Source organism: Aphelocoma coerulescens, chromosome 1, assembly GCF_041296385.1.
Source record: "Aphelocoma coerulescens isolate FSJ_1873_10779 chromosome 1, UR_Acoe_1.0, whole genome shotgun sequence".
Classification (NCBI taxonomy): Eukaryota; Metazoa; Chordata; class Aves; order Passeriformes; family Corvidae; genus Aphelocoma; species Aphelocoma coerulescens.
In genome coordinates this window covers 29,142,745-29,286,923 of record NC_091013.1, presented here as the reverse complement: position 1 = coordinate 29,286,923, position 144,179 = coordinate 29,142,745, and the positions used below count along the sequence as shown (strand labels likewise).

The 144,179-nt window shown below is 42.1% G+C and overlaps 1 protein-coding gene and 1 long non-coding RNA gene across 11 annotated transcripts; one reads left to right on the top strand and one right to left on the bottom strand.

Annotated features, from left to right (window-relative positions):
- Positions 1–82,711: 82,711 nt before the first annotated feature.
- Positions 82,712–123,091, bottom strand: LOC138105410 (uncharacterized). Of its 10 annotated transcripts, XR_011148459.1 has the most exons (7): positions 122,348–123,091; positions 106,511–106,592; positions 97,576–97,661; positions 88,157–88,283; positions 84,328–84,434; positions 83,746–83,842; positions 82,712–83,286 (listed from the first exon to the last, which is right to left on the bottom strand). It is a non-coding gene; the product is annotated as an uncharacterized lncRNA (long non-coding RNA). The 10 variants fall into 10 exon arrangements; XR_011148458.1 differs by having other exon boundaries at positions 83,746–85,953; XR_011148457.1 differs by having other exon boundaries at positions 83,746–84,434.
- Positions 123,092–125,841: 2,750 nt separating this feature from the next.
- Positions 125,842–127,645, top strand: POU3F3 (POU class 3 homeobox 3). The gene has a single exon (XM_069005329.1). The coding sequence runs from the start codon at positions 125,855–125,857 to the stop codon at positions 127,172–127,174; it is 1,320 nt and encodes a 439-aa protein (XP_068861430.1). The 5' UTR covers positions 125,842–125,854; the 3' UTR covers positions 127,175–127,645.
- The last annotated feature ends 16,534 nt before the right edge of the window (positions 127,646–144,179 follow it).

The window sequence follows — 144,179 nt, the reverse complement described above, 5'->3', positions numbered from 1 at the left end:
ACCTCATGAATGCGTAAGAGTAGGGCAGCATGAAGCTGAGTTCGGGGTTATTAGTACTTCAGGGCTATTTCTCTACAGACCAGAGCCTGTGAAAGTGTCAAAGCTGAAATGATCTAGAACACAGATGTAATACACTTTGTGTTTTATGGGTCCACTGCTTTTGAATATATTTTCATCAGACCTGAATCTTAGTTCTTCTTTTCTTTTCAAAATCTTCTGTGAAGGTGATGAAACACATTGCGTTGCTAGTTCAAGCTGCTGAAGTCCTGTATTTCTCCCATGTAACTCATGCAAGAAAAACACCAGGTCAAGCATGCTATGAGAGGGTCAGGATGCTAATAGGAGATGAAAACATGAATAGATGACAAACATTTGTAGTGCAGATTTCCTGTCTCCATATGTAAGCCAGACCTGACCTCTGCAAACTGTGAGGGGGTGGCTGCACTCCCCCACAGTGCAGTACTCAGTTTGTATGACGAGCTTGAGAAAAAGATGCCATCCACAAGTGAAATGGCTGTTGAATACCATGTGGCAAATCTGTGTCCCAAGATGCAGCAAAACAAGTCACTGACCGACATTAAATGTGGCATCCTTTTAACAGTTTCTCCTTATATTTGATTTTGATAGTGGGAAACTACAATTAACACCATAAATAGACTAGTTACTAGTGACTGTTCCTAAGCAAGAACCTATAATTTTCCTCCACCAGACCCTTCTCCTTCAATTATTGGTCAGAAGATAATGCAATTTGTACATTTAATAACAGTTTGAATATACTACTGTGGTGGATTGTCCCTGGCCAGATGCCAGGTACCACACCAAAGCCACTCTATCACTCCCCTCTTCAGAGGAGAGGAGGAGGAGAGGAAATACTGCAAAAGGCTCATGTGTCAAGATAAGGACAAGAAGAGATCTGACTACCACCAGTTACCATCAAGGGCAAAATGGACTCAGTTTGGGGGAATTAGTTTAATTTATTAATTAGCAAATCAGAGTAGGATAATGAACAATAAACCCAAGTTTTATAAACACTGTCCCTTCACCCCTCCCTTCTTCCCAGGCTCACCTTTACTCCCCATTTTCTGTTTCTCTTCCCGCAGTGGCACAGGGAGATAGGGAATGGAAGCTGCTGTCAGTTCATCACATATTGTCTCTGCTGTTCCTTCTTCTGAGGAGGAAAGAATCTTCACGCTCTTCTGCTCCAGTGGAGGGTCCCTCCCATAGGAGGCAATTCATCATAAACTTCTCCAGCGGGAGTCCTTCCCGCAGGCTGCAGTTCATCATGAACGACTCCAGCATGTGTCCCTTTGAACTGGGTGCAGTCATTCAGGAGCAATTGCTGCAGTGTGGGTCCCCCACAGGGTCACAAGGCCTGCCAGCAAACCTGCTGCAGCATGGGCTCCTCTCTCTATGGGGCCACACGTCCCACCAGGAGCCTGCTCCAGAGTGGGCTTCCCATGGAGTCATAGCTTCCTTCAGGCATCCCCCTGTGCTGGAACTGGGGTCCTCCAGCTGGGGATATCTACTCCACCATGGACCTCCATGGGCTGCATGCCTGACTCACCGTGACCTTCCCACCACAGGCTGCAGGGGAAACCCTGCTCTGGCACCTAGAGCACCTTGTCCCCCTCCTTCACTGACCTCGGTGTGTGCAGGGCTGTTGTTCTCATGTATTCTCACTCCTCTCTTCTCTGAACGCTGTTGCACAGTAACTTTCCCCTCCCCTTAAATCCAGAGGCACTACCAGCATCGCTGATGGGCTCGGCCTTGGCCAGCAGCAGGTTCATCTTGGAGCCAGCTGGCATTGGCTCCATCAAATACAGGGGAACCTTCTGGCAGCTTCTCACAGAAGCCCTGTAGTCCTGCCAGTACCAAAACCTGGCCATGCAAACCCAATACAACAGCTAAAAGATGAAGTTATTATAATTTTATTTGGAAAAAAAAAGAAAAGAAAAAAAACGAGAAAGAAAAGAGAAAAAAACAACTTTGAAGCTAATAATCAAAAGATTAGAGAAAGGATATCTTTTAATTAATTTCAAACCCTGGATTGAGTATTAAATAGAAACATGAAAGAAAGATTTCCAATTGGAAGGGCTGGTAACTGAAGAGTCTTCACTCTCTTGAGGATTACCATTTAATTTTAAACATTGATTTAAAATAAATGATGGTACAGTCCCCAAGGAAAGATGTATTTCAGTTGTAAACATAAGAGTGATGTATAATAAATGAAATATATAACATTCTCCTTGAGGAGTTTTTTACTTTATTGTGCAATCATGCTATGGGAATAATTTATACCTTTTAACTTGAATCTCAGACAAAAGCTATCAGGTATCTTTCTGTAATCAGCTTTTCCTTTATTTATTTGCCTATATTTACATATTTGCAAATCTGTCTGTGATGTCAGTTCTTCCATCAATGCCTGCGAGGGTACATGATAGATGGGGAAGGTTTACTCTGGATTATCATCTGAATGACAAGGGTCTCATAACAGGCCTGACCAAGTATCTCACCTTATAGAAAGCCTCCTAGTTCCTCACCTCACAGTCAGTTTCCTCACTTATCTCATCATAACCACTGCAGCCTTTCTCATTCATGACTGTATTTGTCAGCTCTTCACTCTGCCGTAGTCCTCCCATTTTCCAATTTCTTGTTCCTAAGTATTAAGATATATTGTACCCTAGTTCTAGGAGAAGCACCTTTTCCGCTTCATTTGTTTTGTGTCCTGTCAGCATCTAGGTGAACACAATAATTAATTATGAATAGTTGCTTCAGTACTGCTTTTAGGGATTCTTTTTCTAGGTGTTCCCATTCCGCTTTTTTTTTTTTAATTTACAGAAAAGAAAAGTGACTGCCAATTTTATTGGGCAAAAGTTTGCTTTAAGTAATTTTCCTCTTAGGAAAAACATATGCTCTATCAACTCAGCTCTTGAGATCTGTTTCTAAGGCTTCAGGCTTTATATTTGTCCAGCTGAAAGACAAAGACTTGTTCAGTATTTAGCCGTCCAGACAAGACTCCATCTTCTGATCTCCTAAATCTCACTTTTCCTGAGACTTTCTTTGCTCCAAGAGGGAAAATAGAAGCACTTCCTGAGGTGGGTGAGGCACAGCTTAGGAGGCACTGTGAAAACCAGAACAAGTACTTCTTAATGGGTTCTGATGGTTTCCACAATCTATACAAGACGTAGATAGTAAAGAGTGAATGCACATTCAGATGGATGGTGTCTTCCAACAATACTTGCTTTCTCTGCCCTCTTTTGTAAAAATTCAGTATTTGCTGTTTTCAGAAGACAACTGCTATTTTTTTCTTATTGTTTGGATACTACTGCATCTTGTCCTTATAGAAGGGTTTTGGATCAAAAGTACTTTGTAACTTCAGTTTCTTTGACACACTGCAGTGGAAGGTGAATGAAGAGATAGAAGGTGGAGAATATTTCCTAATTAATTACAATATTATTAAAGTAATTATAGTTGTGATATATTACTCGAGGATTAGTCATCTCACCATGGAAATTCCTTTGCACAGAAAGCCACATGTGGAGAGTTGCTTTCTTTGAGCTCATTCTACACACCGGGCTTTTGGATACTTGGCAATTTTGGTTATATGGAGATTTCAGTACAGCTAATAATGTGAATAAAATGAAAACTTCCCCCCTATTCTCCACACTTAGACCACTAGACAGCATAATAAAATGTGTTGTGTGAAATATTAACAGCATTGGAGCAATAATTCTTCACTGAATATATGGCTGGAATTAGAAGTGCAAGGAACACACATTGCGGACCCTTAATATTTCCCTGTCTAAAGACTGATGCACTCATGGAAGTAAAATGTTACTTCATCATAGTGCAAACTGGCAATTGTTCCCTTTCCCAGACTTATTTCTAATAATCTGAGGAGAAAAGACAATTATATTTTTAACATTCTTCCCTTGAGTCAAGTTTCAAATAAGTGCATAAATACCTTCCATTCAAAAACCAGCAGATTTGGTGTGTTTGAACAAGCCAGCATCTTGGATTAGTTATGAGACCAACCAGTTGCTCAAGGATCCTGTATGGACCTGAGATCTTATCTTGGTGAAAGAATCCCAGCCTTTAACTCCTGCTGTAACAGCTGGATGGGGTATTGGTGATTAGTTATCAGTCCTAGTGTCAGCCTCAATGAGATAGTATCTGCCATTCTTCTTTTCCAAAGTTTAACCAAAACCTTTAAATATTGGTCAGGCAGACAAACCTTGCCCATCAGAGACACAGTGCCAGCTGTCTGCCCCTGGACACTCTGCCCAAGAGCTGGATATGATGTCAGTCACTACTGGCTTTCAGAGAGGTACGAGCTGTCAGTAGGCTCACCGGGGGCAGATGAAGAAAGTGGGCTCCCTTGTGTTTGCTGAATACATTGCTTTTTGAACATTAAAAGGTGGTGAATTTGTACTTGAAACTCCAATCAAGGAAGATAAACAGAAGTAGGAAACTCTCTTCTCTGCTGTGTTTCTGAAGAGACTGAGTTCCCAGCCCAGCACCACTGAAAGCCAGAATGAAACAAGTGGCCTAGAGCTCCCATGAGACATGCTGATTCAGCATGTCTTCTGTAGCCTGGTTTCCAACTCCTGCCTCCTGACCATTTTTTCCCAGGACACCTCCAGGAGAGGGCAGCAATGGATCTGCTGGCTACTTTTCCCCCGAGATGAAGCACCCCCTGCCCACCCTCCCCCCATTGCACACACCCTTTCTCCATTGGGTGCCAGTAGGCATAGCAAGCCCCTGGTTTTGCCTCAGGGGTTACTCAAGCCATTTGGACTTTTCCTTACTAGTTAATAATTATGGAAAGTTCTTTCCAAAGGTACTTAGTTTTACTGCTCTATGGCTTCTGTTTTAAGACAAGCACTCTGATACTAAATCCTGTGTTACAACTCATGGACACCTGAGTTTCACTGCAGTACTGCATGCACCTCTGCTTTTTATGCTGTGGTCCCTACAGGGATGCTCACTAGTAGAGGATGAGCACCAACAATCAACAATTACATTATTCAAAAGATCTTTTTTTCTGTATTAGACAAAAACCTTATTAAATTTGAATAAATAGCAAAGGAGGAGTCCTTTTTTCCCCCCCTCAAACCTTCATTTTTTTGTTCTTTTATTTCAGAAAGTTTTTCCCTTACTATTGTTGTGACAGGGTTTCTCTAGTCTGAAAAGTATGTAACAAACTACAGATAGGAACATTTATAAAAATGAAGCATTAATTACTGTTAGCTTATTTTAAGTAAAACACTACTAAAATTATTTCAGACAAATCACATTAGTGTGATAAAAGGAGACCTTAGATGTTTACAACAGCATTACAAATAGGTTAGTATATCTTAAAAGCTAGAATTCTAGGCTTTAGTCTGAGTCAGGCAGAAATTATCTGACATTTTTATTTTAAAATTGGAGCCAAATCTGATAGTTCTTTAAAAACATTTCCACAGAGAAACTTAAATATCTTCTATCTGCTTATTGTGCAGAAGATAGCCCAAAATATTTGCCATCTTTATGATTATGAGGGAATTTTCAAAACCCTGCAAGGCAAAGAGAAGATAAAAAGCTTAAAAATCAATCATTTGGAGAGAAGTTGTATTGATTCCAAAAACTTCAGGGCTCATGTGATGAGCTTTAAGCCTCTCACCAATTGTGTGGCACCATGCAGAAATCTGCCAAAACAACACAGTTTGGTGCTCATTGTATCCTAATTAATACTATAATGAGTTTCCTTAGATAGCCAAATCCTTAATCAGCCCTATCAAAACTATGTCTGTTCAGAGAAAGACTCATGTTAATTCTGCTTAATTCCTGACAATGGTTAAGCACCATTAATACTCCATAATTTCATTGTATGTTATTGTAATCATATCAGCATATATCTCGGCAGCTACAGAAGGCTCAATAGGCTGTTCATGAATTATCAGTCACGTGGTTCTGTTTCTCTAAGAGACTATCTTCCATCACAGCCAGACCTCCTCTGCCCTCCCCACAGTCAGTAGCCTAAGCAGGTATTAATAAAGGTCTCCTTTTTAAAATTGCACTGCTCTAAATGGTCTTTAAGGGACCCAGCAGTAATCTCAAGATCCCTATATTTTAGCAGGAAGGCAGGACAGAGGAATTAATAAGAGCCCTTTCTGTGTAAACTGCTCCCTGCTCTAAGGCTATATCCTGATGTCAGGGCGCTAAGAGAATTTTAAATGCACAGGATGGATTGTTTGTGTTGCGAAAGCGAAACAGGGGGCAAAGGCTAAGAGACTTGAGAAAATTGAAAGACTGCCAGGGATGCTGGGATGCAAATAGCAACAAAACAGGGATAAATGCTCCTGCTCACATATGCAGGAGTCCTGCAGAAGGGAAAAAAAAAAAAAGAGAAAAAAAAAAAAAAGGGGGTTATTAATTTTCACCAGGCTGTATCTTACAGCTGGTAGCTCAGCATCAGTTTTTGGTGTAATGAAAATGGTCTGAGCAGAAGATAAATGGTTCATAAAGTGGACCATTTAGATGCAATCGAGGCTCAATCTGGTCAGTGACTAATCACGTCCCCCCAGTAAAGCTGAATTCCACTAGCAGACTTTTTTTTTTTCCTGCTGTACCAGTGAATTGTAGTCGGGTCTAAGTTCAAGGCAGGCAGAGAATTATCTTGATTTATTAGAGCGCTGCCTGGCCGTGCCACTCGCGCTGCTGTGGCTTTGTGGGCTTCTGCCCTGTTGCTGTCGGAGTGTAATTTTTACTGTTCCCCTGTGACTAGTACACGGCATCATTTTCAGCCGCTAGAAAAATGGGCTGCTTTTGCACCTGTAATTTTTCTTCTTTTGCTGCTGAAGGTATATAATATATCTCTAAAGTGCGTAATAAGTTTCTGAAAAACGTGTTTTTAAAAGAAATTGATTCCAATGGTTTATAAGCCTGAGCAAGGCCACATACGGAAATGCACCAGATTGCAAAGGTATGCTTGGTTGAAAAGGCAGCCATTTTTTTTCCCCTTCCATTTAGTAAATTCAGACTTCCAGTCCAGGGTGTAATTTCAGGCATTTTCTATACAGTAGCTGCTTCTCATAATGAACTCTGATCAAATAAAAATGTTGTTTATATTGAGACTTTACAAGTCCTGATTAAATATAAAATAGAGTAAAATCTCTCATAATGACATTTAATTGTGAGAAAGAAAAGATTCCAATATAAGAGCGTTCAGCTGCATTTGTTCAATGTTCCTTTGCATAATGCCATTTATAGATAGTTCAATTATGACATTATTATGAGCAGCATATGAGTAACTAACTGGTTTGTCGTATTTTTAGACCTATGGAGAAAGAACTTGGGTAGGAACTACATCATTTCTGGTGGGAGTTTTTTTACAAAAGGGACATTATTTCTGCTGAGATTTGCAATGGCAATTTGTTTAATTACGCCTGACGTTTCACCCATGATTCTGTGAGAATCTTCACAAAAAGTGGGAGGAGGGAGGAGGACGAGGAAGGGGGAAAGCCCCAGCTTACCTTCTGGAGAGAAAAGAACAAACAAACTGAATAATTTAAATATAGGTGCTAATATATTTTCCCCAAGCCAGTTTGTTCCAGGCACTGGAAGAAGACAAGCTGGTGAGGGCTTTTGTTTTTTTTTCCTCTGAAGAATCTGACAGATGTGATAGGTAAACTATCAGGGCTAAGCAGGCAAAAATGTTACTGTAAACCCTGGTGGCAATATATCTTCTGCAAGTAGAGTTCAGTTCCTCAGCTGTAGCTGAATATTTTTTGAAGTAGAGTTGGTTTTATGAAGTGCAAGTATGAAGATGAGCATATCTGATCTGAGGTTTGTAATTAATTAATTCAAGATCAGCTTCCCTATGCTGTCTTTCACCCATTTTTTATCTATAAGGGAATCCTTGGGTTACTCAGTTTGGGGCAGGTTAGGTTATTTCTCTTCCCTTCTTTTTTACTTTTTTTTTTTTTAATAAATTCCTTACTTTTAATGTTGCTGGAACTATAAGGAACAGCATAAACAAAAGGTAAACCAGACTACATAAATATATACAAACTGAGATGATGTCCCTTGCACACATGTAAAGCAGCTCCATGTGTTGAGAAGAACTCCCCGTCTGTTGGCTCCACAGGGTGGGAACAAATCTGGAAAGTACAGAACAGGATCATTTCCCCATTTCTTTGTTGCAAATAATTTCTGAACCAATGCCACCACTCTGGCTTTTCAGATCTAATCTGGCCTTACCAGAGGTTGTAAGACTATTATCTAGGACATTAGAAACAGGAAATGACTACAGATCTTCCCCCTTCAAAAAAAGCCCCCAAATACTTCATAGAGCACCTTCCAGTGCATGATTTAATGATTTTTTTTTCTGACATTGAGGTTGCCTAAGGACCTCATGACCCTGAAGAAGCAAATTCAAATTGCTCTTCTCATCCTATGCTCCAGAAGTAAGTCTGAAATATCCAGAGAGTGATCTGAAGTTGTACCACCATCCAATGCCTGGAAAGACTCCTTTCAGCAACATTAGGTTTTTATGCTAATCTGCCAGGCTTTCCTCATTATCACATTTACATTTTCATACCTGCTGTTTCTTTCTTTTCTTTCTCTGGTGACAAAGACCCCAGCAAAGCCAAGCCAGTTCAGATAAAGTCTTGAAAACAAATCTAACAGTCATTAAGGACAGCAGTGTGGTGATTTTGGTGCTCATCTGCTCATTTCATGCAAGCTTCTAAGTAACCACCATGGTGCAGCTGTCAATCACTGTCAGCAATGGGCCAGAAATGAACTGTGAATTCAACACCCTTCTAACCTTGGGTGGGGGAAGGCCACACAGACACGCAGATACTTTGGGTGCCGAACAATATCCTTCCAGTTCCTGCTTGACCATGACCCGAATGTCATGTTATCCATTTCATGTACTCAGAAATATGTTCAATCTCAGTAAGGCGTTCCATTCAAGTTCCATTCAAAAATCTGGCCTTTTTAGGGCACAGAGTCCCCAGCCCAAACCTCAAGCCCTCATCTGACAACATCCTCAAGCCATCTCCAAACCTGAGTAATAATTTGATCCAGAAATGAAACAGAAGCAGACTCAGTCCCCTGGAGGTAAAAAGCTCCTCAACACCTTATTAGCCAGGCCTCGATCAAATTTGGTTCACTTTGATCATTTGTTGCCAATCTCTTATGCCTGAGAAGAATTCTTTTGTCCCAAAGGCAAAGGGAGGCAGAAAAAAGAAGAAGAGATTTCACCTGTTTGTTCTTTATTTGCAGCAATAATTCATATTTCTGAAAGCATGTATTGCTAAGAAAAAGGGACCATTTTCACTGGTCACAAAATGATGCTTTTACTCCTCCTTAATGTGACTTTTCAGGAAGAAAATTTTTTCAAGTATAAATAAGAAGCAGCTATTCAAGACATTTTTATTTATTAATAGTTAGATTCTTTCTCTAAAAGAACCAACACAAACCCGCCATAACACCTTGATTGCATTACTACTTCGTATTTGCCTGCATAAATAAACCTGACGTTTTACTGCAAGAGAGGCAGCTATTTTAAAGATGGCAAAATGTCAGCTCTTGGATGGTTGGTTTCATTTAACAGGGCTCCACATGAATTTATGAACTGTTCCATAACATCTTCTCCCTGCATCAAATGGCAGACTTTGGGCAGAAACCCAATGTATGTTTAGCTAATGTATAACAAACAGAGTATTTACATAGTCAGTGGACCCTATTAGGTATTAAGAATGGTCTCTTTCTAAATTTACTGTTAATTCCCTTCCGCAACAACCTCACTGAAGTGCTCGCTTCTCAGAGAAAGCTAAGAAAATGTGCATCTACTCTCATGTGTGTATAGGTCTTTTCTTTCATTTTAAAATCTCTTTAACAAAACTTGTGACAGTTATTTTCTTTTGCTGCAAGAGTGAGAATGTAGTTTAAGATATTGTTTCCTGACTTTAAAGGTGCCTTGTGGTTTTTAAGGATATTTCAGCAGCTAAAGAAATTCTACCGCAGACACAATGTACCAGTTCATTTCTTAAGCAATAAATGGCAAGCAGGGTGGTGCTGAATAAGCATGCTTATATGGAATTTCTCTTTGAAAAGACCACTAGTTAGGCCCTATAACACTTCAGTTGATATTTCCACAGTGCAAACACGATAGTGGAAATTAAGTTGCCCCAGCAAATTCAGTTTAGAAGAAATTTGTTATGAATAAAATGCTGCTGCTGGCCTTAGAACATTGAATTTATCCACCAAATAATATCTTAGAAATACCACTTCAGAAGAAATCAGCTCTAAATAATTGATAAATTTGGTTTGTTTAGAAACCTTTTGACCCCTGTAATAGAAAGTAAAAACACATTTCAGTTATTAAAGTCACATATATTCCCTCTGGTAGGGGAAGCTTTTAATTTTAAGCTGGTCTCTGTTGGGGCCATTTGATAAAGCTTGGAAAAACCTTTTCAACTGCTGCTGGTGGATTTGGGTCAGCTTCCCTTGGGAAAATGGCAAAAGATAAATTTCTAGCTTTTCATAACACATAAGAAAACTTCAGAGATTTTAAACATCAAGAACTATTGGAACTGAAAGACACAGTTTCTCTTTTGTTTCTCCCCCTCCTCCTCCTGCTCCTTCTTCTCTTTTATTTCCAAAAAGAACTTTAAATTCTCTTGTTGTTTTAATTTTTTTTTTTTTTTTGGACTATGGAGGTTAGAAAGTTTTGACCTCTCTAACTGCACTACCAGCGGTCCTTATTAGCCTAAGATTTATTTTGAGATAGAAATATCATTATGCGGTTTTTGTTTTTAAATGGAGCCATTTCATTCTACTGGCTTCAAAGCCAAGAGCAAAATAAAAACCCTCTATCGGTCTTTTTTTTTTTTAATGCATTTCTTAAACTTTGCTTCAGTCACTGTTACCAGAACTTTATGTCCACAAATATAAGTCAGTCTCATTTCCCCAGGACAGTAATCACAGTTTATGAATGAGGGCACTGATCCTACAGGGATTGCCAAAATGTACCTGACCTCACTTCACTGCTGTTTCTCAACAGAGAAAGAAATGGGGGTAAAAGAGAAAAAACCTACTTAATACTTATGAAAACAGAAAGACATAATAACACCCCATGGTCAAATATTTAAGTAGCCACTTCTGCATAAAACAAATACTCACAGGCAGCAAGGCAGATTGTGCTGCCCTCTGAACCTCAGACCTGCAGACACCCCTGCACATATTTGCAAAGGTTGCTGCTGTTCTTTGTCCCTTCAGGAGCTGCCTCCAAGAAGCAACATCTGCAGACTTTGTGGGGAACATCCATTTCTATACATTCATCTGAGACTACCAAATTCAGTTCATATAAATTACTGAATGGCCATCATCCAACAGAAACAACCATCTCCCTCTGATAGCCTGAGCTGAACAAGAACAAGCATCCTAGAGGATAAAAATCTATGTATTTTCTTACAGGCTCTAAAACAATTCAGCTTCTCTTCCCTGTTGTCATTTAGACTAAAGTATGTTTCCCTGGAATATATTTGTGAGCAGTGAGACACTGGTAGATGGCTCTGGCAAGCTGAATTCCTCTTCCCGAATTTCATGGTGAATGAAGCATTGGCACTTTTGAAACTACAGAGCAGCTGAATTTTTTGATAACTGGACAAGTCCCTAACAATCCCGCTTACCTACAGCCTGTGAAGAGTGCTCAGGAACAAACTGGTAGAAGCAAAGCTTTCCTCCTAGACAACTAGCCTTTCTTGAGCAGCCAGTTGTTTCTTTTTGCCTCTTCATGCTTGGTTGCTATTCCCAGTGTAAGACACTTTGTTGCACGGATGCAGTGGTAAATTATTAAAAGGGTCTCTACCAGGTATTCGTTCATGCAGTCACAAATTATGTGTTCATGTACCTCTGCCTATTCTTGGCAGGTGCAGCTCCTCTGTGAGTACTTTAGCAATTCAAACACCTGCATTATTTCATTACTTTAGAGCTGTTATTCAAAGAGTTGCACCTACACCCCATTAGCACCCTCAGAGGGAGGCCAACTCTTGGTAATTTATGTTGTGAAGGGATTGCCACCTTGGAGAAGAAAGATAACATGCAGAAAGCTAGGCTGTGATATTACAGCCATACTATTCCAGCTTCTCAAATAAACACACATAGCACACATCTTCATGGTCACTTGGTCCACTTGGATGAGTGAAAGGGGCTTCTTTGTGTTTACTGTGCACTCAATGTTCACACAGGAAATAGCTGAGGAGCTGCCAGTATTTTAAAAGGTGACAGGCTGGAGTATTCATGGTGTTTTCCTTGTGCAGGAATGTCTTGGAAGGCTGTGACATTTTGAATTGGAATTTTTTTTTTTTTTTTAGCTCTTCCCCCATGCTTCTTCTCTCTCTTCCACCCACCTTATCATAACCTCCAGCTCATAGACAACTGTTGGATGATTCCCTTCCACTGCCTTTCTCATACTTCAGTAGGCTGACTCTTCCCACCTACTGCATCACACAAACTACAGCTGGCTAATTCCTTGCCCCTAATGATTGCTAGCAGTACCTTCCCACACATATGCACCAGCACATATTCACCTGCTAGAAACCTCTTTATGCTTTTCATCATCTGAAACACTGAAATAAATCTGTTTCTGGCCAAAACAATTGGATGTTTACACCAGTTTCAGAGGAAAGAGCCAGTATATGCAAAGCCTGATTGTTACAGTTACATTACAGTTACCACAAGTGATTAGCTAGAAGAAAAATCACCAGGTAAGCAAGAGTACTGAAACATTTTTATGCAGAAACTAAAACATGAGCAAAAACTTCTTTAAACTGATTGCCCAATAGCAAAATGTCCCAAGTCACAAGGGAGCAGAAACATGCTCTGTTGGGAGGGAAAGAAAAAAAAACAACCTTGCAATTATTTCTGTCAACAAGTATGTCTTCCAGAATACATATGAAAGTAAAGCCAATCAAGTTCAACTATGCAGTGTCTGATCATAGTGAAATTCAGAAACCATTGTACACAATCCTTTTTTTAAGGCAAAAAGCAGTGGAAATAAAGTGATACTGTTAAGAATAGAAAATTTTTAGTATATTTACATATTTAATATACTTGATAGTTGCCAGAGTACCTGTCTATTGAATAGAAAAAGAAGAAAGACACAGTAAGATGAGAAGTCCAGCACCCAGCTGACCATTTTCCACACAAATTAATTGCAAATGAAAACACAAAACAGATCTACCTTTTCAGTACTAGAAGAGGGTAACTCCAGCTGAATATTCACCAGAAGAGGCAAAATTATCCACAGGATAAAAATATTGTAACACCATAATAATGAAACAAGCACTTTGACATTGTGTAAAAAACACCACTGTGTCATTGTCATTAAAAGCAAGAAATCAGGGATGGTAGCATTATCCCTCATTCTTCTCTATGTAATTAGAAAGCAGAGTCCAAGATGTCTTATCAAAAATAAAACATGTAACAACAAAATCAGCAGTAAATACTGCAAAGCAAATGCAAACAAAGCACTGAAACCTCATGAGATCCATGACCATGTCAGCCTAGTGTTGGAACAGATTTATTTGAATCAAACTGGAAGGATTACCTCTTGTAATGATTATTTCTTGAGTATTTTTTAAATTGAGCTGTTGAACCGCCCATTGATGCAACAATGTAATGACACATTGAAAATCACAGTTTGCTCATCACAGGATTCCAGATGAGTTAATAGCAGATAATTGCACACATTTTGCAAGCACGTCATTTCAACAGTTCTCTTTGATATTGCAATTTAAGTGCACCTTGTAAACTCTGGCTATGTACAGGCAAGTGTGCTGGAAATACACTGTTTCCAAAGAGAAATGAACTTAAAACAACAAGATTAAAAACAAGCCAAAACCCAACAATCCAACCAAAAAGCCTACATTTTCTAGGTTAGAACATTTTGATCACAGAGGCATAAATGTTGGTGTCAAAACAAGTTCTCTGAATAAAAGTTGTTTAAACCTAAGTTAGCTTCAAAAGAAAATACACATAAGCTGGAAGCAAGCAAACATGGGGACAAAAATGCCACAAGTTCTCTGCATTAGCAGCAGAACTACTGCCAGGAGTTACATCACCAGCACCAAGTATACATGCCATCACTCTGTGATACTGGTGAAATAAAAGCCTTTAAAGAGCACCCAGGTGGATACTACTGCTCTGCTTCTTGAGGTAGCACAGATGCAGCCTTCTATGTCTCACTAACTGTGGCTCCTAGATGGAAGGGAGAAGAAAATTTTGAGGCATAATGCATTTTGTCCTAAGTTAAACACCTTAAACAAGTTTACCTTCAGTTGGGTAAATCTCACCCAAACTCACCAGCCATGCCATAAAACAAAGCAACACACAAACACAGGTGCACACACTACATCAGAATGCAAATTCACTTTGACAACTGCATTTGCCATAACAAAATGAATTGTTTGGGGAAAAAAGAGACCAGATGATTTGAATATCAGTTACTGACAGTTGTCCTAAGTTCCACCTGAGACATTTCTATTCATGTGTGTGTTATTCATAAGTGTCACAAGTTGGTAATATCTTCATTTCAGCTGGTTTCATTACCTGCATTTCACTTCCAAAAGAGTGGTGATACAGATCTCATGGTATCCACTGCAATTATAAAATTGATTTCTGCCCTCTTTATATCCACAGAGAGGCTGAATGATCCTCCAAGCAGGGCTGCTTCTGAGCCTCTGCCCTGGTGCCAGTGTCTGCAGCTGTATGTCTCTTTAATTGGTGGTAGGAAGCGGGGTAATCATCAGAGCCCCGGGTTGTCCGCTTAACGCAGCGCTGCCGAGTGTGTGACACGTGCTGCCGAGCGTCGGCGTGGCTGGGGATTTGCAGTACATTCTTAGCCCTTTCCCTGCTGAAAGCAAATAGCAAGTTGGAGGAGGCATGTTCCCACAAGGCTTGGCATGTGCTCGGTGCCTCCCCATGCTGCAGAAGACCATCTTAGCTGGAATTCTTGCGTGCATTTAGCCATTAGGAATTTGGTTCACATTTCTGTCCTACCAGTAGCCTCACTAGAAAGTTACCGTAACAAAGGTCTGAAGAAGCTAGTCTGTTTTATCAAATATAGATATTAGGACCCTTTATATCACACCAGTAAAGATTTCTACATTAGGTTAAAAACATTTTAAGCTTTGTGCATGAGTCTTTGAACTGCTGCTCTTCGGGAGTGAGTTGAAGGGAAGCTAGCAAGAACAATGTCAACTTTACCCATAAGCTGCCGAGTTCCTGGGAGCATATTTCATTTCAGAAACCTAAGGGAGAGTTAAAAAAAATCTCAGAATTCTGATATCAGGACAAATTCTGAAAGCAAAATATGGTTTATCTCTGAATTGTTTTAAAACTAAAGTCTGAAATGCCTCTAAACTAGAAATTTATTTTTCACTCAACTCTAGTTATGAAAAGTTTTGGTTGAAGATGAGTATGGTTCTCTTGATACGTGTATGTGTGTGGAGCTCGGGGTTCATCTCAGAATCTGATGATTGTGAGTCCTGGATAAAATCCACATCTGAGCACAGTGATCAGTATATGTCTATGCTAAATGATGAAGAGCAAAATCTAGGTTTTCATTCCAGGGCAAAGAACATTATTCTGCAAAGTCTTGAGCAAGATCTTTCTACATAAGAAGTAAAATATTTGGAGTGCGCAGCGCCTTCAGTGACTGAATTCACAATCTACACTAATGACATGGATTCTGTGGCTGTCATGGGTTCTAGGTAGTTCTTGAAAATGCTTAAATCCTGTAATTTTTTAACAAAGGAGTTACATACATGACCTAAGATTGAGTTTAGTGGATAGCACACACTATTTCTGAGCATAAGAACATATGAGATTCCAGGTTCACAAACTGCCAGGTGAAGTAGTTACTTGGACTGTAAAATCAAGCATCAAGCATATGGGATACACATCATAAGGTCACTCCAAGACAGACTACAGTATCAGCCTTTTGGTTGTATGTGCTAACCTTCTCCTACCCTCAGAACAGCCCACCCTGAATACTGATTTAAACAGGATCAGTTGGAAAATGTAGTGTGATCATATGTAACACACATTTGCACCAGAACACATTCATGTAAAAGAGTCTAAATAAGGGTTCAGAGGCGTTTCTTAACTCTCAAGTACTAGCTCTTGCAGCCACAGGAAAGTTAATTTAAAGATAACTCTGCTGGGAATTATTTTACACTCCTTATTTCTGGCATCGGAAGTTACACATGGATCTTGAACCTGCTGCATTGCAGTGAAGGATGCTATTGCTAGGATTGTTGAGAACTTTAACTGCACACATGCACATTAGCTGAGGAAAGATGTTTTTGTGTGTGTTTGTGTGTGTGTGTTTGTGGGTGTGTGTGAATGAGGAAAACATCTTGAGTCTATAGCGTCGAGAAGCCTGTTCTGTTACCCCTTAAGCCAAGTATTTTAGGGATGATTTGGGATGGAAACTGCTCAGTTTGGATTTTTTTATAATGTAAGACCACAGACTTAACCTCTTCTTCCCCTGCCTTTCCATTTTCTTGTCTTCAGCTGGTTCAATCTGTGTCTCTTGGTGTTGGCAGTGTCAGTGTGAGCTTGGCCTGCAGCCTGGAGTCTACTAATGTTTTCCCAAGAGATAAAAATAAGAGAAGGGTAATGACAATTTTTTTCACTTTGCATCCTAAATGGAATTTTATGGGACAAAGAGAAGAGACTTCTGTGACCCAAAGGGATTTCCTCTGCTGAATACCAAACACCTTCTACAAACAACAGAAATGTGAGAGATTCTCAAAATAAAAGGTCACAGGGATTTTCTATAATAGAAAGGCTTTAACGACAGGGTGTTGTTACCAGCTGCCCTTACAGTGAATCAGGAAAAATCCTGGTGAAGGACTTCCTCAATATGTTTTTCTGCATTTCAAGGAGCTACTAATTTGAGGAATAGTCACTGGAATTGTCAGAGTTTGAGTCAGGGACCATGATGTACATTTAGTAGCAGCCCTGAATGCAGGGAAGGGTAATAAAAAAAAAAGGATTCACAGCAGAAAGGGAGATGACCATTTTACTTGGACAGCTTGGTGGCAGCATGTCCAGGCTTGCTAAGGCAACATCCGTGTGTCAGACAGAGGAACAGAGATTTGTTTGAGTTCTGGGAAGAGCCCAAGTTCCTTATGAGAAGGGCAGGGGAGGAATATGGCTGGCTAATGATTTCAGACTGCCTGAGGCAGTGAGCGACCTGGTAGCTGCAGAGAAAAGCTATTCTTTTTCTGCCCACCCACCACTTGAAAACATGGTATAAACAGCTATTTGTGACCAAATTTGGCTTAGAACACAATCAAGGATGAATAAGACAGGGCAACAGGCACTTGCACTGTCTGTGGTCATCCTTGCACCTCATTAGGTATCCACAGAAATGGGGAAGAAGACCCACAATTCAACCAGGCCACCATCCACTCCAGAAGTTTGTGTGCCTTCAGGTGTTACTACCACATGTGGATGTAGAATAATATCAAGTCATTTCAGCATGTGAAGAACATACTAAGCTCTCCACATTCCCTCCTGTCCTTCTTTCTCCACTGCCCTGGCTTCTAGCTATCATCCGCACCTGGCCATCGCCACCGTCTTGGCCCACCTGCTCCTCCCCCACGGACTCACAAGCTCTGTTTCTTCACTCTGGTCATAATTGCTTTATTTCTTTTCTGAAATTGAACTTGAACCCCATCCATTTTCAGAACAAAGAATCTGACTTTGAGATATGAAGAAAATGCAGCAAAGGGCCCCTCTCCCCCCCACAGAGGGGATGGGGGATGTGACACATTTGTCTGTGCTCAGGACATATCATGGACACAGTGGCCTGTTGGTGAGTTCAATCATATCAAAAGACAAGGATAACTAATAGGGACTTTGAATATTCAGTGGTATGAAAGTAACCTTGCCTTTTTATGTGTCCTTCCATAGATAAAAAGAAGCAATATTGTTGGGATGCCTAGGATTTCAAAATATTACTTCACATTAAGCAAAAAACACATCTTAAGGCACACATTATGGGTCCAGAAGAACACATCTTTCAGTCTTTGAGAGGTGTTTAAAATACTCTGGCAGATGAAGGTAAGAAAACATTAATTTCAGCTAGTCTTTCACTTTGATACGTGCCAATGAGTATAGAAATGCGAAAATGAAACAACTTAAGAATGTGTAGTTCAAATTACATATGAAAATGGTCCATTCAAAGTGTGGATTTAATCATTTTTGTCTTAGTCAGCTCATTCTTTCAAACACCCATTTCCCATTCCAGGTTACAATACTTATACTATAGTGTAGATTACTATAATTAACAGGTTAAATGCATGAAAACAGTTTTTTCCCCTTGATGTGCCTCTGGATCCTTTATTTTTGCTAGCAGTTATACAGTAAAGTCACTTCCTATGAAGGAGAAACAACTGCCGTGGGGTTTCTTAATGCTGCTAATGTTCTGTTCTTTCCCTCCAGTAATAACAGTAAGAAATTATTGTCTGTAAATAAAAGAATATAATGGAGAGTATATGTCAGGAGAAGTATGTTAAAAGCTGTATGTATAACATCCATAGGTACAGACTGCTTATGTTGACAGAGCAGCCAATGTTGGATTTTATTAAGATGCAATGAGAACATTTCTAATCTCACTGCATAGAGAAGTCCTTTTCTGATCCAAAAGAACTCCTTCAGTTAGCATGCAATTTAATTCTACAGAGTAACAAAGAAAATAGCCTATAAATACCTTTTGTTCTGTGCTATTTACAGCAAATATCAACATTTTTGTTACTTTGTTTTCTCCACCAACAATGCCATGTGGCATATCCGTAGATTTATTTATTTTTTAATCATATGTCCTGCTGGTTATAACATAACTTAATGTACCAGCTGCAATTAACAGACTGTCAAAGGATCAACTAACAAGTGCTGATAAGCTTCATTTAACTAATTTGAGGAGTGGAAGTTTGATTTTCTTTTTTTTTTTTTCCAGGAAGGTAGCTTGTTTCCTTATTTCCTGTCAAGTGAGCCAACTCCTGTGACCTGTAGTTAAAAGGGCCCTTTGTAATTAAGGCAGTGAGCCTCCAAGTGAACAGTTCTCACAGTAGGAGGGGGAGCAGGGGGGAAGAAGAAGAAGAAAAAAGCAACAAAAAAAAAAAGGAGGATTCATGACACTGCTTAACTAACTAATCGGAGCTGAGCCAATCCATTTTCCTGAAGGCCAGTGAGTGTACCATGAGCACGCAGAATCTCGCCCTTCATTGGCTTCATGTCCATTTTATGGACCAGCGAGTCTATTAAGATCTTGGTGAGTGGCCCTATCCGAGGGCAGGGCTCTCTCTCCATCTGCCCATAGACTACCAGAAACTGATCAGCCGTGTTATATCAATAACGTTCTCACACCAGGTTGTGTAAATTGATCTTTTACAATTTCTCTCGGTGACAGTCTCTGTAACCAACAAGATAAATCATTCCTCCTGTGGCTTTTTTATTGATTGCTGAGACCTGTATAAAAATTACACTGCTCAAGCTGTAAAGTGAACATCCTCATAAAAGAAGACCTTCTATTTACAATCAAAATACGTTTGGTCCAGATCAAGCACAGATTTACTATCCCAATACCATAAGAGACCAGAATTAACTGAAATTCAAAGCACCAACAAAGTAACCCACATAAACTTTTAAAATGTGAATGGTGCACCACAACATCAAGAAAAAAAGAAAAGAAAACAAACAAAAGACAGACTTGCAAGGTTATAAAGTCCTGTTGAAGTAAAGGCAGTTGTAATAGCAAACCATCTGTTAAAAACAATGATGCAGAAGAAGCACAGCAACACAATCAGCCAGCTCTTTTTTTTTTTTTAATTGCTTGTACAAACACTAACACAAATTGCTTTCCAACATCCTTTTAGCATCCATGCAAATATATATTTTTTTAAATGGAATGGTAAGGCTTGAAGGCTTCTTACCTTTTCAGAAAAGAAATAATCTACAACTTTGGAAGATCTGACAGCTGTAATATCATTCTAGGGAAATTGATTTAAGCTGCTGTATAAGTATTGGCTTTACTGTTTTATTAAAGCAAATAGTCTAATGATGTCTGACACAGGCAATCAAATGTGTTCACAGTTTTTAGGCAGCATCAACTCTATAATGATTATATTCCTTCCACTTTATTCCATCATTTTAATTCTGGTAAAATAGTCTCTAATTTCTGTTGCTTTAATTATTTAAAACTTATGCTAATATTGTTTAGAGACACAATTTACAAGGGTGTCTTTTGAAACAGGTGGACTAAAACTTAGAAAAACCGTTAAATGTTAAATCATCAAGCATGATGAAAGAACTAGCAAGTGATTTAGAGGGCTGAAAACCAGATATGAAGTACCAATTCCATTGTCTTACTGACTCAGTCTATATTTTTTGGATAGGACACTTGTGAGCCAACACCTCAATTTATCCACCTGTAAAAAGTTATTATAGTATCTAGAGGAAATGTGTCATTTCTGTATCATGCTAACTGAAATCAGTAGAGATACACCCAAGTCAGCTTTGTCCTCTGGGAAACTGTGAAGTTTAAATTAGTGTTCGCAAAGTAGTCTGAAACACTGGATGATGAGACCTTCAAAAATGCAAGCTCTTGTTATTATGATTCTCTGACACAAAAAATGAAGGATGCATTCAAGTATTTCATGTTATCAGAAAACTGTGCAGCCATGATCAGTGCTACCAAGGAGAACGTTATACCAAATAGTCTCTCAAAATTAAGGATGTTGTTAAAGGCCCAGCACAGTTCCCATGAGGTGCTAAAAGTTATTCTTTTTTTCTGTTGAAATCAAAATCTGTGGTTGATGTAAATATCTGTGCTGCTGGAGAAAAGATAAATTATTTTTTCTTTTTTGTAAATTGTGCACATGTAACTAGACATTACATGTTCAGAACTGCTAAGTACTAAACTATGCTAAATTATTTTAAATGACAAAACCATATGCTATTTTTGCTGTTTAGAAACTGGTGCGTAAGAGAAACTTCAGAAAAAAAAGTGCATCAATCTGAAAATTCAGAGTATGAAAATTATTAACTTTTTGCTAATGCTATAAGACTGTCCGTAAAAGACAGCATCACCTCTCTATTTTCTCAGTGAGTGAGATGATTTTCCCACTTAAGTGAATAGAAAGAAGGGAAGACATTGGTGGGGGGGACGGGGAGGTTGTAATAAATATGGCTATGACTGCACTATTGTTGTCTTGATAGGGAGCTGACTTCAGGATAAAATCTGCTGGTGTTGTCCATTCATTTCTCTATTCTTCTTCACAAGGTATTTTGAAAGGGAGAGAGTTAAAACACTATTTATTAGAAAAACTTGATTGGGGGAAGCCAGTTCAAGGTCCAGGACCTAAACAAAGGACCAGTGCAAACAAAGGATTGCGTGAGTACAGTGAAAGTAGTAAAATATAAAAATTATGTTTAAAGAACATATTTTGTCTGTATTTTGGAATACTATGGCAAAGTACTTGAATTATCCAAATTAGAAGATCGTCTTTTCATTATTAGCTTTATTGATATGCTTCCTCTTGCATCTTAGTGGTAAACTGATGATGACATCATCAGTATTTTTGGACACTGAGGGGATTAGTTTGTTTCCTTTAGGCAAGAATGCAAAATAACCGGAGCTAATTTCTAGCAGCATCCTCTTGATTTCTCTTAATCCTGGACTGTGATGACTCTTCAAGCATCTCATTGGAAGCAATTGTGGGAAAAAGGCCATTCCCTTTTCAGCTGTTCTTCCAAACCCTAATGAGTTAACAATTGAAATACAGAAAGTTGCTTCGGAGGTCAGGAGAGTATATTCTACACAATGGTCACAGCATTTGAAACCATGACAGCACTATAAATTGACAAACTAAAGCAGAGCACTTGGTGGTCTGAAGTGGAGAAAAGAACATCAGCCAAGAGCAGTAAAAAGACGAGCCATGAAACCACACAGAAAAAAAATGAGTGATTTTTTTCAGATCACCTTGTTAGAATTTAGTGTATCAGAGGTCAGATGAGTAGAACAATAATAAGGTCCAAGGTTGAATACCAGTGGGGAAGCTTAACCCAGGAGCTCCAGGTCAACCATAAGTGAATGAGGTAGAACAGTGAAACAGTAGTCACCCAGGAAGGGAACGCACAAAAGTCAGCGGGTTAAGGGGAGGAGCCCAACAGTTATCAATTAGACTAAGAGAAAGCCCAGGCTTGAGCACCTGGGAGAGAAAAATAATCCCAGTGTGATGAAAGGAGATTTTCTCCTGTGCGTGGTTCTTGTTCCTTGGTTTTCAGCTTTTGACAAATTTGAAATATGTGGAGCTAAAGTTATTAAATCTGTAGCAAATGAGAAAACACTGGCCGATTGGATACGTCTTAATGTGCATATGACAACGTTTTCACCCCATGCTGGACAGTCTGCTGAGGTAAGGGAGGCATAAAAGTAAATTTCTTGTAAAAATATGACCAAACATGCACACACATTCATATACAGGCATGCACACATGTACACCACTGTAAGGGTGGTGCTTTTTAACTTCTTATCTTGTCTTCAGAAAATTACAATTCACACCAATTTTATTTTTAACTTATGAGGAGGAATTTCTTCTGATTTGTGAAGAAAATTGCTTCAAGTGATAAGTACGGAATATTTAAGTGACATTTTACAATGTAAAATGTATATATATATATATATATATGTGGTTATGCAACGTCCTCTTCCTATGAACACGCATCACCTAATTTAGTAGGAATTTTGCCATTGATTTCATTGGAACTAAAAAAGGCCCAAAGTAAAGCAGATCATGCCTGATATCCCATAGTTCAGAGCACGTTGAAAATATCCAAGTAAAGCTAGCCGTAACTATCCACTAATATGGGCACATGTCTTTTTGTGTTATGCAGATTTCCATTTATGATTGTTATAAGATATGAATAATAGTGGTATTACCTTTGTATGTGTCTGTGTGAGTGGAGTGAGCGTGAGAGGGTAGTGTGTGCATGTGTCTACACATGTAGAAGTTTTGTGTGATGTCTACCGTATGTACCTGAAATATTAGTCAGTCCTCATGAGCAATATGTGGTAAAAGAGCAAGGATGCATAATGTCAGCTAAACTCTAAACATACTCTGTTTGTAACCTACTACCCTGTTTTTCTATTTGTCTATTCTTAACCTCACATTTCTGAGGAATTATGTAATTCTGGATGGCTGCTAAAACCAGCAAAATTCTTACAGGCAGAGTAAGTCTCAGCAGCTGTAATAAAGCACACAGTACCCCTACTATCCTCTGGTGTGTACATGATACTTTTTGGGTTACAAAAGACCCATTGTCAAGGTATTGTGATAACTTTTAGAACTCCTTCTCTTTTGCTACTCCAGAACAACAGTACAAACACAGATAAAGCAGAGGCTGACTGCTAAGCACACAGGTACACTCTGCTCCACAGGCAGTGCATTCCCACATGCACCAAAGAAGACAGATTACATTGCCAAGGGGCTTCTTTCTGCTTTAAACAAGATGAGTTTTCTGACATGAAAGCTCCTCCTGCAAAGACTGAAACAGAGAAGTCTGGGGACAAAAATACCCAACCTTTTCTCAAGGGATTGTCAGTGATGGCCCCTGAAGTCTAACAGGACAGGAAAAAAATATGGTCCACTTAAAGAAGTTGGAAAAGTTTAGGAAAAGAACATGCACTGTAGTTTTCAAGCTCATGGTTGGGTATTATGCTTGTTTGGGAAAAATAGGTGAATATGAAGCTATGAATTTATTGCATATGGTAAAAGAAAAAGGGTATAACTTCAAGAGTTCATTTCAAGATATGCTTTGTCTAAAGGAAAAGATACTTGATATATTTCTCTCTAAATGGTTCTTTTTTTGATGTCATTAGACTGTTGATTTAAATCCTGGAAATTATGGGAGTTCATGCCAGACGTAAGCAGGGGAATCAAGAAAAAGAAGATAAGAATGTCTCTTGTTTTAAGAGAGGAGATCCTTTATAGATAGTGTGCAGAAGTGTGGGTGGCAATAGCATTTCTTTTGTGTGCAACACGGGAAGTTGGATTAACTAGCATTAGGATTTAATATGCTGTTCTTAGGGGAAAGTTTGTTTCTTTAACTTCACACAAGAGTGAAAGTGGTGCACCATTCAGTTTAATGAACATTTTTTCTTTCTTACAGAACAAGTCAGTTCCAAATTCAAGTTGATAATATCTCTCTGGGATGCTACTCACAGGAAGACATGTCACGGTTCACAGTGTTCCAAAAACAGTGTTGCATTTGCCCTTATGAGTCTCTAAAAGGACTCTGTATGTATTAAAGCTCATATTTTAATATTTTTATACTGTAAATATTTCATCAAGGCCAAAAATTAATAAATGAATATTTAGTAGAAGTAGTTCCATTAACTGACTTTGATGATCCAATGTTAGAGTAAACTGAGGTAATAATTGCAGGTTCACTGGCTGCAATATGAAACAAAGCATAGTTTCCTACTAGTTAGATGGATAGAGTTTTCTAAATAGACCACAGTCTTGGGGAAGGGTTTGGATCAGCTCAGCTGAATTGTTCTCCATGCTCCATCACCTGTACTAGCTAGAGCTCCATTGGTGTAATGGAAATTCTACGTCAAGTGTAGACACTTACACTGTAAGCACCTAAATTTGAGTGCTTCAGTTCACAGGTATACAGAGAGTATACATTTAGTTTATATCCACCCATCATTAGATAACTAGGTAGGCTGGTTGGAATAGCTGTAAAATCATCTGCATCTGAACTGGGACCATACATTTCCCTGATAGTCAGCAAGAAGGAATAATCACTTGTAAGGTGAGATTCATCTCAATCCACAGTACATACCTGAAATAAGTCAGATGAGTTACACCATAAAAAGTTTATTGTTTTCCACTGAAGAAAACTGAAAGTTAGTTCAGGTAAAGACACCTACCTAGGGAGGACAAATCTCTCCTTAGCTCCCAAGCAATCAAGTGGAGAGATTTAAAGATTTGAAAGAAGATAATGAAGTGGCTTTTAGAATTGTTGGTGAGGGGGATCTCCCACAGGAGGAAGATGCCACTGATATCCCATCTGAACTTTTACTAGTAGAGGACAGATATCTGCCAGAGACTGACAGAAAAAACATCATGAAGTACTGATAAGTCAAGAAGATGAGAAACATAATGTGATGGGGAAAGTAGAAGGACTAGAGGCAATGATTCCATGAGTTTGGAAAATCATTACTGATGTTTTATTTTCAACAGATACAAGCAGGAAACAACAGCAGTAGCAGCAGTCAGAGCTTGAAAGGAAAAAAAATGCAGTTCTCCAGATAAAAGTTAAGGGGAGTTGTAGGTAAGTGATGGGAACTGCGAGAAGGATGCATCTTAGACATGCATTGCAGAGTTGGCAAAATAAAGGTATAGCCTGTGAATTCACCCTCACTGACTGTGCAGGCTTTCCCTGTGGTTGTGGAAGAGGGATTCCCAACCACAAGAAATGGTAGATGTAACACTTCAGCTCCCCTGCCCCCAGCATATCTAGATTCTGCTGGTTTAAAATGGATCTTCAGCAGTTAAAATGTCAATAGACTCTTATCAGAGACATGCTATTAGCTGTACCTCATTTTCCTGTACAGTTAGAAAAACTGTATAAATTGGTTATACAGATTTATCAGTCTGTTAGACAGAAAGACAAACTCTGGACATCTTATAGCACCTCTTAGCACACTTTTCCCAGTTGAATGAAGACCGAAATGATTGATCACATCTTTGTTAAGGATTGCAGGGGGGGACACTGGGAAACTGTGGGAGTCAGAGTTCATTGAAGTAAATCACATGTACTCTCTTGTGTTAGTGCAGAATGGCAGAGGGGACAGATGACCAGCGTGATCCAGTCTGTTTGATTTCACAAAACCAGTGAATCCTTGACTATAGGCTCTACAGGACTCTCATTGTGAAAAAGAAGGGACTAAAAGACCACAATTAAAAACCTTCAGTACGGAAAAGATGCAAAGTTTTCAGTAGGGAAGAAAGGTAGTTAAAAATATTATAATTTATCATTGAGGCCATAATTCCCTCTCCTCACCCATCATAGAGAAATTCAGTTCAAAAGAAAGACTGCAGAGTTTTCAAAGATTTTGCAGAGCTGGTGATACTGGTAAAATCAGCACCAACTTTGGTGTTTTAAATAGTGCTTTTTATACAAAGTCTATATTCTTTTGTGACAGTGCAGGATCAAGCTGACACAATAAGATTTTTATCAGAAATAAAATTAATGGCACCACCACTAACTTGTTTCTGAATTCAGTATAAAAAATGTCTAGCAAGTGGGCAGTCAGAAGTGAAAGCATTCCCTATTCCCTTTCAAAAAGGGGCAAAAATATATCCTTAGAAAGTTCAGTTCACTCTGGTGAGGGGGTGGAATGATTTTCACCCTTTTCTCATCAACTAGAATGCTTTTCACAGCCAAAAAATCACAAGGTACAGTTAGAAACAAGACTACTTCTGTAGGAAAATGTGTTCATGTTAAATATGAATAGAAATTATAGCAACAGAAGAAAATGAAACTTGCAAGCCCAGAGAAATAAAACAACTTGTTATTTATGATAAACAACAGGGGATTGTTGTAGGTCTGAAGCAATCAAAAGAATTTTGCAGCACAAAGCAAATCTGAACAAAAATAATAATAATACTTAGTATTCAGACTTTTCATTTATTGAATTGTTTCTGTACAACAAGCTTTACAGAATAACACAATACATTCTAATGCTCTGGAATTATTAATGAAACAACCTAGCTGTAAAAGAATATAGATCTATACAGAACAGAGAGCTGTTATTTTGTTGGTTTACATGCTTCATACTCACATATCCATTGTGTGTACTTTTCTTTTCTGTCCGAAAACTGTTCCTCACATTAGTTTTTAAGAGTGTAGGAGTGCATTTAATGATTAACTGGAAGAAATAACTTTTTGATAATGCCTTACCACGTGTGGACATAAACTGGATCACAGTCTTTTATTTTAGTGGCTTTCCATTTCCCTTTGTTATTATTTTTACGGTACACAGCCCCATAGAAAATCTGACTTCTTCCATGGCTTTTCATTTATGCCCTTGTTCACACGAAACATCTGCCAAACTCAAATGAGTGAATATAGCTCTTTCTCAAGACCCAAACACTAAATAAATTGGTGATCACTGTCAGTCTACAAAAGTTTTCCTTTTAAAAAACTTGCAAATCCCTAAGAAACATGATCCCAGTCTGCAAAACAAAATTCAGCATTCCAGAGGGGCGCAAGTCAGGACACTATTTGGTCTTATGACCAGTAAGGAAAACACCACATTCCAGTCAATGTAATCCATACAGTTGAAATTGAGAACAACCTTTAAATTCAGGTGCATTTAGTACTTTGACTTTCTTGTATTCTTGCTATCATGGAAGAACTCTACAGAATGATGGTCTGAAGACTTTGTCAGGGGAGTATTATCTCTTTTTTTATTCTCAGCTGTAGTACAAGCACAGAAGGAAGAAATATTTTCCTCCAAAACGTTTAGTCGAGTGTGTGTGCCCAAAGCAGAAGAATTCTTACTTCTTGTGGGAATTCAACACAGCTTGTTAACCTTGGAATAACTGGAGAAAGAGAAATAATTACCCTACCGTATCATTTCAAGTCTGTCAAAATACTTTCTACCTCCATCAGGATACTGATGGTCCCTTCTCTACCCAGGAGCAACTACCTTCTCTGTTAGAGTTTTCATCATCTTGCTAAATTATTAAGAATAATAATTCTTAATTACAAACGACAAAAACACAGCAAAACCTAAGGCATCAAGCAAATATATCTTAAAAGCTGCTCATATGCCTGCATGAGAAATGTATCCATGAGTTTAAATTATGAACACCTCTGGAGTGTGCAAAGTCTGTCTAACTGACCTTTGAAGCTTTTGCATTGCAAAGAGCAAAGGGGATGAAATTCTTTGAATAGATTGTTATAACTTGTTCACCTAAGTCTTTCAAAGGCTACTGCACTGCCAAAAAGAGCATTTTATCCACTGAGATAGGTGAATATGTATATGGAAAGTTAATCACAAAATGTCGATAAAATGGGAAGAAATTCATGCAATAAGATTACATTTTATCTCAATTTTATTGAAATGAAATGGAAAAGTTTTTTATATATGAAAAGAAGGTACACAATGATACTAAAACAATTTTAAAGTAGAAAGAGGCAGAAATTCCATAGCTACAAAGCACAAGTCATTCACTTCTTGTCTGGAATAGGAAAGAAGAACCAAAAGCTGGATATTTCTGTAAGCATCTTGTTTATACTTCATTGCATCTTCCTTTGAAGCTGTGGCTTTGATCATTGTTCACAGGACAGTGGACCAAATGGGCTTCCAGTGTGATACAACTGAACATTCCTGTGAACCCGAATGCCACAGGATTCCTTCATGCTAGAAGACATTCAGCATGATGGATAACATTGCGAGATTTTCAGGAAGGAACAGATATCCTAGATCATTCTCCTCTTTCTCCATGAACTCTTTTTCTGTTGTTCTTCCTCTATATTACTTCTGTTGTGAATAGTTCTTTATTTATCTTTACTGCCCAGGCATGTAGCCTCACAGAAAAGTTTATGATACTGTTGAGTACAGAATGATAGAGACTTGGTCAAAGAGAAGAGAGCAACACGTAAACAAACACCTATTAGCTCAGAAGTCTGATTTCAGTCCCAGTTCTGCAGCAGTACAGGTCATCCCCAATTTTTTTCTCCAGACTACCCAAAAGCCCTGTGGAAATATGTTACATATTGTGGTAATTGAAGGCTTTATTCAGAACACAGCTGTGCCAGGATAAACCTGGTTCTCACGGATGAGTTTAGGACAAAATTTTGTTACTCCTTCTCCAACCTTATATTAACAGAAAATCCAGATCTGCAGAGCAGGATGAATAAGGCCCCATGACCTTTTGCTGAATAAAAAGTGCAAGGACCAAAGTTATGTTGGTGTGATCCTGTGAACTGTCTGATATTACACTGTTCTGCTTTGTCTTTCTCTGGACATACATATATATATGTACTTTTTATTTTTACTCTGAATCTTATACTGAAAAATTGTCTTCACCACTGGATGAGTGCTATCAGTGTATTTCATGCCACCACTGGCTCCTCCGCAGAAGTCCCTCACTTGTTATGACAGCTTTTCTTGGCCTGAAATTATTTGACCTAAGTTCTTCATACTTCAGCAACGTTTGTTCAATTCTTTTCATTCCGTCATGGAGATTTTGATTAGGTCAATTTAAAACACTTTCTAAAAGTAACCTTTTCTTCACTAGGAGACCAACGGGTTCCTTTTAGAAAGCAAAACATTTTTACTGAAAATTTTTATACTCATAAAATCTCAAATTAGTTTGCAGCCAAAAATTTCATCTCCCCCAAGAAAAAATAAAAAATAAAATAAAATAAAATAATAATAAAAAAAAGCCCAGCCCTACTTGCTCTTTAGTTTCATTTCTCTCTCTCTCTCTTTCCTAAAAATTTTTTTTCACTCTTCCTTTTCCACTGATTTCTCAACCATACTCAATGAAACTCCAGCTTGTAAAGACAAAGCATGTAAAAGCAAAGGAATCTGTTGGAATAACTGTACCATTGCCAAGACAGTTCAAGGCTGTTTTCTCACTTCTTGGACATGGATCTTTGCATAGCACTGTAAATTTTCCATTATCAAATAGCAGGGTTTTTTAACTCCACTGTTCTTGGATACAGTCCTGAAATCCAGCCAGAAAGATCCACTGTTTTAGTAGCTCCTACCTTGCACATTAAGTGATACAGGATGACCAGGTGTCAGGTAGTCTGCGGTCCGTTCTAGTAGCTCACAGCGTCCTGGGTAAATTTCAGTTTTCCAATATTTATTTCACTGGAAAGTGCATCTAACTGCCTGAAAGACTGCCTCTCACACTGCTAGGTTTCTCTGCTGCAGAAACTAAATCTAGTGAAACACAACTTTCTGGGACCAGAGCCAGGTCACTCTCAGTTCAGTGGCCTTATCTTTGAATTTACAATTAAGGGCTCATGCATGTCTCCTTTCATGAGAGGCAAACTTCATTCTTCCAGTGATCCATCCCCTCAAACATCAAACTGGTGCTACCAGTAGACTGCATCTTTGCACACATGATAAGATTTTGCTGGCAAAAATTGCTGTAGAGTTTTATTCCTCCTTGACTGAATATCTGTCACTTCCAAACTGATGTTAATTGATGCCTCCTTGCTGTGGTGGTGGGAGTTTCAGAACAGATGTTAATATAGCAATGAGCACGTTAAGGAAATTTAAAATATAAAAAGACTAACTTCTGCTTACAGGCTATATATACTACTGAAGATTTATTGAAAAACAAAATAAAGAATATACTTAGCTGCTGTGGGTGGGGCCTGAAATGAATACGTTCACTGCATTTTTCAAACTAAATCTGCATGAATAAACCTAATTCTCTTCCTCCTTAAATAGTATTTCAAATGTACCACATATCTTTTTCCTTCACCAGGTAAGCATCTGGAATACTAGGGCTTACTGACACAGTTTTTTCAATCTGGCACTAGCATCTAGCATGAGAGGCACAAGTCAGCTGAATTTAGAAAATATTGCTGCTAAATAATTACACTGTGTCTTTAAATTATGGCTTGCTGTTTCTGAAAATGACTGTATCATCCATCAAAGTATACTGTAAGCTTTTTAAATAGATATATCATGTAAATGTATTTTTTAAGATTACATATAAATGCATTTCTTTTTATTTTGTATTCATATTTAATTCTAATTCCATTATTTGAGATTCAAGATGGGATACATCTAAATATGAAGCTTTTATACAGCCCTGTAAGTTATAAAGTATAGTTTAATATTAAGATTTTACTAGACAGTTACACAGTACTCAGTTTTAATATGGAATACTTCATCATGTTCATTATCGCCTATTTAGACTCATGTAAACTGACACTCCTGAAATAAGCAAGCTTTAAAATGTTAATATAACTGTTATGACTCTTTTAATTGCAATAGACATCTCATTAAGTAATTTAATACCAGTGGGACCTCTTACCAATACACAAAAAAACATACTTTGCCCAGCTTTTACATACAGCAAAATATGACAGATATACTTTTTCCCACAGTGATGCTCATCAGCTTTCTCTTTGCTATCCATATCCTGGGTGAGAATGCCTTGGCAGCAAGCTGCCATGATGGGCTGGATTAGCTGTCTTAAACCAGAGCACCTTTGGTAAGGCTGTATCTGTCTGCTCAGGATTAACCAGCAGGACCTGTCAGAAGCAGCACCAGAGAGAGAGCTACCTAGACCATGGCCATGGTGGAATTAGTTCTTCACCTAGGTGGAAAGAAAAACATGCATGACATTTCCATTAGCCTAGAAGGCAGAAACATCTGGTTACTTGGTTCAGCTCATCAGCAGGAGAGCCTGTAGTTGATTAGCCCTTCTCTCAGTAGTAGGCGTTACTACAGTCAGTGGGAATTACTAAACATGGTTTCAGGGGACTGACGTTAATTTGGCTTGCCAAAATAATATGCAATTTTTTAAGGAGTTTGTGTTAATTAGTTGTATAATTTGATGTGATGTGATTGGTTTTGCACAAAGAAAAGCAGAACAGGGTTTGCTATTAGAAGCTGCAGTAGGAGAATCAAGAGGTGGCACTTAAACAGTGCACAGTGTGAATTTGCAGTGGTGAAAGGCCTTAGTTCATGATCTAATTATACAATGGGATTCCCTTTCTCAAAAGCTAAAAGCCTTTTAATTATTTTTTCTTCTTCTAAAATGTTTTATTTTGATTACTGTACTATTAATTCCTTGCACCTACTATTTTACTACAGATTAAGTCACTTTGTAGATCCCATTTTGGCCTGTTTTGTATAATATCCCACTTTTACCAGGAAAGAAATATGTAAAATTATAAAAGTTGGCAATTTATAGTTTGTATAATTCCTCACTGAATCTCCCTGCCTGCCTTCTACTCTCTATTCACTAACTCTCTTACAACTCTTACTGGCAAATTTAGGCTTCTTTGCTACCTATGGAATGGTAATCAGTGGCAGCACTGATGTCAGAATTACAGTTTCTGCCAGGCTAACTGATAACTGTGTAGTCTGGGAACTTAGTAACATACATGAGGTAGTCAACATCCTCTCATTAAAAGCATTTGCTGCCCGATGTCTGTAGAAAAAATTTTAGAACTGCACTGAAAAGTATCTTCTGAGGGCTCTGGCTGAATGAGAGGGTTGTTTAAGATTTTTCCTCAGGATTTGCTGAGTACGGGAGTAGGCAACTATTTAATTCTCAGCAATAGTATACCCTTTCACATTTCTCTGTTCTTCTCAACTTTCTTGCCTATTTGGACGGCAGATTCTTTGGGCTGATGGCTGTTTCTTCCTAAGTGCTTGTACAGTGCTCTGCACACTGAGTTGCCAGTCCTTGCAGTGGCCTCCAGGCACAGTTCTCTTAGACACACCAGTTAATTAACTCACAGCTCTCTCCCCTTATCTGCCACCCCCCCCACCTAGTATTTTAAAATTTCATGTCACCTCCACTAGCAACAAGAGGCAGTTTATTTATCACTATTTCCACAGGGAAGAAAGTCTGAAATATACAGTATGCCATATAGACATTTTCCAAATTTAGCTACATATTCAGGAGATTTGTCTCCTTCAACTGTTTGTGTTTTTAATGGCTACTGCTTCAGATCACCACTGAAGAGAGACTGTCTCCCTCCATGAACTGTCAGGTACCAAAATTTAGGCAGCATGGATGCACCTCAGGATTTCCATTTCTATCCTTCTGCAAAAAAACCCCATGCTTGAAACCCTGTCTCTGCTGGGGATGGCCAAGAGAAACTTACTTGCATGTGGCTTGAGAGAGTCCTCTGGGGACTGGGGTTTCATACAAATCTGCTGGGCAATGGGAAACCTTCTCACACTTTGCTGAAAGTTTGCCTGAACCTTGCATGCGGACGTGCAGACTTCTCAGAGACATGCATAAATCTCAGAGTTGCCTGAAATCTCATACAACTCCAGTTTTCTGTGATACAAGGTTCCCTTATAAATGTTTCACAGAGCTCTCTTCTTCAAATTTCGAAAAAGAGGCACTGCATAGTTTATGGGATGCACTGTTCAACATCTAATCCCTGTGAAAAAGCCCTGTAGTTTAGGTAGGACTTCATATAGTAAAGCAAGTTCACCAAACACAAAAGAGAAAGGAGTTATAATAGACTCTTTGTACCATCAAGGCTTGAGAGATATGAGCTTACTGGCGGGAAGCTTTTAAAAGCCTGAGGTACATAAAGATTGGTGTCAAAGGAAGCATGTGTAGTAGGTATGGAGTGGAGTTGGTATTACATATAAATAAGGGGCAAGTGTACTAGTGCAAAAGGGCACACTGAGCAGTTCTAGTAAGAGAAAAATGGGGGGGGGAAGCCCAAACATTTCACTGGCACAGAGCAGGACTGAGGATGCCTGGAGAGATTCCAGGTAACTTCTATTAGGTGCAGTTAAGAGTGCTGGCGTCCATCAGGGTGACTATCTGTACAAAACTGAGCTGCCTGTCATGGGATCACCTGAACCCTTTATGGATTACAGACTTTAAATGCTCATCTGCTTGCTATTTATTTTCTATTTGAATATCAGTTATTACTGAAACCAGTTTGTTTACCTTGAGCAGTCAGTAATTTATAGTTACTCCTCAGCTGCTTATAAACACTACCTACAATACTGACCGGTATTACGCGTTTCTGATATCTCCTCGGTTATCTGCCTCTTCGACTGCCATTGCCTATCTTATGCCTAGATTTCAAGCTCATGGAGAGTGAATTTCTGTACTGCTGAATCCTATATATTAAAGTTTTTTGCAGAATGAGTTTCTGTATTATGTTCTCTATTTTCTACCCCATCTATCACAGTGGTGTCTGTGACTGAGAATACCAGGAAATACAGTAATGCGAATACTAAGAAAGATTGATAGAAAATAATTAATGCATCCAAAAAAACACTAAAAAAAAAAAAATAAGTGTTTAATTTTGTCCACTGAGGTCATTTCATATAAAAGGATGTTGTAAGACCAGAGGTTTAATCACTTTGCATATGCCTCTTAGAAACAGTTCAGTAAACAGACTTTAAAAATTCATCATTATTATCAGCTCCTGTGCTATATAGGGGTAAATATTTCTTACATCAGAAAGATCTGTCCATCAACCCATTATTAATTTACAAAAATAAAATAAAAACTTATTTGAGGAAACATATAACTTTAGGTTAGGTTGTCTTCTACGGTCTTATAGAACAAATACAGAAATATTTCTGTTAATGTAGAAAAGTTGTATTTTCACTTATTTAATGAATGGTGGTACCAATTAATGTAAAACCAAGGCAGAAGTACTACGCTAGTAACCAGGACAGGTTAAGCCAGTGTATATAAATCTATATTAATTGTGAATGAATTATGAGAGCGGTAGATGGATCACCAGAATACAAAGAAAAATGTTCAGATTTTGCTTGAATAAAAAAAGAAGAAATGGATATAGAGATAAATCATGAATTTCTCTTCTTATCAAAACTGCCTTATCTTTCTTTCCATCTCTCCTGTCCCCTTCACTTCTCCAAGTGATGTTGACAGGACTCAGGCCAGGAAATTTTCCGACTTTGTGGTGCATTACAGAAGTAGTCTGAGAACAATTGCTGAATGAATGCATTTTAAACCCATCAGTGGTATCACCACTGAAGGATATTCAGAACAGACAGCTTACAGAACAGAGCCTTACTTAGAAAAGCCCTGCAAGGCTGTAATTACTTGGACACCTGTATATACTGAGGTGTTCCCATATGAGCTTTTAAACTCATGAAGTGCCAAAACAAAATTTTTATTTGTGTCAGTGTCATTAAAAATTTGCTTGATATGTTCACCCAGAATTTTCCTGGAGGGTCTGAAAAGCTTGGAGCCTGTTGTACTATCATTTTTGTTCCTGTTACTCAGACATATTTTCCCTGTGAAGCCCATTACAGCTCGGGAGTGCCCAGTCCTGTGAAAGGTAAATCAGTCAGAGGTACATAAGTCAAAAGCTTCACAACAGAAGTCACAAGGAAATCTAGTAGAAGGGAATGTACTGACACTACAGAACAGTTGCTGTAAATATGTAGATGCCTTTTCGTTATAACTTGTTATTTTAATATGCTCGTCCTCTTTTGAAACAGGGCTGAATTCTTCATTCTTTATCTCACTTCCAGATTTGCTGAATCTAATTTTTCAGTTAATATTTCAATCAGTTTGAATGGATACGATGTATCATTCATAAAAAAGAAAGACATGATTAAAACTTGTTGAAACTTCTTATTCTAAGCTGAATACAGCTGAATACAAGACGCCAACAACTTAAATTTTAAAAATGGTCCATGTATACCTAAATTTAAAACTACCCATTGTCAAATAAGCCACATATTAGCATTTGAAAATAAGTTACCCTTCACACTGAGCTGAAAATTCCTTTTCTTAACCTTTGAGACACAGATTTTTTCCTACGACTATGTAATATTGCAGCACTTTACCTAAAATATTTCTGCAGTTTTATTCAAGCATTCACTCATGTTTGGATCTTGAAGCAAACTACAGAACAGCATAATGTAACGACTTCTGACTTACGGACTTATCAATGTCACAGGTTAAGGGATTTAATCGAGAATCTGTAAAATGTCAAAACAGAGAAACAGTAGTGGACAATATAATTAGACTGCATCACAAGGTGTTTGCAGAAAGGAGGGAAAAGGGTCCATTCAACCTTAACTTTCATACTCCTGACTTCTAAACCTCATCTAGGAGAGGCCAAACATAGAACTCATATGGAATTGTGCAGCAAGATCCCCAAATTATACAAGTAATAAACTTTAAAAGCTTTTTTTAATAAAGGTTTAAGAGTAATGAGGCAACAAGGATTCACTGTAAGACAACGTTTCATTATGAAACTCAGTTACACAGCAAAACTATCAGTTTTCCTTTGTTGCCTTCCAAGAAAATGCTGTGACTTTCCAAAAGACATTATGCTCAATTAATTCCTGCTGCCATCGAGGCATGCTAGCTGTGTGCTTCTCCACCAGATGCATTCTACATATAACGAAGATGGCAGGCAAATTAGCACCGATACCCACCAGCAGGGATGTTAGTATTAGACTGAGTATAATCCCAAACTCTACCTTGAACCTTCCTTCTCTCTGGAGTAACCTCACAACCTTCCCTGTATGTGCTCCTGAGCCACTTGTTTACATGCAAAATCAGATGACATTACTAACTTTCCCTGCTCTTAAGTCCATTTTCTTCCCCTCAAGATTCACTTTTTGCTTTTTTCTCTTTGACATTTGCAAAATCTACTGCAAAGGAAGGGTAACTAGTCCTCCCTGAGTCTGTGTTCCTCGGTCTAGGTTATCAAGATGCCTAACTAAAAACTGGCTCTAGTATCTCCATGCTATGTGCAGTCACTTCTGTCTTCTGACTGCAATAAATTTAACTCAAGAACACTTTGGAGGGGAAGGCTGTCTTTTCATTACATGCTTAATATCCATTACAATGGAACCTGGCTTCTAGTTCAGGGCCTGAAGGCATTTCACAATGCAAATAATAGACAATAATGATAATAAAAAGAAAATTGTCATCACAAGGAACTTGATTAGTTGTCTGAATCCTGGGTAAGAGTGTCTGCATCTGTATAAAGTTTTACAATTTTTGTTTTGTTTAAATACAGTGCCAGTTAAGACTAATTCTGTATTTCCCCTGATTTCCACACAGATAGATTTATGTCTCCGTATTCCAGTGAGTTCCTTTAGTTGTTTTAAATGCATGTCTAAAATTCGTGTATCATTCCAAATTTAAGCTTATGGAATCTTCACAGCAGCAATTGTATCTGGGTAACAGATTGTTTGTTAAATGGAAATGGAAATTATCAACTACGTGAATTATTTCTTGTGTTATTCTCGCACCACAGTGCTTTGAGTCACGTGCTGCTAGACACTTACTGTGACGTGCAGCACCGGTTTTGAGATACCTACAGCTCCCAAAGGTATCATCATGAGAGTTAGAGGTCTCAGCAGTTTCTCGATAGGTTAGGATTTAAAGCAATGTGTGCACATTATTTTCTTCTTTGAACATTACCCCAACAGCATATCCAGCTATATTGTCTTTTTTCTCACCACTCATACAGAGATAAGAAGAACCTACAAGACAAGCAATCAACTTGTGGTAGACTAGTTTTGAAGAACGGATTATTCAATCACTTGGATGTCTGCTCTGGATCAGTAGTATCAATTCTATAGTGACTGCACATGAACAGGAATAGGTTTTCTTTTGGGTTAATTTGCAGAAAATTTTCTACATGCCACGGTAGCCCAAATTAATGATATAGGCTTTTATTTTAGTATTGTCATTACTAATTTGGTTCAAGTCCTTTTTCAGACCCTATTATGCAGTAAAGATAACTGTTATAGTAAAAAAACAATTTAAGAAAAATCAATAGAAGAGACTTTTGTGGCAAAATAATTGTCCATACACATATAAACAAAAACATAGCAAGAATGTGGATTAGTACCAATTTAATCACTTTTTCATAAGTCTATAGACAGATCTGTCGTAGCCAAATTAAATTTTAAGAATAATTTTATAAGATTTGTGTTGTATCACTTTTTACAGTAAATAATTCTATAGGAACTGATTCTCCATTCAGTAACAGTCAGAGATATTGCTTCCACAATTTTATGTAGACTGTTTACTTGGAGTTTCCTAAAATTTTTTTAGAGGTAGCTCATGTTTATGGAGGTTACAGCATTTGGACCATTCTCTATTGCTTGTAACCCAGTGCTCGTTGCTTTCTTGAGGATAAGGCAGAATGTGGTTCAGTTTGGGATGAATATGGTGAGAAAGTACCATCAAAACAAGGAGATTTGTGTTGGGGCCCTCCCCCTGCCATGTAGCCCTGGAAGAGGGGCCCTGGAGGGGAGACACGGGGTTTCCCTGCCCCTGCTCAGCCTCGTTCCCCATTGGTTGGTTTGTGTTCCCCTGCACGGGCAAGGACCCTCCGGTCCCGTGACTGTAACAGTTCCTCGGCAGAGACCCCGGCCATGCGGCTGGAGAAATAAACATCTCTGAAACATCTAGCAAAAATCGGTCCATATATATTTCTTTTCCACGGGCCTCGTTGTTTGATACGCGTGTTACAGTATCCGCACTGTAACAAATGGTAGAGAAATTCTGGCTGGCAAGACATTGATCCCTAAGGACAGAAAATTCATGAGTAAAAACCACTCGAGATCTCTCTCTTCACGCCTTGGTTTGGATATCCTCTCTAAACTATGGAGGAACCGTGGAAACTCTTGGCTCTCAGAGCCGCATATGGACATTTATCTTAAACTTGAAAAGATCCTTGAACAACGATTTGTAAATTTTAGCTTAATTCAAGCTCAAAAAGAACTGAAACACTTCCCGGCATGGTTGTTTAAGAACTTTTTCTACCTTTCTTGGGATTTAATTCTTACCAATAACTTTTGGAATACAATTTGGACACAGTTAATATTTGAGTCAAAATATATGCCGATGGAAGAATATTTTTGTGAATATTATTTAATTACCGAGACTGTTGAGCAATGTCAGCTGTGTCCTGGCGAAGGGAAGTCTGCCTCAGGGACCGTGCGACCCAGGCCACGTGCGCCGAGTGCTCTGCGAGCAGCAGCGAGGCAGCTCCCGCGCGTGGGTGGAGCCACACGAGCTGCAGTGTCGGCAGCGGAGCCAGGCGCGGTGGGAGCAGGGCGACCCGGCGGTGCCCGCCTGGCCCCGTGCAGTGCGTGGTGGAGCGAGCCCCGAGAACGCCCGAACGAGAGGGGCAGCGCACGGGCAGGGGCCAGCGGTGATGGCGACGCGGAGCCGCGCAGAGCCCAGACGCGCTGGAGCAGCGCCGCTCGGAGGGCGCAGAGCAGCCGCAACACAGGGGCCCGGCCGAGACATTGGAGTCGGCGAGGAGGCGGCCATGCAGGACCAGCAGCCACAACAAACACACAAGCACGTGATAGGAGAAGTTGTAGCCACGAAAGTCACAGGAACTGTGAAATGGTACAATGTAAAAAACAACTGTGGATTTATAACACGAGATGATACAGGGGAAGATTTATTCATCCATAGAACTGCCATTAAAAGGAATAAACCTAAAAATTACCTGCAAAGTGTAGGAGATGGGGAAGTTGTACAATTTGATATAGTGCAAGGAAAGAAGGGTTTACAAGCAGCAAATGTTACGGGGCCTGGAGGTATTCCAGTCAAAGGCAGCTGTTATGCACGAAATTATAAACAATATCCATCCCAGCAGCTTCCCTACCCACAACCTACTTTCCCCTTTTACCCTATACCCAATATGAACCCTTTCCTAAATTTACCCCATCCCCAGTTTATTCCTAATCTGTTTTTCACTCCTTGGCTTCCCTATACAATTCCCTTTCCCTACAACTCCTCTCCAATGCTGAGGGGGGGATGAAAAGGGGGAGGGAAGAAATTAAACCCTCTCCTGCCTCAGTTTCCCCACAAAGCATGCCTGGAGAGTCCTGTCTCCCTTCTGGCAGCCTTAAGATGTTCCAGAGAATCTCTTTGGACATTTAAAGACTCAGGAGGGTGGCTTGTTTTGTTTTGAAACTGTCCTTGTTATCTCATGTTTATCCAGTTGTTTTCAATGTTAAGTTTTAAATCTCTTTTTGCTAAAAATAAATGGGTGAAATGTTGGGGCCCTCCCCCTGCCATGTAGCCCTGGGAGAGGGGCCCTGGGAGGGAGGCACGGGGTTTCCCTGCCCCTGGTCAGCCTCGTTCCCCATGGGTTGGTTTGTGTTTCCCTGCGCGGGCAAAGGACCCTCCGGTCCCGTGACTGTAACAGTTCCTCGGCAGAGCCCCGGCCATGCAGCTGGGGAAATAAACATCTCTGAAACATCTAGCAAGAATCGGTCCGTGTATATTTCTTTTCCACGGGCCTCGTTGTTTGATACGCATGTTACAGTATCCACACTGTAACAGACCTGATATTCATAAACCACTGCAAAAGCATTAATTTACCTACTATCACCTTAGTGAAAAATTAAACCTGTCTTTCTACTTCATTTGTATGTAGCATCTTCAAGGTGCTGATAACAGTCAGCCTGGACTTTTCGTATTATAGACAAGTCTTTCATCAGAAGAGGGAGAATTCTTCACCTTCTCTGAGTTTCCCAGCCTTCATCCCCACCATCCTCCCAAAGATAAGTCTTTTTTTTCATTTCCACCTCTTCTCATGTGAACTTGCCCATCTGTTTCCCTTTACTACCAGGTTCCCCTCTCCTATCCTCTCCATACAGCTGATGAACCACACAGTACTCTCCTCCTTCTTCTTCCTCCCCAAGCAGTTAGCTCATGGCAACTCTCTCCCTCCTCTTTCTGAGGACCTGCTTTCCTGAGCAAGAGGGCAGCTCACACTGGGGTCACTGTCCCTGGGGCTTGTGCAGCATCCTGCCTCTGTCTAGGAGAGATTCCCAACTGACCTTGCAGCTTTGCCAAGTCCCTGTCACTCCCTGCCACCCACAGGCTACTCGGTGGGAACCACAGGACACAGAAGCAACAGCGCTGCATGCCAATGTGTCTGTGCTGGGGCTATCGACAGAGGTGGTGTAAAACTGATACTGCTTCTCTGGAGGACATCCCACTTTGAGGCATGCATCCACACATGTGCCTGCCATGTTTCCAGCACAACAACTGCTTGATGAGGGCACTGCTTCTTGCTCCCTCACCCCTTGGTGTGCTGGCTGCTATGCAGGACTTGGGACTCAGACACTGCAAAACCAATGAGGCTACACAGGGATAAAAATGCTAGCAACAAATAATGAATGGGAGACTTCAGAAATAAAGGAAAGAAACAAAATCACAACTGACATGATAAGTATTTACAAAATAATGGTAAGGGTCAATCAGGAATTTTCACCCTTGCTCTCCTGTCATTACATGAGGATAAGGAAACACTGCCTGAAAGAAGAAGCTGATCTTTGGAAACTCATGAAAAGAAAATATTTCCCCTCTCCACTCACAGTATATAATTAGCTCATGGTAATAATTGTCCTTGTGTGTCACTGAAGCCAAGTACTCTGTAAGATACAGTAGTACAAAATACTTGTAGTTACCTATTTGTAAGAGGGATACTAATGACAAGCTTCAGGCTTTAGGTCAGTCTCTGTTAAAGACAAGGAGGAGACTTGATACACTGGCTCTTTCAGAGAAATTGAATATTAGACCACAGAGACTTACTGTCTGATTCTGTATGGCAATTTCTACTGTAAAGAGAGCAAGGAGGATGCAGAATGCTGGAGGATCAAGAGGAAACAAATAAGGAATAGGAGAGAAGATCTATTATAATAAAATAAGAATAAAATAATGGTAAAGAAAAAGCTTGAGCTGATGTTTAGGTAAGCTCTCTTTTACTTTGTTTCTGTTTAATGTTTCTGTGGGGCTCTCCAGAGGTTTTATTAGAGACTATATATTTACCTTTCTTTTATAGAAACATGTTTTTGAGAATCTTATTATTTGACTTGGAAGCTACCTCCAGTGTTTACCTAGATAATTATCAATATGCAGTAAGTCTGACTTTGATCTCAGTTCCATTTACAGTTATATTGATTTATTACTACAATTAATTAGTCCTAGAAAGGAATATCCAGCAAGTAGCAATTTGTGAAGACCAGATACCATGTGCTGTTATGGTTAGAGAAAGTACATATTATGAAGCGCAGTACTTGTGCATCAGCTGTAAAAAAAAGAAAACTTTTTAATTTTTAAAAAAACCTGATTGGATAAGTATGACTCAAAGGTATTAAATTAATGGATAAAATGGGAGAGATGGTACAAGGTTGATTGACCATTCTGGACATCAAGTTAAACATTTGCTTTTCTTTGATTTTGATGTTTGTGTCTTTCAAGGTTCCATTACCTCTGCCAGCCATCCTCCAAGAAAGAAAAAACTGATTTAACCCAAAATACTAAGGCAAAGTTAATATTCTATGTATTACTGACCAATCTGAAATTGTAGCTGATGGTAGTTTTGCCTGAATATCTGAACAAAGTGTCACAAAATGGCACAAAGTGGATCAGTGTAATTGCATAGTATGCATTTGAAGCAGAGCTATTCTGATCCACGTGTTAAAGTTACTCCTTTCCAGTATTTTCTGGACTGTCCTTAGACCAAGGGAACTTGATGTCATTGAAAAATTGCTCCTTTAAAAAAGTGCAGGCTGGAAACAGAGTCCCTCCCCAGGAATCAAAAGTATTGACTGTAGGAACAGTACGTCCACTCATCCAAGTAGTGCTCCAGTTTTCAGTTTAGCTGGTAGCTCATTGTTGCTTTGAGTAGGGAACGCCAGTGAAACCTTAAAACATAGAAAACCTAGTCTGGGAGAGAAATATACTATGCACACATCCATCTCATTGAGTTACTTTAGTGTTTCCAAGTTTTGTCAGTGATAATGCAAGACAGCAATTGCAACATAAACAAGAGCAAATGTATTTTTATTTGGGTTACTCAGCTTTCTATCCTACTGTTTTCTCTTTCATATTAGCCCCTATTCCATGCCCTAGGGCTCCTTACCAGCTCCTCATTAAGGCATGCACCTTCTTGTGGCTCCCTATCAGCCTCCTGCACTGCAGCAATTAACCCATTATAGTACCAAGTACACGACTGTTGCAGCTTTTATTCAGATTCATAATGCATTCTCATTGCATACCAGGTTTTAAAATTAATTTTGAAGGAAACAAGAGATATGTTGAAACATGTCAGACTTTTCCAAAAATGGATCATGCCATAAATAATGAGGTTTTTCTAAAGAAAGGAAATACAATAGATCTCACTCCTCTGGTGTCCGTAAATCATATTATCATCGTTGAAGGGGGAGGGGTATTGTTTAAACTGGAGAAAGTGGAGATCAGTTGGAAGAGCTGAGAGGAACTGATTGGAGAAGAGGTGATTGCAGGTTGTACTGAAAACAGACATACTGGGATGGGCAGAGATCAGTAGTCGAGTCCTGCACAGGCTGCTCTTATTATCAATTATTTTGTAGGGTCCTATTTTCATTAATACCCACGCTGCAGAAAAGGGAGTATATGCAAGTGAAATTTTCTGCTTACACAAAGCTAGGAAAAAATCCCAATAGTGTCTTGCAGTGCAAGCAGAGAAAAGGGAAGAAAAGGAATGGGATGGGACACCGTGAAATCCGGGAGTGAAGCCTCAAGATGGTACACTTCAGGAGATAAATAATGAAGCAGTGGGTTTAGGCACACATTTTGGGTGGGTAGCATTGCTTCAGCATCTTGCTAAAAGAAGAAGTACAGTTGGGTACTTAAAAAATTTGGATTACACTCCTTGCTAATAAAAGGTGATCATGAGCCTTAGGTAAGTTGTGCCCGTATAAAAAAAAAAAAAAAAGATTGATGAGGAAGAGTGGGAATGGAAGTGATGGAGTTTTTTCCTAATTTTCATTGGATGACATTGCTCTGATAGAGTACAGCCAGGCAGTGCACAACTTGGGTCACCCATTTTATTGCACCCATGTGCAACACGATTAATTCAAACTGGGACAAGCACCAGGAAGGTGCACTGGTAGGAGGAGGTAGGACTATCTAATACAGCAAACTAAAAGGGCTTCACTTGTTTACACAAACAAAACAAAGGCTGAAAGGAAACATAACTGTTGTCTATAAATATAGAAGAGCTATTTAAAGGATGATGTTGACATAAGAGCAAATGGTTATAAAATGGGCATGAATAAACTCCAACAGGAAATTAGGAGGAAGCACTGGAATGATATCCTGGAGCAGCCCTCCAACAGGAGCAGGGGAAGCAAGAAACTTCACTGGTTACAGCATGAAACTTGAGCACTTCATGAAACCAATTATGTGACGCGCAGCTGACAGCAAAAGCTGGGGTTTGAACTTGATGCAGGAGGGCCTTTTAAATCCTATTTCCTATGTTTCCAGGGGAAGCTGATTTAAATCTTCAGCAAGAGATGTCTTAGATGCTGATAACAGTAATTAATACCTTACACTCCAGTAGTACCCTTCCGTCTAAAGACCACAAAGAACATTGAACACACGTGGGAATTACACATCTAAATATCCACCTGTGTTTTTTCTGTTATTTTGCAGCCAGGAAATTGTGATGCCCTGAGCAACTCTTTTGGATCACTTGCAAAAAATCTGTAAAAATGAAGAATAGACCTAACAGATCTCCTAGTTTTAAGAATAAACCTGTAGTTTTTAAAATTTCATCGTGTTTCCACGGCTTTTTAATTCCAGAAAATCTATGAATTGTATAGAATTGCTGGTACAAAGCTATAAGCCATATGCTGTTTAGCTTAAAATGTCAATGAGTGAGTCAGCAACAACAAGAAAATGAAGGTGTTTGCAAATGTTGCATTTAAAAAGCATTTAGAAAAATGAGAGCGGTCCTCCAAAGATGTGCGCATCTTCAAAATCAGAACAATGAAGTATTTCACAGCCATTAAATAACGTGTCACGTAGCTACAAACAAGAATCATATAGCCTGAAAAAATGCTGTTTTCTTCTTGGGGAGTTGGAACAGGACCAGTTCCGTGTGTGTTAATCCCCACTCTGACTTCCACTGGGAAAGGTGCCAGGGGTGGCGAGGGATAGAGAGCAGTCGTTCCCTGGCTCTGCTCCCTGCCCTGAAACCTTTCCCTCCCAAACCTGCAGAACCCCAGCTGCACTTGCATGCATTCAAACAGGCACACAGAACAGACTGAACACACTGGTTTGGCTCTTCTCTGAGGACTTAAAATCACTACCCTTCCACTTCCATCACATAGGAATAAGTCCTTAAGTCCATCTGATTTCTTGCCTTCGCTACGCTGATCTCTAAAGAGTGAAGCGCTGAGTACAGAGATGCATTCAGAGAAAGATCTCATTTACACAGTTCCCACCTACCAATGTTCTCCTGCTTCTTACACTGTCATGTCAGATGCCAGGTTTGGTCCCCAAAAAGTGCAGTAAGACCACTGCCCTCTGCTCCTTCAAATTGCTCCACCATACATCCTCTGCTGGGGCCTTTACAAGCCAGGCAAGCCCAGGCAAAGGTGAGCCAGGTGGGCTTCCATGTCTGTGTAGAGCCATACCCCAAAAGAACTGGCTCTGCCCAGAAAAATATATACTCTAAGTCAAAGGAAGCTACGTGTGTAGCTGAGCACAGAATCTGTCAGCAGTGGTGTATAGACCCTGTTAAAAGCAGGTGCTTGAAACAAGATGGAGTGTGTTCCCAGAGTAAACCAGCTCTGAGGATAAGGACTCAATAAACGTGGCACGGGAAGCAGTGTTGTGCTGGATTCAGGGATGGAAGGGGAAGGCACACACAGAGAATTTGTCAGGCATCTGAAAGCATCCATTTCAAGAAAGCCAATTATTTTCTAGGTGACTAAAATTTACATACTCTTATCTGTAATTGGGAAAGATATGACCATGTAGAGGACTGAGAGTTAGACTACCCCCACCCTTCCCATGCTGCTGGTTCTTCTGTGGATAGAGTACAGAGACTTGTTTTCCCAAAGCTCAAAACCATGAGGCCATGATCATTATAATAACATAAAAATAATAAAAAATAGTAGGAATTCCTATACATAAAAAGTCCAGATTCTGCCCACAAAAGTATATGCTCTCTTTAAGTCAAAGAAAATTGCATGTGTGTAGCTGAGCTCAGAAGCTGGCAAGGAGCCCACTTGTAACTAAGTCATGAATGTGAGGACAGAATAGATCCCATTTTCTCTTGAGAGCTTTTTAATTTTTCTTTGTTTTTATCTAGGACATGAATTACCTAAACTGAGAACCAGAATTTTTATCCACTATAATGTGTCTCTGAGAGGCAACTTTTAAATATTTTTCTTTCTTTTTAGATCAGTTACCACTTTAAAGACTGCTGAGAGAAAAATGTATGTCTATAATCTCTTCCTATAGACCTACCCAAAGAAAGTTTAATCTGCTGTGGATGATGCCTAGAGAAGTCTCTGGTCAACATTTGCCATGATTCAATTCATCTAAGAGAAGGGGTAAAGGGTTTCCTCCTTTGAGCTCCCCTATAGCCTTTTCAAGGCCACGCTTTTCCACATAGGGACTAGAGAATAGAGTGAAAAAGTAATACTGTCCCTGCCTGGCTCCGTGGGGTCCCGTGTGCCCCCACAGACGCACGGGTGGGTTCAGTGTTACAGTCAGTAGCAAAGAGTCGAGAAGGGCATTTGCGTGCATTCCGCCAGGAGCATTTATCGCTCCTACACTGCTGAAGGGTGCAGAGGCAAATGCAAACGTGATCCCAAAGCTCACAGCTTTATCCGGGGGTGGGGAAAAGGCAGGACTAGGGAACAGGGACCAATGGGGAAGCTCTGGGGGAGTGGCGAGGGGGTAGAGGCTGACAGGGGAATCCAAACTGGGATAGATTAACATAACAGAACAAGCATCCTGGGAGAAGCCTTTTTGGTCACCCTAACATGAAGTGGTTCTTGTGGTACTAGGGACTTGTCCCACTGAGAGTTCTCTGTCCCTTTAATGTATGTTCACCGGCCACCACAGAAAAGTGTCTTTTCTGATTTTCCTCAGGGTACAGTACAGTTTTACTGATCTTCCCTTGGTTTCTGCCATTGTCTCTGTTTAAGGGCCTTCTAAAGAGCAAAGTGAAATATAAAAATTAATATGGTTTCCAAACACATGATCTTTCAAGCGGTTTTTCTGCAGAGTTTTGGAACTGCAGTGCCAATTTCTTCCTATTCCTCCCTTTTTACTTCCAGCATTTTCTACCTGTCTTCACAGAAGATCTTTGCAAAAACTCATAGAGAAGCAACAGGAAGTTTTTTTCCCTACTTCACTGAACAAAGATGATAGCCTGAAAAGGATATTTAGCCTAAAATCTCTTGTGGCTGGTGTTTCTGACCTGGAGCACACTGAGATTGCATCTCAGATCAGCATTTTTAGAAAGATCTGTATAAGCTTTTTTTTTGAGAATTTGCCTTGGTTTCAGATAGGGCTCCTATTATCTAAATAGGAGAAGACTAGAAATCTTGAGGAGTCCACCTGGCTGAAGCAACCAAACAAACTCAACAGCCAGTCTTCTAGTACCTATCCTCATTTCCTTCTCTCCCAGCTTTACTGTCCACCCGGGAGGGCTCCATTGAACAGGTAAAACTGTGCCACAGGAAATAATTCCCAATTTGTGCTAGCAATCTTTATCTGTCCACTCTCTCACATCTAAAATCCCAATATCAAAAGCAGAGGTGTCTTCGTTTTGATTTCAAAGTAGCTCAGGTAGAGCAGAAGACAAAAACTTGATAAAATGACAAGAAGCTTGACAAAAATCCACAGAAATAGAAAGACTGATGGTAAGCTGATAATGTATGACTTAAAGGTATTTTACCAGTATCTAATCATACTGTGGAGAGAAGGAAGCATTGTAAGAGCAGTTGTTTACTTATTATTTTCAACTTCAGCATTCATTTGATACATGTTAGAGGGCTCAAATGCAACCACCTTAGTGTTCAGGTGGTGTATTTCACTGTGAGCTTGTGGGAAGTCTTCAGCTTGAAGACATTGGAATATTTTGCTTTGAAATGGTCTATGGGGGTTTTTTTTAGTTTTTTTTAAAGAGTTATAGGATTTAATTGAGTTGGTGGTCTGCTGTCTTTTTCAGTCAGAAGTTACACGTAAGCTGTCTCCTGTTTTCCTCTCTCTTCCTCTCTCTCCTTTTCCCTCACAGATTTTGCTAGGCATGTACATCCATTTCAGAATCTAATCATAGACAACTTAAATCTTTCCAACGTTACCCACATTAGTAATTGCAAAATAATAAACATGACAAAATTCAGATTAATAGGGCATCCTGCACAACTTGGATGGCAGGGAGAGCCCTCTGGAATTCTAAGAGTAATAGGTCTGTGTTTATTTCTCAACCAACGGCATAATGTGACTGATTTACAAGAGTTTAACTCAAGTGTTAATCTGACAGTGACGAAGAGCTTCTCAGTGGCAGAATCACTTACACTATCATATTAGTTGCCTCCTCTATTAAAGCAGTATGGTCGATAATTGGAATGCTTTTATGTCTAGTGGTTCTGACAAGGCTCTCTTTAGGTCACATATGGGCGGTCTGGCTTGCTGCACAGCTGAACAGTGGCAAATGATTTAAACTGAGAAAGTATTGTTCTCCTCGTATTATGGAGCAAGGGCAGTTCAAGGAAAGTAAGGCTCTGCACCGGCTACCTGCTGGTGTGTAGTAAAATAAGATGGACATGATACTGGGTTGGGAGTACAATTAAATCTATTTTGCACCAATGTGTTGGTGGACAGATGAGTTTCCACATGGCAGAGCTTTATGATCTTTAAGGTAGACTGAACTAATAGATTGGTGTGGAGCGCACTGAAGTTACTAAGGATGAGAAAGCAAGCAGCAGTACATTTGAACTACAGGTTTCTCATATGCTCCACGTCATGCTGAGTTTTTATAGCTCCTGGCTTTCAAAAAGCCTGTTTCAAAGAGGTTTGCGCTAGACTGGGCATGCAGTTTTGCTCTGCAGATATTGTCGCTACCGATTTAGTGGAATGCAATTAGGAAGCCTAAATTAAGTGGTAATGGAGAACCAGCTCTTGAAACTGGGGTTTCCACGGCAACCACTGCTTACAATACAGCCTTCAGTTAGTTTTCCCACTTTATCTGCAAAATGCACAATTGAGCTTTAAAACAGCTTTGTGCTGAAAAGCGCACTGTAAACAACTGTTTGCAATGAGAGTTTTACACTGTCTTTAAATACAACAAGCTATCAAATAAAATTTATTTGTCCACACTAATAAAAAAAATAAAAAATCCACACAGTACAGAAAGCACTAAAGGGTCCAGAAACTTATTATTCATTCTGGAAATGTATATATAATAAAAACTTCAAGATCTTGTGGGTCCTCAATTTGTCTTTTAAGTCTTATCATTATTCCTCAATTTTAGGACACATAATCCCATATCTCTCAGTAGTGAGAAGAACTGAGCATTTTGGAACAAATACTGCATTTATCGCAATAACAACACTATATAGTTATAAAGCGCTTTTTGTCTAATATGAACTAATAAATGTGCATTTTCATCAGACTTCCTTTAACATCTAGCAATCTTTTATAGATTTTTATTTTTTTCCCCTTTATAATACAATATTATATCCTTCACAAATGTTCTTATTTTATGACAAAGTAATGCTATGCCATTTCTGAAATGCTTAACATTCTTGATTGCTTTAGGATCATAGCCCAACTTTTGCATCTTTTCAGAGGCAACCACAGGTGACTAAATATGCACAAAATGCAGGAGAATGGAAAGAATGATGTTAAGGTCATAGGTGTAAAATGTACTGACCACCCTTTTCATGATAACCCCATCAAAATGAATCTGTAAACTGAAATTATGAATTTGCAACCAATCATTTTTCTCTGTTGTACAATCTCAAGTCTTGGACTAGTACTGTCAGGAGATTGGTAAGAGTTGAGAGCTTGGCAGTTTTTAATTTTCTTTTTTTTTTGCCCCTTCTTTTACTTCTTTGTTTTAATTAAGATAAAAATCTCAGAGAAAACATTGTGCAAACTTCCCTGAGATAATTTCGGAAGAGATATCATGTAATTTTGATTTTTGGCCTATCAGCTGATAAGTACTCTTTTAAGGAGGCATTTTTTGGAAAAGGAGAGAAAACACACCAGCAAAGGATCCCCACAGCAAATAAAAACGGACCTAATTTGTGTCTCGGCTGAAGTACAGCAACCCAAGCATCTTGCAGCCTTTCAAGGCTGATGCACTTTGTGTGTGTGTGTTTTAGCAACCACACTGGGTCAATGCAAAGAGAGAAAAAGGGTGTGGGGGTAAAGGTGGAGGGAAGGGGAAAGAAGGGGGAGGTGTGGGTGCCTTCCCTCAGGAGCCTGTTGGTCAGAGGAGTGCATCTTGACATCCACAGTCATGTATAAATCTGGATTTGATATAGTCTCCGCAAACTTTGAACATGCCAGGCAGGGAAGCCTGCCCTTCACAGTACGGGTGCACTTTCAGATTGAGCTCTGACTATTCTGATCTGCTTGAAACAGCCTTTTCAGCACTAACCAAAAACAGAGTGAGGATAGCAAGCCTGATTGCAAAGTTCACATCTCCTCTGCTGTGTGCCGGTGCTAATGGGAGTTTCTCCTGTGATGGGTAGGTCATAAAACACACAGCTGCAGAGACTGTGCAGGGTGAACAAATCAAAGAACTCAGTAATAAAAATGATGTGTGTGCCAATATTATTTAATATTAACTTGTGAAAACTGTTGAAGAAACACATCTTTGTCATATATCAGAATTGGCTCTAAAGCTGAATCAACAGATTAATAGGGTTATTTGTAATGATATTGTCCTCATAAAGGCTTTATTATTTAGGAATCAGAGTTGGAAATTGTAATTTCTTTAATGATTTTTCATCACATAAATTAGCCTGCCTCAACTTCTCCGTCTAGAAGGCAAGAGGAGAGGTTGAGCTGGTCCTCTTCCTCATTCTTACACAAAATCTGCTCATTTGGATGGATCCCAAATTTTAAAGAAACAAGTTCCTGGAAGAAATGCAGAATGCCAGTGCTCACAAGACTTTCACAGGGCATCTCGTTTCAACACCGACTGCCTGCATTTTATCAGAGTACTAAAGGACACATTGAAATTATTTTGTTCTGGCACTGGCATGCGTTGTGATGTGTATGCATTCAATTGCACTTGACAAATCTTTGGGGCAAACAAAATGGTCTAATGTAAGGAAATATCTTAACATATTCCAAAATGACATTTTTAGACCAAACATGTGTTCGATTGATTTGCCTTCTCCAGAGATCACTTTTGAATGCATGCCAGCGATAAGCGGGGGGGGCAGGCTCTCGCTGAAGGCCAGGCGGGTCAGCCGTGCTTCCGCTGGTATTTCCTGCGCTGCAGAGTCCCGTACCTAACTGTACAAATAGCTCCACATGGCATCCTGAGAGCGTGCCAGGGAATTTTATGATCACACGCCAAGTATGGTTGTCAGGTTCCACTCCACTGCTGTGTGTGTATGTGTGTGCTCATATGTGTGTGTGGCTGAAGCTAACTTCAGACTGAGTAATTACCATAATCCAAACAGGGCCTTTACCATCTTATTTGCATTCAGCCAGCAGTGCTGTTTTTATCAGCACCACTACTGAATTGTTGCAAAGTTTTAATTATCTTGACAACTCTCCTTTTTTTTTCATTCCTTTTTTTTTTTTCTCTCCCCTCTTGGGTTGTGTTTGGATTTCAGCAGTCATCCCCCTATGGCAGCAATCACATTTCTGCAATGGGAAGTTTTCTCACTTTTTCTTCTGGTAGTTATAAGCAGCCACAAAGGCTGCTTAGAAGGGGGCAGAAATGGAGGGAAGTTGTATTTATTAGTTAATGCCTAATATTTTTTTCAGCAAAAGCCACTCCAGATGCCTCTTTTTGAATTGTGCTTGAAGCCCTGGCATAACTTTACAAATGTGTGTAAGCTTGCAGAATTGAAAGAAAACCATTTCCTATGCAGACAGATACCCCCTTGCATAAATGTTTGCCAAAATAGAGCTTTAGTTGTCATGTTTTCAATATTTCCATAATCTTTTGATTTAGGATTAGTATAAAGTGTATCATGTCACTTATATTTGCTCTCTCTCAAACACCCTGCATTTTCAGTATTTGAATGCTGTTAGACAAATTCAACCTTGAAATAAGACACCGTCTCCTAGCAGTAAGGGTAATTAAACACTGGAAGAGCTTACCCAGGGAGGAGGTGGACTCACCATAGCTTGGAGTCTTTAAAATGAGATTAGACATCTTTCTGAAAGACATTGTTTAATCTAGCTTCTTGGGAAAGATTCTAGTGCATATATACAGGGGGTCAGACAAGATGATTACCAAAGTCCCTTTTGACTTCTCAGCCTGTTGATCTAGAAATCTGAGTTCAGATATGGTTTGGTTCACGTTTAAAGATCAATTATAACATCTACATACAAAAATCGGGTTTTGGGAATATTAAGACTAAATAGGTTTCAAAACATTGTTGTCCACTGCAGACAATGATGTTCTGCCTGCTGGGTTTTGCACTACATTTTGTTTTCCTTTTATAAGTAGTTACATATTACAAAGGTTAATGCAGAATAAAAAACTCCAGTATGAGATTGCTAGGGAGGAATAGAAGGCTTTAAAGCCTAAAGATTCACAAGAAGAACAAATGCAAAAATTATTTCTAGCCTGTTCACATCTCAGGTACAATAGATGTTTTAAAAATAAGCCAAATTAATGTCTTTTTCTAACCACAGAATCTTATAACTGTATTTAGCATCTCACCACTTATGAAGTTTATGCATTAGATTACATATAATTGCCATCAAACAGTGTGGCAGTATTCTGTTCATCTGAAAGATAAACAAACTCTGTTTAGCAGTCCTTAGACATTTCTTTTGCTGCAGTTTGGCCTTATGAACACCTTATCCTTGTTTTCCCTTTAAAAGGAAAAAATTAAAGGTAAAAACCATTAGGGATTTCTCTTTAAATCCAGCAATCTATGCATACTACTAAGAATCAATGCTCTGTAAGCTGTCTGGTGTTCTGCAATAAATTCTAGCTTTTATAGACTTTTTCTGGGCCAGGTAGCTGTTAATGCCATAGAAATTGATTATTTGTGGTGTTCTTATCACTGCTTAAAATATCTAATTGCTTTTTCTCCACAGATTTGGATTTGGCTTGCTTGATGCTGGACGATTAATGAAGGAAGCCCTAACTGGACAAATGTTGGTCCCCTGAGACAAGGTGTTGTTGATAACAGGTCTGATTTGAGCAAGTCTAGTCAAATTCAATTTTAATAGTATTTAAAGGCACACACAGGACACATATAGCTGAGCTTTCGGCTGGTTTGTCTGATTTTTACATCTGTTGTGTTACCAAAGCTTATTCCCATTAAGTATTAAACTTTGCAAGGCAGTAAAGACACATACCTGTCAGCTGCAGAATCACAAATTTTGCCTCAGTATAGCAGGTTTTGTTCAAAATTTGCCTTTATTCTTTCACACTTATGCAGATTGGAATATGTAATTCACCACTGCATGACTGTTCCTGTGGAGGAATTATTGCACTCTGATTATTTGAACCCTAAAAATTATTGATTGAGATAAAGAAGAGACAAGAAGGTATTGCAATCAGTTCTCAATCTAGTGAGGGCAACCTTTTTAAAGGCAGCTAATCCTTAGCCTAAAAGCGGTATGCAGTTGCTACCGGTGCTACAGGACTTTTCACATCAGTGTGCCATGTGAAGTTAAGTAGAAAATGTTTTCCACTGCACTACCAAATCAAGATAACCACCAAACACCAAGGCACTATATTATTAGATTGCTGCGTTGAGTGTGAAATTCAGCTCACAGCTCAGTCACTGCTCCAGCTGAGGAAGAAAAGGTCTCACATGCCACCAGAATACTGGACTTCAGGGTGTCTCCCTTCTCATGAAGTTGAAGCAGTGACATCTAAAGTCAGTAGGGTCTAGAGTACTTTCCTCCTTCCAAGACTTCCTGTTTTCTAGAGAGAGGTAAACCAAGGGAAGTGGAACTTGCATCTGTGCACCTTGCACCCCTTGTAACCAGTCTCTCTTTCTTTGTCCCCGAAGAGGGTTATTGAAAGAAACCCTAATGGTCAGCTCCCCGCAGGTCTAGGTATGGCATTGCACATTGTTTTAGGCACCATTTTGCAGAAGTGACTGTGTTTTCTTCTGTGGTGTTTGTTGTCTTTTGTATTCTCGGGAGGGAAAGGCAGAAATTTCAGAGGGGGAAGAAAAATGGATGGACACGGAAAGTATTGAACACAAGGTTCATGCTCCAGCTCCAGCATTTATCTGTAATCATAGCCCTTTTCAGCAAAGTGGCCCCTAGCCAGTTTGGGACCTGGGGTCCTCTCCTCTGGCTGATGCTAACAATATTTGATTCAAATAAATCAATAACCCCGTTCGTGTCTTTTGCAGCATTATCATAGTCACAGCAGTGATGCCATAAACTAATGTTTTACCTAACAGCCTAATAATGGTTTAGGCACTGTTTCATGTTTGAGGATACCCCAGGTCTGTCTCCTGACAGAAGAGTCAGACTTGTCACTGTCACCTTGAAGAGACCACCTTAGACACAATGCTCTGAATCAGGGTGTTCCCTCTCTGTGAAGGCATGCCATAGTTTTGGAAACAATTTAAGATTTATTCGTCAGGAAAAAAACAAGAAACATAATTTATTTTTTTCATGCTGTGCAGGTACAGAGCAGTTACCTACTATGAGCTCATCCCACAAGCCGTGGCATGGTTTTGTTTATCCATTTCAGCCAGATTAATATTAAGATAGACTGGGTGCAAACAGCTGGTTTTGTGCATCTATGTGTCAGTGACTTCTGTATGCTTTTCAATCATTTCTATAGAAAAGGCAGCAATGCACTAGAAATGTGTAGTCTTGTGAGGTGGTTGCCTCCCAAAGATGTTTCACTGTTCAATCCTGCAGTAATTCTCCAGCAAAGCAATGGCTGAGAGTTACACCCCTGAGGGACAGGAGTACTCTCCCTTTTCTCTGGATCAATGTTATATGGAAAAGGCACAGCAAGGAAGTCTGTTTCTCAATATTGTACCTACTTGAGCCTCCTGAAGGTGTGATTAATTAGGAGTGATTAATTAAACCATGAGTCATGACCTCCTTTTTTTCCTGTCACATTACTTATGAACAAGAGGGCCTTCAGTGTAGTTAAATAGTATAAGACAGTAAATTTAGAGGAAATAAAAAGAAATCAGTTGTGTTGCATGTGTTCAACCTATGGGATTTTCTGCTACAGGTGACCATCTGATAAATAGGGTTCCTTGACTGAAAAGAATAGTTTTTAGTACTATTACCATAACAGGTGGAACCATCGCTGTATTTCTGGGACTTCTGGGTGTACTGGGAAGGCAGAAGTGAGTCCTGCTTGACTAATAAAGTAAGAGCAAATGCTCCATGTGCTGGGAAGTCAGGCAGGAATGCTCCATGGACAGCAGCACTGCACTATTAGCTTGATCTATGACTTGCCATTTCATGGTTTACTTGGTTGTTTATTTGTCTGTCTTTTTAATTCCTCTGGAAAATACTGTACTGGCTCTCTCTGTTGACTGAATGACCAGGCTTGGGCAGAAGACATAGCATTCTTCTTCTCTGACCTTTATATCAAAATTGATTAACAATAATTCTTTTGCAGAAAAGGATTGACAATAAGATGTGGATGTTCATCTTTAATGAACTCTGGTCATCAAGTGGAAACCCGCTAACTTTGAAGATGCAATTGAGCACCTTCTCAGCAATAGCTGAATACTTACTCCTCAAAGTGGTAAAGTAATGCTCTATTCATAGATAATATGAAGAACTACCTGTTGCTCTAGTTGGATTTTTTGTGTCTTTCATATAATTACTTGGGACCTGTCTCATTAGTGGCAAAAGCAGGAATTGATGGCTAGTATTTATGCAGTTAGAAATTGTATAAATAAGATTTAGAGGCTGTGTAATCCTGTAAAATATTCAGAATTTTGTTTATGTATTTTAATCTATAACAAGTCCACTCATAACCTAATTGGTTTTTTTTGTTATCGTGTTTGGCATTTTAGAGAAGAGTTCACTGGAAGGTGTCTGATTTATATTATTGTCACTTTCTAATACAAGACTCTTATTTAAAAGACTCTTTGTTTTCAATTATGAAAATACTTTCCTGATCTCATTAAGCCAAAAAAAGATGAAGTGCTATTTTTCCTTTTTATTTGTGACAATACAAATTAAACACACCTATGGCAAAGCAATTACTGTGTTTATTCTTTTTATACAGAGCAAGCCTGTTAACTGTGGATGTGAAGAGATGAAGCAAGCAAAACAAGAAAACGTGTGAAGAGCTTTGCTGCCATATCATCACTGTATCAGATAGTTTTAGGATCGATGAGTGAATAGGTATGTAAGAGAGACTGTTATTCTACAGAGAAGGGTTATTTCAAAGAAGTAAAGGGGGAAAAAATTAAAAGGCACATCAGTACATTGTCACTATATTAGAGAAAGAACTTCATTTGTCTTCTTTTAATTTTGGATCTTTACAGTGGAACAGTACTACAGAGAAATCTAGATAATAATGTCTTTGATCTTATCGAGTGTTGCCACAGTTTTGTTGTTTTCTTGTTGGAGTTACTCATGTAAGAGAAACCACCCTGCTGTATAAGTTAAAAGATCACATTCTGTCCTTCATTTTTGCACTTTACATTATAAGACACTTTGTTTACTGTAGAGGTAATAGATATCATCACCTTTGTTTAACCATAAAGTATTGATTTTCAAATTACTTGAAGTTTTAATTACTATGATTATAACAATACTGCTACAATGACATTTCACATGCAGAAGTTATATCAGTGTAAATCACTTGGGGTAACAGGCAGAAATTAAAAGTTTTTTCTCTGAATATTCATAGTACACTGGAAATTGGTAGGTCAGGACTTCTCACAGAGAAGACCATCCATTGCTGTGTTTCCCTCCATGGACGTACATGCTGCATTCCCTTCCTCCCTTATATACCAGAGCAACAAAAACGTGAGAATCCCTCACTAGCAGGGATTCTTTGCCAGGCACTAGTTTTGGTGGTTTTGGTGCTGTACAAGACTGCTACCTTGCAGAAGATATGGGGGATGTCTGGATTGCCAGCATCAAGTGCTTACTTTAAATGCCAGAGGTGGAGGAGTTCTGGAAAGAGCTGAAAAAATACGGGTAGATTAATTTGCACTTCACAGGAGTTTCTGTTAGAATAGAGACAGAAAGGGACTGAGTGAGGCAGGAAGAGAAGCAAACATAGAGGCAAAGTAATGGCAAAAATTAAACATTAAATATTTCCTTTAACTGCAGTCAGAGATGGGGATTATATTTGACCAAGCAACCAAATCCTCCACCATAGGTCAGGACTAAGACTTACTCCATTTTTTTATTTCAATACTTTCAATAGAAGGGACCCAGTCAGTTATTCTCTGTGTGCTAAATAGTGTACTAGCAACACTAAGAGACCAAGCAGATGGTTTTGTTGTATTGTCTGAGTGGTGTAATATTTTACTGTAAATATAAGTAGGATACTCACCTTGTTCAAGTTCCCAATGTACTTTACAATAAACCAAGTAATTTTGACAGAGAAATGTTGACCAACCCTAGCCTAACAGCATTCACATAATGAGCTGAATACTGTCACAAATCCCATCCATAAAAAAAAAGCCAGTGGTATTACATTTACTTTTGCAATTTGAAGGATGAAGACAGAAATACAAGAGATGGAGTAATAAAAGCCATGTAGTCCCTGCTCTTCAAGGATCTCATTCAGGGTCTATTAAGGTAATATACATACTTTTTTTGATTTTAATAAGTTTTGCGTAAGTCAAAAATCATTGAAAATTAATAACAGGAAAAAGAATCACTCTGTTCATATTTGTTGGATTATATCCACAATAAACTTGTAAAAAATGAAAACAGTGGAAAACATTAAAACAGATCCAAATACTAAATTTATTCTAAACTCCAAGATTACCTCATTTTCTGCTCCAACAGAAGTGTGTGATATCATGAACATCAGACTTTTCCAAAGCCTTTATTGAAAACATTTCTATTCCCATCATGGAATACCGCATCTTGCTTTCTTCTTGCAGCTCTTCCTTCTAGAGACACGAATCTTTGGACAAGCAGTTACGAATCTCAGAGGGTATTCTGGAGTGAACCACCACCTGGGACACCAAAGGATTACAGATTGCTCTCATGGGAACTGCTGGGTGAGGGGTAGTGGTGGATCAGAAAAGCATCCAGCTAAAGCAGAGTGCCCACAAGTGCCCCAGGGATCAGAAGCAAGACCAAACATCACTCTTCCAAACACAGATTTCTGAGCTAACCTGTATTTTCAGATAGAACAGATAGATGTTATTCTTACAGTGGATTTTTATCTGAAAATAAAATAAAGCAAGCAGAAGGGCTATAGGATTAGATCCTCATTCTGCATTTCACGAAAGGAGAACTGAGGAAAAGACAGATGGAGTGATTTTCCGGGGCAAGTTGAGCCCTAGGTCGAATTGGATCTCCTGTGTTGTTCAGAGGCTGCCCTTTCCTGACTGTGATGTGGAAGAAACACAGCCATTAGCAGGCACCTGCAAAAATCCTCCACCTGTTTTTGCTCAAAGTGACAAAGCCCAGAGGACGATGTCTGTGTTCCCTGCCGGTCTGTAGGGAGCATGATGTGGCTGATGCAATTCCCGGCTCCAGCACACCTGCAAGGTCTCATTGATCTGCTGTTCAGTGCTCTGAAAACTCAGAAATCTATTATCAGTGCGAGCATGTGCTTATTGATCAGATTACCTGCTTCTGTTCCCTGTGTGCACCTAATAGTACTGGAGTATGCACACACACACACACAGGTAAATATTCACACACGTGTGCATGGATACAGGCACACACACCTGGGTTAGGGGCATCTGTGTATGATAAAGGCTTTACTTTTTTTTTTTTTCTTAGCTTTACAAAACTGCACATAAATAAAAAGAATGGACCTTCCCCATGAAACGTGAGCACAGAAACACTCACAAGTGGCCAAGAGCTGCTAAATAATTAATCAATAGAGCAGTGTGGCAGTTTGAAATGTAAATGTGATGGATGAAGGTGTGATGCTTGTCATCAAGCAGAAAATGATGTGACTGGAATGGATAACCCACAGTACCTGCTAACTGGCAAAAGCTTGGACACAAAGATAAAGTAAAGCCATCAGAAAGCAGACCTGGCAACCCCTAATTCTTGCCTTTGACCCACAATTCACTTTCATGTCTCTGTCCCAGAAGAGATGTTTAAAAAAATGATGAAGAGAGATCTTGGGGTGGGAAAGGGGTGAGAAAAAAACCATCTGAAGAAATGCTACCTGACAAGGCTGCAGGCTACGTTCTTGAGAACACCTTTCTTTTCTTTATGTTCTCCTTCTCCTGTTAAATAAAAATGCGGCTCCTTTTTTCCCTTTCCTTTCTTCCAAAACTCTCCCGAGCCATTCCTGCAAGTGGTTCTGTGACTCGGGAGCTGACAACAGCCGCATGCAAAGGAACAAAGAATGAGAGTGACAATTCAGAGTGCACGCAGGTGAGAAAGACACCTTTTACTTATCAAACTAGGCTGCAAAAAATGCTCTTTTTACTCAGCGAGCTAGAAATAGCGGTGATCTAACAAGGCACTGATCCAAATTCTTTATTTATGCTGAGATGTAATGCTAACAGGATTTTTAGGTTGACTAGTAGTCTGTGGCCCCTCTGTTCAAGTAAGGAAGAATTCCTCTGATTTGGAAAGAGGAAAATCCATATAATTACCGTATATTATGTGACAGGAAAATGTATGCTGTGATGGCAAAGGGTGACAGAAAATGTCCATCAAAGAAATTTGTTTTCAGCTACTTCCTATGCCAGTCATTGCATTCTCTCTGCAGGGAAACACAACATGATAGAACTCAGTTCTCAAAATTCAAGAGAAATTAACTTTTGTAAAAAATGGGATTTTTTTGATCTTTTTTTTCCCCCTATAAAATTGTAAGTCTGCAAGTAGGATTTAAAAGTTTGATACTTCCTTCTCCCCAGAAAAGAGAAACCTATTTCTTAGTAAGTACCATTTAACAGGTTAGGGGTTTTTTTCCTCTTTTGTTATCAAAAGCCCACTCTTTACAGAAAGTGAAAAATACCACAGTTAAACATTAGATTTTCAAAGTCCCCAAAATATACATTAGCAGATAACACCCACTTAAAGTGAAAGCTAAATATAGATACATAATAGTGCTTTAGCACATAAAATAGATGTTCTACCATTTCTTAGACATTAAATATACATACAAATATTCTCTTAAAATCTTTTTGTGTTTTTTAAGACCTCTACACACATGAAACAGCCTGCAGAAGCAGCAGATCTCCAGGTGAACTGGCAGTATTTCCATATTTCCTCAAATGATTTTTTTTACCCGTTTTTTGTTGGGATCAGGTTTTTAATCTTTATGGTACCTTTATAAGGGAGTCATCAAGAAAACACAAAAGTATTTCTACACAAAAAAATAGGTGCCAAAATTAATTTTAGAAGTTGATAATTAGAGCTACATTAAAGTAGTTGGCCCAGCTCCCTCGTAAAAAAAACTTACATTTTGTGTGGGACAGATTGCTGATGTAAGCCATTGAAGGGAAATCTTTCCTGTGACTTGGCTACCTGGATAAGCTTTGAGCAGAGTGCCAATTATCTATGTATACAGGGAATCACCATGCTCCAAAGAAATATTTCCCATTTAGAATGACAAAACTGCGTTCTGATTGGTAATTCAGCTTGAATTTCATTTCTGGAGCATTTTAAGTCATGTTTTCAAATTTGTCCTTTTGGGGTTTTCATCTAGCTCATGCCAGAGCCACTTAGCTGTATATCTTTACCTACATGGCAGGCACATTCATATTAATTTTTAGTGGTTTTGCACAGCTTCACAAATGCACTATCATCATAAGCAGGAATCAGACCTGAGAATTTGGAACAATATGGATACACTAGTCTGTGGGACAGAGGAATGATCCCACACTTTACATCTGTTAGTTTTTAACAGGATATGTTCATAGATTTTGTAGTGTTAAAAAGGAATTTGGTTTAATGGTTCACAAAGATTGATGCTGAGTATAAGCAGTAATGTAGCAATATTTATCACTAGTAGGACTTCTATTCCCTCATAAACTTCTGTAGAAGTGGAAAAGAGACATTTTAGCACTCTGTTGCCACTAAATTCACGGGATTTCTGCACCTCTAGTCTGTCTCAGCTACAGAGGGTCTTGCAACAGAGAGGTGACAGATTGGGCTGTAAATGTGCATCAGTTGTCCCCAGCCTCTGGGAAGGAGAGGCATCTATTCAGGACAGAGAGAGCTGTGATGCACCCTGTCCTTGTGCCCAGTCTGGAGGACCAGTTCACTACTGTAAAGGTGCCTACCAGCCTAGCAATAGGAGCAGAGGTTCACTGTGTTAGGGATTGTACAGATACACCAGCAATTAGCCACTAGCTTCAAGTATCATAGAAATAGAGGCACCAGCAGGTGCTCCACTTTCATCCCACTTTAAGTTTGCTAGGTACATAGAGGAAAAGGACATAAAAATTAACCTGACAAAGGCAGAGCTAAAAAACAGAGCTGTGCCTTAAACTGCAATGGTGGCCACTGGCAGCTGCCTTCTGAAGAGGAGAAGCTGATAACCTCATAGCAAAGTGTCCCAGATCACTGTTTCAGCCTCCAGCAATTTGAAGCTTGGACTCTTCCCAAGCTAGGAAATTTTGCCTACCTTGCTGTAGTGATGATTGGTTAAATACACAGCAATGACTCGCCCATACCAGCAGGCTTTGTTTCACCCCAAGTGTTATGCCAAACTAGTTGTATATCATTGTGAAGAATAGCTGCATTTCCCCAGAGCTGATTTCCTATGGCACATTTTACTTAGATACTTTCTCAACACCCTCGCAAATATGTCATAGATCTAAAGCACAATCTCCTTTTCAAAATGAATGGGTCTGATTACTGGCATATTCATTTTGTAAAAGGTACAAAAGGATACAAATGTGCCTTTCCATCTCCTATAATGTCAAAGTAAGACCCTCTTGCCCTTTTATTTCAATCCCCGCAATTTGAAAATAAAAAAAATGACTTGATTATATGTTTTTTACCATTAAGTGTATAATTGCTTTTGTGTTTTGACATTTAATTCCTCTTACCAAAATACATGGTAGGAATTAGAAGTCAAATCTTTTATGTATTTGATGTACAGAACCTTCCATGTATTTCAGTAAGAGAGATAGAACAGTGAAACCTTACGGCAGGTACAGTCAAGCCATCTGAAAATAAGTCACTTTTTACACTGGAAATCTGACAGTGGCCCCAGTTCTGCCCTCCCTTATCTAGGTCAGTGGCTTTTGAAATCACTGGAAGGTCTGAATGAGTCAAAACCAAGCAAAACCTGCAGGACTTGACCTTTAAAATAGAGCTGGGATTATACCGTGCCCTGTCGGGCAGATTTTGAGATTAGAGTCCAGTCTGAAAATTAGTTTTGAAAGCCATAAGACAGGAGTTGGCCAGGAACTCGAGTGTATTGACTTGGTATGGGATGGCAGTAGTGAGAAACACAGGTCCCAGCAGGGTGGACCAGGAGCAGCCAGGGCATCAGTGGGGTATCTCAGCTAGCCCAAGACCAGCAGGAGGACTCTGATGTTGAGAGAGAAAGTGAACTCTGGGCTGGTGAAAAGGTGTAGCTGCACACAATACATTGTTTGTGGGTGTTTCACGTGGGTTTTATCCTCCCTTTGTCTCAACATTCCCCATAAAGTTTTTCCCACTTCATGTACTGTCCTTGTCTCTACTGAATTCTTCCCTCTCTTTCTCACAGTTTTCATATTTCTGCTTTCCTTCTGTTCTTCTATCTCCCTTTCACTACTTGTGCCCTTTACTTGAATTCTCTCACTCCTTTCTTCCCTACACTCCATGCCAAATTCTCCGTCTTTGCCTTAGTTTCTGCTCATACTCATTCAGAACCTACAGGCTGAGATTTCTTCTAACTGTATTTCCTTCCACTGGTCACTCCACTGTGATTTATTCCCATTCACTCAAGTCCCAAACTGACTTGACCCTACAGCCGTAGCTGGGATTAGTGCCCTGAGATTCAGATTTATGGAGTCTAGTGCTGTCTGAAAAAGTTTTCTGCAATCTGGGAAGCTGACTCTGTCTGGGACATCAAATGAATTGAAGGACCTTTCCCTCTTTCATCTGGGGAATGGGACTGGATGATCCAGGAATGTTTATGGTAGGCGGTAATGGCAAAAAGAGCTCAACAATGCTCTTCCCAGTGTTGGTATGCTCACTCACAAATTCTGTCATGCCTTCATGATGTTCTAACAAAAACTGCTTTGCTAGGAGAATATGCTCTTGCAGTAAGATTTGTGCTGTCTTTCTCCTTTTCCCAAAGCCAGGGACACAGTTTTCTTTCTTTCATCTCAGGAAAGATGCCATCAACAAAGGTAAAGGACAATATGTGAGGTATACAGGAAGAGAAGTAAAAGGAGAAGGAAATAGTTGCATCAGGAAGAAGCAAGTCAGAGAGAGAGGGAGAGGAGGGGAGAGAGAGAGAGAGAGAGAGTGAGGGAGCTGAGAGTATCTCCCCACAACAGTTGTGTCACCATATCTCATGGAGACACACTTAACTCTCCATAAGGAAAGCAACTTGCATTGCATGGGTGCCAACCACACAAATGCTGGAAGTTGCCTCCCTTTGGCTGTCATGTGCTTGTGCTTTTCAGGGGTAATGAGAGAGCTTGGGGCTGTTCCAGCCCAGCCATGGCTTTCAAGGGCCTCCTTTCCATGCACCCTACTGCTGGCAGGACTGTGAGCGTGAAGCGCTTTTCAGATGTGTGTTAAAGGTGCATTTAGACATACACATGTATACATGCACGTGCTCTTGCACATTTTTTCTCATCATTGTTTGCACAGGCAAAAATTTCAATTTAAAAATTAGAAGGGAATGGAAAGCCCACAACAAGTAAATCACATAAATGGCCCAAGCCCGTACATTCAGGAAGGCAGAAGATTTACAGCAAAGAGCAGACTTACTACAAAGAAATGGATCTCATGACATTTTTGTTAAATGAGTAACTGCAAGTAATAAAAGTCATTGATTTATACCTGTATCATCCAGTCTTTGAAGAAGTCTCTTGATTAAAGTTTAAGATCAGACATTCTCAATATCTTGTCTTTGTTCATGTGAGTAGCTATTTTACCCACAATTGGGTGTCATTTGAAAATTCTGTATCTTTGAAAATCTGTATTTTCTCAAGTGACCTGCTTCTCAGTAGCCATCAACTCAAGGAGATGCTTCAAAGTTAACAACTTTTTTTCTTTTATGATCATGCAATTCTTAAATTGGGAGGTGCAAGACCGGTGCAAATTGCTACTTTCTTGCAGCTCTTACAGGGTGACCAAAGTCTTCAATAGGTCATTTTGGATGCTACAGTATTTCAGAATACACTTGCATACAAACAAGAATATTAACTCATGCTACTCATAAGGGATTCTCTGTTCACACCAGTCACCAAATGGCTTTGGGGTCATTCACAGTGACCTTTTAAGTATTTTTTTTTATGGCAATAATGTCAAACAACTACAGAATTTACTGCTGCTTAGCCTGAAAGGGAGCTGTTTCTCAGAATGGGGAACTTGGGGAAGATGTTTTCACTCAGCTGGAAGCTTTATGGGGCAGATTTCATCCCTAGTCCAGAAGTAAATGTCACCTCCCTAGAGATTTTGAAACTCAGTGAATGTTCAGGCCAAGAAATCAGGTGATGAACCAGAACTTCAGACTCTCAGAAACCAAACACTTTGTGCTTCAGAGAGATTTGGTTTAGTTTCATTTTTTCTCCATTTTTTTGTCCTTTTTCCTTAATTTTGATGGATGATGTTTTGTTCTGCAGTGAGTTTTAATGCATGTAGCTGTGGAACATTTTCAATTGTCGCAAACAACAACAACAAAAAGCAATATTTCAATATTTCTCAAGAAAAGGCTTCAAAGGTTTCAGATCTTTTTAAAATGTTTCTGCTTTATTTTGACATGGCATAAAAGTTTTGTATGCAGTCTCGCATCCGCTATTGTGACAGCTGTATTTAATGAGTGCAAAATGATCAGAAAAACATCCTTTACGGTGGGTTGCCATTGCCAGCAGATGACAGGAGAGAGGCAGTACTGTAATAACAGAAGCGATGAAGTAGTTCATATTACTACTGATGAGGTATTTCTAGCTCAAACGCCTAGGTATGCCTTTTGAAAATAATGCATTGGTCACATTACCTGATCATTTCATCAGATTTTGTTTCCGAGCGCGTTTTGAAATAAAATTGTGCATTCTTAGCCTCAGGTCATGAAGTGGTTGGTTGCGACATATTATTTGGGGATAACACAGTCAGTTTCCGTAAGATGAAGAGGGAAAGGTCCTAGTCTTGTCTATAAATACCGGCCTTTCCATCAAACTAGTGCTAAGCATGAAATGCAGATCCACAGATATGCTAGAAATGAAACATTGCACAATGCGTTTGATTTCTATTTTATATGCATATTTAATATCAGAGTATTTTAGTCCAAATTGGAGAGAGTATAAAAATAAATCTAAATGGATTTGAAAGGCAGGGTATTTCTTTTTTCAAAGCTTCGTCGTTCCTGACTTCCTCTGGTGACTGTTAGCTTATCATGCCTTTGTACAGGAGATCTAAGTATTTCATTCTCTCTTGTGTCTCCATATGGTACCATTTCGCAGATAGTCTTCCTTTGGTCACAAGATGACAGTGAGAATGGATTGTCAAACTGGACCACTATGACAATTTACTCTGGGGGACAAAATCCTGTGGGTGTTTAGAAGCTTTACTGTAAGTTATATTTGATTAACTTATCCTACTACTGACAAATAATTAGGTCAGCAATTAATTTCAAAATGCAAATGTGCTACAGGCCTTCATATTTTAAGAAACTCCCTTTGTCTTTAATTTCTACTTGTGTTAAAGTCTTAATGGATTTAGCTGAGTGAAGAAACAAAATTATGTTTTCTAATGCTTTATTCACTTGGTTGACTTGGACTTTTTCAGCAAATATTGACAGTAAATGTTTGTTTATAAATGATCATGTGGGATAGAATTTAATGGAATAAGAAAACAGAAGAGTAATGATGAACCACTCATTTAAAAAAAAATATATATATATTCACATTTCTGCTGCAAAATATTTATCTACCTTCATGTAATAGGAACAAAAAGAAAAACCAGAAGGTCAGGAGGAGATCATTGTGGAAAAGTCAGTACTACCTGCTTAAGCAGTCTAAGAAACCAGGGTATATCAGAAAAAAGCCCATACTTAATATTGCTACAAGTGTGGCTCAAAGAAACCTATCTACCAGCCTATCTCAGGGACTTTATTATTAAACAAACACAGATTAAAGGCTCAACCCTTCCCAAGAGAAGCTCAAGGGAGTTTTCTGTTGACTTTAAGGGAGTGAGGCACCTAAGTCTACATTTGCTGTGATTAAAATCATGCAATTTTTTAGAAAATATTCAAAACTATGCAGCTATAAACAAAATCAACCAGTTATCCTGATGTAAAATCTGAATGAATTTACATGGATGGCAGAATTATATTAGAATTTCCTATGAGTTATTTTGCCCAATTGTTTCAAGTCAAGAAGAACAATCATGCAGAAATTAGATGAGGGTTTTTCACAAAATTTTTACTGACCTGAAGATGAAAAAAAACAACTTTTTTTAAATGCTTAACAATGCAAGCCATTTTAGAAGAAATAATGGTTTTAAAAAGTCAAGTTTTAGTTTTTCTGGTTTTTTTGGTTAAAAGTGGTATTTTACATCACATTCACTTAAATTAGTAATGCAAATAATTTCATGAGAAAAAAACAGAAAAAAAACAACTAAACATTGCATTTTTAGAGGATTTTCATTTTGGAAGAAAAACAGGGAGACAAAGAGGAGAATTTCATGAGGTCAAATGTGTCTCATGTACACGAAAAAAGCTTGGTTTCCATTCTCCTCTGAAGGATAACATCCAGAACCCTCTTTTCCTCTTAAGCAGCCCCTGAAGGACTTTGAAGGTTCCACTAGGTAGGAGCAGGCAACACAAAACTGAAGCTTGATTTTGAATGAGGGAGAATCTCTCTCTCTCTCTCTCCCCCCAGAGCTGTGGGAAAGAAAATCAGAATTATATTGGGGTACGAGAGGGCTGAGCTGTTGGGAGCTGAACAGACAGAAGATTTCTTGTAGGATAAGGCAGTGATCATGCTGCTCAGCTATACACTGGCAGGGACCCCCATTGAAGAACCACTTTTCAAAAAAGAAACAGCTGCCTTCAAAAGTGTCCAAAGGAGGGGAATGGGAATGATCAGAAATTTGGGAAATGTCACCTGCAAGGAAATCTGAACGGGGGTGATTTCATCTGGAAAAGAAAATGAGTGGACATAAAAACCAAAGACTTCAAATGTTAAAAGCCTTCTGGGAAGAGGCAGGGAAGAGTTTGTATTTCAAGACTACAGCCAGATGACAGAAGGTGACAGTATTACATTGAAACAAAGGAGAGTCAGGTCAAATGTTGGCAAAAAATTTTTTCACAGTGAAGACATAGAAGCTGTGAAAATGATTGTTTATGGAGAGTCTGGAGTCTCCTGCACTGAAGACCTCTGAGAACAGGCTGCACAAACTACTTTCCAAAGTAATGTGAATATAGTTTTTAGCTGAAAGCAATTCCTTAGCAGTTCTAACACTGATATTTTTAAGTGATTTTAAGAAGCTGATGGAACTTTTGCTTTTGTGATAGTATAAAATAAACTTTTAAATTAATCTAGGGCAAGAAACATACTATGAATTCCCAGCACAGCTGCCGTTATGAGTGAGAGCAATTGCAAATAGAACTTATTTGCTGAAGCAGGACAGATAGAATGGTTTGCATAGCCAAAGGTGAGCTCAATAAAATAAAATAAAAAAAATAAAAATAAAAATAATAAAAAAAAAGCTTTCAGTGATGAATAAACTGGCTTAAATACTGTGAAATAAAGCAAGTCAGTATGACATAACTTTATATTTCAAGTATATTCAACAGCTTTTAGAAGCAGAGTCACTACGACTGTGACCAAGCAGAGAAGTACAAGGCAAGGCAATCTCAAGCTGTATTCCAATATTAATAACAATTTGATATAATAGCAATTTGGCAAAAATACACAGTATACAACCTGTATAATACAAGCCTGAGTGAGAATATTATTTCTTTCAGGTAGTATCTGTATATTTGATGAAAAAATATCATAGAACCACAGAGTCACAGAATATGCTGAGTTGGAAGAGACCCACAATGATCATTGAGTCCAGCTCCTGTCCCTGCATAGCACCATCCCTAAGAGTCACACCTATATAACATTCACTTCACTCTTAAATTTTAAAAAAGCAAAAAAAGTCTCATGTTATTTAAAACATAAATCTTTCAAATCAGAATTACCTCTGGAGTCACCTGCATAAGTGTTAAAGTATGTAACAAGGTAAAAAGAATTTTGAAATATTGTCACACTCTAAAATTAGGACATTTCACATTATTTTATTAACACATTTATATCTGTTTACATTGAAGCATCATACTAAATAGCCTAACCTTTCACAAAAGCCTTCTGCTGGCTTCCCTTCCCTTGGCTGCTCGTGTGCTAGTGTTTTCTCTTTGTCTCAAACAGGGAGCCGCACATCCCACCTCACACGGTCTGTCTTTTTCTCTTTCTGTCATCCTTGAGAAAGAAGGGATTTTCCCTATCCTGTAAAATGGTGTCTGAGGATTGCCTTGTGGGGATCAGAGGGGCATTTCCCTTGGGATTGCCAGGCAATGGCTGAGGCCCGATGAGTATTTGTTTCTCCTGTCATCCATTCTGAGGAGCATAATCCCAAGGAAATCAGTGGGGAGTTTTAATATGGACTTTGAAGACCAGATATGCCTAAGAACATAAAGGTGATTAAGAAATTATTCTACTGATGCTTTCCCAACAATCTGGGGCTGGCTTTTTTTAAAAAAATAAACCAAAATAAAAATGTCTTCCTTTGTTTTTCATGAATATCAGATGACAAATCTTAGCCTATAAGAAAGCTTATAGCCTAAACCACATTTGGCATACAACTGCAAGCACAGGTTCCAACTTCAGGTAAACTTACTATGCTAAATCCTCCCAGTGGTGTCATTTGGATCCCAAGCGTAGTTTTGAAGTTGGCCTGATTCTTTTCTTTTGTATTTCAACTCCAGTAAGGCTTGTTCATGTATATGAAAATAGTGGTACAACTGCCTTTTTTAAATAAGTGAAATTCACAAGATTTACCAGTTTAACTTGAAATTTTTAAAGAAACATCTTATCTAACATTCTGCTTAGATAAAGTTTTCCCTCTGTAATATAGGATACGTAGTATGGCACTGTAAAAGGCCTCTATTTTTTAAAACAAAGTAGAGTCGTACTCTAGACTGCCTGGTGTCATCTCAAAGCATGTGTCCCCTCTGCACCCTGCAGCTGCCCCTCAATCTGTCTTTGAGTGTCTCCCATCTGCTTGGGCCCCGGACATTTGGCATCCCTTTGTTTCAGGGGCCAAATCTCCAAACCAAGGAAGCAGATACGGACTCCAAAGTACCCACTGCCTTTCAGAACATGCTCTCAGCAGAGTGAGGAGTTTATTACTCTTGAAAAGCCTCTTCAGCACTCCAAAATCCCCACTTCAAGTGTCATAACCACTTGCTGGCATCAACATCCTGTAACAGCTACCACAGAAGAAGTTGAAGAGTAACAGAAAGAAGAAAGATACCTTAAGCCAGATGGCACACTTTAATTTTTTGAGGAATAGTACAACCATACACAAGAGCCAACCAGCAAAGGAAAAAGCAGGGAAACAGAGCGGGATTCATTACCTGGAAATCACACACTGGTCTGGGAAAGGATGTGGGGGGAGCAGCTTCCTTTTCCTCAGAAAACACATATTGCAGCATCTTCATTCATTCTCATAAGAAAAAAATAAGTATGAAACCTTGAGAGTGATTACGTGTGCTGCTCTCTTCCTTACCACCCTAGTCAGCCACCCATGACAACAGAGCGAGTTAGAGAGTCCCAACCAGCAAAAGGATTAAAAAAGAAAAAAGTAAAGTGGAAAAATGCCTCAGGCCCCACACATGTGACTTCACAGCAAAACCTAGAGCCAGCCCTGAGGGGTCTGGTACAGAGAGCAAAGTAATGTGACTGTGATTAGGATGTGTGGAAATTAGAAGCCCTCTTGTTTTAAGAAGGCAGGTTATCTACCAAGCCTGCTCTACACTTCTTTTAACTGTAATGTGGTGAACAAAGGCTGTCTGTAGAAGATGCTGTATTTCTCTGCTCAGCCTATGTCACTTAGAGCTTTTTATGCTAGACTCGTTTTAAAAACTTCAATTTAACCAACATGAAAGGTCCTTAAACAGTAAATAGCATATTATATCAAAAACAAATAGATTAAAAAGTGAACAACCATAGCCAGTATATCTCCTTCCAGAGGAGTTTCACTTTCCACACTAACTAAAACTCTAAGACTGGCAGATCTGGGCCAGGGGTTTGTAATGGGCCTTTTACTTTTTTTTTCCTCCCTCTCCAGAGATAAATAATCAGTTTTAGAGAACTGATAAAAAGAGACAAGAATGAAAAGTGAGTATGACACATTTATGAGAAGGATTTTTCATCTGTTTCTTAAATACAGCACCTTTATTTCAGATTGTATTAAAAAAAGAGACGGGAGAGCCAACCAATTTATGTTGTGCTGCAGTAGTGAATACATATGAATGTATGGCACACAGTGTGAGAGAGATAGAAAATTCACCCAAAATTTCCTGACAAGTTAAAAAAAGTTATGTTATCATTCAAGAATCATTTATTTGAACAATAAAAATAAAAAACAGGCCACATGGCTAGAGGCAGCAGAGAATAAAAACACATTGTTTCCAGACAAATCCCCATCAAAGACATATGACTCTGGACTCTGAAGTCAGAACATCTTCATATTTTAAATTGCCACGAGCATTTTCAAGAAAAGCTGGAGTTCTGCTATAGGATTTGCTACACACTTTTCACTACTGATTGATAACCAGAAGCGGCATTAGCAGTATTTTTCCCCCATCGTTCCTCTAAAGCTAATGGAGTTGAGGATTCGTTACTTGATCTAATGGCAATAGCTTTCCAATAGACATGCACAGAATCATTGATTAGTTTGTCCTCTTCTTGTTTGCATTGGAACACTGTTCAATTTACACCAATTAAAGAATGCTTGGTTTGTGTATTGAAGAATAATTAAGGGATGGAATTCCCTATAGGCTACTAAAAATGACATCTGACTAGAATGGTGATTACAGCATGAAGACAGCATTAGTATTTAAATAGTTTGACTGCTATATAAAATCATTACACCACCTCACCATGAAAAAGAGCATTAGTTAATTTTGCCTATAACAAAATTGGTTGTATGTATTTGCCTGGTCACTTTAAGTAAATTTGACAAGACTAATCTTAAAGCAAGCAATCCAGGTTTGGTGGAAGGAGCAGATAGAGCACTGTCTAAAGCAATCATCTTGATAGATATGTATATAACCTTCAACCAAAATACAAATACACACAAATGAATAGCAAGAGCTTTGTCAGAGATGCTCAAACCAAATGTAAACATTAAAAACACATCGGTTGCTAAACCTGAAAATCCAAGCATAACTGGCATGTTAATTATACAACAATCAAGGTTTCACAAACTGTAAACACACAAGAAATCCTTATTTTGTCTGCCACTGTGGTTGTCAAACCTGTGTTATCCTTTCTAGCACTGTGTAGTACAAAGAATCATGGGAAGCAAACAGGCACCATGGAAGGACTCATCCTTGCTAGAAGGACTGACCTGCAAAGTATCCCAAATGATTAAAAATATTGGAGTGGCCTAGCCCATCCATGTAATGTCTCTTTAGACAAGCTTGTTTTTTCCTTGGATTATAAGGTGGGGGTGAGGTTCATTCTTAAAAATACTGTTGAGGAAAGAGGGCTTTTGATCCTCTGTTTAAATTTCACCATGCATATTAAATTCTATCTCCTAGCCTTAGATTATAGTATCTACAGTAATGATCTATCCAAAATGTGACAGCAACATTAATGTAACATAAAGTGCTTGGGACCAGTCCTGAAGCATATTTACATTTCCATAGTCTACTTAAATATAGTGTGTTTGTTTTACTAAACTTAGATACTGTAGTATATTTTATAAGGTCATCCGCCTGCCTCAAGACCTCACATTGCAGCTACTATCCTTCCTATGAGAATTTATGCAGTTTCGATTGAAGGTTGTCAACACCCTCTTTAACTCAGCAAAGGGTTCTCTGTGAAGGAACATAAGACTTTTCCATTTAAGCCTCTAAGGGGCATGTAGGCATGCTTACTAGCATGTCTACGTTGTGCAATGCATAACTGTGTCAAAGATGCCCAAGTTCCAAGTTCCCTATGAGGTGATACATCTGCACAGTACAATATACCCTTATTTGCGTGGCCCAGCGCCTCTGGCCAATCTGCAGTGCCTCTTTGCAGATCAAATTAGTCTTTGGCGCCATGCAGTTCTTGTGAACATGCCTGGTTCTACAGGTCACTTATGGATATTTTCTCTGCACCATATTCCACTGGATGGATCTGCCCTAGAATTAGGTTTGGGACAGTACATTTCATCACATAGTATACCCACTGACTTTCCATGGGGTTTTGTTCCAACATTTAAAAAGTCGTATGTTCCGGCTTTTGTTTTCATGTTGGACAAGTAGTTCTCGCTTCTGTACCAGACCTCCTGTTGGGATCTCCCGCTATAATCTGCCTGACTAGACCTTGGGCTTTCAGGAGTGAGACTAACGCTTCTTTTCAATGAATAATATTCTTTTGCAACAGGGCTGATATAAAGGTATATTCTTCCTTCCACCCAAGAGAAGAAAGTCCATTAATTTCAATAGAAACTCTCCATGCAGAAAAGGGAGAACTGTGCCCCAGGGAACATTCATGGAAGATTGATGGTGAGGAGAGAAAAGTGATACAGTACAGGCAGAACAAAATCAGAACCCACCACACAAATAAAACTGGACAAGGGTTCATTTTTTAAAAGTCAGTCAGAAACGGCAGGAAGGCTTTGAAAAAAAAATCAGGGCTGTTTCAGTGCACTTTTGCACACATTGGCTTTCAGGAGACATGAATAGAAACCTAACAGTAACTCTTTTTTCATACCTCCTTTCACAGGTCTCACTGGCAAAGAAGGATTTAGCACTTAATTCCTGTACTTTTATGTGGCAAATTAGGAATTTGCACCTTAAAAAGAAATTGCTTTTCAAACTCCCATAAATTCTGGATTTTATTTTTTTAAATGGTGGAAAACATTCCCTACGTTCATCCCAACACATAATAAATAGCAGTCTCCATTACTGCTCCTCAGAAAGGTGTAGGAAATTGGACCTGGCCAAAGAGAGGTGTTTATCATTCCTCATGAGGAGACGCTAAGGGTCTGGACCCTGTCCTTAACCCTTTTGTCTCCTCAGTCCTTTTTAGTTTAGACTAGAGCATTTGCTCTCTTTCTCAAAATCAAGTATCCGTTGAGGAAAGCATTTAACTTGAGACTTGGTTACTTGATGAAGTAGGGCCTGCTGGCACTGAAGTGTCAAGACCAAAACTGGAATAACAGAGTTGTAATATGTTTTATTTTTCAGTTTACCGTCGGCTAAAAGTAAAACCCCTACACCATTTTTTTGCATCACTTTAGATAACAATTGCTTGGTTTGCAACTGCACCAAAACAGAAGGAAGGTGGTGAAGGAGACTGACACAGCATGAGATCCTGCAGCAGACAGTGGTTGGTGACTCTCTGTCAGGAAGAACTGAAATGTGGATGGTAACTCTGACCCCAACACAAAGTCCCATGTCCGTGGGGCTTGACAACTGAAGTGGTGCCCACCAGAGTGGGACAGAGGACATGATCAGAGAACCTCTGAAGATCTTTTCTTCATGAGGGCAAGACAAGACTGGAAGACAAGGAAGTGCAGCCTAGTGAGGAAGTGTTCTCTCACAGTGTGGCACTACACTGGCAACTGTGGCTGTCAGCAAAGCACCTTCCATTCTGACTGTCGACACTAAAGTGAAGATAAGCTTTCAGAAAGGTTAGTACACACCCTGACTTGGTTTATTTTTGAGTCATTTTTGAGTCATTTATGGCCTCGTTTCTTTGTCTCTGCCACTTCCTGGCATGACACGAGACCAGAGGCAGGTGTTGGGATGGCACCAGTTTTTCTCATTTAATTTGTGAAGCACCATAAAAAACAATCAATGAGCATGGAGCATGCTCTGGATTTGTCTAAGTGTAAGTGGCTCAAAGACTAACATGTGAATTTAGTAAAGTTAAAGTCTGTGGAATGGAGATAAATTACAGCAGCAATTGAAGTTGAATGTGATATAGAAATCCAACTAACAGAAGACTGTCTGGAAACAATTATTCAGAAAGCTGCTGACCCTCTATTTCTTTAAAGAGTTAAACATTTGGATCAGTTAACTGGCAGCTGCAATAATAGGCATATGCTCTAATCTTTGATCCGTAGCTGAATTTGCAACTCTTTGTATGAGAAGCAGATCACATAGATTTGCATATTTTTAAGGATCTATAGGGAGAAAAAGAAGAACAAAACCTGCTTTTCCAAGATGCCACTTTGAGATCACACAGAGTGTCATGGGTCCCCTCAAGTACACTAATGTTCAGAGCCAGTTGCAAGACTCACAAATTTTATAAATGGCCCTAAACTGTGACATTCACATCTGAAGACTAATCAAAATTCCTCCTAGAACAGACTCTTGCAAGCCAAGGTTGCATCATAACTCTTCAGAGAGTTATGTACGTCTATCATTAAGATGCCGTTTCCGCATCCAAACTTGTGTCAGAACTTTCCTGAAATATTAAAGAGTCCAGAAGTAATAGATAAATTAAAAAATGCTTTGTAACCAAATGAGAAACTGTTGACTAGACTCAAATACATGAGCAAGTAACAGATTTATGCCAAGGTCTTGACATCTTCTTAGATTTGGCAAAATTTTTCAGTGTTGATGAAAATTCTGCAGAGACAAGACAATCATGAATCACCCCATGAATAGAATGGGTGCTAATCAACAAATTCTTTTGTATTTAAAGTTCATTTCTTGCTCATCTCTGTTTTCAACACCAACTGAAAGATGTTTACTTATCACTCATTTTGGATCAACAGTCATGCTTATGGCACAGAAGATTTCCTCCACTTGGTAGTATTTCCTCAGAAAGTAGGTCCTACTGAGAGAAGTGAACAATATACTGAGTACTGTGAAGAAGTAATCATCCCTGCAAATGTGCTCAATTGTGTGGGATGTTTCAACATAGTCTTTACTCAATTCACACTTTACAATAGGCTTTCTCTCCGGGTTCACCTACACAACACTCTTTGACATCAAGGAAGATGATGAAAGCAGCTATTTGTTATTTGTCTATGGATACTTCCTATCATCCCAAACAAAAGTGCAGACTACTGCATGGGACTATGCAGAGATGCATGAGGAAGACAATGCAAAGAAATCACTCTTCGAAAAATATTCTGTGTAGCTTCCTCATAGTTCCCCACAGTAAGCCATATGGAGGCATGAAGGATTTGTAGAAGCCTGACTGACACAGGAGACAGCACTTCCAGGCACTATCTGCCTTGTCCTGTGGGTAGGCAAGACTTTGTAAAGTCCTGGCAAAAATCCCATGAAGAGGAGAGGAAGGTGTTGCACATTCCTGGGTAAGGTGTAGTAAGGGGGTGGGGTGATGCAGTGGTGAGTGTGATCAAGACCACTGGCAGGTGAACCAGAACTTGAGCCATGAACAACAATTTCAGTATCTTAGAGAGGGAGAGAATAGAGATAAAGAATAGCATACAAGTTTTAATGAGAAAAATTGGTTGCTGATGCAGAGGTTTTGAGAAGGGACCAGCCTGTGCCCTAACAGCACGCACGTTCCACACCATAAGCAGAATCCAAAGTAACGCAAAAGCCAAAACAAAGGTTTGCTGCTTTTTGTACCTTTCCAACAGCATTAGTTGGTGCTCTTCTGTCACCAGCAGGGCCATGTAACAGACTTTTCAAATTCTGGAAGCATTATTAAAATAAAGGGCCAAGTCTTACCTTGCTTCTTTATTAGGAAGAGCTATAGGTCTCTATAGGACTATTCTTTATTGTTGCTTTGTATACCTTTGGGTGCCTCTTCCTAATGGCCTCTGAAAGATTTCTGATCTCCTAGAACCTTATTTTTTAGGGCATTGTGTAACCTGTTTGTTTTGTGAGAAGGCAGAGTGCAAAAATGGAGAAATAGAAATTGCCTTATGTGCTGTATAGTATGATTTCAATTACTTCACTTAGTTATTGCTAACCATATTTTATAAAATCAACACATTATATTTGTTCTGGCCACTGAAATGATGCTTTCAAAGCAATTAAAATATGTATTCTGATATATTTTGTCAATATTACCATTGTACAAAATTGTAACATCTTAAGAATTGCCTCCCTACAATTTATTCTCTGTATCTTAACTTTGTACAGCACTACAAGATCATTTTGCTCATGTGCTAAGTGGGATTCTAGTATATCACTACATTCAGTCAAAATTTTGCAAGTTAAAATAAGAATACCTGTAGATTATGAAAATGAGACCAAGAAAGTAGCCTTTCTCTTTACATAAAGCAGAAAAACTGGCAGAAAAATTCAGTAAAAGCAGATTAGAAAAGGGGTGTTTGGGAGACATTTCATTATTGTGGACTACAGTAAAACAAAAGCATACCTCAAATTAGAATTACTTACCTTAAATTAAAAATGTTAATAAGCCAAGACATTAACAAGGAGATAATATCACCTTAGTGGTTAGGTCTAAGGCAATTGCCTAAACTCCCTCTGTAGCTGAGAGAGAAAGAGAGACCCCACCAGTAACAGACACTGATTTTAATATGGCCATGTGAGGTACCATCTTAAAACAGCCATATGAAATGGTTGAACGGAGATCTGGAAGTGCCAGCCATGACAGGGAAAGAAAAGTTACCTGAGACTAGATAGCTAATTCTAAGACAACCACAGCAAATTATAAAGAATCCTGCTCTGACGTGAATTCCCAAATTTTAGAAAATGAAAAACCCAATTAATTTATAAGGTATTTTCATTTATTATAAACAGATGTGCTAGGGACGAGCATGCCTGTTTGTATCTTGACTTAGATTTCATAGTCTGGACTTCAACTGACAGCTCTGGAGTTATGAATCTTGAGACATAGTTTACTTCAATTTTGCAAGTTCTAGGAAGCTCAGGCTCATTTATCTATTCACGAAAGCCTATGATTAATAGAGCTGTTTGGTGTCAGATTTTAATTCTTCATTTGAAATAAGAAAGTTAGTGAAATAAGGATACTCACAATAGGCTTTCTACAGCCTTTCAGAAAGCAAGGACAAACTCAACAGCATAAGCGCTTTTCTCTTTGACAGATGAAGTCATGGAACTGATTTCAGATATAGTTTCTATATCTGGGCCTTAGGCAATTATAGTGAACATCAATCCCATATCCATACCATATCAAAGGGACATTTGTCTGTGTCTCAAATCAGATGTATGTATCTTTAGTGAATGTAGTACAAATTAAGCTAATTTCTTGGGTTTGACTTTACAAACAGACCAAGTAATGGTCATCAAAGTTCATTGAAATAAGTTTTGTCACAAAGCTTAGTAGTGTTTGTGAGCATGTGTTTTCATAAAACTGGCCTTCTTTTGAAATATGTGGATTGAAGGCCAATCTACACTGGCCAGAGAACAAAACAGGACATGGAGAGTATTTGCCTCATTTCTGATGTTCTAGTTCTGTCCTTCAAAATAAAGACTGGATTTGCCACACAGCAGTTTTCACCTTTCTCAAAACAGAAAGGGAGTGGGAAGAAACAGAAATAAAAATATATAAAAGAAAGAACAGAAAAGAGAAAGGATTATTCCAGCCCTCCAACTTCCCTTTATCAAAGGCAAAAGACCAAAGGGCTTTCACTTGACTGAAGACTAGACCACGGGCTAGGATACAAACCCTGGTCCCCTTGGGTTGTGATGCTGAGCACTCATCCTACCCCTTTGCTGTGGCATGTCAGAGGGTGGATTGCCACAGCACTAGGGAAGGGTATCCTGCAGGACCAGCTCCTCACCTGACCCTCTGCCTAGGGACAGTGCCAGTTTGTATCAGTGAGAATTTAACCCACCTGTGACAGATGTAGTGCAGATGAATGACATTGGGCTTAATAAACCAGTCAAATAAGATGTGCTGAGAGTGGCTGTAGTAACATACAGAAATATCCTTCAGTGGAACAGCAAAAGAGTACCAGTTGAGAGACAAGCCTCACTGGTTGGTGAGTATTAAATTTAGGCTGGACTTTGTACAAAAGCATTACAGAGATCCCCACAAATCCATACACAATGGGTCAGGAGAAGAGTGCAACAAGCTAGCAGAGGAGTTAAATTAATCTCTTGCATCGTGTCTGCTGCTGAGAGTAGTGTAGAAATTCCTGTGCCAAAGGCACTTTGCAAAGAAAATCAGAGTGTGGCCTTTATACAGATTGAAGTCTCTAAGGAGGAAGTTGTAGAGTAACTTGAGAAACTCAAGTGCAGTAAATCACCACAACCGGATGGTGTTCATCTGGGAGTTCTGAGGGGAAATAAAGTGAGAAAAAGCCAAGATACTGACAAGAGGATGCCTTCTTCCCTTGAAAAATGCATCAGCACAAGAGGGCTGGGAAGCCCTATTATGTTGCCTGTCTTCCAAAGGAGATGAGGAAAATCCTGGGAATAGAAGAGCTTTGAAGTTTGCCACAGTTTTAGGGAACCCAAAAAACCAGCTCTGAATAACAGCTCAAGAGAGAGTTTGTTGGATAAGAAGACCCCATGAAGATGATCTTCAGTCTCCCAAACCTTAAGGCTGTTACAAAGGGGGAAAGTGAGCTGGGTTCCTTTGAAAAAACCAGTGGAGAAGCCTTCAGAGGAAGAGTGGACTGACAGGGAAAAGGTGACCAAATGATCCAAATATTCTAAAGGTTTTACAGAGGTCACTTTTAAGCAATTGTCACAAAGAATATTAAGAAACAAAACTGAGAATAATACTTGATGATGATTTGATGCTGGAATGAACTATAAATCAGTCCAGAAGAAGTGAATATGGAAGCATTTCTCTTTCTATTGAGGCAAGTAAAGGTGAACACCCAGTAGTAGGCATCAGGACGTGTCATAACAAATAAATGAGTCTGAATTCCAAATCCTAATGCATTCAAATTAGTGTATCCAGAATCCACCCAAGATCTGGATTCAAGTCACACATGTGGTTCCCATCTTAAAAGAGGACAAATCAGTTCCTGGGTTGAAACTCCTGAGGTTTGTGCTCTGAGGTTTGAATACTCCATATTCAAAGACTTCAGCTTACATGACAGTTACGTATGAAATATGGGGGGCGGGAGGAGTGCATGTGTACACATAGCATGCAAAGGAAGCAATGAAATGTAAACCCAAAACAATTTAAAAAGTAATTCATGGAAAAAAGTGCTCTGATGCAGAGACTGTAAGTGTTTGCTCTTTACATTAACTTGCTGCAGCTAGCTGAAAGGGCAGAAGATTACAAGTAATAGGACAGTGGAAATTTTGCTGGGTTTGGTGAGCCCACTTACAATCAAACATTTTAAATTATCTGGATTTACATGGCTTTGTACCCTTTCATTTTCTCTCCTTGTTTTTTCAGTTCCTGTAGGCCCAGTGTACTGAAGGCAAAGCTTCTTCAGTTTTAATTCACTTTGTCTTTTGAATTCATTAGATTTTGAAAACTTTCAAAGGAAGTCACAGGTAGGCATTAGAGAAAATATAGAAAGTGGGACACTTCTGACTGGCTTGTATGTTTCCAGTGTCTAAAAAGAAAGCTTTTTTTTAAACCAAACTGTAGGAGGGTTCATAAAAATAGATATTTACATTTACATACTGGGACAGATTCTCAGCTGCCGTGGAGCAGCATTACTCCATCTTCTTGAACAGAGCTAATCCTATTCAGCACAGCTGGCTCTCACACATGTGTATATATGTGTAGAATATGTTCAGGATTCTTTATTTTTCCAAATATACAGAAAGCGGCTTCTCCCTCCAGGTGCTTTTGCCTGTGCACTAAATAGTGGGAGTTTTAACTGAGGGTGGTGTCTTCAGGGAGGCAGGGTGCAAAGGAATGTTGAAATGTAAGGAGAGGGATGCATGAACAAAGGAACTGGCATGAACATAGAAACCCAGAGAAGAAGGTGAGGGAAACAGGAAGGAAAATGGTATCCCACATAGCCATGCTGTGCCAAGCAACATCTGCATTCACAGCAACAGGGAGTTAAACTATGCTTGTGCAGCAACCATGTCTTTTGGAAAACACCTCAGGTGTTTACAGCTAGGTAGCAGGAATAGCATGAGACCTGCTAATGATAGCAAGGTGGAGAAAAAGGAGCTCTGCGCTCAGCTGTGCTGTTGCAGGAGTCACGTAACACAGGACAGAGAGTAGGTGTCATATCAGATAGTGCTAATAGGTACCAATAGCCACCTTCACCCCTTTCCCCTCAGTCTCTCCCTGCGCGAGAGTCAAGTGAATATCAACGTGAAACAACTGTGTATGACCGTGTTCTTCTGCCCACACAGTGGGACCCTGGTAGTGATTCAGACTGAACTGGACTCTGGACACATAATGTACACTGAATATCCATAATAAATAATAATTACCACAGTAGGGGGCAGCAGCCAGCTGTGGAGGAAGAGTAGGGCCAGCTGCTGGAAGAAATGTAGGCACTGGCTGAGTATGCAAGCTGGGCACTGGGGAGGGTGAGAGGGCCATGGCTGGGAGCCAGTGGCAGCTTACTGCCAAGAAGAGGGAGATAAAAGCACAAAAGAGTTTCACCAGAGGGAGCTGCTCCTGGCCACCCCTCAGCAATCGGTAGCGGCCCTGATCCAGGAGGGAAGGCCGATGGCAAACAGGAGCATCGCCAGCCTGAGTGCGTGGCCAACACTGCTCACATGTACCATGCTGGAGCTAGCAGGATGGGTGTTTGTAAGCCAAGCAAGCCTGCTGCAGGGAAACAGCCCTGCACAGACCTGCTTGCAGGAGACCCATACCTCCTCCAGAAATGAGGACAGACCCATCCTATTCCCCTCAACATCTCCCCAGATGCACCTCCAGCAAAAGTAGGGTCAATACTCCAGAAATGAGTGCAGCTCCAAAAGAGACTGATAGGCACATGGCCAATGCTTTACTGAACCCCCGATGGTCAGATCTCCTTAATTTCATTTACAGAGAAATGTTCTGGCAGCTCTGAAGACCCCTAAACAGAGTGCTATTACTTGTCTGAATTTCTCGGAAGGCCTGATGCTTAGTGCTTGCGTTCCCCAGGTCCTATGGTAAACAAAAAACTGCTTTTGAACACACTGCACACACTCAGCAGCCCAGTCATCCAGTACAACTAAAATTTATCATAGATTTAAAATATTTTTCTAACCCCTCTGAAAAGTAATTTCTAAGACCAAATCAGCTTGCCAGTCTCATTTTCCCAAGGCCGTTCGTGGCATGATCTTCACACACCGGCTTCTAAACTAGAGTCAACAGCATCCCAGGGTCAGCTCCCCTATTTGCCCCATATGGAATACTTAACTCTTTCACCAGCACAGCATAACAATTAATTAGCATGTTCTCTGTAATAATTTTAACAATGTGGCACTTTTCCCTTGAATTTAGCTTAGTGAAATTTATCTTTACTTATATTCATGTCTTATCTTCAAGCGTGCTTTCTGTGCCTGGTTATTTTTCACTGAGCTCAATTTCAAATAGATAAAACCTGTTTGCTTTTCTCTCCCAAGAAGGAGCATGTGTATTTCCAGATTCTATTCGCATCCACCAGGAAAAGTCACACTCAACAAATGAAGCTTGGTTGGGCTTTTTTTTGCTGTGTTCCTGGTTGGTTGAGCACAGGGGGTGTGATATGAGTGATGTTAAAGGAAAGCTGCTTTTCCTCCATTTTTCAACATAGAGGCTGACGGATTTTTCAGTCCCAATGTAAAGAAAGAGCTACCATCTGAATCTCAGTTTATGTAGCCCAAAAGAGAGTGAAGAAATTGATAGAGGACATCCCAGGCAAATAGGGTATGGTATCAGGGAGAAACATCCATCACTTTTGCGGGTAGTAGACAAGCATAATCCATGTGTGAGCTCAAATGCAAATTCATGGGCAACAAAAAGCCTGTATGTTGAACATATACACAGTTCAAACATAAAGAACCAGATTCTTTCTGAATAACTTATATCTGAACATCTGACCTTAAGAACCAGCCTCAGCTAAGTGCTGGCAAACACCGACATTTGGAAGGAAGTTAGGGGTGTTGCACTATTTTGAAAGCTCTGTTTTGAACCAGCTGTCATTGCGAATGTCTGCTGGTACCCTGTCTTAGCATACAGACTGTCACGGTTGAGCATAATGAGAATGAGCCAATGGAGTATATTGAGCTATGCTTTCTTGCATGTCCTTGTAGCCCAAATTATCCCTTCACACAGCCATAACAGGTAAGCTTTGAATCTATTTATGCCACATTCTAATTGGTTCCATTTAATTTGTGTATATGTCTCTCTATGTGTGTTTGTATATACATGTATGCATATTTATATGCACATATGTATATTTGGACATCATTATTAAAAGTAAATATGCATATTGTCACAGATTATTGCTAGGTACATAACAGATTCTTAGAGTAGTTGGCTTTATTATACAATAAAACCATAGAAATTTATTGTCTTCTTTAGAATAAATAAGGAACACAGGACTCATTGTACTGTATACATTTAATAGTTTGGACATCTCAGTGCCCACATAAAAACAAGGAAACATATATTGCAATAGGCAGTATAATTATTTCAGCAAGGAACATCCATCCCACACTCCTAGAAATATGAGATTCAGCATCACAAGATTCTAGAATTATGTCATCAGCTGCACGAGTTTCACAGCTTATCTTTATGATTTTATGTTACAGAAGTAAACTCCAACAAAAATGTATAACACTGCCAATCTAACAGCACATTCATGTTAATACTAGCTGTAAAGATTTCAAAAAGGTGAATAGCATCAGCATTTCTATACATATGTGTGCACTTAAGTATATATATACATGTATACACACACATTCACACGTAATGCACACATATAGGTGTGTGCTATGTATATAACCTGTCTTTAGATATGCCATTATTTTAAAAGGTTGGTTCCAAGTACACTAAACTTGACAACAATGTTCTATACAGCTGGCCAACTTAAAGAAATCCCTGCTGGTGCACAGAAGATCGAGCTAGCTGGGATCATTAAGCATCATCGGATGAGGCTGCAGGTAGCTGAAACGTTCCTTAATGAAAATTTAAAGAGAGCAGATTAAAATTATATTCCTCCAATCCAACAGAACACAAAGGTAAAGACAGTCAATTACAACCAAGATCTCATTTAGCACTAAAGGAGTGTTGTAGTTTGTAGATCAGAATTTATTGCCTGAAGTGAACATCTAGGCTTGTGACAATGTATATAATTACTTTCTACAATGTACTCTCCTAGCACTCAGATGTAGTTATGGAAGATTATATCTTCCATAATTTTAGTCTGCTACGTTCATGACCAAGAGTTAGAAAATCTCAACAACTGCAACAAAGTTTTTTTTTTCTGTGCTATTCTGTCTTTTTACATTATGAGAAATAAAAGAAATGCAAAATGCCATGTATTTGTTTTTTTAACTCCTAGGTTAACTGTTTTAATAGTGTTTGGTTGGTCAATAAAGTGGCACCAAAGAAGTGGTTCAAGCAGGATACTCTACCTGTGTGCCTGTTCAGAATGCTTGCAGCCATCCCCTGGACACATCAGGAGGGGGTTTCGGTGACAAGACACCAAGGGTTCTCAGCTCTGTACCAGGTCTATTGTTAGATCAGAGAAATGCATCACAACTTTAAAAACTCATAACTAAAAAAGATACTGACAGGCAGCTTTGTGACTAGAAGAGATGAAGAACAAGGCTGAAAGGACTGCTACATTAGGGAAGATTAAGTGAGTTAAATATCTATGGGCTGCCTTAATGCTAACTAAACACAACATCACACTAGTTAAGAGATCAAAGAAGGGAAAGAAGGAAATTTGCAAAGGGATATAAAAAGAAGAAATATGATGACGTTAAGAAAGGAAAAAACTGACAAGATACTCTAGGCAACACAACCTCTCCCTTGAGACATGGCATCACTTAGGAAATTTAATCTAGGCAAAAAAAAAACCCACAAAAATATGCCATAAGAAACAATTTCATTGTATCAGGGAGATGTACTGGGTGACCCAAAAGATACATTGCTAATTGGTGTGCACCCGTTATCTGCAATTTTCCTTGCTTGTATGGCCAACTCATCATTACTTGTCTGTATTTGGTTTCTCTGGGTCTCATCCAACTCATGCTGCATTCAACAGAAGTTTCCAACAGGAGCAATAGTACCTCAATGTGTGCTCCAAGTCTTTGTGGTTCTAAAAAGAAGAGGGGGGAAAAAGCCTGCATTACTCTGCAAGAACTTAATTCATCTGGTGTATGAACATATATGCAACTAAACCAGATTGGTCCCTTAATACTCTTTGGATATTTAAACCTGTGTTTATCCTTAGAGATATCTGAGGAAATGTGCATTTGCTTTCACTTGGTGCAGCTAAAATTTTTGCTAGGGATGAAACTTACAGTTCATCTAAAAATAACTTCTATTGAAAAACTGCCTTGGTCATGGAAGAGTGAAGAAAATTCTCTACACCAAACTAAAAAAAATTATATATATTACACAGAAATGGCAGAGATCTTTCTATTGCTAAAGCAATAATGCAACCAATGAAAAAAAACTGATCATGAATTCTGAACTCAAGACCATAGTTTTCAAATCCTTTTACCCAATGTCTTTGTATATATAATCAAATAGTGCTTAAAATCCAGCTTGCTTGCAGGTAGGGAATCACTATTTTGTGGCAGTTCAGTGCTGGCCCCCAGAGAGGCACAAATTTCTGTGTAAGTGAGGCTGAATGTTCAGGGGTCAGGGCTGTGTGTTGGTGTTGTCCATATATCTAGAGGCTGGTATTGTAAATCTTTAGAGCAACGTTTCTTGAAAATACTAAACAGACATTTTGGTAGCCAGTATTGAGCCTGTGGCTATAATGCTTCAGGCTGTGATCTTGTCAGCTTTTACAAGATAAGTAGGGTCAGGCAGGGTCACCACTTGGATTGGTAATTCTAAAGAAAGGCAGGAGCTGCAGGAAGTGTCTCAGGCAATAGAATAGCTGTAACCGTTTTCCCTGAGTCTTTTCTAATACCCTGATGAAGGCATAATGCCAAGCTGTGACACAAGAGCAAGACCCTCAGCCTCTGCAGCCATCAAGTGCATCATTTTAAAAGGGGTCTTTCCCTGGCCTGGCATGGAGGTGTGAGGTACAGTATGTGGGAGATGGCAAAATTTAGGTGCTGCTGGCACACATGGTCCTGGTTGAATAGAATGTAAATTTGTGGCTCCAGCATTTTTCATCAGGAAGGGGATACAGGGGTGAATGCCCTTTCTGACATCTTTGGGGATGCTGGCAGCTCCAAATTAGGTTTTGTCCATGTCTATAAAACAAAAGACAAGCCTATTGAGCGAAGACCTTGTACACTAACTTTCAGCCTCACACACTTCTGCAGAAAGTATAGAAGGGCTGATAATGAAATCCTTGCCCAATGGTCTACATTGCCAAGAATTTTAAATTGTAGGTTAACCAATTTCTCCTCTAAAGTTCAAACAATAAATAAAATTCTATGCGAAAAATGGAGCCTTTTATTCCTTTGTTATAATCTGATCAGAGTAAACTACAGATGTTAAAAGGCACTGTAGTTCAAAGAATTAAAAGAATCTTACAGGGTTTGTACAAAGAAAAGAGTTTTAGAGAATGATATGGAAAATATTATAATGGTTTTATATAAATCAGTGGCACATCCTCACTTTGAATACTGTCTTCAAATTTGGTCACCTCATCCCTGAAAAAAGAAAGTAGAAATAGAACAAGTCCAGAGAATGGTAATAAAAATGATAAAAGTCAAAAGGATGGGAAATTTCTTGAGAAAAGATAAAGAACATAAGCACCAGCTTGTCTCTCAGGAAAGATTTATCCTCATGGGACATTCATAGATATGGCGCTTAGGGACATCATTTAGTGGTGGACTTGACAGTGTTAGGTTAATGGTTGGACTCAATGACCTTAGAGGCCTTTAATGAATCTATGATTCTATGATTCAAATCATACTGAACTGAAAAAACTCTCTACATAAACTTAGAATACTTGCTGTTGTCTCAGACAATCTACAAGATGTCTTTGGACCCCAGCAGTTTTGGAAAGGTCTGGGCCCTTGCATGAATCAGACATTGCAGGTATTTTCCTCAGTGCACCCTGTTCTCTTAGAGAACTTTCATCCCCTGGAGGCCAATCTGACTCATGGACAGTGGGCAGGACACAGAGCTACATATAAGAAACACTTGTTTTCCGTTGTTAAATCATAGGATCATAGAGTTATTAGGGTTGAAAGGGACCTTAAAGACCATTTAGTGCCAACCCCACCACCATGAGTAGGGATACCTTCCCTTAGAACAGGTTACTCAGAGCCCCATATAGCCTGGCCTTGAACATTTCCAGGGGTGGGGTGTCCAGTATCTCTGGGCAACCCCTTCCAGTGCCTTATTGCTTTTGTAGTAAAGAGTTTCTTCCTAATATCTAATCTAAATATATTCTTCTTCAGCTTAAGGCCATTGCCCCTTGTCCTGTCACTGCATGCACTTGTGAACAGTCCTTTTCCAGGAACTTGACTATATTCCTAACTAATTTTTTGGGTCTAACTTTTAGAAACTTCATTTTTCTCTACCTTTCTTTCTAACTTATGAAAGTCATAGGTGATTGAGAGGTATGAATCCATTGACTTGACTGGCAACATTTTCAGCTAAATCACTCATCTTCCTCAAAAATGTGCCATGTGTCTATTAAAATAGTCTCAGTCCCAAAGGGCTTGCACAATCTCCCTCACTTTGTGTGATGAGATCCCCAGTCTTGGTCAGAGTTCTACTTAAGCATGACTATAATATAAATAACATTTTATCCTCAAGATCTTCAAACTTAATTAGCAGCAAAGGAAAAAAAAACCTCTTTCCTATCCTGCAAGGTGAAACAAAAAGGTATTGAGCTGCAAATGGATGAAACAATTCCAAACAATGTACAGCTAATTAAAGGAACTTGCTACTGCATGGTTAGTACTGAGACAAACAGCATCATATTTGTAAATGAGGAGTCATTTTTATGCATAAAAGCAAATCTTCACACAAAGTTCAGGTTGGGTTAAATTCAGTTACATGCATTATGCAGAAGATCAGATTAGATGATAATAACAATTGCTCCTAGCCTTAAAAAATCTGAGTTTTATGAGCTGCTACCATGCAATGATATCTAATCCTCCCAGTGGTTCATGGCATGTGCCAGTCAACAGGCAGTGTCAGGATGGCACCTTCACTCATGGTAAACCATCACACTGGGCCTTCAGAGGATCAGGAAAGTCTAGGAGGCTTTTCAAACTGGTGGCTGTCACATCTCTTTTTAGAGCAGGACAATTCCTTTCTCCTCCAGCCCTGTGTGGGAACCCTGGAGGCACCAGTCATATTCATGCTAGCATGGTGTGTCTTCAGCTCTGTCTGCAGATCAGGAAAAAGCAGTCAAAGTTCAACAAGGTCTTGGGCAGAAAGGTTTGGAGGAAAGTGAGGAAATCAAAAGGTCAATGGCTGAAGTTAGCTGTATCTTTTGACCGGTGTGACAGCACACACTGGAGCCCCAGTGCCCCATTTCCCAGACCAGCATCCCTTCCATCCCCATCTAAACCCAGAACCACCCACAGGAACATGTGGAGGCAGAAGGTCCATCCTCAGCTGCCCATGGGTGATTTGTATAGCTGCACCTTGGAAGCAGGAAAATATTCCCCATGGATGTGTTCTGTGAGGTTCCTGGCACTCTTTTCTACTTTAGATATCCTAAGGTGGGGGCAGAAGCCAGGAGAGCTCATTTGTCCTTATTTCCTTATCTCATGTTACCTTACTGTGGTGGGGCATGATAGATACCTGATTCATCTCTGAACTGTTAAGAATATGTTAATGCTAATAAGACACCAAGAGAATAGAGGCACTCTTTGCCATGACTGCACTTACCTACAACTTCAGTCATCTTACAGGCCCCCCAAGAAATCAAGGGGGATGTCTTCTAGTGAATAGCTGTGCTGGAGTCATTTCAGTTAAGGAAAGTTGTTTCGGCCTTGTGGGTTGAAAATGTTATCTACTGGGGGGGAAAGAAAAAAAAATTAAAAAGGGCAAATCAACTCCTTACACTAGTGGTTTTATACCACCAAGGTGTACTTTTATATAAAGTCACAGAATACACATAAAGTAAGCACAAAATGCTCATGCGGTTGCTATTCCAGGATGTTTGTAATGGCAAGTTAGATTGTAAATTATTTCTTTAGAGGGCAGAAAGCACAGTGGAAATAATGTATATTATTCATAAAAATGATTGTCCTGTTCACTTGTATACTTCTGCAATTTATTCTGTAACAGCTTTTTACTTCAAAGAAATCACTAGCTAATGACATCTCAAACTTAAAAAATCCACTTATTCACAACCCTGTCCCCGAGGGAATTCCTGCGTGTTATCAGAAATTTTTCCAAAGATCATTAACAGATATTACAAACCAATTGAAACTGAGTATTTTCTTTGCAAATTACTTTTAACTTTAGAGCTATTGAAAAAAGACATTGAGTGATTTAATTTACTTAATCTGTCTACAGATTGCAGCTATGTGCATATCCTGTGATTGCATTTCCAACAAAAAGCATATATAACTATCCCTAATAGGGATATTTTTCTAAATTATCGTACAAGATCAGTAAGATCTCTGCAGATATTAATGTTTATTTTTTCATTTAGAAAATTGCACTCAAAAAAGAAATGGGCATCTTTATTCTGTTGTTATTTTAGAAATAATAGCACACTATAATACTTATTTTACCTGCTATTTTAATTAAAACTCCAATAATCATCATATCCTTTGAGGATATGTTCTACTGATTTTCTGAAAAATCACTGTATTTTCATTAGGCTGTGAAGACAATGTTTTAGAAACACCTTACAAAGCAATGAGTATACCAAAAGAGATCCTCTATCTTGCACCAATCCAAAACAGCAAGCTAATTCAGCAGTGGAGGGCTGGAGATTGTATCTGATTCTGTACCTCATTGCCTTAAATTCCAGAGAACCTTACATGTGTCAGCACCACTTCTGCAGGAAGTAGGAAAAATCTCTTCCCCCATGACTATTTAGCTTGCAGTTTCCTAGCTAAGGTTCCTGCTCTCTTTGCAGATAAGAGAAAAGGGCTTGAAGCCCCTGAAGGTTGGGTAGACTTTGAAGATATTGGCTTTGAATGAAAGTGAACACAGCTGCTGTACTTTGCGTACTGCTCAGTCCTGATCATGTGTTACATGTGCTTTACCAGGACACTCTTGGTAGACATATGGGCAAAGCAGTGGATAGTTTGAGGACTAGAATCAGGATTAACTGCTGGGAAGTTCAGCTTAGCTGAGCTGATGACTGGCCAAGAGGCATGAGCAGAAAAAAGGTTTTTAGATGTCTTAAAAACTTTCTTATCGGAAATGCAGGTGATGAACTTAGCAGGTATGTAGATTGGGAGCCTGGACTTGGACATCTATATGCCACAGGAGCCTCAGTCATCCATCCCTTTTTGTGGCCTTGGGCCCAAAGATGGCAATTCAGAGAAGGACCCAGATTTTTCACAGCAAATAGGTGCATAAACATCTTTTCATATCTTGCTTTGAGTGGTGGGAGAAATGTGCAGGAAGGGTGACAGAGAATTTGCAGGTGGTAGCACCTTCCTTGGATACTCTGCATCTTCCTATCAGCTGGGTCAGTGGTCTGTGACCAGTCTAAAACCTTCTCCCTTCCCAGTACTATTGAACTCTCTTGCTGTTTTCCTTTCCTGTGTTACAACAGAAAGATCTCCCAATTAAAAGATTTCTTTTTTTCCCAGTATATCAAAATACATGGGGTCAGTTAAGTTAAGGAAATTTCCAAACTCTGTCAAGAGCTGAAAAAATTACTCCCTAAGCTATGTGGTGTCCAGTTTTGTCCTGTAAATATCAAGAGACCATAAATTTTTACAAAGGTCCCATGCCATTAACTTGGCAATTTGTTCCTGCCACCATCCTGTGGAGGTAGGTAGGCATGAGGAAGAGGAACTGGCTGCTACTGAGCAATTAATATCTGCACAGGTTACTGGCTTGGTTTTAACTCACGCTACACTCAGATAAGTGCAAAGGGAGGATAGCATGCCCTTTTTCCCTGATAAAGTTGCAGCCTCATTCCTGCTCTTCATTCACCCCCATGATCTCCTCAAGACACTTGTCTAGTCATGGTCCAAGCCCCTAGTTTACAGCCATAATAGCACTGAGACTGTCAGTAGCTGTCTCTGTGAAATCCAACTACTTTTCAGGATTCCCTCATTTTAGATGTGTTTCCCTCACCCTTCTGCCACACACTCGCAACTGGCATTACAGTGTCAGATCAGATGGCACACATGGAAAGCCAGAGCTAGTGGCTCAGAGCTAGTGGAAAGCCACACTTGCTAGTGGCTTTTGCTTCTCTTAGCAGTGCAATCTTTTGTGCATATCCAGCTCCAGGGACAAGTCAGTTCAGCGCTCCATCCTCCCACTCTTCCCTCCCTGCTTCCCCCTCCCAGGAGCCTCGTGTTGTTTGAGCTTTACAACAACCACCCGCCTGGTGCTCTGGGCTCCTTCTGCGGCTCCTTCTACTTGGAGACTGGTGGCAGAAGCCACCACCGTGCCTCCATCAGGGATGACCTGGACTTTCCACCTGCCAGCGTCAGGTGCGGGGCCATCAGCTGCCAAACTGGCACAGCTCCACCGGCTGCAGCAGCTGAGTGCTTCTGTTGTCACTCAACCCAGGACATCTCCACGGAGTCTGATAACACATCTGCTAATTAATGCCAGTTGTGATCATTGGTCAGATCCTCAACTGGGTTAAATTGAAACGGGCCCATTTAAGCCTGTGACAACTAGCAGCAGCTTAGAGCTGACCCGACAGTTTTCTCTATAACATAAATGTATGTCTTGTTCAAAGTGAGTAAAACCCACCAACAAATTGCATAGAAACTACCAAATTATCAGAAAATTAAACAAGTGCTAGTAACTCTCAGCCCAGGCCAAATTACAATGGTGGCAAAAAAGTGATAGGCCCATCTACATTAGCAACTCTCTGAGCTGTCCAAGCTTCTTATAATAAAAATAATTGATTAATTATATGTGTGCTTCTGGGCACATTCACCTTTCTGTAAAGAAAGCCTAATGAGTCTGTCTTTTAAAAAACAGACTATCAGAAAATTTAAATGTGATTCTTTTAACTTGTAAGCATAGTGGTTTACATTTTAACAATAGAAAATATCAACTCTATTCTTGAATTCAGTTTTTAAGACTTATAAGTAACATCAGTAAGTGAAAAGGAACAGTTTAAGAATTTTCTTTGTATTTTTTTCTGTCCTTTGTCAAAATTTTATTTCGGTCAGTACTTCTACCCTGTTTGTTTGTATCACCAGTCCTCTCAACCATAACAAGCAGAGTTGTAGAAGGTATTAAATCTTAAACAGAGGTAAAAAAGGTACTCTGGCAATAAAGCAAAAGTTTGATAGGTTGTGTCAAAAGGAACTGCTGTTATTATTATAATTTATTATTTGTTAAGCACTGACAATATACTCAGTTCTGCTGATTAAGTTTTTCTGAGCAAGTTCTACTGATTGTCTTCTGAGGACAACACACTGTACTACAAAGAAGATATGTGACAGCTATCAAGACTTTTGCTTTCAAGACTCACTTAGCAAAACAATTACATGCCAGTTATGCAGGTTTTATGGAAAAAAAGAGAGAAAATGCATAAACTGAGTAAATATCATGACTTTTGTGTTCACTAATTTTCCTACTCCAGATCTCTCACTTCAGTACTGTCTGACAACCTCAAAGTTACAGTGAGTTTTGAGGAAGATCTAAAGCCTCATCCCTGCTTATATTCAGTTATAAGCATCATGCTATATTAGAGGGAAGCACACAGGCTGTATTGTTAGAATCTGTCTTTGGATCTGGGACTCACTCCCCAGCAAGGGAAGAGATGGCTGAATAGGGCCAGCCTGAGACAGACAAAAATCAGAACAACTCCAGACTCACACATACATTTCCTTCATGACACAATGCAGAGTTAGCCAGTGCTCTACTCATAGGTGGTGACCTGACCTTACAAAGACATTTGGGGGTGCAGGTGCCACAAGGGAGCCTTCCTATCCTTGCTAGGCTGTCAGGGCTGTTTCTCTAACAGGCCTCTTGTTAAGTTTCTCCACCCTGAGCTGTAGGCACGTTTTTGCAGGGCATCTAGGAGTCAGGGATGTGGGTTTCTGCTGGTTTAGAGGCACTGCAGAGATACTATTCCTGAAAGTCCATGTGAACTTTGTGCCTGGTTTATATCTACTTTAGCATGTAAAGAAATCACAGTTTCTTCCTCCACCTTTGCCCTTAGATAATTTATGTATAGTTTACCTCCAGGGTGGAAGATTCCCCAAAACAGGCATTTGATGGCAAAATAATGTCCATGCATCTGTGTGTACACAGCAAGGGACGTGGCTGAGGACTGCTCTAAGAATCTCTGGCCAAATTTGCGTGTCAGGAGGGTGCCAAACAGACATTGTCCCTTGCCCCAGCCAGGCAACACCTAGGCTTTCAAACCACAGCGCTGCCAGAGTTCCAGCTGTGCAGATGTTCTTAGAAGAAAAACTCCCTTTTGTCTGCTTCTATCCTTTAGCCCGCACACTTCCCTAAATCCTGCCAGCACGCTTTTTTTTTTGTAACTGACAGAGAGAAGTGAGTTCTTATATAAATCTTTTGTGTGAAGATCAAACTGCGTGCATGTAGAACTATTATTTTTTTTAAGGGAAAATCTGCCCTAAAATAATCATTCCATGTTATCCTCACAGAGCGTCTGCTCTGCCTTTTAAAATGCATCCAAGGCCACCCTCAAGACCAGACTCAGTGCTGGCAGGCGGCGGGCTGCAGCTGAAGTCTCTGTGCATGCAGGGAGGGCAGAGCATGGGCAGCCCAGGGCAGGATTGGGGTCAGGGGCAATGCAGCTGGAAGCTACCGTAATCTGAGTTGCTCCTTGTAGACAATGTCAGCCTTTGTACTGGTAGAAACTTGTGGGGCAGCTCGGGAGCCGGGCTGGGTCATATGAAAAAGGTGTTTCTTTACCTAGCCAGCTTGGACTCCTCAAGCATCCAGCTGGCAGACCCTGAGGTTTCAGTCAAATCTTGTAAGTTAACATTAGTTTACTAATAGACTGAGGAGTAGAGGATTTGGTTGAGAAAACATAGCCTTTCATTCATAAACTCAGAAACCCTTGTAATGGAGAGGAGAATCAGCAAAAATGATCATCTGATAACAGTACTACTGGGAAATTCTTTTTAAAAAAAGAAAATACTAAAGAAGATAGCCCCAAATGGCAGTACAACAGCAGTTTTAGGGTCAATTTCAGTGCTGCTTTGTGTTTCACTATTTATAATTTAATTACCAGCTAGAAAAATGATCAGGTATTAAGTATAGTGAAGCCTCCATGTGTGACACCAAGCAGTAGCACAACTCACTGTAGCAGCTTATCTTTGGGAAGCCTCCCTCTCTCCCTTTTTCACTATTTCCCTTCATCTTGCTTCCTTCTTATGCTCCCAGTTTCCTTGAATACAATACAGTCAGAGTTTTACATCCAGCTCTAATTTTCCCAGAAGGGACAGCTCTTAAAAATCAGCACAAGTTCTTTTACTCAGGACCTTAAAAACAGACTTGCACTCCAGTGCAACCATCTAATAGACAGATGAACCAATTCCATTAATATAAAAATATTCTACGTGTGCCCATCCCCCAGCAAAGCTTTTGCTAAAGCTGGAACAAAACCCTAATCTAGACTTTATTAAAGTAGAGAAAAATCAACTTCCTTTCACTCCCCCATTCATTCTCCACCACTGTGATTTTCTAAATTTCAGGCAAGCCTGTCACCAAGAGCTGCAGGGCCAAAAGTGGCTGGATGTGCCGTATTCCTGGCCCAAATGGAAGCAGAAAATACTAAACATCTTGCATAGAAGCCTGTTCTCATCAGGTTTGTAGCCCAGCTTTTTTCATCAAAAGCAGTGAGGATAGTACACAGTTCAGAAATGCATCCAAGCATATGGGAGTCTCTCTACACTAATCCTCCTTTTGAGCTTCATCCAGCACTAAATCAGAGCCACACCAGAGAGAGAAATAATGCAATAACTTGTGGAAAATACACGGCTCCTCTCTATTAGGGTATGGAAAATCAAACATGACTCAGTTTTCTCCTTAAAAATTGTTGGAGGAATATTAACAGCATAAAGCATGGCAGGGACTGGAAAAAAAAGTCAGGTACTGCTTAAATTTGCCTGCCTTGGGACTATACATCCCCATGCACCACAGGCTACATGTGCAGGGCAGTCTTTGCTAGGACAGTACCAACAACCTTGGAAGAGTAACATGATAACAGCACAGGTGACAAAAATCATCTGAGAGGCTAAGAAAATACCTTTTTGCAGAGTTGACCTGCATGATGCTCACAGCCTTGTGACTGCAGCCACCACTTTGAGAGGTCCCCTGAGAGCATCACTGCTGGAATTACAGGGAAGAAGGGTTGCACAGTCGTATTTTCCCAGACAGAATACAGAGCTCTCTGTCCGAGGGAGAGAAAGGGCTTTGCTGAGCTCATCCAAGGACCCTATGGCTGCCCTGAGGACCAGAGAGTGTGCCGTCAGCACCGCCTTGGACGTGGCAACAGAACAGGCAGAGTGGTGACATCCCACTCCCCACCACAGTCTCTGGCCTCACCTACTGAAAGCAAAAGCAACAGAAAAAGCAGCAAGAGGAGATCTACACCAACTTCTTGAGATGCTGTAGCAGGGAAGCACAGGCTAACCAGGCCTTGAGCCCTTCATTGCTTTTTCCATATGTCAAAAGAAAAGAAAAATTCAAAGAAGTGCAACCCTAATCCACAGGCTCCAAACACCACTCTCTGGACCTCAGATAGGTGGCAGAAAGAAAGGTTTTCAACAGAGCTTGCTTCAGGTGTGCTGATGTGTTAGGGAGCTGAAAAAGAGCTGTCAGCTGACAAAATGACGTGGGTAGTTGAGGATACAAATTAGGAGAGGGATTGGCTATGTAATTAGCAACAGGAAAAATAAATGCAGCTCCAAGCACACAAGCAGGTACACGTGCAGAGCCAACTTAGAACTTGTAATCAGCCTATTGTTTCCATACATAAGGACTTGCAAACAGCCTGTTGTTTCCACACATTAACATCTTCAAACTAGAATTTTCTTGATCACATTTATTGCCTTTTCCTGATTAAAACTGAGAGAAATCCTTTTCTTTTGTTTGTTTTCTAAAAGAAAGAAATCAGTATATGACTCCTAGTTCTTGAAAATTATTGACCAGAACCTTGTTTGGTATAACTCAGCCTCACTATCATAGAATCATAGTTATCACAGAATCATAGGACACAGAATTGTTTGGGTTGAAAGGGACATCAAACATCATCAAGTCCAACCCCTCTGCCATGGGCAGGGACACCTTCCACTAGACCAGGTTGCTCAAAGTCCCATTCAATCTGGCCTTGAACACTACCAGGGATGGGGCATCCACACCTTCTCTGGACAACCTGTTCCAGTGCCTCACCAGCTTCTTAGTGAAGAAATTCTTCCTAATATATAATCCAAACTTACCCTCTTTCGGTTTAAAACTACATTGACATCTACAAAGCAGAGCATCTTTACCCCAGCTTAAGATTTTCTCCCATATGTTGTTTCTTTAGAACAACTTCTCTTCCCCTTTTTCTTTTTTTTTCTTTTTTTTTCACAGTATGCATCTGGTTTAAGGTGACTTTTTCTTTCCCAGCATATGGAGCTGAATGATTATGATGATTTAGATTTATTTTAAATCACAGCCTATTAAATGGAAAAATAAATGCTAATATGTTGATATGGTTTACTTCTGGATGAATTATTGATATGAATGAGTAGTTGCTGCTATCATAATTACTCTTTATTAAATAAATATATTTTGAATTAGAGATCCTTGATTAAGAAATCACATTTTTGTCTTAAAACTGTTTCCCTGCTGCTAGTATAAGAAATACCTTACATTTCCTCTATGGAGGAAAAAAAAAAAAAGCCAGTGAAATGGTTCTATTTTTTATCTTTTCCTTTGCTCTGTGAACTTGGCAGTGCTTTGTGCATATTCCCTTTCACTGCTTCTCTTCTCTAATCAGTTAAGTGAGGCTCTTTCCCCTCTGTTGTTTGTGTGGATCTGTCACATAGCACCTAGAGACAGAAAAAAACCATTTTAAATAGGAAAATGCAAAACACAAAAACTAAAGGATTGAGTATCAGGTACCTGAAACTCCTCTCAACATTTTCTTTTAAGCTGAGCACATTTCAGATTAATGGTGACTCTTTAACATAAATAATGATCTAATGAAATAAATATGAAATCGAAAGAATCATAAAAAGAATTTTACATTTAAGAATGCCATCTGTGTAACACTTAGCCTAACAATGAAATCATTTCAGTGCCAAAACAGCTCACTCCGCTTCCAGCACAAGTTACAGGAGAGGGTAATGGCTTTGCAAAATGGCATAAAAGTCTGAGTTCAATCACAGAAGGAACACCTGGGTTCAAACTCCCTCTGCTTCACACAGACAATGGATCTCACACATGAGTTCTGAACTCACCCCTGCTAATGTTTCCACCTTGAGTCATCAAGAATTTTCCACAAAGCAGACAATTTTTATTTCAAGGAAACTTAGGTATCAGAGGAGAAGATTTCGTGGGTCAGTGTGAGGGGATCTAGCAAGAACTATTACACTGATTCTCTGTTTTCCAGCTGTGGAATCCAGAGTCAGTATCATCTGACTGAAGTGCACAGGACTCAGAAACAAGACCCTTTTTAAGCATATCTGTAGCAAGAAACATTCTCTCATAAAGCACTTAGGACTTAGCACCAGACAAATTATCCGTTTTTGGGATCAGTGTCCTAAGCCACAGGTCCATCTGGGCATGCACGGAAAAGCTCCATGTAGCAGGATGGAGATGCTGTTTTTGTGAAAAGGGAAGCCAAGCCCTTGCCATGTGCAAGGCGGCGCAGCAGAGCCACACAGAATACAATGGAGATTGTTTGTTTATACCAGCCAAAGAGAAGGGAACATATTTGTTTTGAGTGAGCTGTGTTAGAATACATATTGTTGTATATGCCCAGGCCTCATTACGCCATGCTAGTCTTCAATATGGATCAGATCCTAAAACTGCTCGACATACTGAAATAAATGTGAGTTCTACCCACAGAACATCTCCAGACTTAGGCCTCATGTCTGTCAATGTCATCTCAAAAAAACAAATGTTCAAAGAAGAAAAACAACAAAAGTATCTTAGAGACTGTGGAGGATGCTCACGTGTGGTAGATGCCATTCAAGGGGATGCTAAGGAATTACTTGGAGAGAGAGAAATCCACATACCAAGACTGGAGAAAAGAGTGGGCCTGAAAAAAAGGAGAGAGAATTAAGTTTCACTAAAAGAAATATTTCTTGTTTGTATTTTAGAAGTTACTCTGAAAACAAGAGGAAATTCTTCCTTCACATCAGCAATGAGGCCACATTAACATCTCTTCAGGCAAAGGTGGCCACAGCTCATATTTTGCTTAAAGATATAATTGTGAGGGCATTCACAGATGAAGAGTTAAAGTGCTGTTCAATAAACAACCTGAAGTGCTGTATGCTGCATTCATATAAGGAAAGGTATGAGCCAACAGAGAGAGATGTTCAGCTGCAATCAAAGAGGATCTAAGCCTAACTGAGCGCTCACATGACAGTTGGGATCATTTCGGATCCCTTCCAATGAAGATAAAATAGCATCAAAAGCAGGGCATTTTTTTTCTTTCTTTTAAGGATGAAAACACAACATCATTAGTCAAATTTACTCTGAACTTCCACCTCCTCATGTTGATTTGTACTCAGGTTCAGTAAACATATCTTTCCATCAAGGTAAATAAATGTAAAAGCCCATCAGTAACTTAATTGCTTAACGATAGATGCAGTGTGGGGTGTAACACTGTTTCTGACTATACTGTTGAAGTTAACGACCTCTCAAAAACACCTATTATACAGCTTGGCAGTAAAAAAAAAAATCTGTTCCTTCTTGAAAATCTGCTTATAAAATTTCAACCATTTTTTCCTGTTGTTGGGGAGGGGGTGGAAACCTCTCAGGACAATTTTTCAGATGGACTGATGTAAAATGGAGTTTATTCTTTTGAGACGCCATCCTTTGTGGGCCTGCATGACCCAGGGAAATTTAGGCTTGAGAGAAGTGGGGAGTCCACAGTGAGGGCAAAAGTTACACAGCCTGGAGAAAATATCTCCAAATTAAAATGCCCATGGTTCTGAGTGGGACCATTTGCTGACAGGGGTGGAGGGCTCAGTCTGCAGATGTCAGGCAGAAGCCTGATCTTGCATGCGTAGCACACACCCAGGGACATCCAGGAATGTGCCTCCTCCTCTGTCCTTGCACACCTAGAGCCCTGGATTGAGGAGCCATGGGAGAAAGCAGTTGTTCCCGTTAAAACCAGGCCATTTAATAGAGGAGAAGGCAAAATCATCTCTCCAGTGAAAGAACAGTGAGGGAGGAGGGTACGCCAAGCATCTGAGAGTGAAATCTGGCTCACGGTGGGCAGGCAGGCACAGTGCAGAGGCACAGCTGCCAGCCTGACATGATGGATCAGAAAAGCTACTAAGGAGCTGCAAGAGTCCAGGCAATTGAAACAAAGCAAAACATGAAAAGGCAATAGGTCAGACCTTCTTTGCAATGTATCAGTTAAACTAGTATCCACTTCCAAAGGAGTACGGTGTCCTAAGCAGTAGACATCCCAGCACGTGATTGCTACTGTGGTGGAGGGACAGGCTTACCAAAAGGAATTAATAGTAATAATTACTAGTAGTGCTAATAATTTAGTTGAAGTTGTTCTGTAGTGAACCCCTCTGAGGAAATAACATGGTTGGGCGTTTTGGCTTAATTCTATAGTCCTGTACCAGCTTTACTCAGCCCATTGGAAAACAAAGGTGTGTTCAAATCTGGCCATTACGTGGGAGGCTTGAGCCAAATTCTTGCCTTCCTTCAGTTAGGCAACAGTGATGAGTGCCACGGAGTCGATTTCAGCTGCTTTCTCCAAAACCCTGAAGCTTTCAGAAACATTCATTTCTGCTGGCATCACTCAACAGCTCATTGTTAAAATTTGTTCTCATTGGCATGCATGAACTGAGACTGATGTACGGGGTGATCCAGAGTGACAGCCTTCAGCCCCAAAAGTGGATACCTGCTTCCCTTAGAGTCCAGGGATTCACACTTGACCCAGAAGGATATATGCAAAAATTATCTTTCCTCTTTCATTTGCGTGTGTTAAGGCTAAGTGTGTTCAGCCAAATTAGCAATCAGGCAAACTGTGCATGCAGAAATCTGCACTTGTACAAACTGTGCATTTTTTTTGTAACATTCCAGGATTAAATATCTTGACAAAAGATGAAAACCCTTTAACAAATCTGCCCCTAGAGAAAAGTAACATTTTTTTATTCCATTTACTGTCAAACGACATACAGTTGAACACAGTCCTATAGGTTGATTTGTTGCTTTAAATAATGTCACTAACATCCAGGTATCAATGTGACGGTGCAGAAAAAAGAGTTCACATTGAGCTAGATTCAATTGCAGACCTAGAAATTGAAATTAAGTCTGATGCTACATGCTTAATTCATGTTTGTGTGACTGAGAAAGGGAGTATCTGGTTTACCTTGAATTTCCTGCCTTAGTGTGGTGAAAACATGACCCATCACATTAATTAAAAAATAGTTTTCAAATGTAACTTAAGTGGTATTGCACTGGCAGGAGGAGACAAACACCTTTTTGTCCTTGACATGTTATGTGATATAAAGGAAGCTGTTCAATAGCTTTTTCCTTGATTCCAAGGTAGGTCTTACAATTCTCACTGAAGAACAGGGAAAAGGTATGATGACATCTCACAATGAGAAGCCAAAGATTCTGCTTTACCAGAAAAAAAAAAATTAAGCATTTGTCCCTCAAAACCCCTAACCCTCTTCTGACCACATTGTTTAAACAGGTGCCTATAGGTAGTTATCACATATGTTATGCAGGTCTATATTTATCTCATTTGAGTGTTGTACCCAGGTTGGTATGTTCAAGTTTAATACCCCAAAATACTATGTCATAGCAATGGACTTTCAACCAGCGCACATTTGACTACTGATTTCACATATGCGGCTGGGACTAACTTTTCTCCTAATATGGTGATGGCACAGGCACTATTTAAATGATTCCTGAGTCTTGTAAATATACACCAGATGTATCTTTTGTAAATGTTACATTTTTCAACATCTCAGCATTTGTGAATAGTTGAAAGCGATGCCAGCCATGCTTTAATGGGGCACAGAAGCGTACTGCATTCAAAGAAATGGCGTACCATTGCAATAGTCAAAATTACAAGTGCTGTCAAAAAGCTACATTTGTGCTTTATTGATTAGCACCAGGTAACACAGTGCTTCACAATGTGCCTTCATATGTGCCTCTTTCAGCTGACAATGTTTCCCTGTACATAGGTAACACAGAGGGGGAAGTGGAACTTCCAGGGCTGCCCTGGGGAAGAAGAAGGGTAGAGAGGCCTGGAGAGCCACATGGGCCCCCTCAGCCACTATGATGGTCAGAGGTGAAGACAGACAGGCTGTGGGAGCTGCCACTCCCACAGCCATGGTCACAACCCACTGCCACGGGGATGTGCCCACCATCCCACAGCTGGGGAGGGAGCGAAGCTCACCTTTTCCACGGGTACTGATGCAATTTGAAGCTATGATAAATTTTGCTGCAACACAGGCTCCTGCTGCTTGGTCCTCCCTTGTTGCAGAGGTAACTCAGCACCAGGGAGAGGTATCTCTCATTAGGAGCCTCTCCTGGAGCACAAGAAGAATTCAGTTGTGAGAAGAAGCCACCTCCTGGGCTTTTCCAGACCTCTCTTTTTTCTAAGCTTTTCCTGACTTTCCTGTGTCGTTGTAGAAATCTCACAGAAGACCCAGGAGCACATGTGTAACAGGTTATGTAAAATGTGCTCTCTCCCACCTTCTACCTCCTGGCACTTGCCCTCCCCATCACCACCACATCCAGACTGCCCCCATGGTCTCCCTGTTAGCACCAGGCAGTAAAAGGAGCTGTCAGAAATCAGCCACCACATTTGCCTAAAAATGCACGTTTTTGCAAGATTTGTCCCCCAACTGTCCCACAGATAAGAGGAAAGACCTTTATAATATTGCACAATTACTATTATTTGCAAGGCAGAGTGCTTTTGCTCAGTGAATTTTGTGCTGGAATTGCACCACGAGACTCAGTTCAGCAAATCAGCTAAAATCAGAGCTAGGTGACACAGGACAATAAACTTAGAGGGAATGGACTAGACATAATGCCCCGCTACAAGTATTATTTCCAAGTTCACAGGCTTGCAAATTAAAATGTCCCTGGACCACTGCCATAAAAAAGAACATTAAAAATCAGGGGAAGAGGTCTGGGCATCTGTTAGAAGCATCTAATATATACCAAATGTGTATGCTGAGCTTTTTAGATATACGCATTGCTGAAATATAGCCTATGATTAATGTAAAAGCAGAAATATTTTAATTGTATTTTTCCATTTGATATTCAAATGAAAAAAATATATCTTATTAAACACAACACTTGGCTTTGCTATTTTAATAAAAAATAAGTTGTTGAGGAAAAGAAAAGCAAAACTACTGATTCCTTTCCTTATGATGATCAAATGAGCCTTTCATGTTTGTATCTTATACTTCACTTTTTAGCATTTTGAGGCAAATAGCAGATATCAAAACTTAGTAAATAATCAAAGACTTATTCAGTTTTCCAAACTGTCATGCTGCTTATCTTGTAATAACTGATCTCTTAGGTAGCATAAGCTATTTAATTGCTACTGAAGATTATTTGAATGAAAAAAGAGACGACATTCTCCCTTACCCCTCAAAAAGACAAAACTATATTCTTCAAAAAGACACATGCCAACAGATAGATTCTGATCTCTTCTACACATGCACAAGTGCGGTAGCTAATTTTACAAGATTTGATAGGAGCTGCGTATCTGAGATTACGCCCTGTTCTCCAGACTGCACATTCCACATGGAAAATGACTTAATTTGGAAATAAATTTTGTTGCTGATAAATCCAGACTCTCAAGTCTCTGGGCATCCAAAGAACGAAACCTATTAAATTATTTTAAAAAACAGCTACTGCATTTTAAAGGGACTTTTTACAGTGTTGGCAAAGTGCGTATTCATGTATCCCCCCTGACATGATAGACTGTAATGGCTCCAGTCTGTCATGTCAACCATCTGCATATTAAACAGTCCCTAAGTACACATTGACACAGCAGACCCTAATAGCTCTGAAGCCGTAACAATCTATTGAGTCAATAATATGCATGTTAAAGAGCATCTCCTGTACTTCCATCAATATCTTTTATCTTTTCCTTAATTTGTATCTTCTTTTTATATGTATATTCAGAGTTAAAGTTTTAGGAACCTTTATCCTTTAATGTGCTGCCACAGATGTGAAACACGTGGCACAGAGAGGCACATACAGTAGCAAAATCCTTCCCTAGTATTGGAGCCAGACCTTAAAATAAGAACTGTAATATTTTTACACTGACAGTGCTCATTCTTCCAGATAAGGTGGAAATAACCCCTCTTTTCTGCTGGGCTGGACCCAGTGTGGTGAAAAGCCCAGGAAAGGTTCCTGATGATTTCACGGGCTTTGGATGGAGCCCAGTGTGATGATACTCATTTCCTATCATACATTTCCTTCTAATTAAATGAAATAGGTCACAGGGGGAAAATGAAACAAAAGACAAATGTATTTACTTACAGTAATATCAACCCCCCAAAAACAGCTATCAAAAACAAGAGAAAAGATAATACAAAACATACTGTCTCTTCATTAACGTGAAATTATGTCTGTTACCACAGTCTTAATTCATTCCTGTGTGATCTTGGGATTTTTTATACCATGGAAGAGGGAGACTGTTATTTAAACATAAGAAAATGGAGGCTTAACTTCTTTTGTCTAAATAACTGGCGGGAAAAATTCTAATTTTCTTTTGCTCAACTTCGCATCACCATACCATGCTGCAATCCTCTCGCACCCTGATCACAGGACTTTCCCATCTTCTTCCAATCTTCTTGCTCTCTGTAAGCATCACAATTTGGCTCACACTTTTAAAAGTGAAACCAAAGTGCAATTTGTTTCCAAAATGTAGACCCAAGGACAGGGAGGTCACTTGACCCTATCAGCAGATCTTAGCTGTCCTAAATTCCCTTCTCCTTTCCATTAATTTGATACCGATGTATCCTTGATGCACATAGGGATTTATTCCAGCATATTCTTGATTAACTTTCACCCCAGTGAGGGCAGAATCATGGTACTCTCCCTATTGCTTACCAGGAGTGTGCAATTCATCCTACCCTTGCCTTGCATCATTCCATGTCCCCAGGCACACCAGACCAGATCATCTACTTCTGTGCCTCATTCGGTACAGCATCCCCGAACTTTATGACAAGAACTGAAGGCACCTGTCTTCTATTAAGTCCTTGGTAACATCTTGTAACCAGCAGGATTTCTTCCCAATGAAATGGAAGGGAAGTGGATCAGATGCCCACATGAATGCCCAGGGATTTGCCCAGCCATGAGGCAGGTCCTCAAAACCTCAGACTAGTGCATAAACTTCATCTTATGTGTGTTGTCTACTGTGTGTGTTATCAGGACAGGACTTTCTAAACTACGGATAACACAGTACTCACAAAGCCACAGTAGTCACCATTTGACCTTTTTCACTGACAATCTAGCAAGTAGATTTAGTTTTGGGCAGGATATGTTTTTCTTTCTAAATGAAAAAAAGCTATTGAAAAAACCTAAGCAAATGAACAAAAAGAATAGGTGCCATTAAAACAAAAACAAAACAAAACCAAAACAAAACAAAAGGCAAAAGTCACTGAAAGTCCTGCTATGTTGCCTGTATTTCCTTTAGCTGAGGGAGACAGCCTCAGTGTAGCCCTGGAAGGGCTTGTTCCTGACAGAAATGGTTCATTAGAGATGAAACATAGTCCTCTCTCTATAATATTACGGGTAGAGCCACATCCATTTGAGGAAAATAGGTGCTCTCTGGACCTCCTGCAGGAGCTCTCTTTTGCTATTCACTCTGGTACTTGCTGTGTAGCAACCCAACAGCCGTGACCAGTCCAGCGCTGGTGAAGGTAGGAACATCCCACAGCAACCACACAGCAGGTCTGGATCATTTATAACATCCCTTGCTCCTCTGGCACTTCTCTTTGGGCCTGATGGGCCTTGTAGGCTTCCCAGAACTTAACAGAATTACCAGGCAATGCCAAAGAAAGACAGGAGGAGGGCTGCTGGCCACACAGCCAGAGTCCTTTAACACAAATCCTCTGCACAAAGGATTACTGGGTTGGGTCACACTCACTCTGGATGGCCAGTGCTTCTGGGAGTTGTTCCACTGATTTAAGTGGATAGATCATCCAGTCCAGCTTCATAGACTTAGAGCAACTGATACCTGCTATCAAGCAAAAGAAGAGCCACCAGCCTTGGTCCATAAATGAGATATGCAAGGGTGATGAAGGGAGGGCAAGTGAAAGAAACACAATGCTGTAGGTGAAGTGCTCCTTGTTCCCCCAGCAACCCTCTTGTGTGTGCTGCAAATGCAAGGTGGGCTCGCTTCCTGCTGCCTTGTCCCCCTTCTGCACAGCCCAGCTGCAGCTGAGCCTATCCCAGGCTGGCCTGACCCTGAATGGAAAAATTCCCAATTACTTCAGTGAAGGGGGCTCTGTATCCTCAGGCAAATGTGGGAGAGCAAATTTGGGTAGGACTATGATTTCACTGCCTGTATGCATAGGACGTCTCCTTTCCTACACAGAGGAACGCTGGCCACCCTTCCCACTTTTTTGGTTCTCAGTGTTCATCACTGCACCTGGAGTTATCTCCCATTTACCAAGGAGTTGATTTAAGTGTCTGACTCAGTCACATATGTTTGGCTCCCTTATTCAGAGTAAGATTTGGCCTACTAGCTGTGAAAACAGCTTATATCACATGTGCTGCAAAGCCTAGCCAGAACAGGCTGAATAAAGGATGAAGTTTAATCATGGAAATGTTGACCTACAAATAGAGAACAAAATGTTAAACCACATGGTATAGGGTGCTGCACGCCCCAAATATCAAGGAGAGGAAAGAAGAATTGAACACATTTGGAAAGTAAAGCTTACTGTTTGGGGTTTGTTTTGTTGTTTTTTTTTACTTCTTCTTTCTGCATATTCGGAGAGTCAGACCCACACTGTTCCCGCTCGCGATGACACCCTGGCATCTGAAGAACAACATGACACCCACCACAAAATGCTGCTGTTGGCTGGCGCCGTCTAAAGCAGCGAGGTTTGGTGACGGAGGTGAGACTGCCAAAGGCAGGCGAGTGAGGGTGTCACAGAGAGTGGGACCCGGCCGCCTGTGTGACTCCGGTCTATGGGACCTGTACAAACCGGGGAGAGGATTAAGACCCCTTTCATCCTCTGTCCTTGAAAACTAGTCCTGGGTTACCTCTTACAGATGGGGGGCAGGGGAATGTCAACACTATTTACACATCATCTTTCAGCTGGGACATCCTCACCTTTGTGGGTTTCACACAAAGAAGGGCAGTGTTTTTGGCAGAAAATCCATTTCCATTTTTAATCGCAGCCATCACACAAATGGTTCATCTCACAGCATGGGAAAACTTTCTCATAGGCTTTATTTAACATAATTTTGGATGTTGCAAAGGACAAAGAATAAATTTTTTAATCAATCAGCTTGCTTTCAAAAACTTGTCAGCTTTGTCTTTAGGTACACTACATTTTATACAAACGTAGTTAACAGCAACCGGCCAGGCCTTACTGACAACTGTTCTTTACAGGATTTCTATGTGCCAAGGAGCTGGACAGTAATATCCATTTGGTATTCATGGAAAGTACTTGCAGAACAATAATGACAATAATTGCTTCAGATTCTTGTGTTTACAACACTGCCAAAGTATCATTAGAGCCTTATTTATAGATAATAATGCTTATTAATCACACATATTCGAATTTTGGAATGTATTAGATTAATATTCTTTTGTAACTTGGTTCTGTACTAATGCTATGAAAAGCACTTTCTGAATGCAGCCCACTGGGAAGTGCTTGCCTCGGTAAAGTAAAAGCATCCAAGCCATCTGCAGGTGAGGGACAAAGGGCGTACCTCTTCCTCAGCAGGCAAACACCAAAGCCGGACACGCCAGTTCCAAAAGCAGCTCCTTTGGATTAAAATCAGGGGCAGACTCCTGAAAAAAAATACCGTGAAAGGTGTGATAGAAGTGTTGTTCTTGAGCTTGCTTTTTGATGCTCTGTGAAAAGGTTTGCTTTCGACTGCTTTATAAAGAAACTGGGTTTGGAAGGTGAGGAATAGATCCATCTATCATCTCACTCTTTAACAGCGCATTCTACCCCATGGGTGAGTTTAGCACAGACCTCAGGATTCCTTATCAGTCAAGAGGTTGGTAATGAGAAATATAAGAAATATACTACAAAAAACACTCCTAATTTTTGTTATTAAATAATTCCAGCTTTTCTATATCAACATCTTCTACAATTCAATAGCATGATAGAAGGAAAGTAGATTTTTAAAAAAGACATTTACAACAAATGAAAGTGCCACCCAAATCTAAATACCAACTGCCCTATATTCATATCCTCCTTTGTTTCCCTGTAGCCCATTACAATGCTGAAAAATACACCAAGGCAACTGCAGTACCAAACTCCAATTTTTAGTGTGCGACCAGCTCCATAAATTTTTGTTTAAATAAATAAAGTTCAGAACAATGTAGAATGTTTTACTATTCATATTATTATTATGTTCTTTGAGATAGCTCTTCAAGCAAATTTACAGAGACTCTGTCAGTTTAGAGATGACATTTCCATCTGTTTGGTTGGGTTTTTTCCTTTTTACCCACTAGCCGATGTAATATAACTACTCTAACACCAGAAAGTAGAGAAACTGGGAAGCAGAGGAGTGGTTGTTGTATTTTGTGTGTCCATTTTGTGGTTTTTATGGAGCTCCCTGCACGCTGAGGATAACCTGTTACTAAAGTGTCACAGCCCCATTGTCTCCAGGGATCTTTTATAGTAGCAGAAAAAAAAAAAAAAAAAAGAATTAAAACATAGAAGCTTTAAATTGTGAAGAACACTTGTGGCTTTAGTGCAACTCCCCAAGCTGCCCCTAGCCAATATGTTTTAACAGACAAAATTACAAAGTGATTTTGCCCCTTTAAAATGTGTTTCACCTATTAATATTCCAGTGTGTTTTGCTTATTGTGTTTAGAAAATGCCAGTATTGAGGTTTCCCAGGAATTTCAAACCTATCAAGACAGCCAGTGCTGAGCACAGCCCAATCATTTCTAGATGAATCCAGAATTTAAAATTAAAAAAACCCTAATAGAGAGATTAGAGGTGAAACCAAAGTACAAAGTTGGTGTCGGGATGCAGAGGAAAGTCCCATCCTTATGGATTCCACACAATAAAGCAGTGCACCCCTCCCATCCCAGAGACCACAGCTCCTGCTGGGGGCCATGGGGCCAGCTTGTCCTGGGCATTGCTGGGAGGAGGCTCATGGCTTCAACCACCACTTGCAGACAAAGGAATTATTCCCCGAGCGTGGGCACAAGGGGTGCACAGAACTTTGGATTGGGATCCTTTCCCACTTGCAGCTCAACACCATCCAGCCAAAACTGATTCCAAAACTTGACAGTGCTGCACTGAGGGGACTTTTATCAATAACTGGTCATGGGTTTTGGTTCTTCTGCTAGTCCTCTTCTGAAAAGAAATCCCGTAGCCCCAGGTGCACACAACCTGCTACAACATTCACTGGCACACAAGTGTCGATGGATACTCTCCTCTCCCCAGCCTTTGGTGGCTCCTCAAAATGTTTGCTATATTTTCCTTAGGTTTCAGAGTGTCGCAGTGCAAAAAGCTGTCCCTCTAACAGGTGTTAGAGATCTGCATCCTATTCTTTCCTAACAGTAATAAAATAGCTGAAAGAGTTCCGTACAAGGATCTTAATTTCAGAAAGGCAAATCATCAGCATATAAAATCATAATTCACTCTATGTAGATTAGACTTCTTATTTTCTTAACTGAGTAGTGAATAAAAATTTCTATTGTTTCTGTCTGGTTTTTTTTCAGGGCAGTAGTAGTTTAATAATTGCTTCTACTTCTTAGAAGAAAAAGGCAAAGCAAACAGTTATCACATGAGGAAAGGTATGTTTGCCTTTTATATTCGTATGGCTGATGCTAAACCCACACAAAGATAAAAACAGACATTTCCAGCTAAAAAATTTTACCATTTTTTATAGCCAGAGATACACAAGTCAGATTTCCGTGTCAACATTTGACTTTCTAAAGAAAAATGGGCACTTTTTTTTAATACTGAGTTTTCACAGTTCTCACTGAAGTCAAATGAAGGGGTGAATACCCAATGCCCTTGAAAAATAGTTGCTTTCCCACAGTATCCCTTTTCTGTACCTATAGGAATCCCCAGTAGGAAAAAGCTGTCCCTCTTGCACAAAGTAAGTAGATGACCCTACAAATACTGCTCACATCCACCATAAATTTCAGCCTGAGTCAGAGTATGCGAAATAAAGTCTCAAGCAAAAACCATCCAAACAAGCAGCAAAATCACCCCCCTAACATCAAATGGAGTTGCTGCAAGTTGCATTTTTGAATTTGTAGATATGGGATAGGAAAATCAAGACAGAAGAATTTTGACTGGCTTGTTCACCAACCATAACGCAGTGGTCACAAAAGATTAAAAAGGAAAATTCAACTGGAAAAGTTCTAAACATAGAGGAAGTTTCAAAAGTGTCTTTTTGTAGTATCATTTTATTTGCTTTATTTCTCAATAGGACAATATTACTCTGCTTGTATTTAATATTGGCTTTATTGTCAAATAATTATTCTTTCTGCTATTGGATTGCATGATTATTGTGTGTTTATCCTTCCAGATATGTATCATGAACATTTTTCTTCCTTAGTTTTATATCATATATAACTAGTAAAGTCTGGAATTTGTAGTTTCCCATCGACTTCATAGAACTGTAAGACACAAGCAGGAATAAAAATAAAAACATACCTTTTCATCAAGTAGTCTGCTAACCAAAAGGAGAAAAAATAAGCTTTGTCTATTTCTAAATAGTCCTCTAGGAGTCTTGTACTACGTTCTATATATCGTGTGGTTTCTCCCCCTGTTATGACATGTCTGATTACTTTAAAAAAAACTCTCAAAAATGTTGAGGCACAAACCTTTGTATGGAATACTTTTAGTATGCTTTTTATTCTGACAAGATTAATAATTATCCTATAAGCATGACACAGTGTTTTAAAATGTTTTTTTCTGCTATGAGTTAGGATTGTGCACATAAATGTGGAAAGAAAGGTTATTTCACAGCAGAGAAATGTATATTTAAACAAACTGTGATTAAATGGTAAAATCGCTTTAAAAAGAAAAGCATGGGTTTTTTTCTCATCACAGTTCCTCTGAATTTAAAATATCCATAGTGAGTTTCCAAAGGACACTGGGCATTTGTAATGAAAACACAAGCTACTGAAATTAATGGGAGATAATTGAGAGAACCATAGCAAATGTCCCAGAGCTTTGGCCAAAACTGGACAGAAAAAGATCCACTTGCATAGCAAGTGACAACTGTGTCCTCTTTCCACCATCACCACCATGTCTTCTTCTGTGGCACCTGCAACTAGCTCACAGTGGGAGCAAGTGGCTACGTGGGAACCAGTCTACGGACTAACCAGTCTTTTGCTGTCCTTCAATGAGACACTTCACAAGTGCTTACAGTCCTCATGGTAGTCTTAGTCTTTCCCAGAACACAGAGCTGCCCTTTCCACTAAACTCACATCCAGCACTTCCCATTGATGCAAAGACAAGGGCATGGGGTTTATTTTGATTATTCAAAATGCCCAGTAATACGTGTCCTACGTATTAGTATGTAGTGACAACAATTATTGCTGGCCTGATTCACTAGAGTCAAAGTGTATAGGATTTACCCCTTAGATGGCTGAGGCACAAGAGCAAGGTCAGTGTGGCCCTCAGACCTAACTCCATTCACATCAAATAAATGCAAAAATAATCTCTCCATTTATATTAAGGTTTAATGGAAATACCTCAGGGAGCAGAATGAGAGCTAGATCCTGCTCATTCCAATCAATCAAAACTCCAGGTGGTTTCAATGAATGGGACAAGCAAGATTTGGCCCATCTGGAGCAGCACAGGTTTGGCTTCCAGAGGCTGAGCTGTACCTGCTCGTTGGAGAAGGACAGTGAAATATTTGAGCCAATAAACTTCAGACTAAGGAGACGACCAAGGATAACACCTTGTCTGCGCTTGAATGGATGGCAAGGCAAGCAGTGGCACCCAGTTTGCCCCTAAGCTTTAGTGTTGGGCTTCAACCATGGTACAGTCTTTCTACTAACTTTACTTGTAGGGGTAATTTTAAAATAACTGAATGCCAAGTGCCAGAGGGCTCACTTTTTCACAACATTAAACTGAATCATATCAACTCCCATTCTAAATATAAAATATGATTGCATTACTCGACTTCATACTTTTTATGAAGGTCCCATTGTGGTGGGGTTTCACAAGGTGTAAAAGCCCATGCTGGTATTATGGGCTATATCAGTCCATTTCATCTAATTAATCATCTGTTTTAAAATGTTTTTCTTGTATCGCAGTAGAAAAAATAAAATAAGTGGGTTTTTTTATCATTTCCAAAATTAAATTCATATTCCATAATGACCACATTTTATGTGCAAAATAACAAGTTATGCTTACATACCTGACTTCCCTTCTTTAGTGAGTTGCTTCATTTGTAAAACATTGCATATAAGATTGGAACCTAAAATGAATTACTTGGTTTTTCTTGATATGAAATCTTGTTTAAGTTCACAGCAATTTTAAATATGATACATTTAAAATATTAATATTTCCCATATATTATTCACTGACTTTCAGGTTTCATCTCAAGTTAGTGGCACTTCATATTTCAAAGGAAGAACTGTTTCTTTTTTTCAGTACTAATGTTCTATTAATTCACTTTGTAATATCATTCTAGTTCAGACAAATAAAATTGCACTAAATTGCTTATGCCAAGAATCATGCTAAAGTTGTTGGCACTATATAAAATTCCATAATCCATTACTATTTTATAAGTTTTTTATATCAGTGGCATCTCTTTAGGCATAATTCATAGTCCCATTTAGTTAGTTCTAGGAGGACAAATACATGCAGAGGGATTTTTATGCTGAGATGAGGGTGTATGTATAGGTATTTACAGTAAAGTCTGTAATTTAAGTGACTTTTGCAATGCACCAGATCCAAACTCCAAGTGAACTACCTTAACAGCTTTTCCTTTATGAATATTTTTTATTTTGGGCAGTTTTCTCTTCCAGCATGTTTTTCATCATACACATGTATAAACACATATGCATGCACACACATACATTTGTGAAAAATAAATTTGTGTGCATACAGAAATACTTAAAAATGCCTCATATGCATATTATGTAACATATGCCATTCATGTAACCACTACATACAAAAAGAAAATTTATTTTATAGATACAAATAAAATATGTGAAAGAAGTCCTTAAAAGACCCATAAAGGCCTCAATATAGATAGTCTTCATCATATCCAAAGAACTGAAGGAACCATGGATATAAACAAATCTTTTTATATGTCCATGTATATTTTTTATACTTTCCATAAAGTCCACGTGGCCACATAGCTATTTCCAGAGATGTGGATGAAAGTTATACCTGGATAAGCTGAAAACTCTTTAATGAGTAAAGCAGCATCTAATCCTATGAAATGCCTTGCTGAAGTGAAATAATTGCAAAGTGCTGGAGCGAGAGTAGCAAACAGCAGTAAAATCACTTTTAAATAGATGTGAGGAACTATAAATACACCTTAGTATTTGTATAGTCGACTTTCTCTGACTGTCATCAAAATCAGATGTTCAGCAGGCAGAAAGCAAACTCCAAGGAATGCAGATTAATACATATATAAGAATATATAGTCTGTGGCTAAGTTTGCAACATTGTTAATAATGTATGCTCCTTTTTTAATGCCTAGTATTTGCTCCCTTAGCAATTTTAAAAATAAGAAAATTTGATCTGACTCTTATAAAAAATAAATTGCAAAATAACTGATGCAAATCCCTGTCACTTGTGAACACAATGAAATTATACAGAAAGAAGCAAATGCTGGAGAGGCTCCTTCTCAAAAATAGAAATGAATGCCCTGTTCCTATACGGTCCTCAAACGGCAGGATTTTGAAACATGAATTAGACCTCGAATGCAAATTAACTTCGGAAGGCAGGGAGAGGAAAAAAAAAAAAAAATCAGAGACATACCAAGTCAAACGCTCCTTTTCCTGCCTATCTCGTCCGCAATGGTAAAATAGGCTAAACAAAACAAGTGCACATCAAGATAGAGCCAATTAAGGAACAGAGAGCGGGGGGAGAGGGTGGAGAGGAAGGCACCTCACTGAGCACATGGGGAGTGGGAGAACAGCATCCCACCATACCTACCTTATGAGTGTTCAAAGGAAGACTACTGGGGTAAATTGGAGCCAGCTTTGATTTTTGCCATCCGGTTGCGCCCGGGATACGGGGAAATGGGGTGGGGCAGAAGGGTCGGTCTGGGCGGAGGTAGACGGGCAATTAAAAAAGTGGGGATAAATACTGAGCGAGGGTGACAAACGCTATGCAAATAATTGGTCTTTTCTTTTTTTTTTTTTGGGGGGGGGGGGGGGCTGGTATGAGAAAAGGCACCGTCAGTGGCGAGGTGAGTGGGTCCCCGCACACGCGTGGGGGAGGGCGAGGGGAGTCGTGCGGGGCGCGGCGGGAGCGCCGGCGCGGGGCAGCGCAGCCCACGGAGGGGCGCGGGGCCGGGGCCGGCGGGGCGCGGGGGCTGCACCTTCCCGGGAGCAGTAGCGGCTCCAGATGGGGGGAGAGGGGGTGCGGACCCCCCCCTCCCTCCGTCAGCCATCGCCTCCCTAACCCCCCGACCGCTCCCCCCCGTCACGGCTGCCTCACCGCTCCCGGTGGCTCCCCGCTTAGAAATGGAGACCGGCAACTCTCACCAGAGCTCACCAGCATCCCACGGTCCTGAGGAAGGAGTTTGGGGCGGCGGGGGGAAGCGGGCGCGAGGCGTGGGGAGGGGGGGTTGTTTGAGAGTGACGGTGAGGCGAGGAGGAGGAGGAAGGAGGAAGGCTGGGAAGAAGGGGGTGGGGGGAGACGGCTTCTGAAATGGAGCCAGCCCAAACGGGAGACGATGCTGGAACAGGGGCTGCGTCATTTCGGGGCTGGGAGAGGGCTCAGCTCCCCTGCGCCGCTTCCCTGTCTGCAGGCAGAGGGGGCAGATACCAGCAGGCCAGGGCAGGGTGCGGGGCGCTGTGGGGTCGGGACCACCTCCGCCCCCCTTTTCCGCAAGATCCCGGGGCCGGGACGGGGCAGGAAAACCCCACGCTAGGAAAAGGGATAAGGCTCCTTCGGTCGGCCTAGCGATGCCAGAAAAGACAGGGGCAGGGAGAGGAGTACGGGACACGTCGGCCACAAGGCAGTGGGCAGGACCGGTCGTGAACGGGGGCCCGAGGCAGAGCCAAGTCCCGCGGGGGTAACCGGGTCCCGGGACGGCGAGGGTGGGAGGAATGATCGGCATTTATAACGCCGGGGGAGGCTCACAGCCTTTCAAAGAGTTTCAGCTGGGTGAGTGGAAATGCCTTCTGCCCCTTTCACATATGGAAGCACAGCTATCTTTGAGGGGGAGGAGGGAAAGCTTTTTTTTTTTTTTTCTGCTGGACAGTGGATCTCTTTGAGCCTATTGTCATGTCCTGTGGCTGCAATTATAAATAAACTTTCTTTCTGCAGAGAGGACATAGCTGAGACTGAGGGTCTGAAGCTAGCAAATGGCCAGCAGCTACCCTGATCTTTGTTGGCCCATGCCAGTGAGGTGGCGGCCTGGCCCTGTACTGAGAGACTGAAGGCACAGCATGCTGCATGTCTGAGGCTTAGTAACTGGCCTGGGAACATCTTCCCTTCTTTCAACTATTCCTACCCAGTCCAAGACAGTTTCCTTCTGAAGCTCATCCCCTCAAAGGCTTTCTAAATTCAGCTTCAAATACTGTTCATATATTTTTAATTTTTTTAAATTATTTCCCTACTACGCCTGTGGTCCCATGTTTAAAAAGCAAAGCTGCTCAGTGGGCTGAGATCACAGGTACCATCATGGAGGCCCATGGTGAGTGTCAGTAAAAAGCAAGAGAGAATTGAGTCCCAGGCAATATTACTGTGCTGGTACACAACCATGTACGGCCTTGTCCAAGCCTTCTACAGCACCTGCCACGGCAAAGGTGTTGCATGTAAAGGCCTGAAAATATTGACCATAGTCATTATTGTCATGTGCATAAATTTTTTTGCTTATTTTATGTCTCTACACATGTGTGTGTGTGCAACACATGTATGCATGCACACACAAACACATTTATATCTACGTATATATTCAATAGTGATGGGCCTGTTAAACTGAGCAGTGGCTCCTCTCCTACAGATAGTTGTATAATACACACATAGTGATGATACCTAAGGTGTTTGGGGGTGGGGATGCATAATATCTTATAAATTTGAAGTTTTTATCAGGCAGAGCAGATTACTTTAAGCGTTCAATTTCTCAGCGATCCAATTTTATTAGGATTTACTATCATTTGTGCTGCACATCCCTGGGGAAATAATGCTTTGATTAATGTAATCCTGGGCTGGGATCCGCCACATGCCCCTCTCCCAAGAGAAGGGCCCTGTTTGACAAACAAAAATAGAGCAGCAACTATTGCAATCTGCACTCACCTTTCGTAAGCACATAGACCCACACACACACACACAAAATATAACCCTCTCCTCCCCCCAACCCCAAATACAATAGCAGCATCTCAAAACAATGTGCACTTATTCATTTACACACAATGACTCTGATTCAATGTGGGCTGTACAGTCCAGCCCTCCAATGCACAGAGACGGCCCGAAAAGGATTCTGCTCTGTCCCCTGCTGAGAAGCTGAAGCATCTCTGGGAAGCTCAATGCTTCTCTGTATTTCAGGCTCTCCTTGGGCTCCCAACATTTCTGCCTCTTTGTTTCCCAATGCAGGCCTTGCAACAAACCGATTTCAAGCCTTCTCCTTCAGACCCGGGGGTTCGAGAAGGTGTCCCTCCGAGGCTCCCTGGCACCCACCCTGGGGGGGACACGTACCTCTCTGAACGGGCCCTGGTAAGTGAATCACAGCCAGGCACTCCGCTCAGCTCACAAGGAGAGTGGGGGGACGCAGAAAACAACATCAAACAGAAAGACTTGTCACACACATTTTTAAAGGGGGGGGGGGGGGGGAAGGAAGTATTCTTCCGCCTTTGGGGGTTGCTGGGGTTTGAGCAGCTTTGTTCCAGCCACCACCACCACCACCCCCCCCCCCCCCGCCGCTATCCCCCACCCCCCCCTCCGCTCCTTCTGTTTATGTCAAAGGCTGGCAGGAACAATAGCGTTTAAACAGAAGTAAACATGCCCAGATCAGAGCTCAACCCCAGAGAAAGGGAAAGCTTTCTTTACATCCCTAGGTGAACGGGCCCGTGTTTCCCCCTTTCCTCCTTCTCCCCTCACGCCCACAAAACAACGCCCATACCCGGCAGCCTAAATCGCGGTTTAATGTTGAATTTCTTCCCTCCACCCGCCGGAAAAAAACGGGTGCCACTGCGTCTGAGGAAGATATGCAGTCTCAAAAAAGGGCTCTGGCCGCACTTGGGCCACTCTTCCCCAAGTCCGGAGTAATAAATCCAGGGGAAGAAGGAGGGGAGGGATCTCCAGGCTGGAGATGAGGAGGGATGCGGTTTGCGCCTGGGTTTTCAATAAGCTGCTGCTCTCTCCTTCGTGTTTACCCACTGACCCCCAATACAGTGACTCAGCGATTACCGAGCACTGGGTGTCTGTGTGTGTAAGGGTGTGAGGGGGGGCGGGGGGATTTCCTCCCCCTTTTCTCTTTCTTTTCTTTCCTGATGAAAAACGTTGCAATTACATTTCTGCATGCTGATCTGAGAGTTCAGGTAACAAGCCTTAAACGCGTTATCAGGCGCTTGTTAAAGAGGGAAGAGAGAAGTGAAGGGGGCAACAAATCCAGACTTACATGCCTGGATGTATGTATACCTATATATGCGCACACTTATATATGCATATAGATACATATTTAAGTAACAGACTGCTACAAGAAGAGATGGGGTGTTGTTCAGCCCGAGTGCCTTCACCCTGGCAGATGAAGGAAGAGACTCAATTTAAAACATCAACCAAACTAGAGAAGAAAGAGCAAGATGCGCAAATCACTCCAGGGAAAAGTTCCTTAGACGCAATCTCTAGATTTTCCCAGTACAAACTGACTCTCTACCGGCTTTGATCCAGTTTTTCTGCTCCCCTTCCCCCTCCCACCCCGGGGGGATCCATCCTATTTCGCGTTTTCCTTCTCAGAAGCGGCTCCCTCTGTCCCGCCCGCCCCGCCCTGGAGGGCGTTTGCCGGGACCTCGGCGTGGCCGCGGCCCGTTCCGCGCCCGCGGAAAGGCCGGCGGAGCGAGGACCGCCCCCGGGGACGCGGGGTGGCAGCGGGCTTTCAGGTTCCAGCCTTCGCCCCCCACAGTGCTACCCCCCTAACTCTTGGCAGGCGGCAAGAAATTGTTTCAGAAGTCGGATGGCGGGGCTGAATTTAGAGAGGGGAGGAGGGAATAAATGCAAGGAGATGATGAATAACGTTAACTTTTGACTGTAGGAGTCATGATGGAGTTGAGCGAAGCTGCGGGGAAATATGTCACTTAATCCCAGGGCTACTGAAGTCCCTTTTATCAAACGTCGTGATGCTGGAATTATATTGCTGTAAAGGCGACTGAGTACTTAGAAGTATCCAACATCAGGCAAATATATAGATTTGGAGGAATGGGTGTAAAATGAAGGCACGTACAAACTAATCACACGACCGTGAAAACCCCAAGTGGATTAGATAAATATAAATAGATGTGCATTAAAAAGAAAAAAAAAAAAAAAAAAAAAGCACGATAAAACTGTAGCTGCTGCATTCACACAAGGAGAACAGACAGCGTGTGCATGTTTGTGTGCAATGCCAAAAAGAGCAGCCTTAAGGTTGACCTACTGCAATCTGCACTGAGCTCCTCAGACAATAGACAAGTTCAAATGTCAAAAAATCTAATAATAATAACCAGAGCTGCCAAACTGCACGAACTGTTTTCTGGTGTATCACAATTATTCACCCTCTTATCCACTAAAAGACTGCCAGTCCTTATGCGTGTAAAAGAAAATCTATGTAATGCATATGGATCTTTTTTTTTTTTTTTTTTTTTTTTTATCACATGTGAAACGCCATTGAGATGGCAAGCACGCAAATCGGAATGATACCATGTCTAATAAAAGAAGGGCTAAGGTTTTCACTGTCTCTTTTAAAAGACTCCAACTTGTAAATCCCCTTTTAATGTCGCTACATGCACAATTATTCTTATTAATAAAAATCTACATGTTCAAGGGTCTGGATTGAAACTATGTATCCCTCTGATTTTAACATCGGTGGGAGCATTAGGTTTCCATCACATGTAGGTGTCCACGTTGAGCTCAAGTCAACTGATAGATTGTTCCATTCATTTGGCAACTCTCATTACAGTCCGTGTGAGGTGAACCCTGAGCAAGACACGTTGGGTAATATCAAAATTATGCAGCTGGGAAATAAAGGAATCTTGCTTTGCATATGTAGCTCTGTATTATTGTTCTAATTTATTACAGAACCCGAAATGTTTTGTTATGCTCAAAACAATAAATAAGGTTCCGAGTGAAGCCTTCAGAATAAAAGGTATGGATAAATGATCCACCTGCCTATTGTGTTTATCGTTAGTATCTCAGCCTTTAAAATTAATCTGTGTATTTTCCTATTTTCTCCAGATTGGTTAGTGTAATATCCCTAGTGCTGCGATCAACGTGGTCATAAGAGCTATGAACTACAGCATGGGTAAGCTTGAAAAACCCAGAGCAGATCGCATTAGCCAAGAACACTACATATCTGGAAGCCAGTCAACTTCACGTTTGCAGCTGACTGCTGTATTATGCACGAATGTGTTTTACATATAGCAGACTGTATACGGAATATGTCTTTATGTTTAACATTTTAATTTGTAAATGCTAATTAGGCAGTTGGTCTCCACGGTTATATTAGTACATACCTAATCATTTCCCACTATAAGTAAATGAATACTAAATACAGTAAACACTTTCTTTTCACTATTTCCACGACAGTATCTCTTCTACATCCATTTTCCAAAGGCGTCCATTCGGACAAAATAGGCATGTATTTTAAAAAGGGAGAGAAAAAAATGCACTCTGTAGCACTTTTACAGCTGGAGTGCTACGGCAGGCATGGAGGCGGCAATCCTGGCCGGACCGGACTCTTTCAAAGTCAGCCAGAAAAGTTTAGTTTTGCCGAATTAACTTGTTGCTCGTTTTAGCGTTAGTTTTTCTCTTCGCTTGTGGTACCCAGAAGCCTGCTGCTGCTAACTGGTGCAGGCATACAGCAGAGGAGCCGCACTTCCAAATCCTGTTTTGTTTAAAATATAACGCAGGTTACACTTGGAGGACTGGGGGAAGGGGGGGCAGAGGAAAGCTGGGGGAAATCCGTTCAATCCCGACCCCGGGATGATGAATTTTGCTGGGGTCTTTCAACTCCAAAACCCACCCGCTTCACAGGCGAGGGAAATGTTCACTAAACTACTGCAAATCTCAGGCTAGCAACCACGTTTCTGACGAGAATTGCGCTCTGGAAATGTGTTTTAGTAGTCTGGAATATTGCTAGTGCTTATTGCGCCAAACGCGGTAGGTGGAAAGTTTTGTTCATGTCAATATCTCAACCATTTTACCTCATGTTCAATACACATGGAGACTTGACTCCGTTTACCAAATGAAGACCCACGAACACTTTAAATGAAAAGTGTAATTTCTTGTAGGTCGTTTTCTGTCTTTGATTACTTTTCTCTCTCTCTCTCTCTTTTTTTTTTTTTTTTTTTTCCTATGTATCTGTTAGGTTTTTAGATGGGAAGTTCATCTTGCCAGGTTCTATCATATTTATGGGCTGTGTGATTTCCAAAGTTTCAGTTGGTCTTTCCTTTATGGAGGCAAGAAATAAAACTTTCCTAGTAGCACGGAAACTGCTGGGGCTCCACCACGGGGGAACAAAGTGGCTTCAAGCTCCCGCCCCTGTGCCCACCGCTCCCCGCCCGTCCCGAGGGTGCAGGTGCGTTGCAGGATGCTGCAGCCACACGGGTCCGCCCGTGCCCAGGATCCTGCCAGCGGACGGGGGCGCGGGGGGTGAGAAGCAGCCGTTTTTGGGCAGGAATATCACCCAAAAAAAGAAAAAAAAGAAAACAAACCAACCCCCCCCTCCCCCCATAAAAAACAACCCCGAAAACTAACAGCCACCAACTAAATTTCTCAGTTCTGTCCCCTCTTGCAATCCGTTAGGGAGGGAAGCAGAGAAAAGAAGTAAGGGGCTGAGGGTAGGCGTGCTCGGGAAGGGACAGAGACCCGAGCTGTGTCGAGCTAAGTTGCGGCAGCTGTCGGTGTTGTTTTTAGCTGAGGTTAACGTGCGAGTGTCCCGGACGGCGAAAACTTGTGCCGGGTGCGCGGCCGGTGCGGGCAGGGCGGGAGGCGGGGGGAGTCCGGCGTTACCTCTGTCGCTGGCTGCCGCAGACAGATAAGTCAGGAAGGGATAGGGGAAGGAGCGGCCAGCTTGAAGGAGTAGGAAGGAAAAATAAAAAAAAAAAAAAAGAAAAGAAAACTAGCCACTTTTCCAGGTTTAATACCCCGATTAAATATTAAATTATGTTAAAAAATACCTAGTCGTTTTATTGCATATCCAGAGGCTTAAGCGCCTTATTTAGACAGAGGGAAAAAAAAAAAAAAAAAAAGCACAAAAAACCCCGCGTGGCACCCAGGTTGCCCCGAGCTGCGGTGCTCATGCCTGTGTTTAATTACCGCTCTCACTCCCTCGCAGGCCTCGGGTCCGTTGGAGGCACCGCACCGCCTGGGACACTTTCGGGCGGCCCCTGAACCGGCAGCCCCCGCCACCGTCCCCCTGCCCGCCGGCCTCGGGAGCTGCGGGGCGCTGTCCCCGCGCGGGGTGTCCCGGTGCGGGGTGTCCCGGTGCGGGGTGTCCCGGTGCGGGGTGTCCCGGCGGCGGGCAGTGCCGGGTGTGCCGGCGGCGGGCCCGGGCCCGCGCAGCCCCCGCCGCCCTCAGCCCGCGCCGGGAGGGCCGGGCCGGGCCGGGCACGCGGGGCGGGGTGTCGCGGGGCGCCCCCTGGCGGCCGGCCGGCGCCAGGCGGAGCGCGCCCAAAGTTGATTTTGTTCAGCAAGCCGTATCGTATAAAATTAACGACAGCCAATAAAATTAGCTTACATGTTTCAACCGTAAAAGTCCAAAACAAAATAAAGCTAGTTTTAGTGAAGCTAAGAAGCTCTGCTTTGGCCCCGTTCTCTCTGGCTTGAACTGGGGTCCTTTTATCTAAAGCCCAGTGCACAAACATATAGCTTAATGTGACTAGTGTTCTTCCTTTTATTTCTTTCTCTATGGCAACCAATATGTTCTGCTCAGAAATGTTCCCCCATCAAGGAAACAAATGATCTTGAGGGAGCAGCTCTATACGGCATCTGTTCCGATGGAGCACACAGAGTTAACCCCAGTCAAAAGAGACGCTGGGCACGTCAACAAGAAGTGGAAAATGAGCGATTCTTCTCCCCCCCAAATTGAAACCTATACCTCCCTAGTTTTACAAGCCATTTTATTGATTTGGCTATCGACCGTTTCCAAAGAAGTAACTAATTCTAGGAAATTACAATGATCACCAGCTATTGTGTATCCAAAAGAGCAGCAACAGAGGTGGCAAGGAAAAAAAAATGCAAATAACACGGTAAAATTAAAATAAATTAAAGTCAAATAGTGGGATATTTAAGCTTAGATAAAGTTTTCAGGAGTGGTATCTGGCCTGTTAATTTAATCCTACATTATTTATCACATTATTTATCACACTGACCCAAACGCTACAGAAGAGTTTCAGATCATTAGACTACACCTCTCAATTGGACGGGATTCGGGGTAAGCGGAGACACAGGCAAGACTGTCAGGAGAGAGAAACAAAGTGAAATCTGGTCTCTAATCCTCCAGCCCCAATCTCCTTGGAGAATAAAATGAAGGGATGTCCTGGTTAGTTTTGATTGATTATACTCTTTCTGATGGACTTTCACTACAGAGCTCTAGATGTTGTGCTTAACCGTCTGTTCCCTAGTTACAATATTAACCCTCTGCGTGCACCGCCGCTCCGCACCTTCCCGTGCCTCCCCCCGCGCCCGTCCCTCCGCCGGCAGGTGCTCGGGTCACCCGCGCCCCGGCTCGGCCCCGGCCCCTCTCCCGCCCGCTGCACCGGCCGGGCCCCCTCCTCGCCCGCCGGGCGACCCCCCCGCCCCCCCGCAAAGCAGCGCTTGAAAACAGCCCTCATCTCTGCCTCGCCTCCCCCTTACAAATCTGTAATATTTTCGAGAGCTTTCCTCGCCCCCAGCCCCCCCCCCCCCCACCCCAGCCCAGCCTACCCGAGTCTTGGTGTTACAATAATTAACAGTGCCCAGAAAAGTGAAGTAGTAACCAGAAAGACTTTCCAGCGCTGAAGAATTGCTTTGCTGCCTTGAGCTTTGGAAAGAATCCATGCTTTTTATGTAATATTTCACTAAGGTGCTTTTTGTTGCTGGTGGGATTTTTTTTCCCTTTCCCTTTCCCTTTTTTTTCCAGCCTGATTCCTTCAAGGCAGTTGCCATGGGTTTCCCTGTCTTGTCCTAAGCTTTTGAAAATATATATTCAGAAGACTTTAAAGAAAACAAAAGTAGATAAAAAAAGTAAAACACTTACCGATCAAACTTCCAGGATTTAGAGAATTTTTTTTTAATTTTTGATTTTAATAAGGTGACAGGGGGAAAAAAGCATGTTCTCAACTCCAGCGAAACGATCCATGTTAAGATTTTCCTTTGCACTGACTCCACTAAGCCCCGCTCTCCACTAGTCTATTATTTTCACCAAAATATATGAAAATTTATGCAAATGAAAATCAGCACTAACTGTTCTCCCCTTGTTATACTTTGGATTTTTTTCCAGACAAAACAATCTCACTCTGCAAGGGAGGGGGTGGGAAGAGTTGGGGAACGAAGTTGGTTGTTTGTTTTTTGTTGGGATATTTTTTTAAATAAAAGACCTTACTCCAGCTTGAGCTTTATTTTTTGTTGTCGCTGTTATGAGGTTGTACGGTGGTGTTTTTTTTATTTTGGGGGGATTTCTCCACCCCCCCCACACACACACCTTCCTTTTTTATTAAGAAAGTAGATCTGTTTGCAGAGGCGCTATCACGTTTCATCAGGCCACCTGAGACGGCTTTTGAAAGCGTGTACTGTGAAATTCATAGCAGTAATTTAGACAAAATCCTCACTGTATATTAATGAAAGACGGCCCCATGGCACCGTTCCTATCCTCCCCATTCAGTGTAAACAAAACCACGAGACTCACTCGGTTTTTGAGCCTGATCCAAGCAAAATCGGCTGGAAAGGAAAACATGGGGTTCTGGCACTGACTATTCAAACGTCTGCACCTGGAGATCTCAGATTTATTCAATGAAATCTGTGTTGGATCTTTTATATATAAAAAAAGAAACCTTTGGAGGACGCATGGGAACAAATATATATACCTATATATATGCATATACACATATATATATATATATATATATATACACGCATATATAAAATGATTATGTTTGGTGTTTAGTTACCAGCGCCCTTAAGATCCGTACGCTTCACTTGAATGGTTTTTCTAACCCGACCTGCCATGGTATTTCGTGCCGTGCCAGCCGGGGGCTGGAGGGAGCCCCGAGCACCGGCTGCCGAGCGCGGCGGGAGCGGGACGGCATGGAGCGCGCTGCCAGCGGGACGCAGCTCGCCGCCTCCCAGGGCCGATGAGGCGTGCGGAGGAGGGGAGCGGAGCGGGCAGGGCCAGGCGGGGGGCGACGCTGCCCATTCCCATGCTCGCACCGCGCGTGTTTTCTTCGCGAGGTCCCCGCCACCTGGGGAGCGCGCGTGGGACGGCGCTGCGCGGCGAGGCGGTCACCGGCAGCGTCGTGTCCCCTCCGTGTCCGAGCGGTGTTAAGGCACCGGCAGTCCCCGAGGAGCGTTCAATTTGCCCTTGTTTTTGTTGCCACTTTCTCTTTCTCCGTGGTTCATTGAGGTTGCCTGCGCGCAGTGTTTCCGCTCGGTCGCATCTCTCCCCCGCGCCCCCCGCCTTCCCCCGCCCCCCTTAACTCTTTCCGCTGGACGAGAAATAATACAGCGTTTCATGCCGCGGGGCTGGCTCCCTGCGAGCAGACCGCGGCGCGGAGGGCAAGCCCGGACGCCGGCTCCCCTTGCCGCCTCCCCCGCCGACGGGGCGGCCCTTCTCCAGCACTGCCGGGCCAGCCCCCCGGCGTGACGGCTGCGGGCGGGCTGCCGGGGTCCGGGGCGCACCCCGGGGTGCAGGGGCGGACAAAGGGAGGAGGGGGCGGGCGGGGGGCGGGCGCCTCCGGGGCCGAGCGCTGGGGGGGGCAGCTCCGAATGCCGGTACGGGCACTGCCGGCTGGAGGGAGGCGGGTGCGTGTGCCGGGCAGTGACACCTCTGCACAAACGCCTTTCCGAATCCCGCCCGGTTCTGGCGTCGTTATTATTGTCGTTATTACTGTTGTTATTAATTATTACCGCCCGCGCTCGCCCCTGCCCGAGCGGCGACGGCGGGAGAGCTCCGAGGTGCGTGTGTCCGCCGGGCAGGAAGAGTTAAGAGGCGGAGGGAGGAGGGAGGGAGGGATGGAGGGAGGAGGAAGGAGGAAGGGGAGAGGGAGGAGGGATGGAGGGAAGCGGGGGGGGGGCAACTTCCATCTCCGACGCCACTTTGCCTAAATTAAAAAGCAGCCAATCGGAACGGCCGGAAGGGGGGCCGCGCGGCCGGCGGCGCGCTGTCCGTCACGGGGCGCGCAGCCAATCGGTGGGGGCGGCGGCGGCCGCTTCCTCGCGGCGAGGCCGGGCGGTGGCGGCGCGGGCGGTGGCGGCGGCGGCGGCGGCGGCGGGAGGGAGGGAGGGAGGGAGGGAGGAGAGGGAGGGACGGACGGGAGGGGGGAGGGAGGAAGGAGGGAGGGCGCGGGCGCGGGCACGGCCCGGGAGAGGGAGGCGGGGAGAGACGAGCGGCGGGACTCCGGCACCGCCAGTGCGCGCTGCCAGCCCGGCAGCCAACTTCCCCGCTGGAGTTAGTGTATAAAGGATACCATATATGCACACACACATACACACACCTCTCCACCAAGGCGCTCCTCCTCCGCCTCCTCCCTCGACCAACTGCTGGAATTAAAATAAAAAGCAAAACAAACACAACCAAAAAAAAAAAAAAGACAACAAACCAAGCGAGAGAGAGAGCGGGAGAGGGAAAGAAACAATTCGCGAGGTAACGAGAAATTTCAACTTTTAAAATTTCTTTTTTACTTCTTTTTTTTTTTTTTTTTTTTTTCCGACCGCCTAAAGGAAAGGTAGAGAGAAAAAAATGTCTTATCCAGAGCGTGACTCTAGCAAGAAGGCTCCGGCAGGACTCTTGTTTCAAAGGGGACAAAGTGCTCCAGCAACAGCACAACTTTGAGAAATGCATCATCACCACCATCACCACCATCATCATCACAGGAAGTTTTCTTAGGACACCAACAAAACTTGCAAATAACAGAGCAAAAGGAGATCGAGAAACCGAGGAGAGAAAGACAGAGAGAGAGGCAGAAAAAAAGGAAAATATACCCACACACAAAGCCTTAAAGGAAGAAGAAAAGGAAAAGTTTCACTCTGAGAGGGGAAGGCTGAGAGGAGGAGATGTACTCCTAGGGGAGCGGAGGGGAGAAGGCACGGGGGCTTTTTGACTCCCCCCCCCCTTTTTCGCTTTTTAGCCTTTGTTTGGTTTCCTCCCTGAGAGCAGCAAACCCGGGCGAGAAGAAGGCGGAGGAAAACTACATGTACAGCTAAATATTTCTCTTTTTTTGGAAAAAAAAAAAAAAAGGAAAGGCTAAAAAATATAAAAGGCGAAGCGAGAGCCGGCGACCGCAACGAGCGCGCCGCGGAGCGGAGGCAGGACGGCCGGCGGACGGGCGGAGGAGAGCGCGCCGCGGAGCGCTAGCAGGTGAACCCCGCGCCCCGGCGCCCCGGCGAGGCTGGGAAGGCGGCGGCGGCGGCGGCGGCGCGGGCGGCGGCCCCGGCAGCGGCCCCGGCAGCCCCGGGCAAGGGCGCTCGCGGCGGGCGCCCGGCAGCCGGCGGCGGCGGCGCAGCGGCGGCTGCGGCGCGGCGGGGGCGAGCGGCGGGCGGCGGGCGCGGGATGGCCGCGGCCACCTCTAACCCCTACCTCCCCGGCAACGGCATCCTGGCGGCCGGCTCCATCGTCCACGCGGACTCGGGCGGCGGTGGCGGCGGCGGCGGCGGCGGCATGCAGCCGGGGAGCGTGGCCGTCACCTCGGTGGCGGGCGGCTACCGCGGCGACCCGGCGGCCAAGATGGTCCAGAGCGACTTCATGCCGGGCGCCATGGCCGCCAGCAACGGCGGCCATATGCTGAGCCATGCCCACCAGTGGGTGACAGCCCTGCCCCACGCCGCCGCCGCCGCCGCCGCCGCCGCCGCCGCTGCCGCCGAAGCGGGCTCGCCCTGGTCCGGCAGCCCCGTGGGCATGACGGGCAGCCCCCAGCAGCCGCCGCCGCCGCCCGACGTCAAGGGCAGCGGCGGACGCGACGACCTGCACTCGGGCGCGGCGCTGCACCACCGGCCGCCCCACCTGGGCCCCCCGCACCAGGGGCACCCGGCGGCCTGGGGGGCGGCGGCGGCCGCCCACCTACCCTCCATGGCCGGCGGGCAGCAGCAGCAGCAGTCGCTCCTCTACTCGCAGCCCGGGGGTTTCACGGTGAACGGCATGTTGAGCCCCCCCCCCGGCGGTCAGAGCCTGGTGCACCCGGGGCTCGTGCGCGGCGAGACGCCGGAGCTGGGCGAGCACCCCGGGCATCACCACCACCACCACCACCAGCACCCCGGGCACCACCCGCCGCACCACGGCGGCGTCAACAGCCACGACCCGCACTCGGACGAGGACACGCCGACCTCCGACGACCTGGAGCAGTTCGCCAAGCAGTTCAAGCAGCGGCGGATAAAGCTGGGCTTCACCCAGGCCGACGTGGGGCTGGCGCTGGGCACCCTCTACGGCAACGTCTTCTCGCAGACCACCATCTGCCGCTTCGAGGCCCTGCAGCTCAGCTTCAAGAACATGTGCAAGCTGAAGCCTTTGTTGAACAAGTGGCTGGAGGAAGCCGACTCTTCCACGGGCAGTCCCACCAGCATCGACAAGATCGCCGCCCAGGGCAGGAAGAGGAAGAAGCGGACCTCCATCGAGGTGAGTGTCAAGGGGGCCTTGGAGAGCCACTTTCTGAAATGCCCCAAGCCCTCCGCCCAGGAGATTACGAACCTAGCGGACAGCCTGCAGCTGGAGAAGGAGGTGGTCAGGGTTTGGTTTTGCAATCGGAGGCAGAAAGAGAAACGGATGACCCCCCCGGGGATCCAGCAGCAGACCCCCGACGATGTCTACTCCCAGGTCGGCACCGTCAACTCCGACACGCCGCCCCCTCACCACGGACTTCAGACCAGCGTGCAGTGAGGGGCACCGCGGGCGGGCCGGGCAGCGCGGGGGCAGCGCGGGCCAGGCCGGGCCGGGCACCGCCGCCGGCACCGCCACCGGCTCCGGCACCGCCGCGCAAGCCGCACGCTCACACAGACACACGCGCGCACACACACACAATCCAGGCTCGTTCAGACTGCTTGTGTTTATATATATATGGATATATGCGTGCATCTATATATATATAAGATCGATACCAATAGGGAGCGGTGGAGAAGGTCGATCCGAGCGAGAGCGTTTAGACCGCGTTGGGAAAACGGGGTGGAGATGCATAATGCACCAAAACTGCAGATGTGCCGGGGGGTTGGTTGGTTGGTTGTGGGGAAAGGGCTTGGGGGGTGGGCTTGGGCTTTTTAAATTTTATTTTTATTTTTATTTTTCTCCAAATTATCCCCTTCTCGCAGTGAGGAACATCACTGTCTGCGCTTCTTCTCTCCCCTCCTCCCCCCCCCCCCCGCGCACTCTTCCCCCTATCCCCAAAAGGGCTCTCTTCTTTGAATCACAGAAACTTTTTTTTCTCCTTTCTCTCTCGCTCTTTTTATTTTTTTTCAATGGGAGCAATCAAAAAAAGGGAAGCAGAAGAAAAATAATCTGGTTAATCAGAGGGTGCCTGCTGCATTCCAGCACCCTGTTTTTCTTGGCCAAACCGTAGAATTTTGGTGCAAGGCAGACATCCACTCTGAAAACATATATATCTATATAGCTATATATTCTGCAAAATGAAAGGGTCCACTTTTTCCAGGAAAAAAAAAATATGCACACAGCACTAAAAACAAGCAGGCTGAATAGGGAAGCAAATACATATATATATATTTATCTATATATATAGGTATAGCTATAGAACAAAAATATGGAAATAAATGCCCACACGCGGAGAAAACTGACCCTGAAGAGAAAGGGGGGAGGGACAGACACCAGGGGGAGGGTGAGAGAAGGAGAGGTTGTTGGTCCCTAAAGTTCGAGCTCTGTAGAAGGACTTTGCATGAATTAAGGGAACCAGGGAGAGAAAGGGAAATAATTTAGGGCTGTCAAAGTCCTGCTCCTGACGGCTGCCAATCATCATGGAAGAGTCATAAAAAAAATCCACTGCTAATATTTTTTTTATTAATATTTTTATTTTTTATTTCTGGACTGATTCAGATAAAGGGATTTAGAAGGACTGAGCATCTGCAGCTGCACTTATCTGAACTTCTCCTCTCCTAAATCCGTTGCCAACTTTGATTGAATGGGTGCTGTGGATGTGATTATATAATACTGCCATTTCCAAGCAGTGTTTTTGGTAGGTTTTAATAAACAGACTTTTCAAAAAGACGGCAATATAGAATTGTTAGATCCGTTGTTGATCTAAAAAAAAAAATTTGCTTTATATTTTCATTAAATGACTTCTTTTAATATTTTATTCAGAATACCTATGAACTGCTGCAAAACGGTAATTTATTTTTTCCCCAGATCTTGTATTACGTGTTTTTTTCAGACGAGCACAAATCAAAATGAAATGAAAATATGGACAGTTGTTAGGTAATAAGGGTATCTTTTGATGTGATAATTTGATTGTAATTTAATTTGAGTAGTGATTCCGTAAGAGCTGATTGAGAAAATAAATTTGTTAGAATGAAATAGTCTGTGTCTGATGCATAAACACTGTGTCGAAAAACAACAACAAAAAAAGTTCTCTGAAGGGACATACTGCTAAAGTGAGAGAAATACCGAGGGTCCGACCTGCCGGCTGCACGGCCCGTGCTCCCCGGCAGTGCCCCCGCCTCACCCCTGCTGCTGCTTGTCCGGCGCGGGGCTCTCCCCCTGCCCGCCTCTCGGCCGAGCCCGTGTCCGCGGCCTCTTCCATCAACCCCGAGAACCCTGTGTCACCGGGAAGGACGGCGAGATTAGAGCTCACCAAATGCCACCTTCTCCCAGAAAGGGCTGTGGCGGCTCGGTTTAGGCTGGCACTTGGGAGCGGGCGATACCTGAGCGCGTCCTCTGGTCCCGCGTGGCCGGTGCTAAGAGGGATGTTTCCAAAAGTTCAGTCTTGTTTCCTCTCTTTCCAAACTGAGGCTAGATGGGGGGGAGGTGCGGGAGGGGGGGGAGGGTGTGGGGGGCGAAGAGGGAGAAGGGGGGCTGAGCTATAATTTATTTTGACTCATTTTATGTATGTATTAATATTTGTATTTATTTTATCTTTATAATTTAAAGAAAAGGTACGTTTATTTTTTTTTCTGATCGAATATATAGAATAATACTTTCAGCATCCTACGTGCGGTCTGCCTAGTTCACCGTTTCTGTTGTTGCTGTTGCTGTGGCTGTTGTTGTTGTTTTAAGGTTTTTCTATGGGGTGTGAAGTGGTGTAGTCTAGTTTTCTCCTCCACTTTGCCACAGCGCTGCCATGCCTTCTTTGCAAACACACGCGCGTGTCAGTAACGTTGGAGATGCCAATAGATGCACTAGCTGACCTGTCATATTTATCCTCCAGAATTTATTGCAATGTAGGGACAAGTGAATGACCGTCTCAACTCTCTTCATTTTGCAGCGGGGAGGTTGTGGGAAGTAGAGAGCTGCATCTGACGCATCCACCCGTCCCCATTGATAGTCTGCTAGAGAATAAGGTTTTCTTTTATGATCCAGCTCGTCTGTGGCTCCTTCCTCACCTTCCTCTTCCTCCCCTTCCTCTTCCTCCCCTTCTCCGCGCCCTCTCCCTCCTGCCTTGCTTCTCTACGTGCTATTGAGGCAGGGGTTAAACCCCCAGAAAACTGCTGTAGGAACAACAAGCATTTCTTCCTTTCAGATAGGCCTTGTGTCAGTCCATAAATCAAAGCCAACCTGAGAGCCGCGCACCGGGATGCATTATTTTAACACCAGCTCGTAGTAAATATCACCGTCGGTTTGATTTGTGAAATCCAAAAGGCCCTACTGACACGGAGGAAATAAGAGGGGGGGGGGGGGTGGGGGAAGAAGCCAACCCAACAAAGGGAAAGAGAACCCGAAAGGGTAAAGGACGCTATTTCTTTTGTTCGTTTTAGCAGAAGCTGCTGGCTGATTTTGCAGCTGGGGAGGGAAGAAGGGCCGGGCGGGGGCCGGCGTGCAGGCGGCCCGGCCGGGCTCTGCTCCGGGGGCCGGGTACCACTGACACGTGAGGTGGGATCCTGTTTTCACACACGAAGGGGAGCAGTTGTATTAGCCGCGGAGAAAGTCTATTTAAATTTCGGAGCGGTATTTGGTTACTCGATTTGGATGGCAACAAAGAGCTAACGTTAGGCTTCACGCTGGTTTCTATTAAAAGGCAACCTTTGCGGGTTGCTGCCTCCGAAAAGCTGGGGGTTAGGCTGGAGGAGTAACGTGTGGTCGGAGGGACCGGCAAAATGTGCCCGTTCCGTGGACTTGTTATGCACAAAAAGTGAGGCCATGGGCGCTCCCCCCTCCGCCCCTCCGCCCCCTCCCCCGCCCCCGAGAAACTGAATCCTTTGAATGTATTTAGGAATTTCAGGGTTGTGAGTCTCTGAGATAGCAAGAGGTAGATAATAAGTGAGAGGGTTTGCGCTTAAGGGTTATATTGTTACACGTGTAAATAATGAAAATATTGTTATATATCTCCAGATCTCTTAATGAATTTAGTAATTGTATTCATTTATAATATCAGTGTTCTGTGCTTGGTAACGGAGTCGGCATCATTTTCCTCTTTTTTTTTTCTCCTTTTTTTTTTTTTTTCCCCTGCCTAAAGGAAAGCCAAATGTTTCACAAAGTTATGTTTGATCAGCCTGGGTAATCCCGAGATGTGATTATTTATAGTTTACATTTTCATATCCTGCAGTCCTCTACTATGCCCCAGTCTTCTCACTCACATCCCATCCTTCCCCCGTCGAGTCTGTACACAATAAATCATTTTCAGGTGTATTTAAAATAGTCATGTCACTGCTGTTGGTCTGCGTATTTTCCGAAATTTAGCAGAGAGCTCTACTTTGGTTTAAAAACGCAGCAGTTCTTATCGGAAAGTGATCTTTACAGAATCCTTATGCTTTAATATAGTGACTTGTGTTTGCACATTACAATGCTCATAACTTGTTTTGTATGAATGGTTTTAAATGGAACGTTTAGAGAATAATTGGTTCTAATATGAAATGCAGTATATACTATTGATAATTTTATCAATAAGTGTACTATTTTAAATAACTTTAACAATTAAATTTGGGTTTTTTTAAATTATATATTTGTAAAATATTTATCCTGTTGAAAGCAACAATACATTGTTGTATTTATTCGTTTATTTTTGTAATAAATGATCAACATCTTCAAGCTACAGCAAAATCGATACTTCTATATATTTGTACAGGGATACCTTTCTAAAGCGCAGAGATGCTCGTACCCATTTGGAAGCGAGTGTAAAAATTACCTCTGTAACTGGCAAGCTGCAGGACCAAACTGTAGGCGTGAGCTTCTTCGCCACATGTACTTTAGTTTGCTTAAGTTCCAGGGTAATTAATCAAACTCTAAAAGGGATGCAACAAGTCCCGACCTCGAAGGCAGGCGTGGGGCGAGCGCTTGAGGACAGGGACTCATTTTGTTAATGCCAGGGTTGGCGAGGAGCTTGGTCGCCTATGGCGAGAGGGATGGGTGGCTGGACGGAGCGATCGGAGGAGATGCAGGGAGGTGGTTATTGCCCCATCGGTGTTTTCAGTTGCAGTTTGGCACAATGGAGCGGGCGCAACCTTCAATAGGCAGCGGGAGCGAGGGGAGAGGAGGGCGGCGAGCGGCCCCGCAGTGTCAATGACACAGCAGTAGGGAGTTCTTTGGTTGAGAGGCTTTGGCAACACAAAAAGCTAAAGGGTGAAGACCGAAAAGGGGAAGGCTCGCCGCCCATCCCGTCCTGCCCGACACCAAAGGAGCAGCCGGGTCCGCGGCGGTGCCCACGGGGCCTCGCCCTCGGGGCTGCGATGGGACTGGCCTCCCCCTCCCCCCTCCCCACCCAGGGGTGGCTGCGGCGGGGCCCGGGCCGCTCCACGCGCGGGGGAACCGTGGTGCCGCGTCCCCCACTCGCGGAAGGCCGGGCCGGGGCAGCGCCGACGGGGCGGCCGCCGCTGCCCGTCTGCCCTCCGTCCCCGGCGGGCCGTCCCGGGGCGGCGGGCGGCCCGGGGGAGCCGGCGGGCGGGCGGCGCGGTGCCGCGGCGGCAGCTGCCGCGGGTCCCACAAGTTGTTTTCCTCGTGGCGACCATTCAGCAAAACGCAGGATCCTTTCTCCAAGATTTAAATTTCGCGGATGAATTACCATACAGCGGTTGCTTAGCAACTAAATTCAAGCCGGGCTAAGAATATGCAAGCTTTTTGTATTCTCATTAATAAAAATGCCACTCTGACACAGCAACCTGACTTTGGATCACTGCAACTTCTGTAAAAGCCATAGGAGAATACAAACCGGCTCCTCCATTTAATTACAGATCAGAGTGGCTTGAAATGTGATGTTTTGTTAATCTATCTTCCTAAAAGCGATGTAAAAAATAACGGCTTTTCAAGAGCAGTGGAAAACTACTTTTTTAATGGAGCTGTCTCCTGGTGCTACTGATGGCTGCAAAGCAAAACCTTTTTTTTGAGTCACACTTTCAAGGAGCATCCCCCCTTCCGTTTTGAGTTTCCTGAAATTAAAAAAAAAAAAAAAATTAAGACATTTGGAGCCCCAGGGGAAAAAAATAAAAATAAATAACCTGCAGTCGATTAGCGCATTAGAGAGAAGAGCTAGGGAAAGGGAAGAGGGGATTAAAAATGTCAAGGTGCAGCCCTTGCCAGGCACAGACCCACGATGCGGGGTGCAGTCTGTCCTTGCTCTGAAGCAGAAGTCTCTTGCGCAGAAATGGCTCTCTTTGGCATAAAGTGCGTGGGCACATCGGCTGGGGAGGGCGGGGGAAAAGCCTTCAGGGACACCTTGTTGAATGTTTCTCTCCAAAATTTATTTCCCCTTCTGCTAACATTTATTTTATATTGCTTTTAGATCGGCAGAGATAAGATCTTGGCCTTAGATTCTGGCATCTTACACCCAATCTCATATATATGGGAGAATGACCTCATCAGAGGAGGACTGTGTGTATAGATAGAATAATTTAAACATAGACTAGACACCTACATATAAATCTATATATAAAGACGTGTGTGTATGAGAGATATATATATATACACACATATATATATATGTGTGTATGTGTGTGTGTGTGTGTGCGCTCCTTGAGCAGTACCAAAAAACTTCCCTGCCAGCCCCGCAGACCCCAGGCAGGGCTGCCTTCCCCCGCAGTGTTCGGAGGAAGGGCGGCCCCCCGGCGGGGCAGCGAGGGGAGCCCCGGGGCACGGCTGCAGGCAGGGTGCTGGCAGCCAGGGCTGGGGCTGCCTCTCCCTGCCAGCCATCGCCGTTGTGTGGCGGGAGGGCCGCCTGGGGACCGGGCACCGGCTGCCGGGGACGCTGGTCGCTTTTGCTGATGGCTGAGGGGGTTGGTTGTGGTGATTTTTTAGCGACAAAGAGTTAAATCCAAACTTTCTTCTCCCTTCTCCCCCGCTGTCCCCAACCCCGAGATTGTTAAACTTGAGCCTGAATTGTATAAACCCCAAGCCACGTTAAAAGTTCAGGCATGTGGGTTTTTTTCCTCCATCGGAGCTTGTCTGCAGGAGGCAAAGGGGATCTTGAAGGTCTGTCCGAGCTGTGCAGGTCATTGAGGAATCAGGGGTTCTCCCCCTCCCCTCCACCTCGGCTTCTTTCTTTCTCTTTTAAGGTTTTCTTTTCTCCCCTGAAAGGGGGACGATGACTTGAAGGGGGGCAGTCGAAGTGGGTAGGCACTTTCCAAACGTGAGCTTGTGATGGAGGGAGCTCTTTCTCTCTCAGCAGGATTGAGTCTGTACTCACTTTAAAACGTAGAACAGCAGACAAAAAAAAAAAATCCCATATAACATATATTAAGGGAAGAAAGGCAGCAAAGTGAGAACCTGTGAAGACTAGAGTCCCCCTGAAACTCAGGCTCACCCAAAGCTTCAGCAGAGTGTTTTGCTTCTCTCCCCAACAGTTATAGGATGAGCATCAGAAGGCTATAGCACAAATAATCAGGTTCCATTCCATTTTGCATCTCTAACATAGTTGAGATTAAAAGCCAAAATTCGAGCACAGCCCTTACAGAGCTGTTGAATAGTGCCAGTACATATGTTTCCCGCTCACATGTTGAAAACTGTACCTTCAAACATAGGCTTGTTTCTGATAGCTTGCATTTTTTCAACTACAAGGAGAAAAAAACTAAACAGAACTTTTCTGAATTGTTCCTATTGCACCCATCCGTGGGTGAAAAGACAGCATTACATTGGCTCTGTACCTTCAACATAAACAGGGAAGGTTTAGCAAGACAAGCTCACTGGCATACCACAATGGAGATCTTTATTTTAGATCCGGGGCAGTTCAAACCAGTTTGACACCAGTATTGAGCACCACAAAGTATGTGGTTTGGAACAAACTTTCCTTCACATAGTGTGAAGTGGATTGTTGTGCTTGATGCCAGATGCTTGGCTACTCCAAGGTCCTCTCGCTGACTTTCTTGCAAGGCGCATGATACAGAGGAGAGTTTCCGCCCGCAGGGACGGTGCTTTCATATCAGACCACTGTGCCATGCCCTCCAAAGTCCAGGCATGGGGTCTCAGCAGAACTATTTCTTCCTCAAAAGGAGCCTAAGATGAGAAGGGGGAAAATGGATTAGAAAGGGGGAACCAGCTGGGGACTGTTACCCTCCCTGGTAGTAGGTCTGCTCTTAAAACACAATGTCAAGGCACTGCGATACGCATGTGAAATGACAAAGACAGATGCTATTTCTTCCTGAGGTCCACACTGAGTGGAGAAAGTCAAAGGGTTGTTGACTGTCTTTGGTATGGAGCCATTCTTTCAAATTGAAATGAATTGATTTTAAAAAGCAGGGACTGGCTAATGGGAAACCGGGTATGTCTGCTGTATTTATATGCATCAAACCGAAATTTAAACAACTTGAGGGAACGTGGGCTGTACCAATATTTTATATATAGTAACCTTTTTATTATTAGTTTTGGAAATACTTGGTGCTACTTCCCTGCCACCACTCCATACAGCTGGGTAGACAGCATTCAGTCCACACTACAGTCAAGCAGGAACTGTTTGCTCAACAACTCCAGGTTCCATTTTCAACTGGGGTGCTAATGTACACCCTGAGCTGGTCACACAAACCCAGATGGCCTGATGTATGTAGACCATTTCACCAAGCAGTCAGATAAAATACAAAAAGTAACTGCATGACTGTAGAGTTTTAGGCTGAAGGGTCTGCTGAAAAGGTTGGCTTGGTTGTTTGGATTTTCCGTCCTTCTGTGTGAGTGCTCATGAGGATCGTCTAAAGCTGAGATTGGACTCATCTCTTCACCTCCCCTCCACATTCAAAACATTACAAATATTTACCAAGTACAAAAGATATGAGAAGTGCTGGGCATTGATCATTATTATATCCCTTCACTGACAGAAAATGGGCCCAGGATAGGAGAGATGAAATTAATCTTTCTGGAGAAAAAAAAAAAAAAAAAAAAAAAAAAGAGTTGATAAAGAATTGTTCAGGAGTAATATATATTTCTTTCATCTCCTGGAGCTCTCATTCAATGCAGGGGTCTGTCTGCCTGAGTGGGACATTTTTCAGAGAAATCTAATAGATATTTGTTTCAGAGTCCACACTAAAGCTACAGATCAAACGCAAGGTGCAAATTTCTCCATTTGTTTCTCACTCTCTCTCACATGTATGCATACACACACATGAAAACATACACTCCCTTCTCTTCTTAAAATAATAAAACCTCCTCTCCCCAGCTCTCTGGCCTTCTCTATTTTATGCAGATCCATACTCAGATGTGTACCAAAATTTTTATCTCAGTTTGCTGAAATTGCCTAGATTGTCGAGGAAATTAAACTAAACAAGGAGATGTGTGAAATGTTGAACTTTAAATACCATCCACTACCTCGAGAAGAAGAAAATTAGTCAATAAATGCTCAGGTTTCTGCTACTTTTAGATTATCATAATTAAAATAATAATTTTATTAGTTTCTCTAATTTTTTTAATGATTATGAGAATTCCCTCATGCTAATATGTGGGTATTTGAAAATAATGCCTTTTCCCTTTTGATTTTGTACTGAACGACAGGGTTACGGTGTCTCCCCTACATGTTAATGCTGTATAGGGACGTGTTTAATTTTAAGAACGGTGTGTGTGTTCCTGTGAATACGAGGCAAGATTACTATATCATTCTCAGTAGCCCAGAAGAGGCATGTTTTGCCTGAAGAATTGGGCTTGGACTGGATGCTGCTGTTGTTCTGGGTTTGTTTTTTAATTGCCCTGCCTATTCTCTCAAGTCAATATTAATGCCATACAGCACGGCTGAGGCCAGGGCTGAGTGAGCCCCGTCATTAACAATAGCATAAACAAAGGAAGGGGACCAGTTACCTTGACATTCGATGCCCGCTTTGTTCCCAAGCTCCCAACTGCATCCTGAAGCCCATACAGGGAAGTATTGCCTACGGGAATGAATAATCCACTCCAGCTATTGTCCCAATCTCCTGCAAAACAAGACAACACAACCAAAACAAAGATGACAACACACTCCCGCTCCGCAAGGAGTCTGCGAATGGTTTCATCCCTTCCTGCCTTTCCCTGCGCTTTTCCTGGCCACTCGTGTTACTGACCCGCTCCCCACAAGCGCTGCCCGCTGTAGCCCACAGGCGCATCCTAATTTGCGCAAGCACTCCAGCCTCCTATTCCCCAGTTTTCTGGGGGCGTGGGGCTGGAGACACCCCCTCCTGTGCCTGCGCAGCCCGGCCGGATCCCTTCCGCGGCCGGGCCGCGCTCGAGGAACGCGGCGTTAGACGGGGCGGCCCGGCGGGGTGGGCTGCCCTCCAGCCGGCCCGGCCGTGCCCGCCCCCGGCCCGTCAGCACGCAGGGATTCCCCCCTGAGGCGGCGTGGCCTGGCCAAGGGGCAGCGCGACACCTCCACGCACCGCCGTGGGGATGCGAGGGGCGAACGTGACCCTCTGTGTGTCTGCGTGAATCCCCATTGTCCTTCCAGCTTCGCCCTCCCGGGGCGGTTTTCCAACTGCCCGGCCTCGCCCTCCCCGCCTGGGAGCTCCCGCTCCGTAGCCCCCTGTGTTTGGCAGAATAGCCCGGAGCAGCCTCCTCTGCTCACTCCCAGTCGAAGGAGCCTGCATGGAGTGGGAATATCTCTTTCCTCTGACAAATAATTAAGTTCCCCGAAGTCAGTTTTTCTTCCCCTTCTCCTACAGTCCCGTGCTGGCCGTCGGAGCAGAGGGATGGGCAGAAGTCCCCCTAAGCTTGCGAATGGCTGGTTTGACCCCGTCCTTCTCCTCACGGAGGGAGAAACGGGCCAGACCACGGCAGAGCTGCCGTGGGGCTCGTCCCCGAGCCGGCCCCGCTTCGGAGGCAGGTTTTGCTCCCGCTGTGCTCAGAGGGGAGACAGTTCAAGCCCCAGGAACCCTGCGCCTTCAGCGAGTTCTGCGGGAGAAGATGAAGGAGACCTAGCAGCGTAACCCGAGGTAGAGGGAGGCCTGAGGAGACATTTACATCGATCCCATGCAGCCAAATCCATCCTCGCATCGTGTCTCTATGTGGGGAGGGGAGAAGCATACAGCGGGTAGCGAAGGAGGTAGTTTGAACCTAAAGCCCTTGCTTCAAAGGTTAATAGCTCCCTCATCAAACGCTGCCAAACGCTACTGGGACGAAGAGAGGGGAGAAGAGAGGGGGGGAAAAAAGAACATCAACATTACTGTAAATCTCAAAGCACTGAAAATAGCTCTGAGAAATCCCGAGGATCCGCCGCCGGTCCTTTTTTTTCCCCGGGACATAGGCATTAGGGAAAGCTTTTCTGGGATGTGCTTGTGAGCAAGGCCAGTGGGAGCTGCGGCTGCCTTTGGGGGCGAGCCAGGTGGCGGGGAGGGGGGCTGCGGGCCGACACCGCCCCCGCCTCCCCCCTATCCCCCGCACCTGCAGCCTCTGGCTGCGCTGGGGACCCTGCTGCTGCCGGCTCTGTGACCATCCCCCCGGGCCGTGTCGGGAGCAAACCCACTCCCAAATCCTCCCCCCACCCCCGGCCCCCGGGCCGTGTTCCCACTGGGAGCCGCGGCGGCCGGGCAGGGGCCGGCCCCGGCAGCCCTTTATGCGCAGCGGTCAGCAGCCGGGTTGTGGGTTTGCAGCTGCATGCAAATAAATCCTCGGCAATAATCTAATGCGGGTGCTGCCCCGCCGACAAAGTGCCGACACAAACGCAAGTGCTTTTGTTTGGTTTTGACCACCTAGGTCCCGCATCCAAGGAAAATAAATAAAACTAGGGAGGGAGAGGGAGAAAGTTGGTTAATATGGGTATTTCATCCAGCAAAGCCTGCTTTTGTGATATATGAGAGCCGAAGATTTGTATCCTGCACTTCTTCGACACCTACACCACTACCAGTCCCAGCTGGAGAAAACGATTCCACGCGTGATGAGCAGGAACGAGGTGTCTTGCCTAGCCGACCGACCTTAGCTATTACGTTCACACGTGGAAAACGCATCTCTTCCCTCAATTTTCAATTAATTACAGCCGTATTCGATATGGGACGGGGTGGGGTGGCTAATTGGTGCACTACCTTCTATTGCAGGTAAAAGGTTTTTTGTTTGTTTTACTTTTCTCCAAGAAAAGTCTGTTTGCATGTATATAGTAGGGTGGTTTGGTTTTTTCCTTGCTCATCTCAAGCAAAATCTGAGCAGAGTCAACGGGATGAAGTGGAATTAAAAAAAAAAAAAAAAGAGAGAGAGAGAGAGGGAGGAAGGGGGAGTCTTTGAGAAAGAGCTGGAGTGAGAGAAGGAAAAAAAAAAAAATCAAACCGCAAAAAATCCCAGCAACACAATTCCAGAGAGGATGGGAGGGAATAGAATTTCCCAATTGCCTTTCTGCGGACTGGCATAAAAAAAAAAGTCACACTGAAGGCTGGGGCGGGGGAGAGCTTTACTTTTGCTAAGTGTAAACCTCTAAGGACAAGTAATACTTGATGATGCCTGGTGCCCCCCGGGACGGGCTCACCCCACGGATTGGCCGGAGGCCAAGGGGCAGGCAGGGCAAGGGTGAGGCGCCCAGCCCGGGGAGAACCGCCAGTTCTCCCTCTCTCCCGCCCCTAACTTTTGTGAAGAGAGGTCGTTATCATTGTGGAAAATCCCGTTTCCCTGGCAAAAGAGAGGAAGCTCGTCTCCAGCCCCTCCCCGTCACCAGTTCCCACTGGGGGTGCGGGCAGCCTGTACGCGGCCCCCGGCCCCTCCAGGTCGACTCCAGCTGTCACCCGGTCCACTTGAGCCAGTGCCCACTCCGCTTTCGCCTTCCACCCCTCTTGGAGGGGATGCTCCCCTGCAGCCGCCGTGCTGGGCACTCACGGGCCGCCCTGTGACCAGCTGGCCAAACGGCAGCCCTCGGGCCTCCCCTCTGCACATCAACACTGAGGGCTTTCCCAGGCTTTGTCGGGCTGTCTCTACTCCTCTCCCTGGCCTTGCTCATCCTCAGCTTCCCCCGCTGAGCCCGGCACCCCTAGCACCCAGGTCCTGCCAGCAGATGGGCGGCCGGGGAGAGGCACGGCAGAGAATAACCCTCCCCTTGGCGTCTCTTGGCTGCCTCTCTGGGCAACCCGGCTTTTCCTGCCCTCAGCCCTGCGGCCGCCCCTCTGGCCTCCCTGGCATTCACAAAGCCCGGCCCAGCTGTCGCTTGTCCCCTCGGGGAGCTGTTTTCTTCTCTTCCCTCTCCCCAGATCCTCCTGGACGTGGGATGCAGTCGCCCCCCCCCCCCCCCCCCCCCCGCGAGAGGACTCTGTGGACCCCTTCAGCCTCGCTGCCCACCGCTGCCTCCTTGTCTCCGCCGCCAACACAAAAGCCCTGACCAAAGCGGCCAAGCAGACACGGCACAGCAAAGCCCACGCCCGCTGCCCTCCCCGTAATGCGAACTCCGGAGGGAAATCTCCCTGCGGGGATGCGCTCTTAAGACCCAGACTCTCTTAATCTTTGCAGCTTTTGGTAGGAGAAAGAGGAGTTTGTCACCTAAGTTGCCCCTCGCACCTTTGTGTGACCTGACACGGGCACCGGGACATTACGTCGGTTTCTGCCACCCAAGAGGAAATCTCTGAGCAAGAGGGCCGTGGGCTGGGAAGAGTCTCTGGATCATCCCCTTCCCTACACCCCATGCAGAGCCTTCTCGCCTTCGTCTTTGAAACTGTGTTTGAAACAGCAGCTGAAACACAATTAATTGTAACTGATTAACATGGATCAGTTTTGCCTCCAAAGCAGTTTAAGTCATTTCAGCAGCCATAATAATAATTAATTCATTAATAAGTACTATTGGTGTTTCGTCACTAACGCCAAGAAAAGTTTCCCTGAGAAATACAGGTGGCAGGGAGTGTTAAAATGAAAACATTTGCATGCAACTTTTTAACCAGAAGGGAAAGCACTTTGGTTATATTTGGAGACATGTGTCTCACACATTTCCCCCTTTTTTTGTAAACTATGTAAGAATAAACATTACAGCTCTGGGCTTTTAATTTCTCCAGATGGAATCATAAAGTACCTAGTAGATTTTTTTTAATATACATTCTATACAATTGAGGAAACATGTCTGCTTTTCCCGATGAGGACCGAGAAGCAACTTAATTTGAAGGCATAACTACTGAACCACATTTTGAATAACACACTCGGACAAGTTCACTTTAAAAGGCAGGAAACCACTAAGAGCAGAGCACTGAAAGTTGCTCCTTCCATTTGAGCTGCAGTGGAAGCTCACCAGCCTGACCTTCACATACACTTTGTCGTTTCGCACACATGTACAGAAGTACACACGCGCGGAGGTGGCAGGGTGCCTAGCTGTGCAGGGGGCTTTTCCAAGGCACTCGCATCCCCGGAAGGCTCCCCCCGCTCTCTGCAGGATGAAGAGACTGCTCGGGATTCCACCCCCGGCGCGACGGAGGAGTCCTCTGATCCGCGGGTGACGTGAGAGATCTCCTCCTGCCCCCCGGCTGAAGCAAGGGGTTCACTTACCCTCCCGGCGCTCCTCACGTGCGCACCCAGCAAAGCGCTCTCGTGCAGGGCAAAAGGAGAGAGGACGTCTCGAAACCCCACCGATCTTAGGGATCCAGGCGTGCTGAGGGGGGCAGGAGCCCCTAGGCTGGGCGAAAAATAATAATAGTAAAAATTTGTTATAAACTGTTTTCAAAAATCCAAGGACAAGGTTTTTTGCTTTAGGGGGGAGGGGGGGGACGGGAGACGGCGAGAGGGGGTGTTGGTGATGGAAATTACCAAAATACTCTACTCGTCTCACGAAATACTCAGTCTCCCCCTTCCTTCTCCCCAGTTCCCCCCCCTCCCCCTTTCTGACTTACATGTGTTTAGAGCAATGGCAAGGAGCTCCCTCCCCGCTGGAGCCCTGGCAGAGGGTGCGTTTAAAGTGGGGATGATTTACTCCCCCAGAGCTCGGGTCCCGCGTGTGAGCCTCCAGCCCCGTGTCAGCTGGGCACTGCAGACAAATAGCCTTAAATATGCATAAGGAACAGTTCGCCTTCTTAAAGGAGAACTTACCCCACCGGAAAGTTCACAGCCCGACAGCAGGCACGGGATGGGGGTGCGGCGGTGGTCTTTGCGCCGGGACAGCCCTAACCCCCTCTTCAGGTGATTGCCTACACCCTCAGCGACAGGGCTAGCGACACCCGGCCGCCTTTCGGCTGGGGACCGGGCGGGGAAGTGTTGACCAGTAGGTCATGGACTCAGTGAGTTGAGGACCAGGAGTTTCATACACCGTCCTATCCCCCCTGTCCTTGGCCGGGATGGGCGACGGGCAGAGCCACGCACCTAGAGCAGCCCTGCTCCGGCGGACCCCCGTGGCAGCCACTGACCGGCTGCCCGAAAACTTGCGGGGTTCCACACAGAGGGGAAACGCGGGACTACAAACAAACAAACAAACAAAAAAAAGCGTTCGGGGGAAAGTGAGTCTGATTAAACACCCAGCCATCAGAGCCCAGACAGGCTGTGGACACTGCATGAGTAGCTTTTTGGAAAAGAGAAGTAGAGTAGGGGAGGGACGAGAGAGTGCCCGTGGGTTTCGCCCAGCTCCCCGGTTGGGAACGGGCCGGCGCCTCCTCCCCGGTCCTGACAGGATGTTCTCCCGGTAGGAAGGACGGCTACGCCGGGCCCCCGCTCGCCCACTTGCCCCCGACTTTGCCCTGGCGGTTCCCGAGGGCCAAGCCCCGGCAGCCGCCACGGGGGTGCGGGCAACCCCGGGCGCTCCCCGCGGGAAAGGGGGTATGCCGCCCCTGGGCCCTCCGCGGGGCCGACTCGCCGCGTTTTGGACAATAAGAGGGTTATTTCTTTTATTATTGTTATTCTTTTTTTCCCCTCGCCGCTATACACGTGGTTGTAAAGTCTGTAGCGCCATCTAACGGGAGGCGGCGGCCGGGCCGCTCCGCGCCACCCAGCGCAGGGGGAGAGGGGCTGGGGTGGGCAGCGCTCTCGGGAGCGAGGAGGAGCTCCTGGCATGAGGAAGGGCGCATATCCTGTGCATAAAACCTGCCCGAAAGGTCCTTTGTAACCTGGCTGGGGGTTATCCTCCAGGAGCTTCCCCCAGCTCCTGCGGGTTTATTATGCTGTTGTAGTCGCAAAGAGCTGGTAGAGCTACCTTTATTTTGGGGGGTGGGGAACTAGGGAGGATGAATGAATAAATTCCAGCAGACTCTGACAGAGTTGAGGGTGGAAGCAGAGGACCTCTCAACCCAGCACGTTTGACTTCTTTCCCTTTATAGGGAGGTCAGGGAGGGCCCCAACCAGCTGCTGTGTCTTACAAGTGAACAGGGCCCTCATTCTGCTGCTTTAGTATCTTTAGTATCCCAGGAAGCTTTTTGTTTCCAAAATTTTTGAGCACATGCTAATTTTTTACGGTTAAATTATGATGCTGCCCTTTTGACAGGGCACTTCAGCCATGCCTCTGTCCACATCAAGATGGGAGGCATTTAACTTGGTCACCCCAGTTCCGCTAAGTCACTGCATTAGTTGCTCAGATTAGGAGACTGTGCACCCCAGGCCCATGGCATGAGCAGCAAAAAGAAACAGAGACTCTCCACAGTGTTTGGGCTCATTTAAGATCACATCAGTCTACAGGTGACTGCCTCACTTCAGCTCTTGCAATCTCTGAGGCTTCAAGTTAGAATTAGAGAATGCAGGTATTTCTGCTGAACAGGATGTAAGTTTTTCTTTAGGTTTGAAGTTTTCCTTATTTCTGCTTCTGCATTTCTGTTAGAGGTACAGAATGTGAGCTAAGTATTCAAATACTCATACCAGTTTTGCTGTGTTTACTTAGATCTTCTGTACATACATGTTGGCAGCGAGTCCCAAAGAAGCACAGAAATCTTTCTGTCCATAGCTCAGGTCATAAAATGGTACTGTAGCCTTTGGCTAACAACTACTATATTTGCATGAGCCACTCAATCTGTATTTATTTTTCAGCCCAGGCTGTCCAATGCCTTTGGATGCCACTTCTGCATGTGGCAAATCCTATGTGACTCAGAAGGCCAGGCTAAATTTGCCAAAGTGATTTTGGCGGATCTGAGTGTCACTGACATTGATTGACTCTGAACTGCTACTACTAAGGCCCAGCCCAAAAAGAGAGGTTTTAGGCTACCAAGTCCTGTGTGAGATTCTGACTTCCTCCAGACACCAGTGGGGAGATAAAGGCTTAAACTGGAGTTACCAGCCTAAATTTTTTGGTGTATATTTCAGACCTCAGTCTTAAAAGTCATACTGAAATATTTACTCTTAATTTTGGTGTAACATCTGAAACACCTTTGATGGCACTTGCATCATTTGGAAATCAGATTCATCCACCTACATTGCCTATGCCTTCTGAACAGAAGAACAACTAACTGTTTTGAAAAACCTAGACCTTAAAATTCAACTCTGAAGTCCC

What these genes read in the sequence shown, in the direction of transcription:
- POU3F3 (XM_069005329.1), top strand. Translation starts at nt 125,855, where the DNA reads ATGGCCGCGGCCACCTCTAACCCCTACCTCCCCGGCAACGGCATCCTG.